The 114304-nt window shown below is 43.7% G+C and overlaps 1 protein-coding gene across 1 annotated transcript; it reads right to left on the bottom strand.

Annotated features, from left to right (window-relative positions):
* Positions 1–56833: 56833 nt before the first annotated feature.
* On the bottom strand, positions 56834–105291 carry MDFI (MyoD family inhibitor). Its single transcript, XM_082226890.1, has 5 exons — positions 104843–105291; positions 104375–104479; positions 71811–72038; positions 60167–60439; positions 56834–58372 (listed from the first exon to the last, which is right to left on the bottom strand). The coding sequence occupies exons 2-5, from the start codon at positions 104466–104468 to the stop codon at positions 58116–58118; spliced, it is 852 nt and encodes a 283-aa protein (XP_082083016.1). The 5' UTR covers positions 104469–104479; positions 104843–105291; the 3' UTR covers positions 56834–58115.
* Positions 105292–114304: the final 9013 nt, after the last annotated feature.

Below are 114304 nucleotides of genomic sequence, written 5' to 3'. Positions count from 1 at the left end.
TGTCCTCCGCTCTTCCCCAGTAGCATGTTGGACACCTACTGGGGAAGAGCGTAAGAGAGTAGGTTAGATGAAACCCCTTTATTTCCCACTGCAAATCAGCAACTGTTGCACAAGGTTCCTGCAAAGAAGGCTAGAAAAGGCTTCTGCTTCAGTGGACAGATAGATAAATTGCATGAGGAATATTTCAAAAAAGTTTCCAGTGCAACATTGATCTTGCAGTTTGGTGAGCAAATGTGGCTAAATAAAAGTTAGGTGTTAATTCTAATGTTTTGGATTTGAAGCCAATCCTCATTTACTCAAAAGTGAGAAAGAAGGCTTGTAAAGTGAGTGGGATGGGGAGGTGCTGGAAAGGGTGAAAGGATTGGGGGAGGGGGATTTCATCTTATTTTAAAGAATTCTTCTTGTGCTTCATAATAATTGGTGGAGAGTTTCTTCTTTCATGTCATGGTGCAGTTGAAGAACAGATTGTGGGTGGAGGATTGCTGGGGGTGGGTGGGTGGGGAGATGGAGTTTGCTCTCTGTTTCCCCTCTAGTTTTTCAGATTCTGTCAGTGCCTTTGGCATGGAAGTGGGAGAGGGGGCGATGGCAGAGCAAAAAGGATAGGTGGTACCCCATGTCCCCCCCCATTCCCTGTTCTGCTCCCTATGATTCAGCTCTATAAAATGCTCAAACATCTTGTGAAAAGTGCTTTTCCAGATTACTAGGTTGTTCCTTTTCTTTCTGGGTAAGGAAAAGTCCTTGTGCTATTTATTCCACCTCCTCCTGCCCTACCTGAAATGCTTAATTCTCTGCTAGTTTCATCTGCAAAACTGTTGTGGAAACAGCTGAAATCACACAATGGAGACTGCAGCTTGAGGTGGGGATATGCAGTAAGGCCAGATCAGCTTTTAAGACAGGGGAAAAAAAAGGTATTTTCATGTAAATCTCATTGAGTAATAAAAGAGAGAGAAATGTGAAGAACCCATAAATATCTGATGTCTCTCCAAACCAGAGCTGTGTCCAAAGAGGAAAAGGGCTGGATTCTCTCAGGTGACAAACCTTTGGCTTTGGGGGAGCAAGGCCAAGTGTGCATTTGGCATGCTGATTTTCCATCACTGGCTTTTAAAGGCATTTGCTGATGGGGTCCTTTCAGACAGTTTAATTGCAACTGGAAAGAGAGCAATTCCAAGCAGAGACCAATGCCACAAGTCATTAAAGAGCATCAGAACCGGAGACATCAAAAGTTGTGACTCGTCAGACATATCTATTGTGTGGTTGGGGAAAGACTTGGCTGGCTCAGATCTCAGATTCCAAGGAGAAGGGATGCAGTGCTGGGGAAATGCTCCAATATAATGCTTGTTTGGGATGCATGTCACTGCAGGAGCACAAAGACAACACGACTGCTATCCACAGTGCTAACATACACTTGGCAGAGGAATCCAGTCCCCCAGTCTGCTATGTTGAAGGGGGTTTGGATGAACCAGGGTACCCTCCTTAGCTCTGTTGGCCTCCACCACTGGGGGTGCTCTAAGACTGAGGAGAGCCTTGATGCACCTGCCCAATGCATGGTCAGCAACAAGCGGCCACTGGCAGTATGTATCACTATTGGCAATAGCCATCATAAAGGAGGAGGCGACAGATCTGGATCCTGAGCCAACCCTGCAGGCCCAATCCAAGGAGCTGTCAAAGTGTAGATGCATTTTTTACCAGTAGCCACTTTCTGTCTTGGTTGGTATCTGCAGCATGGCTGTGAAGGCAGTGGTGCTCCTTGCTGTTGCGATGGGCTGGATTATTTGAATTAATAGACGGTGTTCCCAGTTTATATCCTTCACCCCTTTGCCAATGGCTAATCCACAGTGTGTGGCCACTCACCCCAGCTGAATTGCATTGTATTGGTGATGAAAGGGTCATCTCAATCTCCCATTTAGTTCCTCCTCACAAAGCTTCCTAAACAGTAGGTACAAAATCCTGGCCTGGACATGGCATTCATGTTTAAAGTAATCTGTATCCAGCAGATCACAGTAACAACCTGGAATATATAACAAACTGCATTATTCTAAGTCAGACCATTGGTCTATTTAGCTCAGTATTGTCTACAGACAGGATTCCCCAAAGTAGATTCTTCAGTTGTTTTTGGACTACAATTCCCATCATCCTTGACCCCTGGTCCTGCTAGCTAATGATGGATGTTGTAGTCCAAGCAGCAGCTGGAGACCCAAGTTTGGGTAACCCTGGTCTACAACAACAAACAGTGGCCCTCCAGGATTTCAGACATGGGACATTGCCAGCCCCATACAAAGATTCTGGGGAATTGAACCTGGGAATGTTTGCATGCTGAACATGCTAAGCTATGGTCTTTCTCTGAAAGAAGAGGACAGTTGTGTCAACATGGCTGTGGGCTGTGTGGGATTAAAAGAAAAGCAGACCACCTCCTTGATGTTTCAGCACTTTCACTGATATTATCACTTTTATCCTGTATGCCATGTTCGGCAACTTGTTCTGAAAAGGTAACTTTTAAATGTAAAAAAGGGAAGGGGGGAGAACTTCAACTGGCATTAAATAACATGGACTGTGTGCTCGTTTATCCTCTAAACCTAAGGAAAGTGGAAGCCTTTTCGCTATAAAAAGATTTTCTTTCTACCAGCAGGACAGTTGTGTATAGTGTATCTTGATTTCTTTGGCCAGAAATTAGGGTGGCTGGATGAGAAGTCTCAAGACAGAGGCAGATATTTCCTTTTGGCAGCACTAGTTCAGGTAAAATAGACTCTAGTAATTCTCAAGCAATTTGCCTGCCACTTTTTTTAAAACATCCTGAGTTGAATTGGTGAAAATATAATACTATTTTCAATTTCTTTTTGTTCTCTCGAATGCCTGAATTTATGTCCCTTCTTCCCACCCCTAAATAACTATTGCCTTTAAAGTAATTTCTTCTTTTGCATTTAAGTCATTACAGACTTAGAGGAGAGGGCCACAGCTCAACCACGGAGTATGTCGCGTATGAGCTTTGCATGCGGAAGGTCCCAACCCCCCATAATCTCTGCTTAAAAACAAACAAGGGAGCAGTCTGGAGATGTGCTGTCAATAAGAGTAGAGATGGTCAGCTCAAAAGTAGCTTCATATGAACATTGCCTGCCAATCCTCAATCATTTGGTGGCCATACTTATCAGTTCTTTGCCTGTTTGTAATAGTCAGGAATCCCTGCCTACATATATAAAAATGTGGTGGCACCTATTATTCCTCAGGAGAAACCTGCTTATCTCACTCCCATTCTCAGAAACTAAAAAGGTTCTCTACACACCAGAGCAGTTGTGTGAGTCATGAGGGTGTAGGCCACCACGTACACTCTTTCCTGGCAGGTTGCAGTGGAGTCAGGTTTTTTTCATTTTAATGCTTGAGGTTACTCAAATGAAAGAAAGTAGAATTATAATCCCAAGGGCCATGCAATGACCTCTGTGAGCACTGGAATTATCATTATTATATATTTAAAGGCAATCCCCCGTTTACATACCTTCAATAGGTGTGCGACAGCTTCTGGGTTCGGTGCAATGTATGTGTGCGACAGCACATACATGCATTGCACTGAACCCAGAAGTGACCCCAAAACATAACAAAAAGTAACAAAAAGGGGTGGGTGGCGGAACAGGGTGTTTGCAGGCTTTTTCAAATATACGCGAAACCACTAGAGACCACCCAAATTGAGTTGATTATTCACTTAAATGTTTTATCCTGCCTCTCCATCTGTTCATGGTGTCTCTAGCCTCATTAAAATAAGTAAAGCAAGCACTACGATCATAAAACCAAGCACTGAAACTATTTTAAAATGCTACATTACAATAAAACAGCATATTACATCCCCACAGATATTACCGCCTTATTACAGCATTTTTACTCCCAAAGTCTGCCCAAGTGGATAGACTTTACTCTCCCTCCTGAGTCAGTTCATTGTCTCATTCCATCGTCTTGGGGCTACTACTGAAAAGATCCTGCTCCTCCCTACAGCTTGGGGAAGAAATTTTGATGAATATACTAGGATGGGATTCTTATAAAGAGAGACTGTTTGTTATATAAAGTTCCCAAGCCACAAAGGTTTTTAAAAGTCAAAAGCAGCTCTTTGGACTGGGTCCTGAAACTACCTGGCAACCAGTATTATTGCCACAGTTTCAGTAATATATGATCCTGCTTCCCTATATATTCCAGGAGTTGCTTCCTGCCTGTTTCAACATTAGCACTGATGAGAACTCTAAGGTTGTAAGTTGGTGATACTCCAAATGTCTTGGCTTGTATTCCACAGGCACTTAAATGTGCATTTGTGAGGTCAGATGATAGTTTCCTAAATGCTGGACCAGCCCAGCTCTCTAACTCAGAATGAGCTGCTCTGTATTATGCTAGATCAATACAATTGTCAGGATCTACTCTTATGCCAGCAGCACTAGATTTCGTAGAGATAATCTACTGGCTTTTCTGGGATCACGAGAGCCACAGGGATTCCATTGTCATGTTCAGCATTTTTATGCCTTCCTATAGTTTGGCCATAGATGGCATCTAGCAGTCATGAAGTCGCAAGATATGTGTCATCTTTTCAGCCATCTTTCCATCAGGTTCTTGGAAAACTAAACCAAACTTTCCAGGAATAGGCACCAGGAATCTAAGGGCTCTTCCTTACTGTTGTTTAATGCGGGTAGTAAACTTCCTGTACCTTCTTTAATTCTGTGTTGTCCACATGGCATTCTCCGTCAAATCACTTCCTTCCCACACTCTCCCCTTCCTCAATCTGGATTTTCTCATACCAGGGATACTCCGCAATGAGATGGTATGAGAAAATCCGAATTGAGGGAGGGGGAAGTGTGGGAAGGCAGTGATTTGAAGGGGAACATCATGAGGACAATAGATAATTAATGGAGGTATACTGGGAGCTTACTATTCACATTAGACAGTATGGAAGAACAGTGGTTCTGCATTTTGGGGTTCATTCCACTCTCTCATTATATAGATCACCTCAGTTTGTACTGGAATCTACCAGGTCTCTTCCCCACCCCCCATTCATAAGCCATTTCAGATTTCTCACAGTTTTCATTTCAAGTCTCTCTCTCTCTCTCCTTTTTAAGGGGGCACTGAAATTTATACAATATTTAAGTAGCATAGCGGAGTCCTGGAAGATATTATTAATGTAAAAGGGACAGGCTGGAAATGCACTTGAACCTGGTTACAATTAGAGGGTGATTTTTCTAAAGGTCAATGAATTCAGATAATATCCACAGGGGGGAAAAGAAATTTAATACCTTTTTAGTGAATTAATTAATTATAATATTATATCGGCTTGGGGTTCTTTTCCAGAGTGATTAAGGGAGCGATCTGTCTTCGGAGAGGCTGGGGGAGTCAGCAAGTGAGCGAGAGACTGACAGAGTGAGGGAGAAAAGGGGGGAGAGAGACACTTTAATGCAAGAATAATGGAGCCTTTTCTTTCCTTTAAAAACTTACTGTATTTCAAGGCCACGCGCTCCCTGCCTTCCTGGGCCAGTTTCTTTCTGCTCTTTGGCTAGGCATTTTCATCATGCTTGCACCAAAGCCCAGAGAAAGCAGAGGCCATTATTCCTTAGGATGAGGGTCAAAAGCGGAATGTGGAGAACATGTATGCATATATATATATATATATATATAAACATGTATGCATATATATATATATATATATATGTGTATATATATATATATATATATATATATATATATATATATATATATATGTCGGGGTGTCTGGGCGACGTTTCGACGAGGTCTCACTCGTCATCTTCACGAGGTCTCACTCGTCATCTCACTCGTCATGCATACATATGTCGCAGACAAAAGCACAAGGTAAAGGAAAATATCTATATTGACTTCCTGCTACCCATGAGCCTTGTTGAACAGTGGAGCTCTTAAAACATTTTAGCTGATTAATTATCTCCCTTTTAATTGACTAATTGCTTGCTTGCATTTCAGTAAATGTGCATCTTGTCAACAGCTCAATAAAGACTATAGACCTTTTTTGAGATACTGAAGGAAGTATGAGATAATCCATTATTTAATAGAAAAGCTGTCGCGCATTAGATGTTAACTGTATTTTTGATGCTTTCATCTTCATTTATTACAGAAACTAAAATAGTTTTAAAAAACAAACAAGTGTGTACTTAATTCTTAGCCCTGCAGATTAATGAGTTGTGCTCATTAACCACTTGGCTACGTATGGTTGCAATCCTAAACACATATGCTGAGGAGCAAACTCCGCTGAAAAGGCGTAAGACCAGGCTGCACAGCTTCAGCTGACAAATCCAGCAATTGAGTCAGTTAAGGCGGCCATCCTAAGCCAGTTTCCTAAGGAATACATCCAATTGAACTCAGTAAGGCTTACTTCTGAGTAAGCATGTCTGGCAGAACTGTACAACCTGCAGTCCTACTATCCACCTGTGCATCTTGCTCGTGGTGGTTTTCTGTCCCTGTTCTCTGGCGATTTCTCTTGCCAGAAATTGAACACACAGGAGCTTCATTGATGCAGCAGGCAGCACATCAGCCTCCTAATCTGAAAGTCATGAGAAACAGATTATGTTTTTATTTCAATGGGCTTTGAATGTGCAACATTTAGTTTTGCTGTTACTACTTTTAATATATGGCACATTTTACTCTTGCTTTGTTCCAAACCTTGGGTGTATCTTGTCACTACTGGCTTTAGAAATTGTCCATTGTATTTGCATTTTTACTTATTATATTATATGGCTTCGTGATAATTTGTACACTACTCTGGGTATTTTAATAGAAGAATGGGATAATAATACTGATTAATAACAATATTAATCTCTGCCAGTGAGCTGCTGTGCACATTAGAAAGTTCCCATTGAGGTAGTCATTGAACTTGCATCATCTTTAACCTTATTGCTTCAGTGGAATGCAGCCAGTGGACTCTGGACCATTAACTCTGGCTGGAGTGCTCTTAGAGTTCACACAGGGTTAGCAGTCAAAAGAGGGAGCTCTAGTAGAGTGACACACATCACTCCACAGGTGGCACATGGCCAATGTCAGGGCCAAGTCAAGGGACAGCTCCACCCAATCCAATCTCCTCCAGCCTGGGACAAGCAAGGCCTGGATTGCTCTATAGGTAAATAAGTAAGCAAGATGACTGGAATCTAGCTTTTAGGATGCACCTTTTAATGAAGTCTCATTTTCTGTAGCATCTCAATCTTTCCTGAAAGCCTTGTGCAAGTTGATGGCTGTTCATTACTGCTTTGCATTCTGAGTCACCGGGGGGGGGGGAGTCTCTCCTAGTGGTCTTGGAAGAAAACCTCTCCTAGTTGTCTGTAAGCATATACCCATTGTTTTATTCAGGAAAACAATTATTTATGCCAGGGTTAAAGAATTTGTCATTCTCCAGACGTTAATGGACTACGACTCCTGTTATCCTTGGCCATGCTGGCTGAAGCTAATGGGAGCTGTTGTCCATCAACATCTGTAGAGCCCCTGGTTCCGCATCCCTGGCATAGTCTGCGGGGCACCATATGTAGGCTTCTCCAGCATTTCCTCCTTATGCACAAAATACCTAATGGCTGTGTAAGTAGGATCTGATGAATAGGGTGATCATGTGCCTTCCCTTACAGAAGACAGCCCTGTCCTCTGTTTGAGGGCTGTCCAGTCCTAGTTTGGTTTACAGAGGCATGAAGTTGCCTACCAACAGTTAGCAGCACCTGGGCAACAGACTGAGCAGGCACACATGCCACCAAGTCTCTTCTTCATTATGGTGAGGTGTACTGTATTTATATCTAAATTATAGCCATTATATCCAAATCACCGTATGGAGATCAGTGTACCCTGTTCTGGTGATGCAAATCCTCTTGTCTTGCAATGCATAGTTGGCTACCCTACTGAAAAGTCAACTCTGCATGTCGACTGTAGGTGGCTATCTATTCTTTAAAATCTGTTTTCCAAGCACTGGGGTATCTTGCTATATGATATGGATTCATCATAATTTCTATAGCACTTTCAAGCATACAAATGATACACCAGTATCATCTTACTGATAGGCCATTGAAGCCTTAGGCCTAATTATTATGACACAGCCCCTGGACCTCTGCAGGGAATAAGTGGCTTGAGAACTGCTATGGTCAATGTTGCACAGCAGTTCTGTGACAGAGCAAGCTATCGCTGCCCCCTTATCTCATCATGCTCACTTTGGCTAGAAAGAAAGGAACAGGGCCATCGAGGCTGACAAGCTGGGTTTCTCTACTTCTACGGCTGATTGTCTGAGATTTGTTTTGTCCCCATGTGAAGGGACTGGTGCACGTCTTTCTTATGAAACACCTTTTCAAGCTTTCTGAATGCCAGTCACTGTTCAGTACTGGCCTTTTCTCTGACCATGTTTCAAGAATAGGAATGAGTTCTGAAATTGGGTCTGATGGGAGAACCTTGAGGTATGAGCATGCTTCTATACCTCAAAATCCTCTTCTCAAAAAAGAGAGGAGGGGCACTTTTATGGAGGGATATAAGATTTGCAGATAAAGTGTCCAGCGTTTTTTATTATTTTATTATCTCTCACATGCAACAGCTCTAAGCATCCCCACGAGCCTAGCAAAATGCTTAAGACCCAAGTGCCTCGCTCCATGGCGTTCCCTGGCATTAGTTTATCTGCTGCCCAAGCCAAGCCTGAAATTTACACTCTCGGCTAATCCACCCAGCCACTGAAATTAATTATAGCCTCGTACATTAAAAATTAACATAACCTTTCTGGATATATATACTTATAAGCAGAGGAGCATGCTGGATTCCCTCAGCTACTGTAATTGGAGTTGCTTTTTCCCCCTTAAAGCTTCCTCTTCCACCACCTCTCTCTCTTTCTTTTTTTAAAGATGTGGACATTTGAACTCATTAATCATGGATCCTTAGAAACTGGTAAAGTTTAAGAGCCTGTAATTGCATTCTGTCCTGAAACTGTCTGTCTGTGGGGGTGAAGTGGAGGTGTGTCTTTTTCCTCATGAATATTCAAATATGCATATAAACAGAGGGGGGTTCTGAGATTTAATCAATTGCCTTGCTAGGAGACCACCTGTCAGACAGAGGCTTTCTTCCGGTTACACAATATGGTGGGTCTCCGAGAAGTCTGCAAGGCTGACGGCCTATTTCGCACCCTTCAATGAAGAACATATGATTAGTTATCTTGTAGTATCACCATACAAAGAGGAATGCTTGGTTTGTGTTAGCTACCTGCAGTCATGTTAGCTACCTGCAGTCATGATCACCATTCACAAACCGTTACACATTTGTCATGGGAGCTTTAGGAAAGAACCTCCAGCTCCATCCACACAGCAACAAATAAAGATAAAGTACCCCCTAGCAACTAAACCAGCTGTGCAGGCTAGGATTGTGGCATTATAAAACACCCTCTGACTATCTTTTGCACACCCGTGTTCCAAAAAGGCCACAGTCTTACAATAAGAGTTTGGAGGGAATTGGTATGGCTCTGTTTAGTCTACATGCAATTTAGGCACAAGTCTCTCACAGCAAAGGGGAGTCTTTAAAAGGGACTGAATGGGAAGGGCTGTAGCTCAATAGTAGAGCATTTGCCTTTGAATGCAGAAGGTCCCAGCTTCAATCCCTGGTATCGCCAAGTAGGGTTGCAAGGGAGCCCAACCTGAAATCTTGGACAGCCACTGCCAATCAGTAAAGACAATACTGAGCTAGGGGCACCAATAGCCAGACTCAGTATAAGCCAGCTTCATATATTCTGCTGTGAGCTGGCGGGAGGTCTTGCAGTTGTGGAGACGAGTCTTTGAAATACTTCCTGAAGACTGTTATATGATAATCTGGCAGTTGTTTCAACTTTTGGCAGAAAGGGAGGAGCCACTCTGAAAACCGCTTTTTCCTTTAATGTATTAATACTCAAGGGACGCGGGTGGCTCTGTGGGTTAAACCACAGAGCCTAGGACTTGCCGATCAGAAGGTTGGCGGTTCGAATTCCCGTAACAGGGTGAGCTCCCGTTGCTCGGTCCCTGCTCCTGCCAACCTAGCAGTTCAAAAGCACCTCAAAGTGCAAGTAGATAAATAGGTACCACTCCGGCGGGAAGGTAAACTTTCCGTGCGCTGCTCTGGTTCGCTAGAAGCGGCTTAGTCATGCTGGCCACATGACCCAGAAGCTGTATGCTGGCTCCCTCGGCCAATAAAGCTAGATGAGCACTGCAACCCCAGAGTTGGCCACGACTGGACCTAATGGTCAGGGGTCCCTTTACCTTTATTAATACTCAGAAGCCTACCCTCACTTTCATTTTGTACTCTCCCTAGGCCTCTTCCCTAGACAGAAATAAGTCCCATTGAGTTCAATAGGGTAAGTGGGCATAGGATTGCAGCCTTAACATGTGGAATCAAATTCTAGCAATCTCATAATAAGAGCAGAAACTGCATGTTGTCGTCTAAAGTGAATCATGGGGTAGAAGCAAAGCAATGATGTAGAAATCTGCTTCTGAACATTTGCACTCTTGGCTCAAAGGGCCTGAGAAATGCAGGAGAGGGGTCTGTGTTGTTATGCCATGTTGTTATGATGTGTATGCCAAGTGCACCAATTCTCCCTGATTCTGTACTTCCATATTAAAGTAGATGCACCTTAAGCATGCACCAAAAGAGTACCAAAATCCTACACTTTGACTGCACTTTAACCAGTACTATTTTTCTAGAAAAGGAGGTGCTGGAACTCAACAATAATGCCTCCCTTGTTCTCTTATATAATGGCATTGAGTTCTGGCGAGTTCCAGCTGAAAAAATGCCCATACTTTAACTATCCAATGAGTACGCTTAGAAGGTTAAAAGGTATTACAAGAGAGCTAATTTGAATGATCTTGAATTTGACTCAAGTTGCTAACATTCAGCAGAGACTCTGAGCTGTTTGTTCTACAAGCACACAAAGTTTTTCAATGATTTGGCCCATGGCCTCTAAGCATATCAGTAGCCTGATAAGTCCTCTCAGCTTGGGTCTTCAGGCTTATCCACACTTCTGTTTGCTCCGTTGCTTTCCCCTAGGGAAACCCAATCTTTAGTGCTTGACCCGATTGATGTTTACTCTGATTTAGCACTAAAGAGTGGTTTTCTGGGGGAAAGTGGTGGGACAAAGGCAAAATGGCTTGGACCCATGCCTAGAAAGCAGAAAACTGCTCAGACCTGTGCTTTCTAGGTGCAGAGCAAGCAGAAGTGTGGACGAGCGCTTCCCAGTGGTAATGCACACTACGTTCATTCCTGTAGGGTTCCTGATTCTCAAGAGTTTAGTCCTTTGGTTCAGTTCAGATTCCTTTATTCTCTAGGGAACACTGACTGCATTGCCCACTGATGCTTTGCTACTTAACCTTGTCCTTTGAAATAAGAACAACACAGGGAGGAGCTGATCTGGTTGCCTCCATGTTCACCCAGATAAGTGGAACCAAAGCATATTTGGTACCAGTGCTTGACTGCACTACAGTGAACAGGAATTATGGTGGAGCAAATGATCAGGAAATATAATTATTGTTGCCTACCAAAATGTAGATCAACATTTGTATGCCCATTCCTTAAAAACAGGAGGGGGAGGGAGGAAGGGATAAGTGATAATGAAACAACTTTTTCATTTCCATAATATTACCCTTTAAAAAATAATGGATGAAATAGATGTTTTTCTCATAGTAAAGTATTTCACACTGAAAATAATGAAGCCCACATAATTTCAGATGAGGAGAGGGGAATTAGCAGCTCTGTTGGGCAAAATGTGGCTCATGAGGCGAAATAACAGGCAGAGATCATTTGACGGCAGTCTCAGATCCCTTTGGATCTGGCATGTGTGTCAATCTTCTGACATTTAAGGACAATCCTGATCACTCAAGCCTCATCCATAAAGCCTCACACCGCAGGCTGCCTCCTCCACACAACAATGGTGTCCTCCCTCTCTTGGGTTCAGCATACCTCCATTTGGGTCTCCTCAGCTCCATGTTCTTCATTCCCTCCTCTTAAAAAACAAAGCCCACCATCTTTCCTCAGGCAAGCTCTTTCTTCCTCATCCACCCCTGGCCTCCCTCCTCCCTCCCTGCCTGTGAGGCTGTGCCAGAGAGAGCCTGTTCGTTCCCATTGTGCTATCTTTGGGTCCTAAATTAAAATTTATGACATCTTGAAATGAGCAGTGAGGGTAATTTTGCTTCTGAGTGAAGATGCTAATGAGTCTCCTTAATGGCGTGAATAAGGAGTTGACGGGTCGTGTGTCACTTTGCGCAGCCCGCGCCGGTGGTGTAATGGCCACAGTAAGTGTCTGTAATTATACCCTGTCTCGCTGTATTTTGGCAGCCGTTGTGGGAGAACAGGCGGCTCAGTCATATACACGGGAGGAGGGGGAAAGAGGGGAAACAGATTCCTTGTACTACTCTCTGCATCTCTAGGGCCAGCCTTTGCTTCTGCCTACCCCTCTCCAATAAGCAGGTTTACTGGACTTGGCCCATTGGAAGAATCTCTCTTGGTTTCTCTTCTGGTTTTGTCTTCTGAGAAGGTGGGACTCCTTATGAATGCGCTGGTGCCCTCTTCTCACTCTACACCTCCTGAAGAATGGTCAGTCGCATCAGGACAAAGACCAGAAGCCACAGATCAGTTGAACTGAAAGGACACCAAGTCCACAGAAAGGCTAGGAGAATAGGAATTTATTGGAACAAGGGCTGAAAGTTTGATGTTTCTGCTGTCTGCCTTCCTTTCTCCTTCCATCCACCCTACCCCCTCACACAACCCCCCAGTTGTGATAGCAGAGCTTCCCTTCCATCCTGGCTGCAATGCTGTGACCTGCTTTTCTGGTTCACCCCAACAGATGTACTGTAGCCATTATCCATTTTTCCAAATGATGCTTTAATCAGCGTTTGCCTTTTCTGTGTTTCTAAATCAAATGGTACAGTTACATTGACTAAAATGCACATACAGTTTTCAAAAGACCCATTTCTACTTTCTATGCTGCCATTAAGAACTTTCACAAGAAACACATTCTTGACTAGCAGGTATAATGGTCACTTGTGAAAACAACTTATATCCCTTCCATATTTCACAAAACAAGTGCAGAACAGTTTCCTCCATCTTATGATTGCAGATGGGTCTGCCTAACCTCTACACAACCCTTTGGGAGAGATGTCTTCTGCTACTACAATTCAATATAGCAAGCCAAAGCAGTCACATGACAGAGGGAGATGATTTCCCTACCTGGTTTCATGCTTCTGGTAACAAGTGACTTCCAGACAACCTGTTTATTGAGCATTTAGCCTGATTAGTTTGCAAAAAAGTATGCAGGAAATTTAAGAGGACACCAGCCGTTTACTGAACATTCATTCTCATTTGTCTGCAAGGAGGTCGTACAATCCAACCACTATTATCACACACAAAGTGAACTCCAGCTATTGCTGACTGTCTTGCTACATTTCATCTGCAGACTAGACTAGACACCAGCTGACAAATCCTTGCAGCCTGCCACAGAACTCCTACAAGGTGCAAAGTATTCTGGGAAACATCATCAGGTATGACCTTAGTTCATAATGGGTACTGGTCAAACCTGTCAAGCCTGAGTGTGTGCTCTAGACCATACACAGCATTCCTCTGCACCTGAACACTATAGAGGAAGACCAGTCATGAATGGGCAAGCTGCCTTTTCCACTAATTTATCATTGAGGAACCCCCAACTAAGCTTTTGACGAGCCTCAGAGCTCCTCTGCAAGAATGAGAGTAAGTCCTTTAGTAGCTTAGCAGAATGGTGGGCTTGTATTAAGATTCAAACCAAGTCAGGAACATTATTATAAGTAATAAAGCATTTACAAAAACAATATAGAGGTCTATATGGGCTGCTGTTTGCATCAGCAGTAGGTTTGCCTGACTTTGTTATGATGATATCCAAAAGTTACAGGTTACATATCTAGGTCTTAGAAAAGACCTTAGAAGAGACCTCTTGCTGGAGAGCAACAACAAGCAAAGTTCAGTGTGATTGCATATGAAGACAGTTTAAAAGCACATGAACCACGCCTGAGTCTGGGATTTGGCCACTTTATAGCAAGACGCTGCTGATGATTTATTAGTCACTTTCCTCACAAAAGTGAGCCAAAGAGACTTACTAGATTACCTGGAAATTTGAAAATGCTGCCATCATTTGTTACTGCTGTCAAGGAACCCAATAAAAATATAGGAGCATAATAAGCTGCCCTATGCCAGGTCAAAGATCAAAGAGAGGACACTTACGTTGGTTGCGCTAAGAGGAAAAGGAACACACCACACACTGATGACCCATTTAGCAACTCACAACGCATAAAGATGGCAGAATTTTTCATATTATCCAGCTTAAGTCAGAAAGGAACATCAAAGGGATGATACTGACAGGTGTTAAAAGGTGGCATTTCCATTCCTCTTTATAGTTATATTTAATATATAAACTGGTGGGGTGTGGGCTTCCCTTCTAGAATGGCTGACCGGAGACCCGTAAGATTCAACATTATAATGTTGTGAATGTAGCATATGATTTCAGATATAGGATGCTGCCATATCTGTGGCAGGAGATGCAAGTTCATTTCTTGTCCAATATGTCTAGTGTTTATCAGATTCTCCCAAGATTTCTGGTGCAGATTTTTACAAACAGATCATCTTCCCACTGTGTATGTTAATAATTTGACACGGGGAGAGGTGCACTCCCGTGCCTCTCCTTTCCCTAGGCTCCCCCCCAAATGGGGAGCTGTCACAGTCTTGCAACCCTGGTTGACATCAACAGCAGCACATCACATTTAAAAGGCAGTTTTCTCTTGGTTGTTCTTCCAGCAACTTTTCTCATGGGGCATGGGAAGAGCTAAGTCAATTATTCACACATCTTCCCCTATTATCACCTGTACCGCCCAAGAAAACTGTTTCCTTTTAAAATCCAAAATGCATGGAGGCAGACTTGAATAACTACATTTCCCTGCTTGAAAATTGACTCTTAGTGCCACATCACATGGATCATATTCTTCCTGCTTCTAATAACCAAACAAAATGCTCACCTGCCCAGATCCCAGGAATTTCAATATCTCATTCCATTAAAGACACAGGAAAGACAAACCAGGAAGGCTTTGCTGGGGCTGATGGGAATTGTAGTCCAAAACAGCAGCAGGTTAGGGGGTGCTGAACTAGACCAAGGTCTCCCTTTAACTGCTCAGTGACATCCCTGGGCAGCCGCAAGCTCTTTTTATGTCAGTGGCGCACGCCGCTCCAGTTGCCTTGGCATTTTGCCAGTCAAACCTCTCTGAGGGGCAAAATTTGGGCAACCCCTGTCTCCCCACCTCCAGGTTCTGCAAGCCGAGATCCTTATCTGGACAATTACAAAATGAAACCCTCTTTCTACTAATTCCATCTGTCATGGGAAAACACAGATGCCAATGGATCTGTGCCGAGGAGATTGGGCACATCAGAGAGAGGCAGCTTCCCACGGAAATCAATAAAAGTGTCTATTACAGAGATACAAGCCGCAGTGTTTTAGAGGACAATATCAATAAACTCTGGAGAGCTGTTCACACACTCAAATAGGAGGTTGGCAAGCAGATTGCTTCCCTGCGTCGGAGAGATCACGGCCATTGAAATATTGAAGTACTTGCATATAAACTGCTCTTTCAAGTATTTTTGACAAGGGTACTAATTAAATCTTAATTGACACTGCACTAATTAGCTTCTTAATTACATGGAACCACATAATTAGCAGCACACTCTGCACTAATTGTTAATTAGGAAAACCAGGCTTCCCCCCTTTCCCACTCCCCCTGTTGTCTTTTTTAACTAAAGAGCCTCTTGTATAAGAGAGGCTTGAGGAACAATAGGACTGGTAAATCCCTCTACAGAGAAAGGAGCTGCTGCTCTGGTCTCTGCCTTTGCTGCACCAGCTCCACTGCTGTTGCGCTGAAGGATGGGAGTTGGGAGGATGGGCTCAGAAGGCGCCCTACTTGTACGGAGCTGGAGCTCTTCCAGGGAAAGGTGCTCCGACCACTAGTGACACTTGCCAGCTGCTCCTGAATGATTGAAGGGTTATTATTCAGAAACAGAACATAAGACTACCATCTGGAGAGCAAGCCAATTAACCACTCCTGTGCCGGTTTTGCACTCAGTCCTGATAGTACCCCATGTATTGAGGCCTTTCTCAACCCAACATTCCCCTTTTTTGTATCACTGTTCCAGATCTCAGCAGTTTAACCTTCCCATATGCCATATTTTTCATTTTGCTAAAATCTCTGAAGATTATCTGCTTGCCTCCATAGAGTCACCAGAATCAAATGTTTTGTTGCATTTTTTAAATTGTTGAATTTTACATCTGAAGAGTGTGTTTTTTGCATTGTAAATCACTTGTAGATAATCAGTATGTGGCAGTTAATAAATTTAATAAATAAAAATAGTCTCCATACTTTATATTACTCATTGTAGGGGGTAGATATGTGTGTTTGATGTTTAATGCAACTCAGCCTCTTATGCACTGTGATTTATTTATTTATTTATTTGAAGATTGAGGGGAACAGGCTTAAAAAGTTTCTACTTGTTAAATCTTTAATCCTTTCCATGGCAACCCATATCAGCTATGGTGACCAGATGTACTGGGAGGTCTGGAGTGGAAACACCTTACGCTCTGGAGTTGCTTTTTTTGCCTCCACCAACAAATGTGCAAAATCAGTCATCCCTCACAGCTCTCCCCAGAGTGCCACCTGAGGCGACTGCTTCAGCAAGGCTAATGGTGGCGCTGGCGCTTCAAAAGGTATGTCTCAAACAGCATACCAAGGCCCACTTCATCTTGATTCTGTTGTTTGATATCTGCAAGTAGCCATTCCAACTGGTTTTCAGTGCACCTTTCTGAAGGTTCCTCTTCTCTTGATTCCTGCACTGCTACCTTTCCTCATGAAAGAAGAAAGTGGCTTCCTCTTTTGCCATCCTTACTTTAGTTTGCCACCAGCATCACGGAGGAAGCTGCCATCTCGATACGGCCTAAGGCGCAGAAAGATACATTCAGAGGGCATGAACCAGACTGAGAATCACTTTTAAGGCCCATTGATCTTAACAGGAGAGATTTAGACATATGCTTAATTCTCCTGTTGAAATCAATGATGTGTAAAATCCTTAACTTTAGCTAGATTGTGCCCAGCCTAAATATTAGGATGAATTTTCCCAGGATATAAGAACTGTTGGACAACAGCAGAATAAGAAATGCTTTGCTATCTCCATCAACAGAAGTTTTAAAGAGCCACTGGCTGTATCTTTAAAAATGCCAGGTTAGATCATTATTAATGTAGGGATTGGCCTAGAAGATGACCACTGATGTCCCTTTTACAACCAGGCTGCTTTTATTTTGTGTAATTTCTATACAATGGACACTTCGAGGCCTTTAGAATACCATCTTTTAGGGATGCTTCATATATAATATTTTTAGCGGGTACATACAGTGCACACAAGAAAGCTGTAACCTGGGAGGGAGATGTGTCAGGAATCTGTGGGTCAAAGAGGGTTTTTTATATATAAAAGAACTTTTAAGAATACATTTTTGCCTCCTGTGATGTGTGAAGCAACCTTTATTTAAAGTTCATTTTCTTCTGCTAACACTGTTTTAAGTGCATGATGTGCCTATGCCTTAGATTTACTCCTGTGTTGGTAGTATATAGCACTAAGGAACTATGCCCATGTTCTACTATGTGCCTCACTTCTATCTCTCTTTCACTCTCTCTGATCTACTTCAGACTCACATTGCCTTTGAAACACCCTCTTCCTCCTTCGGCAGCCGAAAAATCAGCTACAATAGTCTCTTATTAAGTTGCTTTCATTTCCACTCACTGCTTCTGGTCCTGCAGCACCAGTCCTTGTGCCTTTGCAAAATGAAAACCCCAAGGCACCGGTACTGAAAGTTTCTTTCTGCCTGACTCCCTCTCTCTCTTTTAAAGCACCATTTTCCAGGAAATATAAAAGTGGCTTAACACCTGCCATATGGTTCAACTTTCACAAGAATCTGAAAGAATGCAGCTCTGGAACAAGAGTGCAAAAGGGGGAAAGTGGCTCCCACTTTCTGAGGAATGAGGGGGTGGTGGGGCGAGGGAGAGAAAATATCTAGATTTTCAACAGGAAGGGTGGAGGAATAAAGAAGCAAAGGAAATTATTCGCATTTGACAAATCTTTCTAATTAGGGGCCAATTATATCCTCAGATTCCTAATTGGGATTCTGGCAGTTTTTCAGGCTTGTAGGGTAATTACAGGCTGGTTATTCTATTAAGAGGGAAATTTGGGAGAAATACCTTATCATAACATTTAGCTTTTGCCATCTGTGCTGACAAGCCATGGCAGGGGTGGAAATAGTGGGACTTTTCCACTGAGGTTTAAAGATCTTTCCTTGTCTGACTGGCATGCTTGTTGAATTGGCCTTCAGGTGGTGTAAATTGGCATCCCTTCCAGAGCAATGAAAAAGGAGATGCCCAGACTTTTAGCTGTGGAGCCTCTATAAGAACACAGAAGGTGAACAGTGTTCACAACACTGACACAGTTTGCATATCATATTAAACCATAATTTAAAACAAACCATGGTTTAATGTGAACAAGCAGCGTGCTGGCACATGCTGCTCAAAAGTTCCCACAGCGCTCCTCTATGACACCACAGATGAATGATACCAGACTGTATAGGAATGTGTAGATATGAAAAGAAAAATGGGCATTAGCAACAAATGATATCAACAGTATTGTCAGTTTTTTGTTGCTTAGGAAAAGAAACAGATCCTGGCTTGTTATTTCATCTAAACACAGGGCTGTTGTTTTGTTTCCCAAACACAAATAGTAAGCCAAGAGTGTTTATGGGAAGAAATTTGATTCAGTTTGTGTTTAAAGGCAAACTTGTGCTGGGCTAGGAGTCAGCTTCACCTGCTGAAGAGCAGCCTGAAGGGGGAGAAGGCAGAGTGACTCCACCTGCAGCTGATTAGCCTTCAAGGACTCAGAGGAGAAGGCCCTGATGAGAACCAGCTGGTTTCAGTCTCCTTAAGCAGAGCTTCTAGCAGCAGTCAGATGCTGGTAACAATGCTTGTAGTTTCTGGCCCTACCTTGCTGCTTCCTGCTTGTCTTGACCCTTGACCCCATGACCATCAGATTCTCTGACCCCTGGACCATCTGACCACATGGATTGCTGTTCGGCCGACCCTAGGACTTGACCTGATTTCAGGTAAGTACATCTCTTCTGGTTGGCTGGCTTCCCACTCCACTGAGCCCTGCATGTTGTTACTCTACAATGAGACTATGACAAAACCTATTTAATTTGAACTTTCTGAAACAATATGCAAACTGAAACACAGCCATCCTTCAAAATTTGCACTTCTCCAGATTTTGCAGAGCAGTTCACCAAACAAGTAAGATATATGAAAATGCATTTGCCAGGCTAAAGTGTGCATAAAAATGTTGCTTGTTCGCATGAAACTATTGTTTATTTTAAACTATGGTTTAATGTAATGTGCAAACCAGGTCATTGGACAGATTTTTAACCTTAGGGTGGATATTTCGGGAAGGGGAGGAAATAGGCATATAGTTTATCTGAATATTTAGCACTGGAGTAAACACGGATTTACACTTTGATTTTAAACAACCAATCAAAAAAATCCATGTAGCTAGAGGAATCTCTGATATTAATCCATAGTTAAGCCAGCATACAGAAGCATTTGTGGTGGTCCATGCACCCTAGCAAGCCCAACAGTGCCTGATACCAGGCTTGCCCCCCACCCCCCGAGTCCAAGTGTCATAATGGCTGAGCACTCGGATCTTGGATCTAAGTTCAGCTTGGGAACAAAGCTGTCCCAGTTGTTCAGTAGGGTGACCTGACCTGCTTCAGGTGTCAGAATGAGAGAGGAATAGAAGAAGGCAAAATCTGGTCTATTATTTCTGTTGATTTGTTTGATTACTTCAACAACATCTTTAAAAAACAACTTGGTGTTTGAATGTTGCAGCAAAACTTTTTAAAAGTCCGTGTGTGTGTGTGTGTGTGTACGTACGTGTACGGGTTCCTCTTCAGATGTGTGTGTTGGAATAATTTGGGCTCTGCTTCAATCAGTAACATAATCTGTATCAGTTTTCCATCTGTAAATTGGTATTCAAGCAGTGGTCTAACACTCAATGGGGAAGCTCTTGACTATCGAGGTGGTGGCCAATGTTAGTTCTACTCAGCACAGACCCATTGAAATTAATGGACATTACTAAATTGGCTCCATTAACTTCAATTAGTAGAACTCTGAGTATAGCTTGGAGAAGGCATTCCGGTCGGTGTACTATCAAAAGGTGTTTCCTTTCCGATGACATAACACTGTTAAAGCTGAGATTTTCAGTTTCTGCCTTTAACTACAGCAGCAAAGTAACACAAGCAAGTGTTCTTCAACTGAGCAAACAGGAAGTCAACAAGATGCAGCCCAAACAAAATGTTTGAAGCCACTTCATAACATGGATGGATTCTAATATATCCTCTAGAAACTGATCCCCGCATTAAGAAAAGGATAATAGCCCTCACTGTTTAATGAAGAGGTGGGATTGACTGAAGCTTAAAATCCAAAGGTTCTAATATGGCTTGAAACTCCCATATTTCCTGCACACAGGTCATTGGCAGAGAAAAGGCTGTGAAACACACCTTTGGGAAGCTGGTCACCAGGGCAAGGTGGAGCAGAGCTCAACCAGGATCCTTTGGAAGAGAGGAAGGGGGGGGCCAGAACAAACCTGCCCAGTCTCCAGTGACCCCCTTGGCTGCCCCACCAACTCTACTAGTTACCACAACAGCAACTGGGTAGTCTAATACTACTACTGTCCAGATCCCCCAAAGCTGATGCCTGCTTTCTTCCAGAAAGAGAAAGATGCATTTTAAACCATGAAGTATTTCATAGATATATATTTGAACACATCTTGGAAGAGCCTTCCTAAATTGCAAGACTAAGAGAGAGTGCCACTCAAACAGTGCCACAAAGAACCCAAGTAATGCTTAAAAACTGCTGTCCTATCTGCCATTTCTTTTTTTTAAATCCCACCAGCAGCCACCATCTGCATGCTATGAGGGAAAAGAAACACTTCCAGTCTAATGAAGGTGATTACTCTTAAATTAGAGTGGTTGCTCCTAAAAATCCTCACTTCAAATGCCGCTCACATTTGAGGACAGGAAGAGGGGTAACCAAGATGAGCATGCAGCAGTTCAGACGGTGGCAGAAACCCCACCCGACGCCCCTCTAATTATAATTCAAGTCAATTATTTTTCTCAGCTGCATTGGGGACTAATTCCCTCCCAAAGTCTCCCAGTAAACATTTTCCCAGTGCTATCAAATTTGCTACACAAAGGCAAGACGGGGCTGCAGCTTATCTCAGCTGAGTATTATTCCTCTATCTTTCACTATGTAAACCTACTCGCCTGCCGATAAGAGGCCTTGCACAAAGGATCAAAGGAAGCAAGGCTCTTATGGAGAGAAGGGTGTCCCCCCCCCCAATGTTATTATAAATTTGCAGACACAGAAAGAGCTGCTTTCCATCCCAATAACCCAGATTAAAATAATTACCCCAGACAGGTTTCATTAGCAAAAACCCAATCCCCCCCCTTCCATGGCAAGCACTGGGGAGAGGAACCCCCATGTTAGCTGCCTGACTTAGAAGGACTTCCCTGCGTAGGGCCGCAGCTGAATCTTTCAAAAACCATCCTTTCCCTTTTGTCCTTTTTTAGGTGTCTCATCTGCCTTTCATGCAGATGTCATTGAAATAAAATGCTACCCAGAGGCTGCAGTGGAATATAAATAAAATAAATAAATAGCATTTGTCTACCCAGAGATGTTTGGCCTGAAGGAGAGAATGGGCCTATTATTTTGAGGTGATTTTAGTGGTAGAAGCCTGAGTTGTGATGATACTGAAAGTGTGTCTTGAATACATTTTGCACTCCATTACTGTACTGTATATCCAGTTGATCCACAAAGGGCCAGTCTAACAAAGATAGGCAGCTTTTTATAAAACTGGAGCCATTAGTGTTCATCATGGAGCAGGGAATCTGAGGGATTTGAAGATGAGGGTGGACTCCAGTTTCCACCAGCCTCAACCAGCAAGGCCAATGTCAGTAAGGATGGGAACCGTTGTTTAACAATATCTGGGGAATTGATTGTTCATGCCCTGTCGTAGTTGCTGGTCAAATTGTTGTTGGACGTTTTCATATCACTTCAACTGTGCACTGGAAAAATGAAAACTGGTCCCCACAGGTACTGCTGTAATAATACATGTTATGTTTTGGATTGACTGCTGTGGGCAGGACAAGGAACACACTCTAACTTAACTCCAGCTCTCATCCCCTGCCAGTGCTCAAAGCGGTCTGGAACTGTATCAAAAGTTGTTCTTTAAATAAAAAAGAACCTCCATTATGTGATAGGATGTGTCCATATCCCCATATTAATATGTGTATGAAATTTTCCTTAAGGGTGAAACTGAATACAGCAGAGGCAGCTTGAAAGCTGCTCTAACAAAAGATACCACTGCATTGATGATCCTGCTATGATTACAAATTAGGAAAATAAAGTGATTGGTCTTTTGCCTTCTCAACAAGGCTCCCCACCTCATCCCTGCATTGTGCTGGTAGACATCTATGATGCAGAGCTTCCAAGTCACATAGCAAGTGAGGAAATTATGGATACAAGGAAGTGGACTCTCATGACACCCAGGAATTGCAGCTGTATTTGCAGGCCCAAGTAGGCTAACTGCTTGTTTTCTATAGAGTGCAATATCTGATTTAAGTGACCATCTCCTGCTAAACTTGTGGAAATTTCAATTAGTTAACAAAAACGACCCAGTTCAGAGTGTGAATTTTTTACTTTCTGCCTGCTTCCACACTGATCATTTATTGTGGAACATCCATGTTTCTTCATTCAATTTCTATAAACCATTCAGCTTCAATTTTTTCAAGAGTTCAAAAATCCAACTTTCTAAACACAGTTAAATTTCTTCAAGTGTGGATGGCCCGTCCCACTGCTATTCTGGCTCATTCCGGCCTGTATAGTTCACTCAAGTCATTTGCTAGATTGCTTTAGCTATTTCCTTCTCAATAGTCAGTCTCTGGTCTCTAAGAATAAACTAAATTGCTTTAACTCTTCACTTTCCAAATAGCTTTGCCTCCATATACATTTCTCTCTATTTGCCTGCCTGCCTCTCCCTCCCTCCCCCCCCACATCTCTCTACCATGGAGAGGGAGAATCATGAATGGTAGTGCAGTGTGGAGTAGAAGGAATATTTAACACTTTCCCTCCACACAATGGTCCCAGTGAGAATTGCCACACACACACGCCCCCGAAAAAAACATTTGGGGCTGGGCAAAGAGGGATTAAATACTTGTTCAGAGTGTTAGAAGTCTGGAAGTGTAAGAAGTCTGCCATTCGACTTCCAATTCCAGCAACAATGTCTGGATGCTGCTAAGTCACCCACATCTAGAAGCACCCTCCATTCTGTGGTGTTTTGCTAATTTTCCATTGAGCCATACACACCTACTTGGACTAGGAATCTGTATTCACGTACATTAGGACATTCTCTTGTCATGGACATAAATCTGAATTTATCACAACCTTGGATTACTTCATTGCTTTGCCTCAAGACATCAAGGTCTTAAAACCTTAAAGGTCATTAAAACAGTCTACAAACAAGATTTTGAAACACAGAATCATGGAGTTGTAGAGTTGTAAGGGATCTCGAATGTCTGTTCAAAATGAAATAGAAGCCCAGCACTGGAAAGAAACTGATAGATGCATTTTTGTTTCTACCAGATATTACAGTGTAGATTTTTGACAGTGAAAATCAGCTCAGCACATGGTGAAGCAATTGCTCAGCTGTTGCAACAAAATCCATTGAGTTTCCCCAAAGAAAATGCATCTGTGTTGGCACTATGGGCTGGGATGTCAGTGAGGCACAAACTGTACCAACAGCCCGAGTGCTTTGTCAAACATGCTGAGTTTCATTAGATCTACATATGTTCTCATCAGCCCAATGGGACAGCACAAATTCCCCCACCCTACCCCATTGTAGGATGTGCCAATGAATATGTGGGAAGCAACATTCCATTTTGACAAACCTGAGAGAGACTAAAGTGGATGTGGTCATACAGTATCTCCCATCTACAGACTACTTGGATCTCACTGTTATAATGTGTGCTGAGGGCCAGGTGACAAGTGCACATCACCAGCCTGTATGAATACTACAAACAGCCGTCAACAGACAGAACTCTAATGCTGGGTAGAATTCACATGGCCGTTTTCCCCCCACTGGAAGACATCCTTGTAACACAGTCCCATTTAAATTCTAGTGCAGTGAATAATTCAACACGCAGCCCCATGTGCTAATACACATAGCACATACAGTGGTACCTCAGGTTAAGTACTTAATTTGTTCCGGATGTTAAGTTGTGGGTGAACATATCAGATTACACAGCGATTCTTCAAACAGCTCTTGTTTATTCACAGGCCAGAACAGAACTCAACTGAAGGGTTCAGCCAGCCTGCTTATATAGAGCTCCAGTATAACGTAATTGTAACAACTTTCTGTAACTATCCAATCACTGAACGTCACTTTCGATCCCTTATTTGCATATGTGGACCTGAACTATCTACAGTATCCCCCTGCTGGCCCAGGGTGAGAACTTCAGTACATAACACCAGAGGTACGTTCTTAACCTGAAACTGTTCTTAACCTAAAGCACCACTTTAGCTAATGGTGCCTCCCGCTGCCACTGCACAATTTCTGTTCTCATCCTGAAGCAAAGTTCTTAACCCGAGGTACTATTTCTGGGTTAGCAGAGTCTGTAACCTGAAGCGTATGTAACCTGAAGTATATGTAACCCAAGGTGCCACTGTCCTGGATTTATTTTTTACACTTATCCTGAATGCACTTGGTGTTTATAAGGTGATTTTCCTTATACTGTAGATTGTTACCATGAGCTAACTGCAAGGGGGGGGAAAGCTTTTTTTGTTATTATCTACCATTCACTTATTTCTATCATGTGTATATGTGCCCCTGCATTCTTGTATATCTCTGCAGGAATGCCAATGAGCAATGGATGCCTCTATTCCAAATATCACCTTTTTCTCCAAATCTGACATTTCCACTCCTCATAAATATGTTGATCTGACCCACCAACAGAATCTCAGAAGAACAGACTGCCTCCGAACGATGAGTTTGGGGGTGGAGGGGTAGGGGGAAGAAAGGAATAAAGGCGGTAGGCAGCTGTAGCGGTGTGGGAGGCAAAATATTAAAAATATGATGGATTTCCTCTATCTTCTTTGGAATGAGTGAGCCAAAGGGACATGGAAGGGACTTGAGCAAGTGCCAGAAGGAATTTCCAGACTGCTCTTTCAACATCCCCTCTGCCTTCTCAGCAAGGACATGACTTCTTACACACCAGCCAAGAGACAATGAGTTTGGGGTGGGGAGGGGAGCCAGGGCGGAGGGGGGGGGAGCATGGAAGACCCTTCTGCCCATTGTAGCATAATCGGTTTCCTATTAATCTGGCATTATTATTATTATTATTGTTATTATTATTAAACATCTCTCTTCTCCCAAATCATCTCTGAGCTGCAACGATGTCCCCAGTAATAGCTCCATAAATTTCAGCCATAAAAAGTAATGGAGGGAGACAAATGAGATAATTAGGAATAAATCTTAGCGAGGTCTCTATTCATCAACATCCCCCGGAACTGGCCAATATTCCAAATCATTAGCAAAGCCCGTAATTAACAAAGAACCCAGGCTTCCAACGTTAATAAAGCTTTCCCGACTCTATATTATCAGGTAGCGGCTGACGAATCGGCCCCGTTAATATTATGGCCTTTGTTAAAGATCTCTCTCTCGTTCACTGCTCTTTTTTTTTTTAACTAAAAAACCCATGTCAGGTTTTTTTCCTCCTCTTCTGCTAAATTTTAATTAGATTTTGCATGTGCATCTTTAGAGGGCGAGTGTAGGGACAAAAGGACAAGGGTTTTCCTTTTATACTCAGCAATGCTGGCAAAAAGAAGAATTCTAACCGCTGGCTCCCCGCCCCCCACCCCCAAATCTCTTTCTTCTACTTCTATTCAGGAATATAAACCTCTCCTCTGGGTTCCTTTATGAATCAGAGACCTGGACTCATCCCGGAGCAAGCCGGAATAGGGTTTCAAAAGGACTCAAGATCAGTTTTCAAGGACTTGGTTCCTGCCTAGATAGTACTACAAAGTTACACATTTCAAAAAGTGCTGAGCACCCAGTTGCTCCCATTGTCGCTTGCTTAGAAAGATTTTCACAGAAGTCCAGCCCCTTTGTTGGCCTACTAGACTTATTATTTCTGTGGTGGACTGTTTCATGGAAGATACTTTTGAAGCGATTGCATTAAATACTTAAGATATCATAGATTAATCATAGAATTGTAGAGGTGGATAAGGATCCCGAGGATCAGTCTTGTCCTGCCCCTTGCAGTGCAGGAAATCCTGCCCACAACCGTCCCTGCGTGGGCTCGAACCACACACTCGAACCACCCACCTTCTGGTTGAGAGCCAGATGCACTGACCCGTTGTGCCACAGAGCTGTGTGAGCCTCAGTGACTCACTGTTTATTTACCCATTTGAGAAAGAGATCTAGGATACAAAGCTGAGGGAGAGTTATAGGAGTCCATTGGAAATGCAAGTTGTTTCAATCCATCTTCAGCTATGGGAACTGTTATGTACTGAAGTTCTCACCCTGGGCCAGCAGGGGGATACTGTAGATAGTTTTCACTCAGGTCCACATATGCAAATAAGGGATTGAAAGTGACATTCAGTGATTGGATAGTTACAGAAAATGGTTACTGTTACGTTCTAGTGGAGCTCTATATAAGCAGGCTGGCTGAACCCTTCAGTTCAGTTCTGCTCTGGCCTGTGAATAAACAAGAGCTGTTTGAAGAATCGCTGTGTCGTCTGATATGTTCACCCACAACTTAACAGGAACCTCAGTGTATACTAGGCCAGACCAGGCTTTCTCTTTTCTGTTATCAGCAGCAGTGGGGAACCTGATTTCCTGTAGATATTGCTGGACTCCCTGCAGGGCTGTCCTAGGATGTTTTGGTACTTGAGGCAAAACTAAAAATGCCCATTCCCACCACCCCCTTCCTGTGTTAGTCAGCTGCCACTACCCCTGTCACCTGCCATTTGCCGACACCAAGACCTCTTCTTCCTCTGCAGCCACCTGAGTCAGCAGGGGAGTAAAAGGAGGCTGGAAAGAGGTGGGCAACAGTGGAGGAGGAGGAGGCAGCTGACAAGTACAGGAGACACTGAGTGGTGCACTTCTTGCAGGCCAGATCTACAGGCAACAGCAGTCATCACGATCCATTTAATTCACACAAGAATGAATTGGATTGGTGGGCCAGTTTAATTTTAAATTTTAAATATGCAATAAGTGAACGTTGATTAAGAAGATTTTTGAAGAACAAAGTCAACATCCTTATGCCATTTTTTTAAACAATTTATTTTTGAAAGGGATTCACATTTGCAAATGAAAATCCAACACTATTTTGAAACGTTCAGGCTGTGTCAGATATTTGGCAGCAGTCCAGCTCAGTAGTAATGTGCAAATATTGTCAGATCAAGGCATATCGGTTTATTTCTCTATTTCTTCAGCTGCAAAATATCTCGCTGTTTAAAAAAGAAAACACCTTTTGGTTCCTAAGGTCTCGGAGCAAGAATGATTTATCTGAGATCACACAGCTTTGTCTGAGGCACTGCTAAAGATTATCTCCGAGTTTAATGGTAAAAAAATACATAAAATAGCAGGACTCGAGCCCACGTGGAATCTGCAGCCACGGAGATCTGCAGCCAAGGGCTCCTACTCAATAGCGATTAAGGAGAAATTAAGCTCAGATCACATTTTAATGAAAACCTACCTAATTCACACTTACCCAAATTTTGTGATGTAGCTCACCAAATAAGTAAGTAAGTAAGTAAATAAATAAATAAATAAATAAATACTCTGGTTTCTCTTCAGATCGTATAAATAAATATACAAATGCAAATATTAGGCGAAAATGTACATCAATTGTATACTTTGCATACATTGTAAGTGCTATAATCAATATATTGGGGGATTCATGTAATTTACAGTGCAGGGGATACTTCCATATAGGAACAATGTAATGTGAAAAATGGGCTCTGACGTCTGAAATAATTTGTGTGCAATTAGTGATTATGAGGCCAGGAAGCTTAGCACATGTTCTCACCAGATACATAGTGATGATGGTGATGATGATTCATTTCATTTCTATACCGCTTTATATTTTTAAGAAAAAAACCTCAAAGCAGTTTACAACTTACATCAAAACATCAAATAAAACAATTCAGAAGAAAACGTTACAGAAGTCAAATATAAAATATATATCCAAAGCAGAATCATTAACACAAAACTAAAATATTATCGTAAAGATGTCAAAATAAAACAAAGGAGGTGTAACTACAGAATGCACATTTAACATAGCAAAGGTAACAATAAACATTACAATCATACCTTGGGTTGAATGTGCTTTGGGATGAGCGCATTCGAGTTGCACTCCGTGGCAACCCGGAAGTAATGGAGCGCGTTACTTCTGGGTTTTGCTGCTTGCGCATGTGCAGACACTCAAAATGACATCACGTGCATGCACAGAAGCGGCAAAAAGCGACGCATGCGCAGATGTGCCATCGCTAGTTACGTTTGCTTCTACATGCGAACGGGACTCCAGAATGGATCCCGTTCACATCTAGAGGTACCACTGTATTTTAAATGCTTCAAAAGAAACATTACTAAAGGAAGTCAAATAGAAAATGCACATTTAAAACAGCATAGTTAGCAAGAAAATAAAATATTGTCATGAGCGTTAAATATACCTGCTGCTGTTGCTGCCAGTCCTGCCAATGGTGGTTCATAGTAGGCAGAGACTGTGGAAGCTCAGACTCTATAACCAAGATGATCTCTGGCCTCTTCAGCAGTCCTAGCTTTTGTAGCTGGAGTCAGTCAGGTTTTTTCCAGGTGAAAAAAGGCTTGCAAGATAGGGAGCAGGTCTTGCAGGTCTCACAGCTGTTCACATGGCCTAAATACATGAACTGTCAGACTCTGATTCCAGCCTAAGTATTTGGGCTGGAATTTTTTCCATGGGCTCAATCCAGTGTACTTTTGTCCAGATTAAGAACTAGATGAATTGCATTCTATTTGGACTTATCGCAGTAGAATAGGGGTCAGCAAACTTTTTTGGCAGGGGGCTGGTCCACTGTCCCTCAGACCTTGTGGGGGGCCGGACTATATATATTTTTTTTTTTGGGGGGGGGACCAATTCCTATGCCCCACAAGTAACCCAGAGATGCATTTTAAATAAAAGGACACATTCTACCAATGTAAAAACATGCTGATTCCAGGACCGTCCACGGGCCAGATTTAGAAGGCGATTGGGCTGGATCTGGCCCCTGGGCCTTAGTTTGCCCACCCATGCAGAAGAAGAAAACAACCTATGCCTTATCAGCTTGACAGGTTTGCCATTTAATGAAGTTTAGGGTCAGTTTTGCTTTGATTCTGTGAGGATATGCACCTTCAGGTGTGAAGGGCTCCCTTTCGCTCTGAGCACTGAGTGACTAGAGTGTAGACCTGGTTTAGGAACCTGTGCAAAGTTTCAGGTACTTCTCTTTTTGAAGTTTGGTCATTAACTGCTGCTTGAAAGTCAAGTATAGGCTGATGGGATTTCTGAAGCAGATGCCTCTTTAATGCGGCACACAAAGCACTAAATGTTCTGAAACAGCGGCTGAGAAAGGTGAGCGCAGAAGATCTTAACAATTCATTGAGTTTTGGTGAAGCATCTTCCCACCTGAACCCTGCTCTCTATTTTGCATGGCTCATGGGCACAAACCAAGTGAGAACCAGCATCTTTAGCTCTCTAAAACCCATCCCACAGATGAGACAATTGAAGCAGCCACCTATCCCCACACTACGTCCCATTAGCACCGGCTCAGCGGAATAATAAGACATCACTGCCGGGAACAGGATTTCTCAGTTTTGTTTCCCACTGCTCCTCCTTGTTCCCCTCTCCAGTCTCTGCGAAATCACTGTGGGTCATTGGTTTCCTGGTACATCAACAGAGCTAATATGACTGCAACATCTATGTACTAAAAAGCCAGCAAAAATAAATTGATGGAAAGATTAGAGCCTGAGATTTTGCACGGGGAAACTTGTTTCTAATTTTTGTTTCTAGTGTACATACACTCATACAAGTGTGTGTGTGTGAGAGTGTGTTCACACACAAAGATAACCTGCAGTTTCCAAGCCAGATGAATTGGAGCCCTTTGCCTTACCGTCCCCTTGATTTTAATGTTGATGAACTCTGCCTTTTTCTGGATCAAACTTATGTGGCGAGCAATGCTGGAAGTATGTGACATAATTCAGGTTCTCAAATCCTGGAGTGATCAGATCCATGGTTTTGTTTTTCCACATGATACAATTAAATTTAACAATATGAGCCTTTTGTTTTGGATTCAGTATTCAGTTTTATTCTTTTCGCATCGTTCCTGAAGTAGCACAGCAGGCAAAAGAAATTTCCTTTGACAGCAGTAAGGGTTATAAGATTGTGTGGGTTTTAAAGCAGTGGCTAGGGGCCTACAGCAGTACAGTGGTACCTCAGGTTAAGTACTTAATTTGTTCTGGAGGTCAGTTCTTAACCTGAAACTGTTCTTAACCTGAAGTACCACTTTAGCTAATGGGGCCTACTGCTGCTGCCACGCCGCCGGAGCACAATTTCTGTTCTCATCCTGAAGCAAAGTTATTAATCCGAGGTACTATTTCTGGGTTAGCGGAGTCTGTAACCTGAAGCGTATGTAACCTGAAGCATATGTAACCCGAGGTACCACTGTACCAGCTCCCACTCTTGAGTGGCATACTTGAAGCCTGCATCCTTCCTTAACTAAATGAAAACTGATTTAATCATCATATTCCTTGCCTCAGGGAACCCTGGGAACTGTAGTTCTGTGATAGGTTTAAGGCAGCCTTCACCAACTAAATGCTTTCCAGCTGTTTTGGACTATAACTCCTGTCAGCTCCAAACAGCACTGTTGTGGTTGCAGGTGCTGCTGGGAGTTGTGGGCCCTACTGGAAAAGGTTGGTGAAAGGGGCTCTGAAAGAAAATCCACATCACTACTGCCACTCAACTCAAGAATCTTTGAGAAAAATCAATTTAAAATAATTTAAAATCTACCTTTCCCAGTATTTTGATTGTCCTTGATCTTTCAGAACAAAAAAGTGGAAAGAGGTCTCTGTGCTTCTGAACTGGAAAGCGCTTCAGCTAAACTCTGCATAACATAACCATCTGCACACTACCATTTACCACAGATAATTGTAACGGCTGCTTCCCCCCCCCCCCTAGCACTGAGAGATGCTGCTTATCATTGCTGCCTTTTAAATCCAAGCCCATGAATAATATTTTGTGACCATTTCTGTAACACAGAACCAGATTTAAGATCGTTGCTATTGGGTTTTTTATTTTATTTAAATAACTTAATGGTTAAGGTTAAGCTTGAAAGCTGCTGCTGCTGCTGCTGCTTATGGGGAGAGGTAGACTTTTCACACTCTGAGCTGAAATGCTGCCGAATCGCGTAAGCTTTGCGTAACTCTCCAGTTCTGCAAATGGAACACCAACTCAGCCACACGCCGGGGGCAGAACAGAGCTGGATTCATCAGCTGTGAGATAGGCCCAAATCATAGTTAAATAATAGTCCCTGGAAATATTGAGTAGCTGACTGGTACAAGAATGCAGAGAGAGTGAAGTGTTGTGTGTGTGTGTTGGGTGTACAGAAGCTGTTGGAGGGGAGAAGCATAATGGCGTGTGGCTCTTTGCCACACACCCATTTTGAATATTATTGGTCTCAAATTCAAGAACATTTGTTTTCTCTTGCCTCGGAAAAACGTTTCTTGTCTGAGATTGTCCCCAGATCCCCAGCTGCCATAAACTGGAAATTATTATATGGAATTCAGAACAGATGAGTCCATTTTTCCCCATGGAGGAGGGCTACCCCAAATTCTGCCTATTACTTTCCCTCAAAGATAAGCTCACTCTCCCAGCTTTGTGGTTCGATTCCTTTCTGGCGAGTACATGCAGAGGGTATTATTGGCAACTCAAGGTCATGTATTAAATGGTAGGGTCAGTCGTCTGCCCTCTGGATGGAGGATGATTGGATTAATAGCCAGATGTGAGACAGGCCATCTTTTAAATGCTGGAAAGGACGGCTGCATTCTTGCAGCTGAGGAGGAGCTGAGAGAGCTGCTGACCCAAATGGCGTGTGGAAGAATAGCATGCAGGCGGAAGGAGAGAGCTGATTATTTGATAGCATCTGGAAGCCATTTATGAACAATATTCCCAGTCAGACTGAGGTGTAGAATTAGCACAGCAGTTAGGCTGATTTCTGTAAGAGGGCCCACTTATGTGGGCCACAAAGTAAAGGGGAGGCACCTTCAGGATATAAGATTCCTTTCATTGTTAACTGTAATGTGCTAGCATCCATAGAGACTCTTATCCAACAATGGAGTTTTCTTCGAGGGTAGTGTATAAAGGGGAAGTCACTCCTGAGCCTTCAGTCTCAGGAAGACAGGCAGCCAAAGCACTACTAATCAATCTAAATCTAAATCAGTTATATTCACATTAGGCAATTTCCCCTTTTTTGCGTATGCACTCTAAAACTGGATATAATGCAGGGAGGGTTTGAAAGGAAGAGCAGAGGGGTTTGGAGCCAACACCAGCCATCAGATTTCGAACAGATCAACAAATATATGACTTTTAGAAGACATCTGAAGGCAGCCCTTGTATAGGGAAGTGTTTGATGTTTGGTGTTTTGTTGTGTTTTTATATTTTGCTGGAAGCTGCCCAGAGTGGCTGGGGCAACCCAGTCAGATGGCCAGCAGATACATAATAAAATTATTATTATTATAGTATGCCTCTGAATACCAGTTGCCGGGAATCACAAGGGGGTGGGAAGAAGGCTGATACACTCAGGTTTCTGCCTTTGGGCATCTCACAGGCATGTGGTTGGCCACTGTGAGAACAGGATGCTGGACTAGATGGGGCATTGACCTGATTCCTCAGGGCTCTGATGTTCTCTGGCACTTCACAAATTGAAGTCCTCTGCCCCACAGCGACAAGGCCATTAGAATAGTGTGCTGCCTTTTTTTGGCAACAGGAATTACCACAACGAATCAATTCACAACAAATACATGTTACAAGAAGTTCAAGAAGCTTTTTGATTCTATCAAGCAACAATAGGCCTCATCTTATCCCTGGGGGTTAAGACAAAGGGAACATTTTTTCAGTCCTAAGAGAACAACCTGTCCCATGATACACATGAATCCAAAAAGCTAGTAAATGAAATCCAGATTCATCCTCAAAGCAGAAACTGTAGTTTGTTTGTTTTTTGGAGGAAAGAACTCAGGGCATTAAAAGAACACAGAGTTCATGTGGGACTTTGAAGAGGTAATTAGTGAGGCTGAAATCTGCAGCTTCTGGATCCAAAACGCTAACCTCCTGTGCCAGGAGAATTGTGGTGCATCACACTCAGTTACTGTACAAAACCGCTAGCAGTGCTGCTATTGCCAATACCTAAAAAGAAATAAGAGAGAGTGAACTTGAAATAATAAACTCGAATGATTCCAGGGCCCAAGTATAGGATGGGGCAGAGACTACGCTTCACCAGGGCCTGGAGATCCACTGAGGGCCATCCAGGCTGCAACTAAGAATAATTTATGGATCATATTTGAGGTCGTTTTGTGGAAATATGTTTTCAAGTATCTATGTCCAAGGCTTGTGAGATGTGCTGGCACCAGTCAGAAGCTGCGTAGAACAGAATAAGCAACATTCGGAACAGTAAGCCTTTCTAGAGCATGTCTGCCAATGCAGTTCAAAGCGTGGCAACTTTGCTCAAAGAAGCTCAACAGCTTTTCTGTCCGGATTTTCACTGTTTGAAATATGGCAGCCTGATACAACATGTTCTCTTGAAATCGCCAGCCCCTGAGGTCCTTGTACATGGGCTGGATGAAGAGACACCAAACACCGTTATAATGAGGGGGCATTGAGCCAGGGGACAGCAAGAGCCAATGCTCTGGTATTCAGATGATCATGCTTAGAAGGCTTCCCATAAACCATAACTCCTAACCAGAGGGGAACTTCTAAGCACGTTCATCCAATGTGCTTAGAATTCTCCTTAATTAAGACATCCCCAGTAAACACAGAAAGGTTTGCAGCAAAGCCAGTGAATGCTGGGATATTGGGGCTATGGCTTGCATGCATGCCCCACCCCTTACCCATTTTAAGCCTCTGCATGTTCACATGAATGCATGACTGCTAGGTGCATCCTGGTAACAGCTTTAGGAGGGAGAGGAGGGGAATGGAGAAGGCATGGCAACACCTGGAAGGCAACAGATTGGGGAGGGCTGCTCTTAATCCTGAACATTCCCTTCTCTTCCAGTCTGAGTTCACTTCAGTCTCCTAGGTCTGTGCTGAGGAGCAGAGATGCTCTTATGCTGCATCTTTGCTGTATATATACATGTGTGTGAACTGAGACCTCAAAGAAGATGTTTTTTCAAGCTTTGCCAGAGAGTTGATGGTAAAAGGGGGGGGGGCTGGATGTGTCTGAAGTTTCTTTCTCAGGCTTTTTCTGAGATAACCTTCCTTTCGCTGCCAGCGCCAGGCTTTTCATTCCCGCCAGCAGAGGGCAGTGGTGTGTCTTTCTGGTCCGCACACTTGCTCACCAGTTTATTGTGGTGTCAATAAAGCAGGCATTCAAGTCGGATGAAAACATTATTTAAAAGAACCTCACAAAATAGCTGGCTGCTATAGGTATAAATACCTATGTAGGCATAAATACCACACAGCAAGCCACCTCTCGCCCTAGCTTATACCCATGCAAGCCATTTTTGAGCCTTTGTGGTTGCAATAATGCAATTAAAGGCAGGATTTGGCCAGCTGCCTTGAATAAGCAAGATACAGCCCAAGTTAATTACAAAACCCATCCAAACCTCAGAAGCAGCTGAATACACACTCACTCCTCAGTGTCCTTCCTCTCCCAACAAGTCCTGTCTGCTTTCAGTCCCAACTTCACGGTTCTTTACAGAGCAGGGCGTCATTCACAAAGTTTCCAACATTGAGACTCCCCCTGGTTAAAAAAAAAAAGTTCCAAAATCTAATTTGCAATTCACTATAAACTACTTCTATTTGAGCTCAGGAGTAAAGAGGAACGGGAAGCCAAAGAAACCCATGAAATACTTCCCTGGGTAAAGATGGCTCAGGTCCAAAGGATCCGAATGCCTCTTAGCTGTCTGCAGGGACCTAGCCCTTAAACTGTGTCCTGGAAAAAATCTGATTTCACAAGAGCTTTATGTGTTAGCGGTCAAATACATGGTCAGGGAGGTGGGGGAAGCAAAGGAAGTTGTGTTGGTCCATAACAAAAACTCCAAAATCCACCATTGCACAATGCTTTTATTAGGACCTAGTGAAGGTTCAGTTCTCACCCAGGACTGCTGGGGCAAAGAAAAAAACAAGGAATGGCCAATCCCCCCCCCCCATTTTTAAAATACAAAATCCAACGGCTATCCAGTTTTCAGTTGTGAGCAAAACACACAGGTTTCTTGCTAGGTAGAAAAGTCAAGTAAAGAGAAACATGGCGGTTTCTTATGTTAGCTGAGCTGGTCAGAAAAGGCAGCGTTGGAGGAACCCAGCGGCGTAGCGTGGGTTGTCAGCACCTGGGGCAAGGCAAGTAATTTGCGCCCCCTAACCCCTAACCTGCCGCCGCTGCCAGCTTCTTCTTGCTGCTGCCTGGGCTGGTCTGGTGTGGTTCTCTCCCGCGCTCAGCGCTGTGCTGGGCGGCCGCTGCACTGTCCATCCCCCAGATAGTCCCTCGCTCTCTGTCCGCACCGCACGCCTGGCACCCACCCCCTCCACATTGGGCGGCGACCCAGCGGCTCGGATCGGATTCGCACAGCCAGACTGCAGTGAGAGAGAGTGAGCCAGGCAGGGGCAGAGAGCTGTGAGTGCGAGCGCCGCCCCCCCGATGTTGCACCCGGTGCGGCCGCACCCCCCTGCACCCCCCACACTACGCCACTGGAGGAACCTATTTGGACAGGACTCTCTTCAGGAACAGTTATGGATTTAACAGTAGACCAGAACCAAAGGCAGGCAGCGGGAGTGACCAACTAATTCCAGCTCCATTCCCTTCCTTCCGCCTGCTAAGTTCTACAGGGGCAGCTCGGAGACTAAGGAGGAGAAGGCTGACAGTATAAGCAGTGCCACTTGCTGGACTGGCTGTAAATGTGGAGGTAGACAGGACTGGCTGAAGGCAGACTTGGGTTGGTGAGGCAGTGCTCCATCCATCCTAACTAACCAGGTTCCACAGCCTAATTTGGAATACAGTATTCATTTCTGGGCTGCAACATTCGCAGAAGACATCAGCAAATTTGAAATGACAAAGTGAGACTTGCAACAAAATGTTGCCGTGTATGCTTCCCTCCTAATAGGAGTGCTGGGCAGCCAGGCCTTCTTCCATTCCCCTCCCCTCCCCCCTTTTTCTGCTCAAAAGATTGTTGCTCACTGAACTGTTTTCTTGAGGGAGTTGCCCCCTTGTGTCAATCATGCTAATGCCTCTCTGTTATTTCTTGGTGGCTCTATTTTTTGTTGGCCCTCACCATCTTAGCTCACTGCTGGGAGAGTGATTCCAAGGAGAGGCGCAGAGCATCTACAAAGGGGGGAAATTCTGTAACTGCATACGTTTAGGTTGGAGAGATTAAGATTTAAGTGAGAAACATACATTGCAAGTTGTATTACAGAGAATCCATGATTTTGCATGTGGCCATTAACTACGAACTCCCAAATTTGGGATTGCTCCTGAGAAACTTCCAGTGTCTATGAAACTAATGTAGTGTAACAGGGATCCGAATACTATCAAACACCAGGGAAGCTAGGATGTGCAGGAGCAAACCGCTGTATTAAATATTTCTGCAGCAATAAAACTCACCTTTTGTTGGGGACAGGGCCAGCATGCAGTGTGAAGATAATCTGATGGCGTGTTTGTGTTGGGATAAGAGCTGCTGTCTGGGGTGGTCTTTAAAATCCTTCCTTGGGCAGGGGGTGATTTGTAAATAATCCAGTTTCACAGAGAAATCTCATTGACAAATGTTAACCGAAGTGATAAGGAGAACAATCAATTATTTAGCGAGTGGAAACAGCCTCCAGTAGGCAAACAAACACTCCCCAGACTCAACCACTTGGCAGGATTTCAGACCACATCTGAGCTTTACCCTCAGCCCAAGAGATCCGAAAACTCCTCTCTCTCTCCTTCTCTCTCTCTCTCTGAGCAGAATTTCCAGAGGACTTCAGCTTCCATGAACAAGGGTACTTTAAGACATTATGACCCTGTTTCCCCATGAGGAGGTTGGTGGATCTCACCAATCAACTGGATGCTTTCTTCTGCATCTTTCAGTGACCAAGGATGCCTCAATCCTGGATATCATGCTTCCTTAAGATACTCTGCTTTAGGAAATATGGAGGTCAGGTGTGCAGCACAGACAACTGTCAAAGTGCTTGGGACCGATAGCAACCCAAGGTCGAGGAGTGGAGCAGACCCAGATTTAATTTATTAGTGCTTTTAAAGCATTTTATGCATTTTGACGTGCTTAGCAACAATGTATTTCACTTCCAAAGAAAAGAGGGATTCAAATTGGTTGAGTGAACAATGTAAACCTAAGCACCGAGGAGGACAAGACCCCTGTTCAGCTGTGTTGAAGAGGAAGGAGCAGCTTTTCACACTCTGCCCCCCACCTCAAAAAAAAAAAAAAACCCTTCTAAAGAACTATGAAAGTTACTGGCACCCTATCTTCCTTTGAGTCTTAGATTTGGGGTGGGGAAGCCATGGCCTTCCAGATGTTGTTGGATCCTTAATAATGTCATAGATCTGAGCTGTTGGTGAATGGTAGAAATCAACAAATTGTAGTATTTAGGTAATATCTGTGATACGAAGGGAAAATACAAGCTGCAGAACTGTATTAGGAAAGAAATGCCTGGGTTTGCGTATGCAAATCAGTCTGGCTGGGCCAGCTAAGTGCAGAGCTGTTGAGAAACTATGGGGAACCGGGTAAAGGTAAAGGGACCCCTGACCATTAGGTCCAGTCGTGACTGACTCTGGGGTTGCGGTGCTCATCTCTCTTTATTGGCCGAGGGAGCCAGTGTACAGCTTCCGGGTCACGTGGCCAGCATGACTAAGCCGCTTGTGGCAAACCAGAGCAGCACATGGAAACGCCGTTTACCTTCCCATCGGAGCGGTACCTACTGATCTACTTGCACTTTGACATGCTTTCGAAATGCTAGGTTGGCAGGAGCTGGGACCGAGCAACAGGAGCTCACCCCGTCGCGGGGATTCGAACCGCTGACCTTCTGATCGGCAAGTCCTAGGCTCTGTGGTTTAACCTACAGCGCCACCTGTGTCCCGGGGAAGCAGGTACTGGGCCATTAAATGCAATTGGCAATGCAAAAAGCTATCCTTCACCCCCTGCTCTGAGGAGTAGACAGAGACAAGAGATTTGGGAGGTTGCCAAGGCAATGGGGGATGATGTCACAGAAAAATGTGTCCTTTTTGAAATCTAAAGATGTTCTGGGGACAAGAAGGAGGAGGTAGCCAAACTCCATGAGGTGCTGGTGGCTGGAGGAGGCTGCACCCTGGAAGTCTGCTACTTTGGACCCAAGCTTGCTGAATCTGTGAGGGAACAATGAGAGACACTCTTGGGGTATAATGTTCACTATAAAAGTCATCATGCCCATTTATTTCAGTGGTCCTACTCTGAGTAGGGCTAACATTGGCTACAACCATGGTTCAGCCCAGACACTGAGGTCCAGCTCCAAGGGCCTTCTGGCAGTTCCCTCACTGCGAGAAGTGAGGTTACAGACAACCAGGCAGAGGGCCTTCTCAGTAGTGGCACCTGCCCTGTGGAACACCCTCCCATCAGATGTCAAGGAAATAAACAACTATCTGACAATTAGAAGACATCTGAAGGCAGCCCTGTTTGGCAAGTTTTTAATGTTTGATGTTTTATTGTGTTTTTAATATTCTGTTGGGAGCCGCCCAGAGTGGCTGGGGAAACCCAGCTGGATGGGCGGGATATAAATAATATTTTTTTAATAATGATAATAATGATAATAATGATAATAATAATAATAATAATAATAATAATAATAATAATTTATTAGTGCTTTTTTCCTTAAAAAATGTTTAGGGGTACTCTCATTTTACTACTCATATTGAAAATGAGGCCAAACTTACATTCACAAAATGTTTAGGGGTATGCGTACCCCCAGAAAAAAGCAATTATTATTATTAAAATAGAAAAATAATTCCTCTCACAATTGTGTGGAAGACTATGGTCATGGGAGCTGTGCTCCTGCTCAACATGCTATCTAGGTGCAGCTTCAAAGTGCTTCCTGTTCTCCTTTCCTGTGGTTCTTTCTCTTTTAACTGGACTTTGTCCATATAACCCTTCAAATAGAGAGCAGTTCTCTCGAACGTAGCACTCATGGCCACCTTATTTCCAACTCTAGCACCACCGGAGCACTGGCATTGGAAGAGGGACAGCCATGGAGCTTTCTGTACGTGCAATGAGGAGGCGTCGGATGGCAGACCCCACTTTCCCCCTGAAATGAGGTCAGTAATATTCTGCAGCTCCCGCAACACCCTCACAGGGACCACAAGCTTGGGCTCTTGCACATTATATCAATTTGAACTGGGTCCTCCTGCTGCCAGGTGCCATATAAATATTCCATTATTGTTAACCTTCTTTGTTCATGTTATCAGCAAGCATGCTGGTTAGGGAGTCTGAGGGCGTGCAGACATTAGCACCTTAAAATGCAGCGAGGTCGTTTCCCCCTGCTGTGTTTCAAACCACATTTTACTTCACGCCATTATCTGATTTGTTTCGCCACACCTGCAACCCCCCTGAACTCCTATTCACCAAAGCAATCATCTGTGCATGTGCTGTCATCTGCACATGTGCAACAGGTGTCTCAAATATACACACCGAAGCTTAACTGTGGCCTATGTTTCCGAAACTCAAGAAACTACTGAATACATATAGCTTGTGGCTAACGTCATGTGTGCTCTGCTTCAAGCATCAGCCCGGGGAGTGCACTGGAGCCTGAGTAAATGGTAATGTGTACACAGCCTGGGATTTTGTGTTGTTTTGTTTAACCACTGAGGAGAACCATTTGTGATAGAAAATGTGTTCAGTTTTAATACAGTTTTCTCTGACTTTGTTACTGTTTGAACATTGCACTATTTGATTTGTGACTGATGTCTGAGATACATATGTGCCAGGGCTAGGCCTTTTGTTGTTGTTGTTCATTTTGTTGATTATGATGGCATGTTTCCCCCTTTGGTTTTCGAACTGTTCCCTTGACTTTTGCTGTTGCTGTTGGCTTAGGTTGTTCCTTTTTTATCTTCCAGAAGTATTCTACTATTAGAACAAAGGGCTTAGAACAAGCGAGTTTACTAGGGCTGTGCCTTGGTGCCTGTGTTTTCAACACCAGGCAAGTCTCAGCCTTGGTAGAGGTGGCATTAATAACAAAGCAGAGGTTAGGTTTCTGAGCACAGGCAAAGTATATGTCCCTCACTCAGTGAGTAACTGCAGCTCTTCCACCCTCAGCTGGAAGGCGTGTGTGTGTAAGGTTTTAAATGCATGGCTTCTAGACAGACCCTGAGACGCAGAGCTTCTCTCTTTTTAGAACTGAGGGGTGTGTGTGTGTGTGTGTGTGTGTGTAAGCAAACTGCCAAAGTTGTATGAGGAATGTAGGCAGACCATTCTCTTTTCTTTTTCAAGGCAAAAAAAAAAAAAAAGTTGCCATATTTTCACTCCATAACTCACAGAGACATAAGCCCATTCAGTGAATTTCGAAGTGGGTTAAAGGTATGTCTCTTAATTATCCTCCTGAAATATTCTCGGTTAATGGCTTTCAAATGTTGGCATCTGTCCTTTCCTTGTGCACTTTGGCTGCTGGCTCCGTCTCAAGCATACAGCAACTCCTCCAGGACTGAGATATTTAAACACCATCTCCTCTCGGGTTTCAGCAGCGTGTTGTAAAGAAAACAACTCCTGCCGGCTGCAGCAGGAAATCACTATTTGGCTTTATGAGGCACCTCTTCCTGACAGCCCTCACTGAAAAGCCTTTGCGAGATTTACAGGGTTAGTATCCCACAGCCAGTCCAGCCCGGTCCCTTTTTTGCTCCCATCACAACTCCTCCTGGAAAGAGCAGAGCGGTGGGCCTGGAATGTGGCACTCTCCAGAATAAGAGACCCTCCACTCTATTCGCTTGTTAGCCTTGGCCATGACTGGAGACAAGAAATGGATGAGGAAAGGAGGCCCTTGCTGACAGCAGATCCAGGAACCAGAAACTAGGGGTATAAAAACAGGGAGGTCCAAAATACAGTCCAAATGCAGAATAGAGTATCTGTATAAACATACCGGAGTAGAGGCCCGAGGCAGAAAAAACATCCTTTGCTCCAATGATCCAAACAAAAGAAAACACAACACTTGCCTTACCCAGCCAGTGATAATAGAAGAACTTTCATTGAAGAAGAAAACAAGCCACCACCACCACCCCAAAAAAAATCCACCCAGAAATATGGATTCTGGCACTAATAAGAAGCAAATGGCTTTATGCACAAAGGTGCAACTTGCTATTGGACCAGGCAAATGGACATGAGACAAACCCCAAATACTGTGTTTGAGCCAATCATAGATGGAAGACAAAGATTCCTCAATTCTGCAGACATCGCTTGCCTTGCCCACAGCACCACGTTATATCCTCCCAACATCTGACAAACAGGATATGGGCTTTCTTTTTAGTAAACACTAATCAGCAAACTAATTTCTTAGGAATAAAACTCCATGCTTCTGGCCAGTGTAGGATTCCTACCAATCTTTTCAGAGTACTACTGCAGCCAATTGGGGGGGGGGGGAGTGATTGAAATTAAGAGGAATTTGGAAATCCAATACAGTCTGTTAGCATTGCCACCAGCTACATCAGCCTTCCAAAAAGCCTACAAGCTCACATGGTTTTTTAACTACACTATATTCTACTCTTCCTATGTACTCACATTTGCTATGTATGGTCTAAGAAAAGAAACAACTTATATCGTGTTTCACTGTCTGTTTGCTGGAGAGCAAGACCAGTTTCATACATGCTAACAGTTTAGTGCTGTTAAACCGTTCTCTCTGTACTATCTGTGTACAGTTTCTAAGGGCCCAACTACTTGTGATGTTAAATGCGACTCTGCATATAATGTGCTGGTTTTCTGAATTACAAATTGTATCAGGTTGTGGAGGGGTGGGGAGCTGATAATAGGATCAAGGCAGGCACAGAGCAGGAATGTAACCCTTTCATTCCTTCAGCCCCAATGAAAACCCCTTTTCAGAAGCTGGCATTTGCTTTGGGAGGAAATTTCCCATTGGCAAACAAATAGTGGGTGGGACAGGCTCTCTAAAGCTCATATAATTTGCAGTGTATGGATTTGAAACCATGTTTAAACCCCTACATGGTCTCTACACAGCATGTATCATATGGCGTGGTGGCCTTTTCAGAGGTGTCTCCTCACCTGTGTTAGCTCTCTCCATTCTGAGGTGCATCTTCACCATTTTAGATTGTTGGTAAATACACACTCCACCACAATTTTTTGGGTGGGAATGTTGGAGACCTGATTAGATAAATGGATTAGTTGCTGCTGCTGTGTTTTGTTTTTTGTTCTTGTTTTTGTAAATTACTATTTAATGAATTGTTATGAGTGGTAGTGTAGTTTAAGGACTGTGTTGTTTTATGGATTTATGTACTATGCGAAGGGCAGTACAGTGGTACCTTGGGTTAAGAAGTTCATTCATTCTGGAGGTCTGTTCTTAACCTGAAACCGTTCTTAACCTGAGGTACCACTTTAGCTAATGGGGCCTCCTGCTGCCGCCGTGCCGCTGGAGCACAATTTCTGTTCTCATCCTGAAACAAAGTTCTTAACCCGAGGTAATATTTCTGGGTTAGCAGAGTCTGTAACCTGAAGCGTCTGTAACCTGAAGCGTTTGTAACCCAAGGTATCACTGTATATATATAATCCGAAACAACAACCATTATTTGTCTATCTAACTAACAAATTTCAAGCTTCCTGCACATATGTTGTCACCTGTGATAAAGTATGTTCTGTCTGAAGTGACATGGCAGCACAGGCATCTTCTTCTCCATCCCCCTCGTCCAGACTCGGGTGAAATGGATGAAGCTAGAGGAAAGTCTTATTTCCCTTGTTGGGTTTCTTTAAAAAATAAAAAAAATATTTCGTATGCTTTTGAAGAGTGGCAGTGCGGGTGGGTGCGTGGGTGGGACTTCTGGTAACTCTGATAGGGTTTTCTTACACCCCTGTCAGTTTCAGTTGAATCCAGAGACCGAGGACAAGCTTGAAAGGCCAGGCAATGCCAAAAGGTGGTTTAAACACACGCCGTTCCCAACCTTGTTTTGCTGGGACTGCATCCGAATGAGCATGCAGGGAGGAAATGTCTTCCCCCACACTAAGCAGAGGGGGAGTGGGTAGGTTTAGCAAGATAGAAAGAAACATTGTGAACTGTGCAAATGTCTAAAAGCAGGGGAAGAATCCCATGTGCTCATGAAATATGCCAGTGTGATTTTGTCCACATTCTTACTTGCTTCAGGAAACGTAGAGAAGTGGCGATTTATGAGCCTGAGTTAAACTGGTACAGTTGAGGAGTATGTTGCACTCCACCTTCTCTCAGCTTGTTACCCCGTCCCTTCCCTAGAGTACCATTCCAGGAGCCAAGAAGAAAGAGCCACCAGCTGCCACATTATCACGGCCTGTCTGACACTACGCTTGACACATCAGCATCAATACAGAGGCTGTTTGTTCACCTATATTCATGCAGCTGATTCAAGGTGGGCATCTGAGGATGAAGCTTAAGTATGTCAGAGTTGAGAAGAATGCTGGTATTAAATGAAGTGAAGGCTGCTGGGATTTCTGCATTTTGGTTGGCTCCCACAGTGCATGGATAGATACATGTGCGGGTGTGCACATGCACGCACATCTGTGGATTGGGAGAGTGAGCACAAGCCATTATAAAGGCAGCAAACATCTGCTAGCATGTTGCGATGGCCAACATTTATAGCAGGAAACTGATGCCGGTTTGGTGTGCAAATGAAAAGCAGCCCCAGACACAGCAAAAGTTGGTCAGCAGGAAGAACTGATGTAAACTGAACTGAACTAGAATGGCCACCCAGGGCTTTTTAGTTTTGGAGAGGGGGCAGGAGGGGAAGAGGAGGTACCATTTATTAGTTGGTGTTTATAACTTTAAATCAAACCAGAGCAAATTCATTGTTTAAACAAGGCTGCAGTCTCACTGGGCTGCCTGGGAAATGGAGATAACCCCCCCCCCCATGAAAAAGTGGTGTCCTCTGCTTGTTTAGACTCTCTAAGCTAGTCATGGGCAATTGGATTCCATAAAAGTCTGAAAAATCATAACAGGTGTATTATGTGACTTAGACCATCAACCCCTCTCTGATTACAAGAACTCTCTCGTGGCAAAATTCCCTCATGGAAATCATTTTGGCACAGGAATATACAACGACTCCTATGTCAATCCTATAAAGAGGTAGTTTACTGTTTGCAATGGAGTGTGCAGCACATGTACCGCAAAGCCACAAAGTGACGAAGGATTCACCCTTACGCAACAGAACTGCCTCCTTCACCTCCCCATGTGCCTCCAGTGTGGTGTAGTGGCTAAGAGCGGTAATCTGGTGAACCGGGTTCGCGTCTCTGCTCCTCCACCTGCAGCCGCTGGGTGACCTTGGGCTAGTCACACTTCTCTGAAGTCTCTCAGCCCCACTCACCTCACAGAGTGTTTGTTGTGGGGGAGGAAGGGAAAGGAGAATGTTAGCTGCTTTGAGACTCCTTTGGGTAGTGATAAAGCAGGATATCAAATCCAAACTCCTCCTCCTCCTCCTCCTCCTCCTCTTCTTCTTCTTCTCAAACAGGGGTGGACTTTGGTAATCTTTCATAATATGGCACCCTGTGCGAGGCCAACATTGGCACCCCCAAATGGACTTTCTCAATTGTCGATCTCAAATTTGCATCCACTCAGCTTGGCGCCCTGTGCTGGGGAACTGCCCATACTGCCCTAAATCTGGCATTGCTCTCCAGTCTGTTATGGGGTTTGTCCAACACTCTTGAGCAGATTTGTGGAGGGTGTGGGGCAGGAACAGGGGGAGGAGAGGGGGTGAAAGTGATGTTGTGCAAGTGGAAATCTTTACACTAATGGGAAGGAGTTGGATACTGCCCGTGGGTGTTAGGCTCTTGAGAAGATCACCTTTCTCCTTTGGATGCTGAGATGGTTGTGTGAATGTAAGTACTTGTACCTCAAACTGCTGATCATAGTATTGAAAGTGCATCATGTCAAAGAGCAGCGGTTCTCAACCTGTTGGTCCCCAGATGTTGTTGGACTACAACTCCCATCATCCCTGAGCCTTTGCTAGCTAGGGGTGATGGGAGTTGTAGTTCAGCAACATCTGGGGACCCACAGGTTGAGAAAGGCTATCATAGAGCAGTTGTGCCACCAGGGCATTTCTGGAGCAAGAACAAGTTCTCACACTTGACTTTGGAGAATTTTCCTTATAAAGCTGGGTATCGCTTGAGACAGAGCTCATTCTCTTCATATCCACCACATATTGAAACCCTTCCCACTCCCCCACCAGAGTAAACTCCACCCAACTGCCCCTTTTCTCCTCCAACCTGGTAGCATTGCAGAACTTAGAGGAATACGGACTGTGTTCACTCAGGGCTGTGCTGCCAGAGAAGCCAAAGTTCCCAGACAGACTGCAGTTTGGCACACGGAGGTCTTGGGCCTGCCAAGTTGGCCTCACTTCCAGTATTGCAGGATTCAGAGTGCTTCTGTTCCCACAAGATATTACATGATAGCAACGCAGATCAGATCTGGCTCTTCCACTCCTAGGCAACTATCAAACGACTTCAAGGCAGAGCAAAAGGGTTGTTTCTGCAGAGTCCTGGAAATAAATGCAATGCAGAGTGCAATTATTCATTCATGTACAGTATTTATAAGCCTGCTCTTTGTCGAATATTTTCAATCCTAGAGTAGGGGGTACTAAGCTAAAGAGCGGGTACCAACAACATACAAACATTGCAAAAGCATATAGACTTGGGCAATAAACAGCTAGTGAATAATTCTATCATAAGGCAGACAAGCAAAACTACAATGGCAAAAATTAAAGCAACCCACTTAACCAAAATACATAGGTGGGAAAAAACACAAGGCATTCAGCCAGATTAAATGGCCAGTGGTCTTAGCAATAGTTCCCACCCCATTTTTCACTTATGACTGACAACACCGCCCCCAAACACAAAGAGGTCCCCAGGCTGTGCCAACAGATTCTCACTCAGTTTCTTTTGAAACAACAACTTAGCAACTTTCACCCCCACTCTCCAAGCCACCCAAGCTCTCGCTCTGAGCGGTATGAACTGTTGTCCACAGGCATCCACAGCAGGAAGCTCCCACGACATGGACTTCGTGCTACAAAACTACAAAACTTTGTTATTGGTTTAGAGGGCACCCAAAATTTGGGGGTTTGTAGTTAATGAAGCTAACTTCATACCCTCCAACATTCCTCAGAGCAAATTAGAAATGTGTAAGCAACTGCAGCATCTTGGGTGGATCAGCTGACAGACTCTCCCCCCCAACAGCCCCCCCAGCTGCCCTGAGACTCCCCTTCACCCCAGTGCACAAAATGGGGAGACTCATCAGATTTCAAAAGGCATCACCAATTCAGCTCATGGGAGAGATCTGCTTCAAGATGACCTGTTTAGTGAGCATTCATTCTGATTTGTTTGCAGGGAAATTATACAGTGTTGCAATACCATGCAACTGTTGTCCCTCACTTCCCAGTGCTTTCCCCCATCACATTCCTTATCACAAAAAAATCCGCTTTTGTGGGCAAGTAGGTTAGTTGTGCAAAAACTCAAATCCCCTGTAATTGCACAGCCTAAGTTCCTTGGCATGTGATTGAATCCTTCCCATAAACAATCTCTGGATCCCCAGAGGTGTTTGCTTGATATAATAATTTCATGATTTATCCCTCCCTTTTTGATTATTATTTTTAAAATCTATTTATGCTTTCTCTATATACTACTCTGGGAGCTGCAGAGCAGCTAACAAACATTTTAAGTAACAAAGAGCTTGACTATTTTTAACACCTCGAAGTCAACTGGCAGTGATATTTCTGTGGATTCTGGTGTACCAAAGTCGTTTTCACTGTGTGCTTTTTGTTGACTTTTCCAGCCAGGCCTGTAAATGATAACAGCTTTCTGTACTCCTCGCAGCACAACATCTGTAGCGCTTTTCTTTCCTCGTCTCATTGCAGGTGGGGGGGGGGAGGAAAAGCCCCGCACAGGCAAAATCAAGCCAGCAATTGTCTGAAGCGAAGGGGGACAAGGTGAAGCTGCCTAGACTACAGTCGTCAAGCCATTTGTTTTCTGGAGGGAAAAGCAGCAAGGCGGCTGATGGATCTGAAATGTTAATTTCTTCCAGCTGTTGTCAGTCTGGCAGGCTCTCAAAGGAAGTTTAATAGACTGCAGCCTTCTCTGCTTGTCCCCTCCCTCCCCATTCCACCAGCTCCGCTTAGCAGAGGCAGCGCAGCACAACCCGATGATTAAACAAAAGTCGTGACTCCCACGGAATTGTTTTTCTTTTTGGCTTGGCTCACTTCGGTGCCATGTGTTTCCTTGCCCTTTAAATTTTCAGCTTCTTAAAGGGGAGGAAACGGTTTTGGCCAAGGGGGTAGGCAACCAATGGGGGGCACGTTTAGACGTGACTGAAAGTCAGGTGACTAGCCTTGGACGCCATTTCACAGCACTCCACAGCATGTGCCAGTTTGGTATTGCGGCCAGACAGGAAGCAGGATGGAGAAAGTTTTTGCGATGAAGGAGAAGAAAAAGAAGAAAACCCTCACATTTTATTGATTCTTTTCCTTTGAAAAATGTGTGGCTAGAAATAGCATGTGCGGTTGAAAGCAACGATTGCCATAAGGGCAAGGAAAGTACCATATTGAACCAGAATACAGATGTGTTTACTACAATATCCTAAGAGCCCGTGCCAGCCCCATTGCATGGTAGAGCAAAGGATAACCACAACCTTGGCTACTCCGCTTAAACACAACCCTCCACAACTGACTGAGTGGAGGGTCAGTGTAACTCCACATCAGCCAGTGAAAACATCAAGAGAGCTGTCTGCCTGCCACTTAAAGCTCTTTCTTTTGTGGTGAGAGTCACCAAAAGTAATTCAAGACACACCTCAATGAGCCTGACCAGGTACTGGCAACACTTTTTCAGATTTCTTGACCCACACGCCCCTCCACTTCAGACATGCAAGGAAAGCACTTTGGTTCATGTTAGTCCCTCACCTTTCTACAAAGACCAGGAAGAGGCCTCTCTGGTTCCTATGGCTGACTTCCATTCTTGACAAGTGAGCCTTGCATTCACACATCCCACTGGAGAAGGTTTTTCCTTGCAGAGGTTTGCTAGGTCACCAGAACAGGAGCACAGAGCCTGCAGTTTCAGCATCGCCTTACTGTTTGTTGAAAGTGAAGCTGGTGCCATTTTATAACAGCAGACAGAAGAGTAGGAAATCAAACCCCACCTGAAAAAAATATATTTAAAAAGATTTTCTGACGTATGTCATCCTCTAGGCTTGGGATGAAAAGAATGCAAGCAGGATTTAGATATAGATCTTGGATATTGCTCTTGAAATAGCATCAGAAACTAGTATCAAAAACATTTATATTTGGGAAGAGAAGGAAAGAGATGCGATGTGGGGGGATTTTGTGAGAGGAGCCAATCTACAGTAAACATTTTGGCTCAAAAAATTCAGTCACACTCTTTTTGTATTATTTATTCAAAGGCCACTGAGTCCTCTTTTTAATCCTTTTGTTTCATATCATCCTCACAACTACTTATAGGTCTCTTGTATCCTAATTTTATCAATGAGGAATTGAAGCTGAAAGGGGTTGTAATATGACCAAGGCCACACAATGAGGTGGTGGCCAAGGTGTGACCTGAAGTCAAGCTTCCCAGGGAGAAGATCAGCTCAGGACTGCAATGTCTCACTAATTCAACTTCAGCTGCCATCCTGTATGTACTTACCCGGAAGTAAGTGCCATTGGACTCAAGGGGACTTAATTTCTGAAACTTTGGTTCACAAAAGCAAATGGGTCCATCCCGGCAGAAATGGTTTGGTTTCTTTCGAGTGAGAATAAAAAGCTTTATAACACACAGAGTGGCCCTCTATGTACTGACTGCAAAAAAAGGAGAAAGGAAGGAGATAGATTAAATCACTATAAATTGCTGTGGTGGTTTGGAGGCTAAATTTGAAATCAAGTTGGATTTGAGTTTGTTGATGTCTCTGGTAACCTCTTATATCATGGATGTTGGCTCATATTATGGATGTATGATCTGTATTGCTTTATTGGTACTGTTGCTGCGGGTTTGTGGCCTTTGGCTAGAACAAGAAACATGTGTTGTGTTGTATGCATTACTGACACACTAAACTGCAGGACTACTAAGGTGATGGCTCCTATACTACCAGGTGTTGTTTTGTTTTTTGACATAGTTGCTGTGGAGCTTCTACTCAAATGTTTCTCTCTATCCATTAGGTTCAAGGTTAACATCCTTCATCTCCATCTGGCTGGACATCTTCCCTGGGCCAGCACTTTGGCCAAACCTCAACTCTTAATAAAGGGAAGTACATTTCCAAAAGCAGTTTCCATGCAGAGGCACTGCACGGAAAGAGCTCTGTGCGTTAATGCCTTTTCTCGAGCTGGGAAAGCAAAGGCAGAGCTCAGGGAATATAGTTCCCTTGCAGTCAATTAGCAATTCGACAATAAACTTTCATTATTAATATGCTCCATAATAAATTGCTGGTGGTTAAGCTGATGAAAATTAAAGCTCCCTTAAATGTAATCCATCAAAAGGGCCCTCTGGATGAAATTTGCTGGAAAGGCCATCTCACAAAGTCCATCTCACTTGCTGTTTAATAGATCTGTCTGGGGTTCCAGAAAATAGATTCCTATCTAGTCTGATCTGTTGGATACCCTGATGGTATATGTTTCAGAAGGATTTCCATATTTATCCAGACACTGGTTTGGAGCAGGGAAGGTACTAATCCAGGGAAACTACTTATCTTAACCCCAGGAAGAAGCATGTTCTGTAAAAATAGCAAGGCTCCAGACATTAGTATGGGTGCAGTATTGTTACCCAGTACTGGAGCATGGGATTCTGCTTAAAACCAAGTCAAACTATGAGCCCATCTAAGTCATTTCGTACTGTCTACATTGAGTGATGGTGGATTTGCAAAATTTAAGAAGGGCTTTCTCCCAATCGCATCTGAAGATGCCAGGGAATGAACCGGGGACTTTCTGCATAGAAAACATGTCTCTGCCACTGAACTATGTAAATTAAGAGTCACACAACAGAAATCTGCTTTGTGGGGAAAGCATCAACCCTGAGAGTGTTTGGGATCTGTACCATAATTGCTTCATACTAACTCACTACTCAGCAAACAGCATTTTGCTACACAGGGCAAAGGAAGAGATGTACACATTTAACGCCCATTTGTAGGACTTGCACCCATGGTGGGGAAAACAACCCACAACAAGGCTACTATCATTGCAGCAACGTAGTCATGAAAACTACCCCTGATGCAGTTCTCCTTTCATGAAACTCAAAGTAATGGTGGCCAACTTGTGACCCCTCAAATGTTGTCGGCCCCCATCTCCCATCAGCACCAGCCAGCATGAATAATCCTCAAGGGTTAAAAGTGCAGAAGTCTTCTCAGGGGTCTGCAAGGACAACCTCCTCAGCAGTTATGTAGCACAGATTGCCACTTAGAAACCATCATTTTGTCTTCAATAGAAGAGATAAATAGCCCATCTGATTTTTTTTTAAATCCCATCTAAAATCCTGCATATGTGCTCGCCATACAGTTTTAAGTGAAAACTGATCCTGATTTAAGGGCTCTAAATTCATATATTTACCTAATCTGGACTGATTTTCAGAGTCCCCCCTGCACACACAGGGCCAGGTGGCAGTAATTGCTGGCCAATGACCCGCAGCCCCTTGGGAAATAGTCTGAGAAGCATGACGCTCAATGCGTCACTGCTGCCAACGTCAGGGGAAGTGTGCCTGTCTGGCCAGCTGGCGCTGCGCAAATGGGAGAACAACAAACCCATTTACTCACTGCCCCTGCCCAGTCAGGCTGCTCAAGGCCCACGTGACCCTCCAGGCCTGTAGGCATGGGACTTGCCTTGGCATCTGGACAGCTCTTCGTTTTGGAGAGACTTCCAAGGGAACTGTAAAAACCAAGCGTGGCAGGAGATTAATTAATTGAAACTGAAGACATCTGTTGTTAATTAATTCCCCGAAGCATGGTTAACTCTTCCTTTGCCCACTGCCTGCAGGTTTCAAAGCTTGCAAACCCCTCCGTCCTACTAAAATTCAGACTATTTCTGCAGTCTATGTTTGGTACATAGGTGGCTTTTTGGGGCAGGGGTAAGTTGCTCAGATGGGATAGAGGAGGTAGGGAGCATTGTACAAAAGGGGCATTTCAACAAATGTGGCTTTCCTTGCCTCTGCATTACTGTATCCTGGCAAGCGGCACCTGCTAAAATTCTGTTGTTGTTGTTTAGTCGTTTAGTCGTGTTCGACCCTTCGTGACCCCATGGACCAGAGCATGCCAGGCCCTCCTGTCTTCTACTACCTCCTGCAGATTGGTCAAATTCTCTTATGTAGTGGCAAAACTTATAAATAAATGAGGGGTGGGGGAGATACTGGCTTCAGTCAATAGGAATTCCTCCCAATGAGGAAGAAGATTTTGCATCCTTAAGAATCCACAGACAGGAATGACCCCATTCAGAAAAGCTCCCTAAACATGGGGGGTGGTTGAACAATTCAGTGTAGAAACTACTTGTGTTTATTTTTCTGTAAATATGAGTCCCCCCAAAAAACCATGGGTATACTGTATATGTACTTGAACAAGTTCAGAGTTCCTTTCTTTTCATTGCCATGTAGTCATTATTTTTCAAGTATTAAAGTGGATTATAGGGTTAAATTTAAATTTATTTAAATAAATTTATTTAAATATATTTTATTTATTTAAAATAAAATAAAAGTATTTTATTTTATTTTGAGCTAAAGGGCGACATTTTGTCACTCAACAGTTATATCCAGTTCTACAGTACTAATGACTTCCTGCTCACCCATCATCGTTTATAATAAAAAATTTCAACAATTGCATTTTAAAGTTCCACCTGAATGTGGGAAAGCCCACTGTCACACAAGCCCCTCTAGCAGGCACACTGAGTTAAGGAGAGATGACCATCTATGCCTCTCCGCCTGGGAATCCTGCACAATTGGGCTTCCTGGTTGCAAGCAGGAGCCCGAAGTGCAAATGGGCCCGTCTCATGAGTTTCGAATGCACAGCCTACAAGGGTGGAGATGGCAAGAAGCTGCATAACATTTGGGAATGTGACCAGCAGTGTGCACGGGATGGGGGAATGTCTGTGCATCCTAATGTTTATTGACATACTGGGAAAAGCTTTATGATTGATTTACACAGACCAAACTGCAGCTAAAGGCATAAAAGCAGAGCAGGGTTTTTTTCTGGTTAGTTGGCAAACGTACCACTAGTCCATTCCTAATTGGGCTAGAGTGATGTTATGCTCCAAAGGTGGAAGAGATCAAGGCAGCCACATTATATCCCACCCCGCTCCACCAAGCCCTTCCCATGTATTAGGTACATGGTGCTGCTTGAAGGCTTTTGAGCAACAGAATTTAAAAAAATACTGCTGCAAGCTGCACATTCCAGTTTAATGGGAATCCTTTGTCCAGCCAGCAACCTTTGCACTTCAATCTGATAAGCTGCATGGACAGGGGCTAAGAGGAAAGGCAAAGCATGTAAGGAACCAATCAAAATAAACTCCTGCGTTTAGAGGTTAAGAGTAAGCCTCACTAAGGAGCAGATGCTCTGAAGGGAATGGGAATATGTAGAAAGAAGGAATTTGGATTGCAGGGGATGGAGGGGGAGCAACTGAGGAAGAGTGTGGAAGAAGCACAGAAAAGGGATTGGGGAGGCTGAGCAAACAAGAAAAAGTGGGCAAAAAGTGCACATATACCTAAGCAGACCAGACAGACAGGATTGTCATTGGTGCATTTACTAACTAGCTGTCTGGGAACTGAAAATGACTAAGTGATAGGCTTCTGGCCAGGGTAATGTGAGGCACCCAAGGCCAAGAAAGAAAAGGAGCTGATATTGTAGCTTGTAACGGCCAGCCTTTCTCAACCTGTGGGTTCCCAGATGTTGTTCAACTACAACTCCCATCACCCCTAGCTAGCAAGGCCAGAGCTCAGGGATGATGGGAGTTGTGGTCCAACAACATCTGTGGACCCACAGGTTGAGAACCAGCAGTCCAGCATTGGCCTAATGTCCAGCACAGGTTTCTGCAATTGGGGTGGGATTGCTCATGGTACCCTAGTGGTTCAGGACACAGTAGTGCTGCTGCCATATGATCTCATGCTGCTGGTGTAGCCTAGGCCTGCCCAAAGGTCATCAAGAGTGGGGTCCTTGGGAAATGCCTACAATTTAGCGGACATTCCCCTCTCCCTGGATTCACAGGCATGTAGGGAGTTAGCAATAGTTTCCCAGCCTGTTGCAGCCCAGCTTGCAGTCAAGACTCCCTTAGCCCTGTTCAGGGAAGTTTTTAATGGTTGATCTTTTATTGTGCTTTTCATATTTTGTTGGGAGCTGCCCACAGTAGCTGGGTCAACCCAGTCAGAAGGGCAGCGGATAAATAATAAAATTATTATGATGATGATTAGTCTGCGATTTGCTGAGTGAGAACCTCATGCACTGTTCATGTTGCTGAAATCAGTGATCAGGTGGGGGGTGGGCAGAAACAGAGTAAAAGCAAGAGACTGACAAAGAAAGGAGGGAGCTGAGAGATGAATGTGCATTGGACTTTAACTACTGATTCAGGTCCCACAAAAGAGCTGGGAACAAAACAGGTTTATTAAACAGGTTCCCTCATAGGGGAAGCAAGTGGTAACCAGGAAAAGGACATTTTCAGCAGTGATGTCCCATCTATGAAGGACCTTCCCCAGGGAAGCTCTCCTACCGCATGCCTTGTTGTCTTTGGCAACCAAGAGACATTTATTTATTTCCCCAGGCCTTTAAAGTATGGTATATAAAGTACTTTTGAGAAGTGGGTCTCCTGCTGTTGCTGCCATTGTTTCATGCTGTATGATATGCTATTACCGCATGTTGTGTTTTATTTGTTTTAAACCATGCCATGCACTGCCCTGGAATCAATGATGGAGGGAGGCACAGGATTTTAAACTTAAGTAAACAGATGTGACCTGACATTCCTCTGCCCACTCCACCCACAGTTGTTGGGTGTATATTTAAAATGTCCAAAGCAGCCAAGGAGGATGGAGCCATTGTTCTTCCCACATCACCAGCTCAATTCTCCTACCTTGTTTGCGTGGGGAGAAAGTGAAATCCTGCTGCTGCTTTTTCCTGAAGGCAGGAGAGAAGGGAGATGCAGGCACCGGTAGCACAGTAAGAGAGCAGCTCCAGTGACAGCTTAACCTCTATTGCTGCTTTAGCAGGGATGGAGAACCTATTAATCCCTGGAAGGTTGTTGAACTACAACTCCCACCATCCTAGAGTCTGCAGGCCATGCTTGATGGGGCTGCTGGGGGTTGGGAGTCCTACAGTTGGAAGGTCCCAGGTTCCCCATTCCCATTTTAAAGCCGTAGACACGATCTTCAGGACCCCTAGCAATGCTTACCCAACATTCAGCAAAGGACCCAAGAGCTTCTGATTATCTTTCAAGTCATTTAAATCTGTGATCTGTGAGGCCTCTAAAACTTCTTGCAGGCATTTTTGTCTAGAAATTTAGGGATTGTTGTCTCAGCAAGCCCTTGAAAACCAGCTGCTTAATATTATATTTTGTGAATGTGTTCCCTTGCCCCCTTTGTGGTATTTAATATCGAATTATTTGCCGTGGTATTTTTAGGAAATAAGATGTCCACGAAAGCTAATTAGGAACATGTTAGCATGTGTGTAATTAATTAGCCAACATATTTCACATTTTGAAGAGCGTTTATGCTATTTATTCTTTCTTAACAAGATGGCCATCAATATGGAGGGAGGGTGGCCCGTGATAATTTGCAAGGACTTGGTGGTGAATAAATGCATCCCTCACATAAGCACAAGAGAAAATAGGGGGATTGGAAGGGCCTGGTCAGCAGACCTGGGTCAGCCAAGGGTTCTACCATGTCTCAGCCCAGATGTTCTAGTGGGGATAGATTCTTCTTTGAAGATGCCAAATATGTGCCTGTTTTACTCAAGAGTAGACCTACTGAAATTAAGGGACCTAACTTAGTCATACTCATTAATTTCAGATGATCTGCTCTGAGTAAAACTTCACTGAATACCACCCACAGGGGCTGCCCATTTAGTCCTAACTCAAAGCTCTTCCCAGACCCATTATATGTTAGATGATTGAAATATAAAATGTGAGGAACCTACAAAGGCAGAAGAAGCTCTCCACTTCCAAAGCTTATTCCCCAAAATGCAAAGGGCTGAGAACAGCCCAGCAATGTCAGGGACAGGGCTAAAATCATCATCGTCCATAATCATTTTTAATTGTTAAACTGTCCTTCAGCCCATAGGATCCCAGGGCGGTTTACATAAACGTCAGATAAAATACCACAGAGCAGAATTTGACCTCCTTATCCAAACATATTGCAATAATAAGGAATGACAGCAGCAGACAAAATAATAACTGTTGGGCTCCACATGTTTATCTCCCAAAAGCCCAAAGGAAAAGATAGTTTTCAGTTGACGTCAAAAAGCTGACTAGGGGGAGAGCTGTACCTCCACAGGGAGTTCCACAAACAAGGATGTCCTATCCAGTGTCACCACCGAAGCATGAGCCTGGCTGCTCCCCACCCCCACCCCTCCCAGCAGATCTCAAAGCATGGGGGTAAAGGTGCCATCATCCCACAGTGACTTAGTTACCTGTGTCACCACTTCACGAGAGCACCATGTTAAGGGGGCTTATACAGAGAGCATTCTATCATACAAAGCCTTCACCGACAGTCTGGAGCACAACCCAGAGAGTTTTGAACACTTCCATAAAAAATGGAGCAGTCTGGCTACTAGACCTTTTTTCCTGAATGCAGTATAATCAAACCCAAAACGACCTTGTTCTCCAAACAGCGTTCATCATTAAATGCTAAGGAATTGAGAGATGTGCAAAGGCTCCAAAAGTCAGAACCACTCATTCCAGCGTAACGCCCCTGCAATTCTTGAGCTCTTTCCAGTCGTTTTTGGGGGGGGGAGGGATATATCTAGTGAGTCCCATTTCAGATGCTCCGATCTGGGAATTTACTCCCTGCCTGTCTCTGTCTTAAAGAATGCCTTCCCAAAAAGGTCCTCCAAAAAGGTCCTCCAATTTAGGCTATTTGAAACAAAACATTTTGTGCTTAGATATGACAACCCAAATACAAGATGTGCATGGTCTTATTAATTAATCACCACTGGCATCGTTTTTTTAAACACACTATGGCAGCTAATGCTTCATGCACTTAATATGTGGTGTGTGCGATTTGTACTGGGGTAAAATGACCCCAGGAAAGGTGTCCGCTTATCAGTGTGTGGTAGTTTCACCCCCTAAAGCCAGTACACAACACTGAAGTATTCTCTGGCTCAAAGTGATTTTTTAACGTTTTATTTACAGTAACAAATAACAATGGAAAGACAAAATATAAACCCATCACTGAAAGGGATTTGAGGACTCCCACGGCAAGGATGTCTACATTTGGAGCGGCATCTGTTGTTCCCCTTTATGGTCCCAAAACAGGCTATCATTTTGGATGGCTCTCTTGGAAGGCTGTCATGTCAGTGTCCAGTATCAAATGGATTGCTGCCTTTGCATTAGGCCTAGTGTTTGCCTGCTGTGGGGAAAAAGCACAGAAATGAGGCTCCTGTTATCCCCTTCCACACCTACGAAGTACATCCTCATCCTCAGGAAAAAGCTCCTTTAAAAGTATTGCATTCAAACACCAGATATGTCATCGAGATCCTTGAATGTGTATGGAGATGACTGGATGGGACTGTCTAATCTCAGCACCGATATGTCCACTGCAAAAAGTTGACGAAAGGATTTGGGTAGGGGAGTTAGGGGTGAGATACGAGTCCTCTTAAAAGTTCACAGAACAGATCAGCTCCTGGCTGCTGACAGTTGTGGAGGGGCTGCTCACAAGTCACTTTCTCATGGGATTAGGGGCTGATCTGAGGCTTTGGCTTCCTTTCTTTCTGCCACTGGAAGAATTCTGCTACAGGGCCAGGGATCAGCCCAGAGCAGCTGCATGAAAACATTCCATCTTGGCACACTAGGCTAGCTGCCATCCTCTTGGGCGCCAGAGATGTTCAGTGGCCAGCCAGGAGAGAGCAAGGCTGCCAGCTAGTTGACATCAGTACACTTAAGGCACTTTTGCCAAACGAAAAGCACCAGAACTAAGGGGAGAAATACCCAGGAGTCGAACAGCAGCAGGACCCGACGGCCAGTAGGTGGCACAGCTTACTGGCACGCTAGACCCAGGCAGCACATCATGCCCATCTCTGGGCTCCGTGTGACTGCTCCAGATCCCAGCCAAGCAACATAGCTGGATGTGCAGCTAATCTTTGTCTGCTCTTGGCTCAGGCAGCAGGAACACTCCTCTCCCCCAGCTGCCATTGGGAGGAATCTGGTGGGAGGGGAGAGATAAAGCAAGCACGCCCACCACTTGTCCTTCAAGAATCCTGCACATCTTGTTCCCAAGCAGTTCTGCAGCCCAGAATTTGGGTCCCCTCCGCAGGGCTCATCTGCTGTTTCAAACTTAGCTTCTTTGGATTCAGATTATTGGATGGCGGGGGAGAACAGTGGAGAGACCTCATTGACAAGGTTTCCCGCACATTCAGTTTCTATTCAGGGCATGAGATCTGGCTGCATGTCTCAGGAGGAGAAGCACAGGCCACAGCACTCCATGCAGATCTCAAGGCAGTCAGCCGACTCACAGCATGCATCAATAATGCCGCAGTCCATGTCACATGGCAGGTCGCAATCGGCGCATTCCCCAGAGCCGCAGCAGCAGCAGCAGATGCAAGAATCCTCGGAGCTGCAGGAGCCACAAGTGGCACAGTCCAGCATGATGTTGCAGAGGGTCAGGAACTCGCAGAAGAGGCAGGAGAGGATGCAGTGGACACAGCAATCTGGAAGCAGAAAGAAAAGAGAATATCAAAAAGCAAGCAAAAGAGAGCCAAGTGTGGGGAGCTGAAACCAGGCATGGAGAGAAGTGATTGCACCAGAGCCAGAAGACAGGAAGAAACAGAAGATACCATTGTGCATAGCATTCTGCAAAGGCATTGCTCCAAAAATCTACCGATGCTAAGAAAAGCATAAATGTTGCATTTCAGTATATCAAGGCATCTGGGGCCAGTCTGGTGAAAGATGCTGCTGCAGACACTTGGATGAGAGTCAGTAATTATCTGGGATGCTATGGCTAAGGAGAAATCACCTAGGAATCTCTTCAGTGGTCATGCGATTGAGAGCCTGGCCAGCTTGGGAAAGTTAACATCAACACTGTGTACAGTGACATGAATTAAGGCCCGAACCTTCCTTTTGAACATACGTAACTATAAATCCTCTCTCTTCCAGAGAAGATCCCATCATAAGCCAGGTGCCCCACAACTGGTTGAAAGGGAGAACAGATACTGAGAGTTCATCTACTGGCTCGCTGGCATCAACAGTCCCTTGAGGTCTCTTGCCGAGAAACAGTGGCTGGCCTCTTGCAGCTGCAAAAATAATGACGTGGAACTGCAAGGTCTGATTTGGAGCATTCCCCCACCCCACACAGTCTCTCTTTTTTCTCCACCCACCCACCCAGCCAGGGTGCCAACCCCTAGTTTAGGAGCCTGATCTGGCCCTTGAAGTGGCCATGTTTACTTTGGGCCACACCCACTACTGGCATACAGCCTCCAGATGTTTGGCCAATGGTGAGTGCCCATAGGCAGAAATGGTTATAGCAATTAGCACCAACAACTGCAGGGCAAAATTGCTCTGTCAGTAATTCAGCACGCCACACAATGCCACAGTGCAGATAATACTCTCCAGTTCTCAAGCAAGGGCCACTCAGCAGCTTCATAGTAAAGGGATCCAGGGGACAACTCCCCATGAAACATTTCCCACTCCTGCATTGTGCTTTAGTGTGCAGTGGAAAGTATAGGAGACTGTACCACCACTAGCCCCCCAAAGGATGATATGTCCACCTCCCTTGTGAAGGCTGCATTTCTCTGCAATTGCCATACGACTTAGATGCAGAATCAGGATGAATCATACACAAGTCCCAAAAGGAAGAACCAACAGCTGCTATGGTAGCTAAAGTAACTAAATCCTGAAAGAGGGAAGGCATACAGGTTCAAAAGCTAATGCAAATGAACATGTGCATGTAATCAAATTGTTTCAGACACTGAACAAGAGTTGTGAGAATAGCAACTCTTAAATCCATCTCCATAATTTTGCTTTCTTCTCTATCTGGCCAATTTCTTCAGGCCTGTTGAACTGCCCCTGATCTTGTCCCGGCTTCCACTTGCTGCCTGCATCCTTCCACTGAATCTGCCCTCTGTTGCATGGAAGCTGACCATTCTCCAGTCCTGCCACTGAGACTCTGTGGACCCTGGCTGGCTTGCTGGCTGGCTGGAGTCCAGTCATGTCTGTCTAATGAATCATTGGCTTTGTAATTGCATGAACTGGAACTCGGGATAGAATATCTCCTATGGATAAGACATGCATCTTAATGCAGGCATTGACCCACTCCATGTGTCTGGAAACAAAACAGGTAGCGTATATACTAAAAAGTAGTAATCAGGAGCATCAGTGTTTCCACCTTCACATTCTCTACCATCCAGTCACTGGTGTGGTGGTGCTTTCTACTCTCCTCCCGATGAACGAAGGACCGAATAAACTCTAGCAATAGCTGAAGAATATTAAGGTATGGGGAGAGGTACCTTCCTGTGCCTCAGTAGGTATCTGAGATGATGCTGATTTGGAGCTGCCTTTGCTCTTTTTACTGATCTGGCTGTTGATGGAATGATGAGATTGTAGCTTCCGATGAGGCTTCTGGGAGCCTGACAGTGAGCTGCGTTCAGAGCACAAGGCACCATTCCCAGCTTCGCCGTTAGAAGCACTGAGGTCTGACACATGCCCAGCACCATTCTGCAGCAGGGGAATCAAAGTTGAGGTTGGAGGGGTCCGGACAGTTACTCGGCTTTGGGGCTGACCTGTTAGGGAAGAAGAGAAAGATTATTGAACATAATGCCTATGCAGTTCTGACAGAAATATATCTAGGATTCCACACTGCCCTCAGAAGCATTGAGAAATTGTGGACTCCGTTATGTTGGGGGGGGGAGGGAATACTTGGCTTTGCAACAGTTTGTCCCTTCACATTTTGCTTTTAGTTCCCCTCAACCCGCCTTTCTTTTCAAAATCTTAAAAATAATTTGCAAAATGATAAACCTAAAGTATTTCAGAACGTTTACAATACAGTGGTACCTCAGGTTACATACGCTTCAGGTTACATACGCTTCAGGTTACAGACTCCGCTAACCCAGAAATATTACCTCGGGTTAAGAACTTTGCTTCAGGATGAAGCAGCAGCGGGAGGCCCCATTAGCTAAAGTGGTGCTTCAGGTTAAGAACAGTTTCAGGTTAAGTACGGACCTCCGGAACGAATTAAGTGCTTATCCCAAGGTACCACTGTATCCCTCTTCCAAGCAAACAACATCACCTCCACAGCTCCCTGAACAAAATCCAAATTGAGTTTTGTGATTTCAGGCTGTAAGCTATTTCTTTTTCAGCTGAATAATCATTATGAAAGCTACACAATTAAAAGCTTTGTACCTACAGTTTGCAGAAAGTATTGTATTTGTCCAGAAGACTAGCTAGGTGGAGGGGGGGGCTGGTCCTAGAATAGACTTCGGTCCGAATTCAGTAATGGTCATACACAGCAGTGAACTATCCTCCTGAAATCTAATCTACAGGGCCAGTGCTGTGCAGTTTTGGTACAAGTTTGAAAGAGAATGAGATTGCTGGAATCAGTTCTGCACCAGGAATACAGATCCTTTTGTGATGTTTGCTCACAGGTCCTCTACACTGTTGATTAGAAGTTTCCTTTTTATAGTTTTTGCCCATTTTATTGCTTTGAATTCTCACTTAGTTGGCTCTTAGAGGCTATAAGTACTGGATGTAGGAAAAAAATCAAACAGCCAAATATAGTAAAGGCTAAACTGAGAGCAGGGTAAGTTAAACAGTTTTAAATGTATGCAGTAAATTTGTCCGAAGGAATGTGCAACAATGATGTGGCAAGAAAGATGAATAACTAATAAAGTAATGGAGGATAGCAACTGGTCATTTTAGGAGAGTTCAATAAATAATAAACAATATATTGAAGACATTTCTGTATGGGAGATAGTTTAGCAATCCGTGCACAGATTATCAGGTCTGATGATCATGCAAGCATCTTTCACTGCATGTAGAATCACTAAATGTGATGATGTAAGCATGGATGGGGACCTGTAGCTCAGCACCAGCCAGCCCAGCAAATAGGAGTTGATGTGGGTTGTAGTCCATCATCTGGAGGGCCACAGGTTCCCCACCCCTGATGTACATGCAGTTTGCATGCTATTTCCTACAGTGTAAAAACACACACTCCCTGGCCTGGTTTTTGAGATCCAAAGTATGCTGATCTCTGGAAGAAGGTACCTTCTGCAAGATATCTGCTTCTGCTGTGGAGTTTCTCTCATTCATGGGTTAAAAAAAATGTTACGGAATGAATTCTTTCTTGTTGGAGTTTTGTTTTTGTTTTTTGCCAGTCACCTTGGTTATTCTTTAGGACAGGAAAGTGGATTATAAATATTTTAATAATACCAAAACCCCAAGTGACTTCCATTCTAAAATGTCCGAGGCCTTTTGGGAATGCTGTTGACTTTGAACCTTTTGTTTTCTGTACTGACCATTCCTTGTGGTTAAAAGATGTCTTTGTGCGCCTTGGCATTGCTTTTTAATAAGTGTGTGTAGAAATGTGGGGGGAGAGAGATTATAGGAGCTCTTACCTGTGTATTACACAAATCCATACAAAATGTGAAATAAAGTAAACCGAATATTTTCCTCAGGGAATAGTAGTTTTAACTGATTATTCCTCCCCCCTCCCACACCGTTTTTACTTCAATGAGTTCTGAAAAACAAACAAAAATTATACTAGCTATCAAGTGGAAATGTGGTTAACATCACATACTGTACATTCTTAAACATTCACATATCCACAGTAACCAAGAGGCAAAATAAGCTGCGACTTCCGAAATACAGGCTATTATTGTACTGAATGGTAACACATGTGAAAATTGAATGTATGCAATGGCAAGTCAAGAGTTAGCTGTGTGTCTCTTCCCTAGAAAATAAATGTTTAGTCCCTATGGCTCATTCAAGTCTCCAAATGACAATGGGGATTTAAAGGGGGGGAACGGTCCCCCTGGCTATTTATGTGGAATTGTACTTATTTTATTTAATTATTATACCACCCTTCAGCTGGACCATAAAGAAGGCTGATCGCCGAAGAATTGATGCTTTGAATTATGGTGCTGGAGGAGACCCTTGAGAGTCCCATGGACTGCAAGAAGAACAAACCTATTCATTCTTAAGGAAATCAGCCCTGAGTGCTCACTGGAAGGACAGATCCTGAAGCTGAGGCTCCAATACTTTGGCCACCTCATGAGAAGAGAAGACTCCCTGGAAAAGACCCTGATGTTGGGAAAGATGGAGGGCACAAGGAGAAGGGGACGACAGAGGACGAGATGGTTGGACAGTGTTCTCGAAGCTACCAGCATGAGTTTGACCAAACTGCGGGAGGCAGTGGAAGACAGAAGTGCCTGGCGTGCTCTGGTCCATGGGGTCACAAAGAGTCGGACATGACTAAACGACTAAACAACAACAACAACAACCACCACCCTTCATGTGAAGATCACAGGGTGGTTCACAAAAATACATAAAAATGCAAAACGAGAACACAAAATATGTAATAAAACAGAAACAAACCAGTAACACCATCTCCCACAAACACAAGCACAGGATCACAGCAGAAAACACAAGGGAAACCATGCTGGACAACAGAGACATTCTAGACTCCTAAAATCAATTTTTGCTCTTCCTTGGTGGTGGGGAGGAGAGCAGAACTTCTTTGGGATCTTCAGCCTACATTTGGAGCCTTGGGACATGGACCTTTCCCTTTTATGAAGCTGCAGTCTCCTCTCTGGGCAGAGCCAGCCAAACCTCTGCTATGAATGGCATGCGTCTGCTGGCCTGGGATCCCCCACCCCCCTCCGAGCCTCAACCACAAACTGTTCAAGAATGAAGAACAATTGTGATTACAGACCATTGTCCAGTTGTGTCAAAGTAGCTCCGTTGACTTTAGGAGAGGTTACACAGTATGCATGGCGGCAGCAGTAAGACAGGGGGAGGCCTGTGTACAATAAAGACCTCCCACTGCTCTGCCATGTATGCAGCACTGGAAGGTTTCAAGGCATGTACACCAGCCCAGTGGGAAGCAGTACTTGCTCAGATCTAAGTGGCGGCGCTCTACTAATTTTTGGAGGCATCACTTAACAATGTTGTGGCATTCTTACTTGAAATGTAAATGTACAGAAAATCAGTTTAAAGAGAAATTGGGAAGTGACACAAAGATGTGAGTAACTTGCCCAAAGCCACCATTAAATAGGAAAAAATAAAATTATGAAATTTCCAAAATCCACCTCTCCCAATTCTCTCCAACTGTACACATTTTTTTTAAAAAAAGGAGTGAAGGAAGTCAGGTCTCCTCCTTAATTCTAGCACTACCAAAGCGACAGTCATGAATGTAAAGTGTGTAAACTACTAAGTGCAAGAGACTGCAAACTGCAGTTTGGCAGTGGCCAAGTCATGGAAATAATCATTTGAATGGCTTTAGCCAAGAAATATATTTGGGGATATGCACGCACCATTGGAACCTGCAACCTCTTGCGTACGCTTCTGATTTTCAGTTTATAAACCAGCTATCCAGATCAGGATAGGGTTAAGGAAAATGACGTGATTGGCCCCCAAACAAATAACTCGCCACACATTCACCTCATCCCTCTCCCTCCAAGCTAGGGCTTGTTTTTTCTCTCTGCTAGACTTTACATTTCTCTCTCCTCTCTGATCTGTAAACACGGGGTGATTCAGCAGAAAGGCTTGAGAGCAGAAATTATCTTGAGCCAATCCAGGGAACAGACGCTGCATTCTCTTTGGGGTGTCAGCTGGACAGGACTCCTGAATTTCTGGGATGAAAAGGGCCAAGACTGAGTCATACTGAAAGCATCATGCACAACCTTCCAGCACAAGATGTTTCTTGTCTCCTGATAGTGGGGGAGCAGAGCAATGCACAGTAGGTGGCAAAAAGGCAATCTTGGTTTCTCTAGCATGGGTAGCCTACCAGAGGGTGTTAAGTTGACACAGGATTCTATTTTGACACACATGGACTGAAGGAGAAAAGAGGTGGAATTGTAGGCACCAAGAAACACAGCTGCCATTTCCTGGATCTGAGCTTGGCTCTGCCAATAGAGTCATCTGCCAGATACAGTAGGATGCCAATATTAGTTTGATGGTGGTAAGAGGGCATCTCTGGATCAGAAGCCAACATTTTAGAATGGCAAAGCACCAGAATGGCCACCTAGTTATCTTCAATTATTATTTGTTCCACTGCTCAGGAAGCTTGTGAAGTCACTCACATTAAGAGACAAATGACAGACATTATATAGGAAAGTTGACTCATTAAAGGCTTGTAGGGAAATATTACAAATATTACAGAGACCTGCGTAAAACAAAGTGTTTCTTCTTCCCATACATACCACACCTGTACATGAGGCTAAGCAAGAAAGGATTCTTCAGTGAACCAGAGCTATTGGTAGTTAATAAAGGTATCATAAAATGAGCATGGATATACTAGTTATCTTATCTTGTGGTTTTGCATAGAACTGGAATGGTAGGGCCAGGCTCGTAGGAAGGGTTATGTTTCTGCTGGAGAGTTCATGCTCAGGAGAGGGAAACTGCTGGCCAATGAGTGCAATCATGATTATGAATAATCACTCTCTATTTTTTATTTACTTATGAAACGTCTATACCACTTTTCAATCAATATTCCCAAAGGACATTGGATGGACAGGTGGCAGTTACTGTCACTGTTTATAGTTGCCAAGATCATTTTCAGTGCCAAGCATAGTCACTGACAACCGTACCTGGAGGGAGGGAGGGAGGATCATTATAGGATTAGGGATGGCAAAGAGACAAGAGCTCTTAATCAGGTGTGCTGAAGAGGGCAGGTTGGGAGGGAAGAGCACCCACCCACACACTATCTCTGCCCCCATCCCCATCACATCATGCATGTTCCAGGGTGATGGCCTGCAAAGGGAAAGCTTCCTATACTTGTGGAAGCTCCCACATGAATCAGAACCTTGAAAAATCATGAATAGAGAAGACTCCCCAGAGCAGAAATTCAGCCCAAAGGAATGGAGAGCTGAAGGGACAGGTCATCATAACCATAATGTGAGGGACAGGGTCATTGAGCAAAGCCTGCTCTGTTAGGATATTTCCGTTCCACCTTAAAAGGGAGCAGGCTTTGGGGAGTCACAGAGTCTGCGCATGTCCTGTTCACAGGATGTTTATGTTCTGATTTTCCTTTCGTTTTTGTCAGACGGCCAGAGATGCTGACACAGAACGGTCACGTTTTCTTTTGTTCTGTTAAACGCTAAATAAAGTCTGTAAATTATGCTCTTCTGCGGTGCAAGCTTTTGACTGTGCTTTCTGCTGAAAGAGGGTGCACCAAGCCCTGGAATGTGGCTAGGAATTTCTAACTGTTGGATCTGCGTGACTACGGGAGGCCGATGGAATCTCCGAACTCCGGCTTGGGGGCCATGATGGACGTTATCTCCCTGGCAGTTTCCCAACATGCTCTCCCTACCTGCTCTTGTGGTGTGCAGGAAAATGGCTGGATGGGGCTTAAGAAGAGGACTTGAACCTTGCTGTCCTCTGCCCAAACCCAATGTCCCACTCCCGACACCACACTTGTCTCATTCATATTGTGACATGGTCCTACCAGCAGAAGTTCCCTTTGCATACACATAGCCCTTGCCAGCACAAAGCCTTTTCAAATTCAACCGTCTGTTAAATAAAGGTTTTGACTTATCCATGACCTGGGTATGCAAGGATCAGCATTTTGAAAACACATTGTGCTGAGGTTTTCATTCTGACAGAATGCCAGTTGTAAGGTTTCTCCCCTACCTTTTGACCTCAGAAACCGCACATTAGCATGCTAATGGCAGCAGGACAATCAGTGACTGCACAAGTCTCTTGCTCAATGCTAATGGTTGCAGTATCCAAGCACACCTATAGCTCCTTATCTGCAACGTGAGGGGAGCAAAAGCTTTATCGTTAGTTAAAACTTTTCTAAGAGGGAGAGGCTCCTTGCTATATGCACATCTGCCTCGTTTTCAGTTTCAGCTTAAGGCTAAGAATGAATTTCACCAGCTGAGTTCAAATAGAGCCCATGAGAATATGGGTTCACACACTGACATGACCTTAACTGCAGTGGCATGAGTGAACCATTATAATCATCATTATTTCGGGGATGAAATTATAGAGTGGTGAATCCCCTAATCAGATAATTACAGGTGGGAATTCCACTGATGATAAGAATTTCATTCCCAGCCATTTATTATAGTTTTTCCCCCCTGGCTTTTCAACACAGTCTCCTTTCTCAAACCAGGCCAACACCCAATACACCATTAGCAACCTGGACCGTTTCAAAAGCTTTCTCTGTTCCAGGGGTGAATAAAGGGCAAGTAGCCTGAAGACCCATTTGATACAATCCACAGGGAGCTTCCCTTATGCAAGCTCACCAAAGTGAACAGGGGCTGCACACATATTCTATTCATAATCCTTTGGTCCTGTTTTCTGAAGGAAAAAAATATGGGGGGGAGGGATTAAGCCAAGCTTATTTATTTATTTAAAGCCAGGGTGACCGACATCTGATCTGACCCCCCTCCAAGCAGATTTTTCTGCTCTGCCAAAAAAGCAACCACACACCCAACCCCATTGATTTTGGCAGTAATGATGACTCAATTTCTATATTTAAAATATCTCTAAGCAGTGTACAGAAAACTGAAGCAACAACAGACAAGTTAAACAAAAATATTATAGCACGCAATTACATATAAAAATGTTACATTGATGCAAGGTTACTAATATATATATAAATATCGGTATCAATTCATTTCCCCCCCACAGCCTCTGGGTTCTCACTCAGGGTCTGAACAAACTCTCAGCTGACCCACAAAAGTCTCACAATGAGAAGAGATCCTGGAAACAGCAGACATCACCCTAGTCTCACACTCCAGATTTGCTCTTTATGGTCAGGCTCAAGGTGGATGTTACTTCCTCAGGCTACCCACAGCTGGGTCCCATTCAGCTGGACTTTTCACACCCAGTTCCAGGTGCAGCAGGTTTGTTGAGTTTCCCATGGGGTCCAAAGGATGGGGAAATGGACCCCTCCACTCGCATTTCTTTCTTCACCCTCTGCGCTTTTCTCCTCCTCCAGCTGCGGTGGCAGCAAAAAAATAATCAAGTGGACACAGCACTGAGGTGGGCTGAGAGGTTCAAGCTAGGGCTGCAAAATTGCCCCTCTTATCATTTGAGGGATAGGGAAGAGGAAATAATTTGCACAGATCAGCAGAGGAGGGGGCCTGTGTGTGAAAAGGTGCTGACTGGCCACATCTACTTTTGGCCACATCCACAACTGGCACACAGCCCCAAGTATAGTGAAAATGGAGCCTTGCATCACTAGAAACATGTTTGCTCTTTCAATTTGGAGTAGACTCGGTTTTGTTTTTCAGGACCATCGCTTTTGAGATGTAGTTCAACAATAGAACAGACGGTCCCAGGTCAAATCTACAACGGCTTCTTCATGTAGGGCTGGGAGAAACTCCTGACTGAAAGCCACTGCCAGTCAATGTACTGTATACAGTACTGAACTAGGCAGACCAAATGTCTGACACACTGCAAAGCAGCTTCCTAGGTTCCTAAGGGAATGTTTGTACAGTAATGAAACAAATGCAACATCTTGGCTTCTCCCTACCCAATACCAACTAAAGAGTGATGATCCCACCTGCTATGTAAGCACAGCAAAAAGTTCCGACTCAAGTTCCAGAACTAACAGAAGTGTTGTAATCTGGTGGATGCATTAACGCCATGAGTATTCCTTTGATCTGGTCACTCTAGTCATACAGTGGTACCTCGGGTTACATACGCTTCAGGTTACAGACTCCGGCAACCCAGAAATAGTACCTCGGGTTAAGTACTTTGCTTCAGGATGAGAACAGAAATCGTGCTCCAGCGGCGCAGCAGCAGCAGAAGGCCCCATTAGCTAAAGTGGTGCTTCAGGTTAAGAACAGTTTTAGGTTAAGAATCAAATACTTAACCCAAGGTACCACTGTACTGTTGTAAGGTAGCTAGGACTTGTTCTAGATCAGGGATGGGGAACTGGGTCTTTATCTCTCCCCCCCCCTCCAGGGACCAAGTCTGACAAACAGTTGATGTCGCAGTGACATCCAGTGATGCATATTTTTGTATAGTGCTGTGCATGGAAGCCCTGATGATCAGCTGATCACTGGAGCTTTAGAAGCACTGTACTTTTCAGGCATCAATGACCAGCTGATCAGCTGTGCTTGCAAAGTACTGTACACCCAAGCTTTGCAGATCAGCTGTTCCATGGTGCCTGCAAACTCCCTTCAGCCCAGCCTCACCTTTACCTGCCCCAAACTTGATGACATTCATGATAGCTTGGCCAAAATGGCATTACAGAGCAAACAGGGAGGCCTGGCAGGTCTAATTAGGTCTGCAAGTCACAAGTTCCCCATTATTGCTCTAGATAAACCTATTTTGTCTAGATGATTTTATTCTCAGTAACCCCCACTCTGCTAGCTCGGAAGAATGCAAAATGGGATCCCAAATGGTGTTAAGTTGGAGTGGCTTAAATGGAAGCAGAAGACCAACACTGGCATTGCCAGTTAAAGATGAGAGGTCTACTTCGGATGACCTTGCTATGACGATACTGTGACAAATGATTCACAAACAATTCCACTTGAATAGGAGATGCACATTAGGTCAGATCATGGCGGAGCAAAAACCTTGCTCTCAGTAATGTTCTTTGTGGTGGAGGGGAAAAGCACAATTTATAGCATGCTTGCAAAATCAAAAGCTTCTCCTAAGGAGAAAGATCTCTCCTTCAAGGAATTTTCGTTTGAGGAAGACACCTCAGGGAGTGGTTTGAGGGCCAGTGGCGATGTGTGTGTGTAAAAACCTACAGCAGAGGCGCAACATCTGGGAGCGTAGCTGCTGGAAGCTCCCTCTCTGCAGAGGGTGCAGCATGACTGCAGAGTGACTCATGAATGCAGAATGTCAACAGGCAAGCAGCCCAGCACCAGATGCTCGCAGGCAAGCATGTGGCTTCAGAATTGCACGGTTTCATTACGACAGTGTTTCTAGTACCCTTTCCCCAGTAACCTTTTGTTCTATATATATGCCTGCGCAACAAATGATTTGCAGAACTCACCCAAAGTATTTTCCTAAATGAGGGAAAGCCTTTGAGGGATGAAAGGGCATTTTAGTGCCCAGAAGGGATCAGTCTTTTTAAGGTAGGGCAATCTCCCCTTCCTTGTTTTCCTGTTGTCTACTTATGGAAGGTCCCATTGGGAGCAGAAAAGCGAGGCGATGGGTGCTAGCCTCTGCCACTATGGTCGTAATAGCACCCTCTCAAAGCTTCCAGGGGGGAAATGGGTTATCAGGCTACCATGACATGTGTTAACCTGTAATGTGCAGTCTAGCCCTCAAAGTAGCTTCTGGTGCTACTTTATCTCGACGCAGATCTGTGTCCCAAGACCCATGGCATCACCACTTTGGAATGATGCTTCTAGATGACCTGTTTCTTGAGCATTTAATCTGAATGCCTACCTATACCTGATTTAGCTGGAGGGCTTCCCTACCTAAAAATCAATAGATGGCAGTAATAGAGATAGGTTAGGCCAAAATAGCTTTGTGCAGCATTATATCAAGTAACTTTCACACAAGTCAGTGTGTGCTTGCACTGACTGCTGAAGAAGGGAGCTGTGCATTGTGGGCGAGCACCTGCACTTCCTGGTTCAACAGCCTCCATGCAAAGAAGTTATTCTCTTGATGGCGACAACCTCACATGTAATCACCTAGTTCTACAGGGTGGACGTCACATCCCTGAGAATGGTATAAATCAAAGTTTAATCTCTCAATAGAAGGAGATTGTGCATGTCCACCCCAAATTTCTGTGGATTACTCTGTACTGGCTGTTCTTCAGATTTCTAAACGACAGCTGTTGTATCCTGGTCACACTTCAATTTTTTTCTATGCAGCCACGAGTGAGTGCAAGAAAGGGAGTGGGGGAATCAGAAAGTGGGCAATAATTAGTTTTTGTATTTCCAGTTAAGGAATCATGTATCTATTGGAATTAGAAACAGACATTTAAGAACATTGCATGAAGATCCAGAAATAAGTCCCTACCACTAGAGGAACAAAGGATTTATTATTTAAAATATTACCATCTTATAATCAGGAAAGATTTGGAAGCAGGAGAGTTTTATGGGCTACATACGTGCCTCAGTCATTGACTAATATTTGAAAGACATTTTCTTAGCAGGGAGCAAAGTCAAAGTTGTTTAACAGTGGAACGGTCTCCATTGGGAGGTTGTGGACTCTCCAATCTTGTTGGTTTTAAAGGAGAGGTTGGATGGCCAACTGTCATGGATGCTTTAGCTGAGATTTCTGCATCACGAGGGTTGGACTAGATGACCATTGGGTCCCTTCCAACTTTACGATTCTATGATTCTACAAATACAAAACTGGTGTATTCATCTCTAGACAACTTGAAGATCTATGAAAATGGGAGGAAATATAATGTTACCTTTGCTTATTTCTTGCACACTTGCGGACTCACGCCCAGCTGTGCAACAGTTCTGGATGGAAATGGTGAAGGAAATCAACAGGATGATAAACTATAAACATACCTTTAACCTTTTAAAAAATTTCACTTCAAAATGAATTTGTATTAACAGTACAGTATCTTTACTAACAGCATAAAAAAGATTATTCCTAGATACTGCTAAAAACAGTAAAGGCCCATCATTTAAAGAGTAATTGACCAGGGTTTTGCAAACAGCTCCGTTGTATATAGGGAGTAAAAAATGTCATCCGAATAGGTAGTAGACAGAGAACCAATATGTAAAGAGTTGGTGACCTTTTATTTACTGAAAGCAAAGCAATCTTGTTTATAATAGCATATGTAATTTATTTTTGACAGTTTCGTTACTTGCACCAGATTCTTCTTTATTTAAGATAATCTGATTTTGTCTTTCTAAAAAAGAATGCTACCCCAAATTCATTGCCCTATCAAAAGTAAGTGAACTTTGGGGGAGGGATTTTGGTAACTTTTAAAGGTGGGGCTGACAAATGTTTCATGAAACAGGAGACCTTACTATCAGTTAGAGACAGGGGTAATAGACATACGTGTTATAGCTTCTCTCGCTACTCCAGAGTCGTCCTCAGATTTCCTCTTGGAAGGCGCTGTTCCATTCACCAGGGACCTGCAAGATGCTGAGTGTTCTTGTGATGGGTTTTCTTCCTTCACATCTGTGGTCTGATTATGAGAATGAGGAGCTGAGGTTGGCAAGTTTGGAGTAGTTGGTGCTACCGGTGAATTCGGCATGGAGGAAGGGCACGTGTTTGTATCTTGGCCTGAAAGACATGAGGTAGTTCCAGCATAAGTGTTGCTTTATGCTGATGACAGCAGGCTCACCTGATGCCTGAAGTCCTGAAAAGGAGGTATCCTCACAACAGCTCCCACCTGATTAGAGAGGATGGATAGCTCACTAAAGTTCTCTCTCTCTCTCTCTCTCTCTCACACACACACACTCCACTTATCTGTTCAGACCTACAAATCTCAGTTTACTAAGCAGAGATACCTACAAGGTACTGTTGTGCTGAAACCTGTCCTCCAAAGTTTTCTTACCCTGCAAAAGAGGGTTATTTTTCTGACTAATTTGCAGGATGCTTTAGCATTGCAACATGGCCACAGAACAAAACACTAGAGCAGTTTTTCAGTGCAGCACTTATGTGCGCCCTGTGGCACCCCTTTATTGCAATACATCCAATGTTACTTATGTTTATTAACCATGGTTTCCTCTCACCCCCAAGGTCTGAACCCTGGGATGCCATGTCATTTCTTTTCAGACAGACCTGTAACTATCATACTTCTTTTCTAGTGGACATAACTGAGCCTGGAATCAAAAAGGAATCCCCATTCCCTCAAAACCATTCCACTTCCTTGCCTGTCCCACTTTGATTACTTATTATATCCAAAGTGGGAAACTGATTACCAGGTTAGGAACAAACTAGGATCTTCAAACTCTGGTTCAAGATCCTGACTTGCTCCAGTCCTACTAACCAAGATTTCCCCATTCAGACATAGGAAGAGCTGGCTGGGATGAGGTCAACAGCCCTTCTAGCCCAGCATCCTATTTTTGCACTAGAGAAGCAGATGGCTTTGGGAAGCCCACAAACAGGACATGAGCACCTGTGATTCCAAGAACCTAGTATCTTCAGGTCTAATGGAAAACTAGAGTTAATTAACCCCAGAAGTGCTGGGTTGCAGCATGCAGAAAAGAAGAAAGGAGTGGTATGAGGTTGGAGCGTGCAGGTGCAAGGCTCGTGCATATATCTACTTAATAAGCCAATATATCTATGTTTAAGCCAGGCCACAGAGCTGTGATGCATTAAAAGTATAAGTAAAATGTATTCCATTACCATATTTTTAGTACCCTGGTGGGAAGGACAAAAGGGCGACTCAAATGCGTATTAAGCACTGTGCAACGAAGAGAATAGTTTAACTGTACAAATGCATTTGTAACAGGGACTGTGAAAGAAGAAATAAGGGGCGATACTTTTCCTGCATTGTTAAGTCGGGAAAGGGGAACTTGTGGCCCTCCAGATGTTGTCATACTCCACACCCACACCAGCATGGCCAATGGTCAGGGATAATGGGACTTGTGGTTCAGCAACATCTGAAAGGCCACAGGTTCCCCAGCTGTGAATTACGAAATGTGGGGAGTCTGACCTTATGAGAGCTTCTTGGCCATATATGGTCTGTTGACCAATTGCCCTCTTAAGCTAATTTGCAATAAACCCTTCTGTCGGCCTGAGTTTGGCCTCAAACGGAAGAAAGAGCTCTGATGTCAGAATCTCCTTGCCATTAATGCCAAAGCACGGTCACTTACGCTAAACCAGTTGTGCTCAATACTGATCTCTCATTTATTCCATCAGGAAAGAGCCACAAATGTTCTGTGGATGAGAGACACTGGGGTGTTTACACCAGGATGCCACTGGTGTTCAGAATTAAATTTATCTCATGCACAAACCCCAATTATCGATGCCACTTTCCTGTTGGCACACGGTGCCTTTTGGCGCAACAGATGCAGCTGTGGGCTCTCTGTGTTGGGGAAAGCTGCTCCTGCTGGATTTCTTGCCCAACACACACCTGTTGAAGGCACAGGAACCTTGCCAGAAAGAAGGTGGAAGCCCTGTTTCTGAGATCTTGACTAGTGGACAGATGGAAGGCCAAAAGGCAATACTTAAAAAGCAAGCAACATCTAGGAGTTGTTGATTTTGGCCAGGCCCATGAAATTTGCTTATTGCGCACTCAGGGGAAGCACATTCCGCTTCACTACTTGAGGCAAAGTGGGAACAAGCCGCTGTCCCTGCTGCCCCCTTGCCCCCTTGCTACCTCCTCACAGCCAGCACCATGCCTCTCTTACCTGTGTAGTGCAACAGTGTCCACAAAGTGCCAGCAGCGGCACTTACTTCTGGTGAGATCTTGCAATATCTTGCTGAAGTCTTGTGAGATCTCATGTGCTCTGTGTATACTGCAGGTCACCTCTAATGGTATTTATCTTGTTTGTATGCATGAGAACATGGGTTTTCCCCATAGATACTAACTGCAGCTTCAGCATTCCTATACACAGCGGCTTGTATTTTTTGCCAAACTTAACCTGCTTCACAGGGCATAGAGTATGCTCAGGCCCCCAGCTGGCCACGCATCACCTCTTGGGAGGGGGAGTAGGCCCCCTAGGACCTTCCTCTTTCCCCCTCCCTGCTGTTTTGCTGCTCTGCCTACCCCCTATCCTCCTTCCATGAGAGAAAGTATGGGGTTGGGGCAACAGAAGTATATAGGTGAATAAATCACAGCCCATAGAATAGGTAAATAGGCCACAGATTGTGGGTGAAGTGGAGGGTCCAATTAGGACTTTGTCAGTTTTGGTTCCTCTCCATTTCTTGTTTTTCAGGTCTTAAGCTCCATTTTCCACATCAGTTTCCAAGTTTCCTCATCTGTCTGTCTGTCTGTCTATTCCTCATGAAAATTCATCAGCAATTTAGTGCATTTTTCTCTGAATATGCATTTCTGTACGTAATTTTGCCCAATATACACTTTTTTGCAAAGCAATTTCCTCTAACATACAATGCATATGTGTTATTTTCACTAATAGATATGCATCTTTATGCACACTTTAGTAGATGCATTTTTGTATGCTTTAATTGAGCTGAGAGATTGCTTAGCAAAATTCTGCGAAGTGCGAGCTTTGAAGGATGGCTATGTTTCAGTATTGCTGAATTAGCTAGGTTTGCCTTTAATTGAGAACTGAACCAAATTTCTCCCCCACTCCTAGATCCAATCCACACACAGTGCGATGAGCCCAATAAAACCATGTTGGCGCTCCTGTGTGTAGCCAGTTGTATAGCACAGTAGCAAAGTATGCAAAAGGAAACCTGCCTTATCTCAGCAAACCACTTGCTACAATGGAGGAATTTTATCAGGTGAAAAGGGGCCTGTTCTAAGGGAATGGAATAATCACACACAAATGACCAGAGCATAGATTCACTGAAATCACACCGGGACTCAGAGTGCTGGTGGTGGGGATTGGACCTGCAAATCCTTCCTCTCCCTCTTTTTAGCATCCCTCTCCCCTTCCCGGTTCAACCACAGACCTGTTCACTCCCCCCGCCCTCAGAGCCCCTTCCTGCTCCCTCCTGGCACTCAGAATAGCAACAATTTACACACAAGACAAGCAGCTGGAGTGCAACAGCTTCGGAGGGGTGGAACCACACTTTATATAAAGTAAATTACACCTTAGGCGCAGCGAGAGAGGCCAAACACCCATAATTACACTGACGGTAACAACAAGACCTACTCTCAGCCAGGCAGGGGGCTGAGGGCAGGAAGCAAGAGGCCCTTGGACCCTTATTATACTCAATATAACAAGAGGTCCTACATGCAGGCAGACAGGGAGGAAAGGAGGCAGACTGCACATGCACATAATTATAGTGACTGCATCACGGAGCCCTGCGTGAAAGAGAAAGGGCTGGATCCTCAGGCCATTACAGTTAACAGGCTACTTTCTATAGGCATCGGAAGGCTTCACATCAACCAAAAGGCTTGCCAGAGTTGGGGTTAGTGTCACAGCAGCAAGATGTGCTAAACACACAAGCTTGGATCCTAAGTTTAAGGAAGTGTGTAGCTTAGCTGCTGAAGACTATGGCACTCAAAACATGGTCTCCACAGAACACGTGCTCATAGGTTGTTTAAGCATATGGGAACTTTAATTGATTGTAAAGGATGAGGCATCTCGCTCGTGTTCAGAGGCCTTTTTTCAAATTATTGCTTCGTGTTTTCTATTCCAGAAGCACATATTGGCATAAATGCAACCTTTCACGTTGCTGCTTTCTGTGGTATGTACCTAGAGTAAAACAGCCACTTGAACAGTCATCAACACAGCAAGTTCTGCAGCTGGTTTCTTATGTGATTATTAGGGATGAGTCATAGCTCACTTGCAGATGTTGCAGTCGTAATGACAGGTTATTAATTGCATCATTTTCACACTGGATCAGCGTAGATGACATCACCAAACCACTGTGTTTGGCCACACACACTCTTGTTCCCTCCTGTCCTCAAACACTTCTGATTCCTCACTATGGTTCTTGTTTCACACAAACTACAGGTTGCCTGGACCTGGAAAATGAGGGTTAACTGCTGGGAACCTTTAGAGAGTAGGGCTACTTCTGCTCTTTTTTGGCACTGAGGAGCAGGGGGAGCAAATTATTTTATTTTATTTTAGGCAGGAAGGATACGCTGGAGTTTGGGTGACTGAGGTGTTTCGGAAATGTTATTGCGATTATCTGAACTGGAAACCACCAACTTCACAACTCTGATTTGGAGGCAACTTGTAATTAGTAGTAACCACGGTTTGCCTGATGATAACCAAAAGGTTGCCATTGTGAATATATTCACCGAATGAACCTTCATACAATGAGAGTTAGAACTTACTAAGTAAGTCATTAAAAAGTGAGGGGGAGTCGCTTTAATGTGGTAAATTCCCCTTCTCATCACAAGAAATAACATGGGTAGGCAAACTAAGGCCCTGGGGGGCTGGATCTGGCCCAATCGCCCTCTAAATCCAGCCCATGGATGGTCTGGGAATCAGCGTGTTTTTACATGAGTAGAATGTGTCCTTTTATTTAAAATGCATCTCTGGTTATTTGTGGGCCTAGGAATTCATTCATTCCCCCCCCCAAAAAAAAAATAGTCTGGCCCTCCACAAGGTCTGAGGGACAGTGGACTGGCCCCCTGCTGAAAAAGTTTTCTGACCCCTGAAAAAGAAGATTCAAGCAACATATTCACCACACAAAATTTGATGCAGTTAAGATCACTGCTTGAATGTCTTTCAAAAACCCCAAAGTAACAGCTCTTAATCTCCAGAAAAAAAGCCTAAAGAAAAAGAGAAATGTCAAGGAGCCTAAAACCCTTGCAGCTAAGGAAAAGACCATGCAGGCTCATACTTTCCATGGAATATATAAGCATTAAAAGTGCATTGCACTTTTCCTGACCTGGTTCAGCTGTGCTCATTGAGCCCCACTCCAGGGAACTTTAGGTGGATGGTTTCTCCACAGTCTGCCTGTCAGATTAGCCCATATGAGAAGAAGGGGCTCTCTGAAAGCCCTCTCAGAGACACACACAGCCTTGTGTCCAAAAACAGGAAGACAAATATTGGTTTGGCGTACCAGTTTTTTTTCCTCCTCGGTATTGGAATTATTTTAAGACAAGCTCTCTTTCTGGAGACGCTTTTATCAGCAAAGCGTCTCCTAGATTAAAGCTACAATTTCAAACAAATGTAGAAAGGTCCAAAACATTATCCAAAACAGTTTTATTATTCTAAGAGTACATTTTATATATATATATATATATATATATATATATATATATATATATATATACGCAGGTTTTGGTGTCTTCGGGTGTCTTCCCGTGTAAGAGTCGGGGTGTCTGTGCGACGTTTCGACGAGGTCTCACTCGTCATCTTCAGGCTGGTGCTTTCGGCTTCTTGTTACTGGAACAGAGCAGAATCTGGTGTTTGAGTTCCTATAAATACTGTTGAGGGGTGTGGTGTATAGCCTCCAACGTTCTGGGCAGAGAGGAAGTTCCTAGATTAGTGTGCCTTTTCTTCTTTTGTTCCTTAATTACTTGAGGGATATCTTGAGTGATTTCATGAGTGATATTCTGAATACCACTGGGTGGGTCATTAAGTGTAGATTAGTTGCTAAAGCTTTCGTGTCTTGACCTCTTGAGCTTGTGAAGAGTTTTTCTGAGAAGATGGCTGTGCTGCATTTAGTTGTGCTCTGGCTTGGCTTCGTGTATAGGGGCGAGCTGTGGTTTTGTGCCTTGTGCCAGCCAGATCTGTGTAGGGATTGCAGGGGGGTGCAGCATCCGGAGGTGCCACTATAGTTTGGCTACTGGATGGAGTCTGTAATATGTCTGTGGAGAGGGTCTGGGTTTGGGTCTGGTGTGGTTGATTGGTGACGGCGTTCTGTGTGCCTCTGGTTCTGGTGTCGGTTTTTGTGGGGAGGGCTAATTTCCAGATGTCTGGCAGGCGGGACGTGTCGTCACGCTTGTTCATGTTGTGAGGGTGTTTCTCTATCTCGATGGCTTCCATGATTATTCTCTTGTGGTGATGTTCCATGTTAAAGAGCAATTTGGAATCTGCAAAATTAATTTCGTGTCCTGTTTCTTTCATGTGTTGGAAAAGAGAGGAAGTTTTTTCTTCTTTTTTGACGGCATTCTTGTGTTCTGCCGTATCGCAGAACACAAGAATGCCGTCAAAAAAGAAGAAAAAACTTCCTCTCTTTTCCAACACATGAAAGAAACAGGATACGAAATTAATTTTGCAGATTCCAAATTGCTCTTTAACATGGAACATCACCACAAGAGAATAATCATGGAAGCCATCGAGATAGAGAAACACCCTCACAACATGAACAAGCGTGACGACACGTCCCGCCTGCCAGACATCTGGAAATTAGCCCTCCCCACAAAAACCGACACCAGAACCAGAGGCACACAGAACGCCGTCACCAATCAACCACACCAGACCCAAACCCAGACCCTCTCCACAGACATATTACAGACTCCATCCAGTAGCCAAACTATAGTGGCACCTCCGGATGCTGCACCCCCCTGCAATCCCTACACAGATCTGGCTGGCACAAGGCACAAAACCACAGCTCGCCCCTATACACGAAGCCAAGCCAGAGCACAACTAAATGCAGCACAGCCATCTTCTCAGAAAAACTCTTCACAAGCTCAAGAGGTCAAGACACGAAAGCTTTAGCAACTAATCTACACTTAATGACCCACCCAGTGGTATTCAGAATATCACTCATGAAATCACCCAAGATATCCCTCAAGTAATTAAGGAACAAAAGAAGAAAAGGCACACTAATCTAGGAACTTCCTCTCTGCCCAGAACGTTGGAGGCTATACACCACACCCCTCAACAGTATTTATAGGAACTCAAACACCAGATTCTGCTCTGTTCCAGTAACAAGAAGCCGAAAGCACCAGCCTGAAGATGACGAGTGAGACCTCGTCGAAACGTCGCACAGACACCCCGACTCTTACACGGGAAGACACCCGAAGACACCAAAACCTGCATTCCTGTACCCGTGAAAATCTACGAAAGCATATATATATATATATATATATATATATATATATATATATATATATGTAAAAACAAAATTATTTTGAAATGCTCATTAGTAATTCTGACACCAAGACCTGCAAATTACTTCCTGCTAGAAGGGAACGCAGAGGTGCAGCAGGACAGAAAAGAGTCACAGACCATGACTCTTGACTGGAAGAATTTGGTTGCATCACTGAAACGGGTTTTTTTTTAATGAAGAATCTTGCTGGAATACCCGTCATAAAGCTGCAAAGGATTTGAAGAGATGTCATTGGGATTTTTCGAACATGCAAAATGAGCTACGCTTTTCCTTAGGTACACCCCCCCCAAAGAAATACCACAAACCATGCAATTTACTCAAAAGTAACCCCCATTGCCTCAACACAAAGCATGACAACTGCTGTATTTTTATGTGATGGGCCCAAATATTTCACCTTGGCAAGCTTCTATGCCTGTGGCATTATAAGCCAGTGATAGGTCAACTTTTCTCAGTTCAGTATGGACTCTAATCAGCAATTGTAGAGGCTCTGGGAAAATCCAATTTTATTTTGAATGTTCTGAACTGATGTATATGTTTTTTGCGCATGCATGTTACTATTCTGGAACACAAGCGCATCCTTGGAGTGCTCCTTGGTAACTAAAGAGTAGAAGAGTGGGGAGGCAACTCCAGCAGCAGCGGTGATGGTGCTATCACCCACTCACCAGGCAGGCAGGAGATGCCACCCAAGAGAAATGTCTGTTGCTATGGTCAGACTTCACTTTTTTCCTACTCCTATGCAGATGCAAGTGGAGACAGATCCTGGCAAGTGATTGTGCATGTGTGTGTTTAAAACCACCCCTAGTTAGACTCATGAATTGCTTTGAAGGTCACATTTCATACTGAATACCTTTGGTACATAAACCTCTTGAAATTTTGACATTCCCAGTCCCAAGGGATTGCTCAGAAGCCAAGGTACTGTCCTGTAACTTACTAGTCTCATGTTAAAAACTTCTGGTCAATTGCAGAGAAGGGTGGTTTCAATGGGTTAAACTGACAGCACCTTTGTCTGATGAATATAGACTGCACAGAAGGGGGGGGGAATCTTAATAGTCTCATTTTACATTATGAGGCAAGGACATTCCTTTAATACATTTGGGCATTATAAACAGGGAAACGTTGCATTCCGAAACCATTAATTCCAAACTTCAATGGCATCTCTAATGAAGATGCTGTCTAGCCAGTTTGAAGCCACAGCAGAGACTGAACGTATAATATGAGATCTGGTTGGCAGAGACTCTTGTTTCATTCTGGTACCAGCTTAGAACATCTCTATTTCCCAAGGCATTGGTGGGTGCTAGTTACTTAGTTTAAGAGGAAAATGTTCTGCAGCTTTATGGGCAGTTTTATGATTATCTGTTAATTGCTGCATTTTTATCTGATCCATTTTGCTTTAACTTGTTAATTTTTATGCTACTGGGATCAGCTGTCTTCCACAATGACACCATCCAAGTATAAATTAAAAACATTTCTTTGGTCAGGTGTTTAGGATGCAGCTAACTTAATAAAAAATTATTGCTGTTGCCTAAGTTTTAATTGTTGAGATAGGTAATAAAACAGTAATTAAAATTTTCTATGTGTTGTATTTTATTATTATTATTATTATCTGTCCTGGATTCCTGTGGGAGAAAGAGCAGGATAAAAACAAAAAAACCCCGTAGATTATATAACCATCTTAATTGGCAAACCATGGTTAACACTTGCCCTTCAAAGCAAAGAAGGAACCATGATTTGAAGTGGGTTCCCCCATTTGTTGGGACAAGCACTTGCCACAGTTTGCCAGTTTAGATGCCTTTGCAAATTATGGCTAGCATTCAACAGGAAAATGAAAAGTTAGTTATAGTTCATATCTATGCCACCTTTCAGCCAAAAAGATCCCCAAGGTGGCTCTCAAAGGTTAACACAAATACAAAATTCAAACTATAAAGTGAAATACAGTATATGAAGGTTGAAGATAGCAATCTGAAAACGCTGGCAGCATTAAGATAAATTCAACAGTGTAAATAATTTTTGATGGATGTAATAATGGAATACTGAATGGTTTAGTTTATGTAAAATATGCAATGATTTATGGTATACAAAATGAACCATGGAAAAAGGAGAAGGGAAGTCATTGATATTGTACGAATGTTTAAATGAGTATTTAAAATTGTAAAACAGAAGATCTAATAAAAATTATAGATGATAATGATAGATAAATAGCTAGCTAGCTAGCTAGTAATCTATCCCAATGACAACTTTTAACAAAAAAACATAAAACCCAAACACATTTTTCCCACACACGCACACACAAAAACAGTTTTCCCCAAACGTCAAAGAAAGGGGAGTAATCTCCCCACGCCTGATGTTTCCAAACACACTCTTCCATCATGCATGGGCCTGCAGCTTATTTCCAAATTCACTCAATCATAGTTTTAAGGAGAGTCTGAATTGAGTCTCCAAATCTTTGATGTAATTAAGCCAATGTCCTTTTTGGGTTCTGTTTATGCTGCAACATCACATTTCTTTCATGTTCATTATTACCCACAAAACCTAGATGTCTCTGAACAGTGCTGCTGCCTGACTAATTATCCACCACAAGCATTCTGGCATTTAGCATTCTGGCAGATCATGGAATCTGAATTATGCGTTAGTTTCAACAAAACACTGTATTTTAGCATCTTTAACACTAATAGATTTATCATGGAGTAGGTTTGGTGGACTAAAGCATTGGTCTTAAACTGGTGGGTCAGGATCTATAACTCGGTTGCAACCTGGTCTTAGTTGGATAACAACAACATTACCTACCACCAAAGATATATGTTAAAAAAGATTAATAGTCCCACCACCACTACAACATACTTGTTTGGATTAGATGTGGGTCTGGGCCTGAAAAGGTTGAAGACTGATAGACTAGAGGGCGTCTTCAGTTGGGTGCTGTAAAAGTGATGAAAACAGGGAGGAAAGTTCCTACAAACTCAGACATCAACAGAGCTGTGCATACTCTGTAGACTAGTAATCTGGTGAACCGGGTTCGCGTCTCCACTCCTCCACTCCTCCACATGCAGCTGCTGGGTGACCTTGGGCTAGTCACACTTCTCTGAAGTCTCTCAGCCTCACTCACCTCACAGAGTGTTTCTTGTGGGGGAGGAAGGGAAAGGAGATTGTTAGCTGCTTTGAGACTCAGGGTAGTGATAAAGCGGGCTGTCAAATCCAAACTCTTCTTCTTCTACTCACTGTGATATAACTGAAAACCAAGGTAACATAAATTCTGCATGAAGAACTGAATTCTCACTCAATATATGCAAAATGCAACTTAAGTACACCTGCATATATTTGCCTATTTTGCATAATTTATTCTGTTGCTAGTCTTGCCATTCAGGGAGTCTTTTTTCAGCTGAAGAGCAGGGTAAAAATACTTTAAATAAATGTAACAGGAAACTGTGATGCCTACTATGTTAGTGCCATTTGTTTTATCTCACTGTTTTTGGTGATGATTTGTATTACACGACGACTTCCTTTTTTCACCTATACTACTGGTCACTCTGAGTACATCAGTGTAAAAGAACAGGTTTTATATCAGACATTACTACTACTACTATGCAAAGCATTAGACCTCGTTTCCACATAAAATCATAACAAGCCCCTTTCTGGATCCTGAGATTTTATATTTAAGTCCTATCCATTTCTACTCAGGGATTATTTCCACTGCCTTAAATAGGGTTTGGATTACTTAGAATTCCAGGATGAACCAGGTGTAGTCTACTTACATCCAGGTTTACTTTTTAGTCATGAGGTCTAGAAACTCATTTAAAGAATAAAAGCCAAGATGCACCTCAACCAATCCAACTCTAATATTTGTGTGTGTGTGTGTGTGTGTGTGTGTGTGTGAGAGAGAGAGAGAGAGAGAGAGAGAGAGAGAGAGCGCCTCTGAGTACAAGCTCAGTCACATCAAAGAAGCTTTGATACTTGCAATGTTATTCAATACTTTGCTGGCAATATGATTTTATATGTGCCCATTTCCAGATTTCTGTGCCAGATGCACATTGTAATCCTAAGCATGTTTATTCAGAAACAAATCCCAGTGAGTTCAACTAAACTTCTTCTCTAGTAAATGTCCTTAGGCATGCCACCTCAGGATGCATTGCAAAATGAGTCATTTATTCCATGTTTGCGTAATGTGGACCTCAAATGCAGTGGACACCTCAAGGCAATGCTGTAGTAGAAGCATTGAGTGTTAGCAATTCTGAAACTTAGCACAATTTCTGCATTCACACTTTTGAATGTGTAGGAGGGAAAGGGCTGCATGGCAAAGAAAAGAAAGCAGTCAATCATTTGCGTTTGTAAGCAGGGACCTTTTGGATATGCTGCCAATGAACCTTCCCCCAGTTCATTGAGATTTTGCATCATTCTCTCAGAGAAAGGCACATATAAATAACTTTGGTTGCAGACAGAAACCCACAAATGGGAGGATGTGTTTTGGTGGCAGCTGAGTTCTGTGAATTGTCTTCAAAGCTATAATGCTTGTGGGCAGACACTTGAGCCTTATAATAGGGAGGTCAAAGCTGTGGTTTCATGAGGTCGATAGCTGCAATCCTGCATGAAATTTACACATGCCAATGTCCCATTATTTTCAAGTGACAGAAGGCTCCGTTCAGCACTGTGTTAGGAGAATGCATATATGTCAACGATTGTGAAGTCTGGTGCAATAGTTTATTTTGCCACAAATGGGGCAGTGAGATACTGTATACTTCCTTCTTCTGCCAGTTGGCCACAGCGACACAAGCAACAAAGTAAATGTTTCTCCCCCTGCTTGCTAAGTCCATGAAAAGAAGCCTTGATACATACTGGCCTGAGCAAGATGTGTTGCATCAGGTTTTTGTCTACATGGGGAATGGGATTAACCAAACATGTGAGGTACTTCCAGATGGGCTGCTTATTTGCACAAAATTTGCTTCTCACACACTTGCTAGTTAAATCAACACACCACAGCATAGTCACACAAGCAACAGGTTATTGTCTTTGTTCATATGTTATATATTTTTGTGTCTTTATATTGTAAACCCCCCTGTGATCCTTGGATGAAGGGCGGTATAGAAATTTAACAAAAACAATACTTACCATTCTAGTTTATGAGTTTGTTCTCCAAACAGCTTATTTACATTCAATCTGAAATGAAAGCACTAGAGCATTTCAGATTCAAAGCTATTTGGAGAAAGGGAAGTGGTGGCTGAGGAGTCCAAAAGGTAGGGTTGTACTGGCATACTGAAAGACAGACTGTGAAAGACATGCAGTTTGCCAAGTTCCCTATGGGTAAAACCTGGTGCTGGATTTCTGATCTAATGGAAGCATCTGCTACTGTAAGAGAAGGGTTTTTTTTTTGTTAATCAGTTCTTCTTTCCTGCTGCATCCCCCTGTGCTATTTTCCATGCTTTTGGAGAGACACCCCCCCAATAATCTAGAATGGGTTTTTTATAAGTGCAGGGAATTGCAGCAGGAAGACAGAACCAGAAAAATAATCTCTCCTCTTACATTAGCAAAAAGCTTCTGTAGACCCCACATTGCACAGCATCCTATCTTAATTTACTATATTGAAAGAGGTCTTTGCAGTGCAACTTTAAAATGCTTTTATTTTAAATTTGGCTGAAAGCAGTAGTCCTTATTCAAAGTTACTTATTTTTAAGGACACAAATAGCGCATGGAAAAAATGGAGATGTGGTACATTCCCAGCATTCATTTGATTTCTGTGCAAATGCAGAGATGAGCTTGAAGGCTGGGAGAAAGATAAATATGGTACAGATCACCTTCAAGAGGTTTTGGAAACTGCAGACCTTTCACACAGATCGTCATGCCAAGGAAAATTATGGAGAGTCTAATTAAGGACATGCTGGTACAGTAATTGTATAACCTTCTCGGGTCAAACCAGCACAGGTTCTTCAAGGGGAAATTGTGCTTCTCTAACCCGTTAAGAGATCTTTTGAGAAGTTAATTGAAGATTAGATATATGGGAGCTAGTGGACATCATTATTAATGAGAATTATAATTTGAACACATCCAACTCTTTTGTCGCACATCAAACTCATCGCTTAGCACAGGTTTTATTAAAATGGCATCATCCAAGGCAGTGACTATGCAAGATCATGCTGCATTAGCTTTTCCATGAAATATGTATGCCAAAATGCTCATCTATAGAAGTTTCCAAGAGCTCAGTGCCTAGGCCCAACCCCAGATGAGATCTAAGGGTGTGTGCACATTACCTGACTTCTGTGTCAGCTTTGACACCAGTTAATACTGACTCTGCATGCCAAATTGAAACAGTCTGGGATTCAACCTTTGTTGACAACAGTCAAGGTGCGGATGTAGCAAAGAACGTAAACAGCATGTTAAGCAAAAGCTTGAGCCCACTGCAATGCGTAGATCCAGGAAAAGGTGCCAACATCATGCACCAGCTCTACCACTTTCTGCTAGGATGACTCAGCAGTTGGCTATATATGAACTTGTTAGTACACTTTTCCAACACCAGTACACTTTCAATACAGTTTATATATAAACCATGGTGGATATATGCACCCAATGCTGTTCCAGTTATGATCAAATTCTGCAACCTGCATGAGCAATTAGGCATTTTTTTGCATATTATTCTGCATTTGCTTGTGGACCATCAAGGAATAATGCATGACCTAAGCACTGGAAATCTTGCTCAGCTCCCCCTAGACTTCTTATATTTACCAGGCATTACCGACAACACTTTCAAACTTCTCTTCACAGCTTTAAAGCTGTCTTGAGAGTGAGAGTGTGTGTGTTCAGGTTCTCAGGATGTTCAGTTCTCCAGTCCACACCAACTTCTCTGTTCTTGTGCCAGGCAACTATGGAATACATTTGGCCAATCCCCATAATTAGGAGGTTGATATTCCAGAAAACTGAGGCATGATGTGGATCATCAACATAATCACAGCAGACCGGTGCATAAAGCAGAGCTGGAAGAAGACTGCCTGTCACCAAGCTCAACTCTCTGCATTAATACTTGCACATTCGTCCCTCCCACCACACTTTTAATGTCTGTTATAAGCAGAGAGCAAGATGAAGAAATCCAGAAGTCATTCTGATCTGCAGGGAGCAATGAAATCTACCTGCACTTACCACTATTCCCCACTCCATCACTCTTCAGGTCTGTTTTGAATGGTTTGAGCTAACATCATTGCTGTTCTCAAGTTCAGGACACCAACCCATCTCTGGATCACAGGCGCACCTTGTGTACCAATGCAAATACAATGTAAGCTTTCCATCCATACAAGACCCAGGCATGCTTTATTGACAGCCTCAGCGCTTTATTCAATTTGTTTCTCAGCATACCAGATAAGATTGAGGAACAAATGAAGCATAACCATACCCTGTATGAAAATACATGTCAGACAAACTCAAGATTGCAACACTTCCTAATCTGAGTCATCATGATGTGATTGAGCTCCATGCAATAAATTGCTAACTGCCCTATTTTGTGGTTCTTGCCATGTAAAATTGTTGATGCGTAGTGGAAGTCTGATCTTTTGCTACCGTGTACAGATCTAGCCTCAAAACTCCCTTGTAACATTGCTGGTTACAGTGAGACCACTGTCTCAGGTAGTTATAGACCTACTGTCCCTGTATTGTTTGAATGTCTTCTGTTTTAGGTCCTAGGCCAGAGGTTTATAGGGTAGTTGTACTGCTATGTACAAAGGGAACAGTTAACTTGAAAACAGGGTCATATCAGTAACAGACAGACATCCTCACAAGATTACTGGAGACAGGCTTCCCAATGACAAAGTTTTGAAGAGAAGGCTTATTCCAGTTCCATGAGGCTAGCAGTCACAAAACCAAGGCGCAATGCAAGTTACAGTCCACCAAGGTAGCAATCCATTGCATGCAACCTTTCTTGAGGAGGTTTTGTACAAAGGCTTAGCAATTAAAATTTAAAGCTGTCAAACTGGGTAAACAAGCAGGATGGCTTGTGAAACAAGCTGGATTGACGGTAGGGCAACCTGAACTTTTGTATCTTAACAGACAGACAAGACTTGAGGCGTGAAACCAATTAGCACTTGATCTGCCTGGCAGTTCCTGTGCACACACACTATGGGCTTCTCCGCATTTCTGCTTGTCCCACAGGGTCCCTGTGCTTTCTGGACATGGGTCCAAGTGGTTTTGCATTTGTCCCGCAGCTTCCCCCTGGAAAACATACTCTTTACCGCTGAATCGGAACAAACAGCAATCCGCAGAAAACCCAAGGGCACTGAGCCATGGGTTTTCCGGGTGTGTGTGTGTGTGTGTGTGTGTGTGTGTGAGAGAGAGAGAGAGAGAGAGAGAGAGAGAATTGGGGCAAATGGAGGTGTGGATAAGCCTTATGTCTCAGAATATAGGGCAGGCATAGACCAACTTGGCCCTCCAGATGTTTTGGGACTACAACTCCCATCATCCCTAATTAACAGGACCAGTGGTCAGGGATGATGGGAAGTATGGTCTCAAAACATCTGGAGGGCCAAATTTGCCTATGCCTGATATAGGGGATATGTGTGTAAGTCAGGTTAGGGGAACATTTGGCTCTCCAGATGTTGCTGAAGTGCAACTCCCATCACTCCTGACTACTGGCCATACTTGCTGGGGCTGATGAGAGTTATGGTTTGGCAACATCTGGAGGGCCAAAGGTCTCTTACTCCTGGTGCAAGTAAACCCAGCTGGATACAGGATGCATGCTGGCAAGAAAGAAGTGACTGGCTGTAATTTCTGTGCATGTGTCCAGCACATGTTTTTATAAAGAAGTTTTTCGCTTTCAAACTTTATAGCGCTCAGCAGAATCAAACCTGTTTGATATGTAAAGTCCAGTTCAGCCTTCACCTATGCCAACCATGTACCAACATCCAGCACTTCTGAAGAAAATTGTATACTTTGGCAATAACAGCATTCCCCCCCCCCAGAACAACTACCAATTAGGCGCTGGTAAAAAGACAAGCAGAGTTGTGATGCTGTCATTTCACTTCCTCCCCCCCCCCCCCGCCGCACAGCTACTGCTAAGCATGCCTAGGTTTGAAACACAGTACATGTTTGCATAAATAAGAGGTGTAATGGAAAATGTGTGGCACTACACTATGAGAGCTTAAGCAGGGCATGCTGGTCCCACAGAAATGAGAAACAGATAAACGAGCGCCAGCTAGTGCTTATGTTTCTGGAAGAAAGCTTTTGAATCTTCCTCAGCTATAGAGGTGAGCTGCAGAATATTTCGGAAGTACGTTTTTTGCACCCTGCTGTCTTGAGAACTTGGATCTTCTAAAATGCTCATGTACTGAGAGTTTGTCCATTTCTGTTTCTTGTTTTTCTAACCTTAAGTTCAATTTCCCACATTCCCACATCAGTTTGTGATTTTTTTCTTTAAGTCCTCATGAAAGTCCATCAGTATTATAGAGTGAATTTCTCCTTACATACACATGTTTGTATGCAATTTCCCCAAATTTACACATTTTTGCAAAGCAATTTCCTCCAATACGATGCATTTTTGCAATGTTACTTCCACTACTATATGCATTTTAATGCACACATTACCCCAGTATATGCATTTTTGTACCCATTACTTGGCTGGAGAACTGCATTGCAGTGTGACTTCTGAAGGATGGCTGTGTTTCTGCTCTCAAATGTTTCAGGAAGTGTGAATTAGAGAGAGTCATCCTTAAATGGAAGCTGAAATCAATTTTCTCCCCATTCCCAACTAAGTGTGAGTAGCTGATGAGAGGTAACTGTTAAATAGCAGCACTGCATTCCCACACCCGATATTCCTTCTGTTGCTAAGTAAGCCACCACAAATGATGGGTTCCAGAGACACCATTGATTCTTTCAATCAATTACTTTCAGTCAAACATGGGCCAATTTTTACCAAATTCAATTAGTGTTTTTTTTAAAAAAAATCACATTAGTGTACTTAAAGCCCTAAGATCACATGGTGGCCTTCAGGGCATGAAGTCAGCTTTCCCCAAACCACCCACTGCCACTTTGCATTACTCGCCAGAAGCAGAGCAGATAAGCAGGAGATACTAGTTGATACTGTGAAATCTGAATTAGGCTTCAAGGCCTGTAGGCATGGTGCCTGGCACTGACATCTGAGGAGACCCAACCCAGATCTAAAACCATATTAATTCAGAGGGTCTTGAGTCCTGGGTGAAATAGATCCATTTTTGACAATGAAGAAAAAAAGCCCAACACCACCCAGATTTATATCAATTATCCGTACCTCGGCTCTAGGGCCAAATGCAGTCCTCCATGATTCTCTGTCTAGCCCTTAGGACTCTCTAGGCCAATCCTGTCTGTAGTATCTAGCAGGACTCATAATATCCCCTCCCGCAAATCATTCCCACCCACTGACTTCCTCATATTCCCTAGAGGCAGCACCCATCCCACTGCTAAGAGGGCCACACCCTAGCCATCCAGAGACCTCACATGACTAAAAAGAAAGGAGAGGCCGCTGGTTCCTGGCCCATCAGGCTCCCTGTCCACCCCCTCAGAGTCCCATCCTGAGGCCAGTTAAAGTCAGATCTTACTAGCGTGGAGAAAAGGAACGCCTCCCTAGCAACAAAGAAACACCACATGTGGCAGTGTCAAAGCTTTTGTTGCAGTACATGCAGGTTTGCCAACCAGATACCCCAGCAAGTCTCCTGGCCCTTGGGTGATGGCTTTATAAACAGCACAGTCTTAAAGGATCTAGGACAAACCAAAATGGACCCAGGCAGAAACATTTAAGTCCATGCATGCATCTATGTGTGTTTTACTGAAGGTTCACGTAATAGTCTAGAGCAGGGGTAGGCAACCTAAGGCCCGTGGGCCGGATGTGGCCCAATTGCCTTCTCACTCTGGCCCACGGATGGTCCGGGAATCAGCGCGTTTTGTACATTAGTAGAAAGTGTCCTTTTATTTAAAATGCATCTCTGGGTTATTTGTGGGGCATAGGAATTCGTTCATGCCCACCCCCCAAAAAATATATCGTCTGGCCCACCACATGGTCTGAGGGATGGTGAACCAGCCCACGGCTGAAAAAGGTTGCTGACTCCTGGTCTAGAGCCTTCTATAAAGTTCTGCACCCTACAGCTCCTGCTGATGTCACATGCCCTTTAATCTTGAGCCTCCTTGTACAACCCGTCATAGTTGGAATTTACAAGGTTGGCTGATGTGGTCAGTTGATCTTCTCTGAAACAGCAATAAAAATTCTTAACACACACTGTTGTTGGGAAAGACATGTCCCTGGTGCACCGAGCAGACCTTGAGGGGAATGGAAACCAACAAAAGTCATCTAATCTAAAGACAATTTACTAAGAACTGGCCAGAGGTCAGCTAGCTAATTCTTTACCCCTCCCTTCTTTGCATGAATGAACCTTGACCAGACTTTTAAGCTTCTGTAATCTCCCATATATTCCAGCACTGTAGAACAGTTATGCATTGAAGCCAGCATGCTCCTCTTGTCCACCCTAGAATCATTTTCTAACCCATTAAATATATATATATATCAAATATGCAGCCTTCAAACATGGTGCCTTTTAGATGTTTTGGGCTACAACCCCCATCATCCCTGACATAGGCCATGCTGGCTGCAGCTAATGAGGGCTATAGTCTATAAGATCTGGAGGGTACCACGTTGGCTACCCCATTGTTACTGCAAGTCAGAAATGTCCGAAATCAGAGCATGTCTGGATCTGCATCCACTTTTGTCCAACTAAAAAAATGTAATGGAACACATTTTGAAAAATTTCTGAAATTAAAAAAAGATGCAGTTCCTATTTACATCAATGGCCTCCGACCCTTACAAGTAAAGCCAGTGCCACTGAATTCAACTAAGTGATAATCTGTTTGCTAACCATTATTGTTAGGACCACCCTTGAACACTCATTGTTTTATAACTAGATTCAGGATCTTTGTTTTGGAGGCTTTTCGTGTCACATGCAGAAAATAACAAGAATATTTAAAAAAAATAATAATCTGGAGTATCTGGACATTTGAACACAGCTGAAGGAAATCAGAAATCAGATGTCCTGTTTTATTATTGCTTATACTACAGCAGGGATGGGAAACTTGTGGCCCTCCACATACATGTTGTTGGTCTACGCCTGCAACTCTCATCACTCCTTATCATTGGCCGTGCTTGCTGGGAGTTGAGCCCAACAATTACTGTAGGGCTACAGGTTCCACACCTCTGTTCCACACCCCTGAGAAGGGAAAACATAACCACCTCCACCAGTGTTCCATTGTGGAGAGTACTGTAAAAATCCATACCGCATTGTACATGATTTTCCTCTTCACCCCACCAGCATCTACACAGAACATGGGACACTAGAAAGCCACAAGTTGTTAGAATGGAGAGTATTTTATTATGAGTTTGTAGATGCCATACCAGAGCTCAGAAATAGTGAAATTTCCAAGCGGTAAGTAACATACAGTGCATCTCCTTACCCTAGTACCATATTTCTTGGAGACATAGTATTAAAAATGTATTGAAATCCTAACCTCAACGTGCTGAACGTTAAGCCTTTTAAATTAGGAAAGCCTAAAACAATGCAACAAATAGAGAGCTGGCATAGTGTAGTTGGCATCCGTCTGTCTTGAGAGACAGCCTCACTGATGTGGTCCAAAGGAAAACAGAGCAATACATTTGGCACAAGCTTGGCTGCAAGAGTTGCCAGAAGGAGGCACCATCCAACTGTCTTAGGGACTCCGCCTGTGTAGCCTTTTCTTTGCCCAAAGATATCCTGCAAGGCAGTGGTGGTTTCAGATCAGAGTTTTCCTTCTCCTAGATGGGCTACCTACCCAGGTTGACAAGCCCCATCTGCCCATAGTGTAGCAGTGGCTATGAAACTGAACTATAGGAAGCCATTAACTCAGTAGGTGGCTTTGGGCCAGCCACTCTTGGTCAGCCCCCCCCCCCCGCGATAATACTGCCTTACCTTCATTCATTCATTCATTCATCTCACTGAGTCACTTAACCTATATCCTAACCCTTACTGAACTCTTGTAAGAATTATAGCATCATAGCACAAGAAGACTGCAACCAAAGCATCACTGACAGATGGTTTCCAGCTTCTGGTTAGAAGCCTCCAATGAAGAAGAGTGTGCCAGTTTTCCAGGCAGTACCAATAGTTTGCACTTTCAGGAAGGTCTTCCTAGAATTTACTTGAAATCCCTTTCTTGTAATTTGAACCCTCTGGCGGTTCAGGCTCCCCCCTCTGGAGCTACAGAAAACAAATGTGCTGCATCATCTATGAGGCAGCCTGCCCTTCCAATATTTGAAGGTGGCAATTACATTGCCTCGTAATAAGTCTCTTTTCCAGGCAACCAGAAAATGCAAGTGTAGTGCTTTGAACACAGGAAGGCACCACACAAATACTGTATTATTATTAGTAGTAGTAGTAGTAGTGGTGGTGGTGGTGGTGGTAGTGGTATTAAAATTGACAAGTTCCTTCAGAACCTGTTCATGACAATTTTCGCAGACTCTATCTTAAACATTTTATAACTGGTTTACTCGTCTGCTTTCGTTTAGTCTGGGCTGTGACAAATCATGCCAGAGGAAAACAAACACAAAATAAGCAAGGTCCCTTTTACAGCACTTAATAACCCATCTTTGGTTCAGGCCTATCAACACAGATCAAGCCAGGGAGCCTTTGGGTGGAAAGAGCACAGCCTGGAACCTAGCATGCATGTGGTTTTACAGTTCTGGGAAAGAATGAGAATATAAGAATATGAAACTCAACATTACCCCAATGGGATGCTGTTTGGTTTCTGCAACTAATAGAATCTAGTCAGGCAATTTCAAAGGAAATCCAATTAGAAATTAGTGCAAGAATGCAACGCTTAAGCAGCAAAGAACAAATCCCAGAAGGGGAATTTATTTGTTTTGCTTTAAAATTGGAACCCTTGAAAAGGGCAAAAAGCTGCTTATTGTTTCTCCTCTGAGTCTTTCAGTTTATTATTATTTTAAACATATGCAGATATGTCACAAGTTGTAATGAAAGCTGAAGAATAGGGATGGCAACTCATGAAAGAAAATTCTGGTATGGGGCGGTTGCACAACTCAAACTGGATCTACTAGACCCATATATATTTTTAAGCAATATGAATTAAACTCACTTCTGGGGCTCCTCTGAGATTAGGGGCCCTGAGGCTTAAGCTTCACGAGTTTCATAGTAGATCTGCCCCTGCTGATGATAAATATGTGCCATTAAATGTCATGTCAAAGGTATGAATGGAAAAGCTGGATACAACATATCTATATTGGTGAAAATATTATTATCAAACTGGGAAACAGTCAAAATGTAAATTGATTTTAGATACATTACCTACAATACCAGTCTTCTTCAATGAAGAGTAAGGATACTAATAGAGAGTTTGTAATTACGGGAACTGTGCCGTGGTACCAATATTACAGAATGCATCTTTTTGAAAGGGGGGAGAATTCGAAATGGTAATATTTGTGACTGTATGGAAAGTAACAACAGATCTTTGTTATTTCATTGTTTCCTCAAAAGGCACTGTAGCACATATGTGAGGATGGGCTGCCAAGGAACTTTGAAAAGTTTTTTTATTGACTTTTCTCAATAGTGCATAGTTTATTACATGAGGAGGTGACCGTTAAAAATTTCAAAGGTTAAACTTAAATGGAGCAATACGTAGGGGGAGAAAACTCATGAAAAGTGAAACACCTCCTTTGCTAATGAGATAAGCTAATAAAAACAGCATAAGAAATGGCATCTTACCCCTTGTTAAGATAAGCAAGTTCAATATGGGAATGCCAGACAGCACACTGGCCGGATTTAAGATGCACTGCCAATGACGTGCATATGCAGTGGAGGGGAGAGATTATTTAGGACAAAGGAACAGAAAGTATTAGAAATAAATCTTTATAATCATTACCTAGGTCTCCAATTTGACTTTTGCTTGGGCTTATAGAAGACTTGAGGCAAATGGAATATCAAGAAATGGTGACCAATTAAGTAATAACAACAAGAAATAAAAGTATACAAGGAATAGAAACAGAATACCGTTGAAAGGTCCTCAATCAGTATAATGGTTAAAAAAGTCTTTTCAGACACCTTGTAATATAATTAAATATATGGCAAGATCTCGTGACAAAAATAAAAAGTTTAAGGCTGCAATCCCATACCCATTTACACAGGAGTAAACCCATTTGAACTCAATGGGATATACTTCTGGGTAGACATATATAGGATTATGCTGTAAACAAATTAAAAAAGCTATTAGAATAAAAACAGTTTAAAAACCATTTCATATAATCACTGTTTCCCTCAAATCTCATTGTAAATTGAAATGAATCCACTTATGATGAAGTTTAACAGATACTCTTACCAATGAAATTATTGATAACTTCTTTTTCCTGCAAGCTGGAATTTTTCTGAGATAGATATCCTTTTTAGGAATGACTCAATTAGGCAAAAGGGGGGTGGGTCAGAATAGATGCTTTCTGGCACAAAGGCTTCAGTTAAGTTTTAAAATTATGATTATTCAGTGCTTTATGTATTTTGTCTTATAACCCACTTAAAATATATGGAGAAGTGCTGAAACAATGCAAGATTAAAGTGGGGGGAGAACCCTACTTTCTTTTAGTGCAAAATAAAAATGTCAAGGCCAATATGTGATTTTTAAAAATGGTTTGTCTTTTGTTACAATTTTGTACAGTTTACGGGTATGAGTGGGTTTATTTGAGGAGGTTTAAATCTGCAGTTGCCAAAAAAAGGGGGGGAGGCTGCCCCACATTAATAAGTCAATGAAATTCCAGGTTTCTATGTAGAATTCATTTTGACCAGCATACATGGATACATACATGGATATCATTACAACAGCCTAATCTTCACTAGGATTTTCACATGGATTAGTTTAACTCTGATTAAAGCATATTTTCTCCTACTGGGACTTGGAAACACAAACTTCAATAAGCCAACCTTCAATCAAAGCTCTCACAGATTTAAATAAATGCTGGCCCAAAATAAATTCAATTCTGCGTGCATTACAAGTCACATTTGTATTGAGAAAGTTAAGCAACAGATTAGTCTAATCTGTTGACCTCTCACATCAAGGGGCAATCACCTACCTGGGAGTAAGGCCCACTTAAGCAACAGAGGACTTACTTCTAAGTAAGCCTGCATAGGAATGCACTGTGGCATGCAACTATTGACAACATCTGTGGCTGCATCAGCAGAATTTAGTCCAATTTAGAAAAGCAGAATTGGACTATGATCAGGAATGATGGAAGTTGAAGTTCAACAGCACAATGTTGGGGAGGCACCAGTCCAGGCAAGGCTGATCAAACCCAATATGCCTGGCAGCTGCTTTACAGTTTCTCTGGAGGTCGAAGGCTAGACTTTGGGAGCTTCTTCATGAAGAACATATGCTCTGTCACCAAGTTGCATTGCCTCTCCCTGCTCTCAGACAGTATTCTGACTGCAGACATGTGTGATCAGAATTTTTTTATGCTGAGATTTTTCTTTCCCCCTCTCCCTCACTCCCCATCAGCAGCCAGCAGTTATTGACATCCCCATTCCAGCACTCAGCCTTTCCTTCAGAGAGACAATGTCCGTTTGCACTGGCACAACACGCTCAACCAGATGCTGCCTGGAAGGTTCCATCTTCAATAAGACAAGGAAAAACATATCCCACGATGACAAGAAGAATCTCGGTCAGAGGGAAAGAATGAACTCAGCTCCTCCTTTGCCGCACAATCACTCGACTTGCCTTACATTTTCCTGTTTTCACCTGCCACTAAATGCTGGGCAGAGCCAAGTAGCCGACAGATGAAATTATGGATTTAATATATCAAGAAAGGATCTCCATGTGCAGAGGGTTGTGCATTTTAGGCAGAACAATGAACTGAATGGAGGCCACATCAGCACTCTGCTTGGCTGGGCCAGCTGAACTCCGAGCAAAGTATCAGTGGAGCACTCTTGTGAAAGATGCATTGTTTACGACTACCCAAGGGGATGGGCAGTCCAGCTAAGTTAGGATCTGGACAGAATGGCTTTCAAACCAGCATGATGCCTCAGGGCAAATTTGCCAGGAATGATCAGAAAGCTGCTGTTTATGCCCACAAGAAGTTAGTGCTCCCTGCCCCACCCCCCTGCTAATGCAGAAGTGGGAAGCCACAGAGCCATTAGATCGGGCACCAAGAGAGGGATGCAAGAGCAGGAAGCTAGCCATGAAACAAACTTCTGTGGACCAAAGGAAGGTGTATTGTTTCCTGGGAAAATGTGTGCATATCACAATTTGAACCAGCCTTCCCCAACCTGTTGACCTCTAGACATTTTGGACTCCAACTTCCATCAGCCCCAGTTAGCATGTATCGTTCAGCAGAATATTTGAAACAGGAGCCTACACAGATAACAGTGTTGCAGACACAGGCTTTCCATGTGATCGACAGCCCTGCATCCATGCAGGTCTGCAGAGATGAATACTGCACCTCTCCCACTTCTACTGGCAGGAGCATCCCATGAGCAGAACTCCACTCCAGGGCTGGAACCATCAAAGAAAACCTAGTGAGGAGGACCCAAGCCTATGTGAGGAAAAGTGGTATTTCCAATAAATAAACAAACCGCTAGGACCAGGCATCCATCCAACGGAGGCATATACAGTATGTGTAGAATAGGAGTAGCCATCCAGACATCATGAGAGACTGACTCTTATAATACCTAATAATAATAATAATTTATTTATACCCCCACCCATCTGGCTGGCTTTCCCCAGCCACTCTGGGCGGCTCCCAACAGAATTAAAAGCACAATAAAACATCAGACATTAAAAACTTCCCAAAACAGGGCTGCCTTCAGATGTCTTCTAAAAGTCAGATAGTTGTTTATTTCCTTGACAGGCACCACTACCGAAAAGGCCCTCTGCCTGGTTCCCTGTAACTTTACTTCTCGCAGTTAGGGAACCGCTAGACTCACTGGGACTGATGGAAGTGGAGAGTTCAACACCAGATAGTTTTCTACCTTGGTGTTGAGTAACCTGTCATTCACCTCTAGTCTCTTATTTACAGTAGATATACCCTGCTGTAAATAAATGCAAAATCCAATGAGTTCCCATTTCAGTTGGGCCATCTACAGGTTACTACAGCTCCATCTTCTGCACTATATATTTTAAGCAGTCTCATGTCACAATAAACAGTCGTGCCTTCACCCAAAGAATCCTGAGGGAGTTACCCAGGAAGAGAGATAGACCTTTTAAGCCACTCTAAAAAGTGTAGCTCTGTGAGGGGAATAGGACAACCTCACAACTCTCAACACCCTTAACAAACGATAGTTTCAATAATTCCTTGAGGGAAGTCATGATTGTTTAAAGCGGCATGATACTGCTTTGAATGTATACTGCAGATGAGGCCTTAGATGACTACCACCTTTACGTTCACACATAATACACAAAGCTTGGATCTTGCATGCTAGAGATAAAAGGTATTTACAGGTTACCAGAGATTCCAACAAGGAACCTCCAGCCTTCACATGTTTCTGTGAATGCCATCATCTACCAAGGAAATGTCTAGACATTATTTATTTATTAGCCATAGTCAATGCATTTCAAACAACAACATGTTTGTGCTCAAAGAAGTTTAGAATATAAGCAGCCTACAAATATCTAAAGAGCTGTTACATGGAAGATGAAAAAGCTTGTTTCTTCCGGCTCCAGAGGCTAGGACCAGAACCAATGGATTGAAGTCACAAGAAAGGAGATTCTGACAACAAACAACAACAACAACATTTATACCCTGACCATCTGCCTGGGTTTCCCCAGCCACTCTGACTAAACATCAGGAAGACCTTTCTGACAGTAAGAGGTGTTCGGCAATAGAACAGACTCCTGTGAAAAGTGGTGGACTCTCCTTCCTTGGAGGTTTTTAAGCAGAGGTTGGCTGGCCATCTGTCATGTATGATCTAGTTGAGATTCCTACATTGCAGGCGGTTGGACTAGATGACCCTTGGGATCCCTTCCAACTCTACAGTTCTGTGATTCTATGATTCTATAATAATAGTACATAAACATAATACATAAAAGTTCTGTGAAAGTCAGTTAAAACACAACAAAAAGTGACTAAAAAGCTCAATAACAGATCAGCTACTTTGAAGTGGGCAGCTGAACTGTTTAGTGAAGCACTTTTGACTGGTTTCCAGAGTTTTCCTAAACAGAGTTGTTGGAAATTAAGGCAAAGTTTATCTGTACTAAACTTGCTAGAGTGAAGAAAAGCACAGCATAGGACAGGACTGAGGAAACACAGGCCCGTCAGATGTTGTTGTACTACAACATCCATCATCCATAACCATTGGCCATGCTTTCTGGGCTGATGGGAGTTGTAGTTCAACAACATCTGGAGAGCCACAGGTTCCCCAGCACTGCTGTTGGGAGAATTTAGTGCTTTTCAACTTTCAGCTCCCTTTGCTGCTTCTCACACTACCAGCCTATTGGTGGCTTGATAGAGAGCCTTGTATATTCAAGACTAAGTGCTTGAAGCTAATGACTTGAATAAAGGAAGGACCAGGCAGTGTAGAAGTTGAAGGTCCATCCACACAATGATTACAAAGGAAGAGACAGGCTGAATCTATTGCAATACAATCCCATGACTCCCACTTCATCTACAGTAACGAATGCAGAATAGCTAAGAGTATGGCTATTATTTGTCTTCTTTTAGACTTTTCAGGATTTCTGTCTCACACACAATGCTAGACCAGGGCTGCAATTGCAGAAAGTCCCACTGTATGTAAAGTGACTTACTTCTAAGACTTGCTTGAGAGTAAGCCTATGTAGTAATGCAGCCTTGCACCCCAAGGCTACACCTACACATTTTGCTCAAAGGTTTGCTCTCTTTCTGGTAAGTGTCTGCGATATTGCATTATGGCCAAACTAGATGTTATGCACAGGCATGTGTGACTGTACCTGAATGGCCCTTTTTTAAGAAGCAAAAGCCACTTTGGAGTAGGGAGGTGCTTGGGCTTTTCTTAAACCTTCCAGCTTACCCCCTGCTTGTTTGTCAGCTCCTCACTCGCAGCTCAGAGTTTCAAATGGAGGAAAACACTCATTTAGAACTCCTTAGACAGGAAAGCTGGTGCAGGGGGCCAGGGGTGGTGAAGAGAAATAGGTGCTTCACCTTTTCCCCAGCTCTTCTCCAGTACCAATTACCAGCCCCCAAAAGCAAATTTTCTTGCTTAAAAAAATAGTGTAAGAGTAGATTTGGTCCTTAGTGTATATATTTAACACATACATGAACTCAGGAGACTGTCATTATCTTTTCAGAATTGCTATCCACAATTGGTGCTCCGACCGGAATTCTGTTTCCCAAACCATTCTGCTTGCTCTTGTGTTATAAAGCAACTTTCTCATAGATTTCTTGCGACTGAGATATATGCTTAAAAGTATGCAAGTAACACCTGGTGAAGTCGCAGAAGCCAGAGGAGTTGCTGAATATTTTCCAGTAGTCGGAGGCCAAGTCTTAGTTTCCTGTATAGGGGTTTGGGGGTTTTTACCCCTTCTAAAGACTAATAGACATATGAAAAATGCAAATATGCTCAATTTGCATAATTTAGACAAAGTTACAGAATTCTGCTCTTTGTGTTACAGGATTTGGGTTATTCTTGCACAGGATTTTGATATGCGTACACTTATTTGCTCCGACCTGCCTGCCGCCACTCATTTTGGTTAGGAATGGTTTGTGATATAGAATAATCCCTGAATGAGTGTTGAAAGTGGGGCCAGAAGATAACATGCAAGTACTTAACTGGGGAGTTATAGGTTTAAAACTACTCCTTAATTACTAAATTCATTTGGCGGCTTTGTGAAGTGATTCCCTGGAGATCTCATGTACTCTCTTCCAGTACACCTGATCCTGTTAGGACATACAAGAATACTGGAGGGCTTTTGTCTACACTGCTCACCTGTATGAACTGTAGGTGGATGGTAATGATCACTGTGCCAGCATAACTTACCCAAGTCACTCTGGAATATAGAAGCCATTCATCATGGCCTTATGCTAAGTAAGACCATTAGATAATCTAGCTCACCAACTACAGCATTTCTTCTGGGTTGCAGATAGGGGGCATTCCTAGATCTACCAGGAGATACTGGGGGTCGAACCCAGGAACTTCTGCATACAAAGCTGATGTTCTACCATTAAGCTATGACTGCCTGTTCCCCAGAGGGAGGGTGGAACACCTTTTCATATGCCACACCATCCCTGCTCAGTTTCAGGGATGGGGGTTTGCTGCACTTTTAGCTTAAAGGACCAAACCAGAAGGTACAAAGAAGTTCCTGAAATCCTAAACTGTAACAACGTCATGAAGATATGCATGAAATGAAAACATTCTTCGATGTGTTCTAATTCTTTGGGGGACAGAAGGGAGGAGAAGAAGGAAAACACAGCCAATTCACACAATTGCCATGCTCAAGAGAGGACACCTTCTTCTCCAACCCTCCACGGCTTATTTATTTGTTTACTGTATTTGCCTGCTGCTCAACAACAAAAAGGTTATCTGGATGGCAAAAAGGGAAGAATTAGGAATTAAAAGGTGAAGGCAATAACCTAACATTTTTTATTAAAAGGTAACTGTGTTGGCTCATGAGGAAAAAACAAAGAAACCGCAAATCCACAGCTGGAAATACCTTTATTTATACAATCATACCTTGTTTTTGAACTGAATGCGTTCTGGAAGTTCATTCAACTTCCGAAATGTTCAGAAACCAAGGTGCGGCTTCCAATTGGCTGCAGGAGCATCCTTTGCAGGAGGCAAAGTTCACAAACTGGAACATCTACTTCCGAGTTTGCGGCGTTCAAGTTCCAAGTTGTTTGTGAACTAAGTTGCTCAAAAACCAAGGTACAACTGTATTACAAAATAGGAAAACAGGAGCAAAAGGTAGCACTAGCATAACAAACGTACATCAGGACTACCAGTTCTCACAGGTCTTAAAACTTCCAGAATCTCAGGGCATCATAAAGTATGTTTAAACCCAAGGGAAATAAAAAAGAACATCTTCACCCAGTGCTGATCAGATCAGAGAGTTGAAGCCACTTGAGACGCTAGTCTGGGGAGGACGTTGTATGCTTGAGGTGCTTGCTATTCACGGCAAACTTGACATGAGATGCAAAAGCTGCCACCTTAAAACAGTGAGTCCAACAATCCGCTGGTCATGAGCATGGAAGGGGCAGGGACAAACACAGGCAAAGGGGGTGGGTCTCATGCACTGGCCTCCTATGAAAACAGGCAGAAATCCATGTAGGTTGAGGCAGTCATGCAATCACGTCACCCCACATCCTGATTTCCCAATACAAGCCGGGAATTTACCGCACCTTCTTTTTTTAAAGGTCACTACGAAGGTTTCATGGTTCACTTTTGAAGAACATATTATCTACAAAGTTTGGGTGGAGCTCAGATCCCCACCCAGCATGACTTCAATGGAAGGGCCTTAGGCAAGCTTCTCCCTCAGACTCCATACTAGGAATGGGGAGACTCAGATTCACATCCCCACTCCCTGGGTGACCTTGGGCCAGTCACCGTCTCGCAGTCTAATCTCCCCCCAGGGTTGATGTGAAGACAGAAATGTTTGGAAGATTAAAAATGTCAACATATAAATGACACAAACATGACGATACTACAGACCAGAGGTGCCATCTTCTCAAGATGATTGAGGGGGCCCAATGTGACGTCCTATATCCCATGCACAACATCACAAGGAGCATGGGGATGGAGCTGGACCCCCTCTGAACATTGAGAGGGCCAGGCCCCCTTGAAAAACACACTGGGGGGGGGGAATTGGCATGTATGATACAGACCTATCTAACCAGGGTTACAACCATATCAAAGCACACACAAGGCAAGTAACCATATAGTCTTTCTGTGCTAATCCCAGCCTCTCTTCTGCCTATTTTATCTTCTATATCTGGTTTTAGATTGTTAACTTCTTGGGATAGAGACTTGTCCCCTGGTCCTCTGCAAAGCATAGGCACAACAATGGTACTCTATCAACAAAGAGTGTAGATGAACTGCTACGAACACTTCAAGGGAGGGTTTTGAGGGGAGGGCTGTAGCTTTGTGGTAGAGCATTTGCTTTGTATGCAGAAGGTCCCAGGTTCAATCACCAGGCAGGACTGGGAATGTTCCCCATCTGAAACCCTGGGTAGCTGCTGCCAGTGTAGACAATGCTGAGCTTGATGAACCATATAGGCAGTTTCCTAAATTCTTATGCCCTTAAAATCATGAATTATTTTGAGACCTAACCATCAGTCAGCCATCAAGTACAATAAAAAAACAGTAAAAAAGGTAAAGGGACCCCTGACCATTAGGTCCAGTCATGACCGACTCTGGGGTTGCGGCGCTCATCTCGCTTTATTGGCCAAGGGAGCCGGCATACAGCTTCCGGGTCATGTGGCCAGCATGACCAAGCCACTTCTGGCAAACCAGAGCAGCGCACAGAAACATTGTTTACCTTCCCGCCGGAGTGGTACCTATTTATCTACTTGCACTGCGTGCTTTCGAACTGCTAGGTTGGCAGGAGCAGGGACCGAACAATGGGAGCTCACTCCGTCGCAGGGATTTGAACTGCCGACCTTCTGATCAGCAAATCCTAGGCTCTGTGGTTTAACCCACAGCACCACCCGCATCCCAATAGCTCACCCCATCTCAGGGATTTGAACCGCCAACCTTCTGATAGGCAAGTCCTAGGCTCCACAGCGCCATCTTGGAAAAATTGGTATTTGGTTACTGCACAGCCAAAAATTCACCCATGTGCCCAACCACGGGCCCACATTCCCCCAATTGTGTTTGTATAGACGAGTTTCCAGTGTTGTGTGAATCAGTTGCAGCTCAACAGGTCAGCAGTGCCAGGAAGGGGGCATTTCCGCTGAATCCTCTCCAGATCCCTCAAATGAAGTCTGCAGCCAAGGCTGCTGCAGGGGATACTGGAATGTACACTCCTAACTTCAGTGTACACAGCCCACTCCCCCCACCCCAGTTACAGAGCCCGAAGCTAGATCTGTTGAAAGGATTAGATGGAACAAAGAAGAAAACTCTTTTCCTGGCTGCAGCTCGGTCTAGAGGATGTTATTAAATTTAATATGATCAGGACTCGAAGTGGGGGAAAGGGGAGGGGTGGTGGAGACCAAATCCCACAAGGAGTTGGCCCCGGGCCCAGCAACACGCGATGCCTTAAGGAAGACAAAAGTTCTTGTGAGAAGCTCGGGTCCCTACACACCCCAGCCCCCAACGCCTGCTGCGAAGTGTTTACAGTCCTGCAAAAAAGAGAATGGCGCACGAGAGAAAGAGGCTTTGGAGAGAAAAAGGAAATGGTGGGTTTCGTGCTGGATGAGGAGGGGAGGAGGAGGAGGAGACCCTCTGGCACGCAAGCCCCCAGCAAACGCGCTCTCGTGAACGCCCTGCGCTTCTGCAGGGGAGGGGGAGAGAGATCAACGCTCACATCCAACCCGAGAAAGAGCCAAGGCGCTGGGAGACTCGCGCAGCTCCAGCCCTGTGTGCAGCCTTCGAGGAGGAAAAGTCACACGCACGCACGATGCATGTATGTGTGCGCGCGCACACAAAAGGAAAAGTCTCCAAAACACACATGCTAGGCCAGCGACTTAGTGGATGCGGCGTAAATCAAAGCGTAATGGGGGGCGGGGGGTGGAATCTGCCTTGCCAGACTTCGGATGTGTGTGCGCGCACATACACACACACTTGGGGCGAGCTGGCACAGATCACAGGAGGCTTTTTTGCAATATTCATACCTACTAGCAAAGTTTCGACATGGGAGGTGGGGGTGGGGGAGGGGGAGGGAAAAAGAAAAAGTCTCTTTTCTCCCCCTGGAGTTTACCATTCTAGAATCAGGCCAACAGCTAAACGCGCACGCATACACAAAATCACGAGAGCTTAAAAACCGCCGCCCCCCCAACTACAAGTTAGTATCGAGGCAGTTTGTAAGTTTCGGGAACAAGCGCTCTCTGTGCTTACCTGCGCTGGGGGATGGGAAGGGCGCCGGATCCACCTGGGGGTCTCCATGGAGCGAGTCAGAGCGGCTGGACGGCTCGCTTCTCACCTGGGACATCGGACTGAGCCCTGCGAGAGACGCCACACGCAGAGAAAGACACACACAGAGAGGAGCTCATTGAAGACGCTCCCTCCACCGCCGGCCCACAAGGCGCGCTCTTTCTCCCATGGAGATGAATCAGCCGTTTAGGTGGAGAAACCGCGCCGCGCCAGCCCAGGCGCCCTCGGTCCTCTCGCCCCACAACCTGCCCCAAAGGCCATTCCCCTTCGCGAGGAAATCCCAGCCCCAAATGCCTGCTCTCGACACCTTTCCGCCCCTTGCTAGCTGCATGCAGGAATTCAGCAACACCTTCCCCTCCCTCCCCCTCTCCAACACGGCCCCCCACCCAATAAATCGATAGGGGAAGGGTGGAGAATGGGAAAAGGACTTACTTTGGGTGAATCGTTTAACGGCGCTCCCACAAGCCGAGGGTCATCTTACTGTCTTCTCCATACAAGTTTCTCTCTCGCTGCCAGCGATTCAGCCCCTTTTAAATTGGGCTCAAACTCAAAGCACAACTTTTGGCTCTCTGCCCCGTTATTAAGAGTCTTTCACTTTCACACACTTCATGAGAAATGGGGGGGGGGGCGCGCGCTTTGCTTCACTCCTTTATCTCCGCAGCTTGTCCTTTATTGCACTGTTTGGTTGCAAATGGACAAGTTTCTGCCTCTCCCCCTCGCCCCGTAAGCTCTGCCTCCAGCCTCTTCCACAGGAAATTGCATTCAGCCTTCATTACTCAGTTTCCTTCAAGCAGGAGATATTTGGAGTTCAGGCAACCTATAATAAGTTGCTTGGCGCTAAGGATTCTGGTGGTTGTTGCTGGGTTTTTTTGTTTTTTAACAGCAAAAGTAAACAGATGCGCGCGCACAATTCCACAAACCCACTTTCCGCAAAGTTTTTTTGTTTTTTTTTTAGAAGAGGGAGGGGCAAAGTGAAGCCGATTTGTGCACTCCTGTGAGGGAAGTACCAGAACCCTAATTTACATGTGGCAGATCTTCAAAGTAAACTTTTGTGTCTGCTTACACACCCAACTTTTCAAAGAGTAGCAACAGTGCAGTGGCGTAGCGTGGGTTGTCAGCACCCGGGGCAAGGCAAGTAATTTGCGCCCCCTAACCCATGGATTTGCGCCCCCCAACCCTAACCCCCAGATGTTGCGCCCGGTGTGGCCGGCCCCCCCTGCACCCCCCACGCTACGCCACTGCAACAGTGAGACTAAAATCATATCAAAGGCCTGTTGCCAGCCTTAAAAAAAGTAGGTGGGCAATTTATCCCTGTCTACACACCAGTGTTTTACTTGTATTAATTAAGCCTCTGTTGATAATGATAACAATTATTACTATTACAGCCATACCTTGGAAGTCAAATGGAATCCATTCTGGAAGTCTGTTTGACTTCCAAAACGTTCGAAAACCAAATCACAGCTTCTGATTGACTGCAGGAAGCTCCTGTTTGGGTTCCAAAAGAATGTTCACAAACCAGAACAATCGCTTTCAAGTTTGCCGCATTCAAGAGCTAAAACGTCTTAAGTTACAGGGATCCAAGGTATGACTGTACCTGCACAGGCCCTGCAGCAGATTCTTCTAGCGAAGAAAATAACCCCAAACCATTTTACACAACTTTTGCATGTATGGTGCTGCTGGACTCTTACTTACAGCTTATCTCACAACCAATCCTTGATTTAGAAGTTGGCGTACCTTAAAGCAAGGATGGAGAACCTTGGGCCTGCCAGATGTTGCTGGACTACAACTCCCATCATCTTTGACTATTGGCCATGCTGGCTAGAGCTGATGGGACCTGGAGAGCAACAACATCTTACAAGCCAATGGCTCCCCTACCCCTTTGTCTTAAAGTGTCAGAGCAGCAATCGAGGTGAATAGAGACCACTCAGAGAAGAGATTAGAGAGATTTTCTTACATACACACCCTTTTGGTAATTTTTCATTGTTTCGTGTTGCAACATTTTCATAGAAATGAAAGAACCGGCCTGGTTGCCTCTCCCACCTGACTTTGTTTAAGAACTAGTCACATGGCAGGCGCAGCCGAGACAAGAGACATAACTGGCATTCTTTGCTTCCCCATTACAACTTTGGTCCTGGGTTTGTGAGATATCCCACCAGGATCAAAAGGAGCTGGCTAGCAAACGAGGCTCAGCAAGTAGAAATTAGAAAGTTGTATTGGGTCATTAATATTATTACCACCTGTGTCAAAGTGGCATGTTTAGCAGCACTCATTGAGTATGTTTTGTTTAGCTTCCTTTCTTGCTCCAACACCTCCAAGATTGCTGAGATTGCTGGGAGTTGTAATCCAGAACCTAGGGGCCGGGGGGGCGGAGCACCAGGTTTCCAAAGGTTACTAGAAGAGGTGGGGTAAAAGTGGACCTCCAGGCATGGTGTACATGCCGCAGAGTAGCATCTTCACAGGAATGCTTTTTAGACTATCCAGGCTATTCTTTTCACAGTTTTGACAACCAACATTTCAGCTTGGGAGGTGCCACGGGCCAAGGGTCTCAGGCAGCATAGGGGTCCTCCATTGCCTTCAGTATCAGGTAGCTAAACTTTGAATAGCATCGTTTGACGAACGACTTTTGCATTTAAACTGGCAGCTGATACTATTAGGATTTTAATTCACACCAGCCAGTAAAACCTGCAATGAAGTTGACATATAAACATCAAATGAACGTAAGTTATAGGTTCAGGGCAGGGTAAGTACAATTTATGTTGACATATTTGTTTTTGGTTCAGATATCATTTTACGGCGAGATAGAAAGTTTGCTCAAGAAGATGTTAATACTCAACCTAATTTGCTTTATGAGTTCCAGACTTGTACATCATGGGCATGTCCACCTCTGTTAGGTGTTTTGTATTCAGGTACTGTATACACTAAAGCCGTATTAGTCACCCATAAAAGTGTCTGTTTCTTTCCTTTCAGCATCCATTGCTTCCGTTAACGCAATGTTCCAAACTTTATTATGGTATACCAATGATCTAAGGTGGCATTCTTCAGATCTTTCCAGTTTTAGGCAGTTGTGAGTCTTGCTGCTGCCAATGTGAGGCATCCTGGAGTTTTCCTGCAGAGGTCCATATTTTCTCCTGTAATTCTTAAAATTCCAACTAGCTAGTATAAGTATACCACTCTTTCCTTCAGTGTGGCAGTCTGGCAGTTCTCAGTATCTCAATCTGCGGTGTATAAGAAAAAAAGACTACAGCACAAATCTTACATGCAAAAGGTACCAGGTTTAATCCTTGGCATCCCCAGCTACAAATTGCTCAGCTGAGGAATCATAATAGCCCTGCTAGTTAATATTTGGGTCAGTTTTGTGAAAGACCTCAGAGACCCTGGAGGACTACTGCTAGTCACAGTACTGTTAAAAAGGGTGCATGCCACCCCCAATTTATGCTGAGCAGTGCACGAGATTCCAGGAAGTTCTGGGCGCTCCTCCAAGGTCATGTTTCCGTTGATATTCAAGATGCGGCAGAGGCTGTAGTGTCTTTAAGAAATGTGGTTTAATTACACATACAGTGGTACCTTGGTTTTAGAACAGCTTAGTTTATGAACAACTTGTAAATAGAATGCTGCAAACCCGAAGGAGGCGTTTTGTGAACTTTGCCTTGGAAGCTGAACATGTTCCGCTTCCTGTTGAGTGTGTTCCATTTGTAAATTGAGCCCCCCGCTGCTAACCAGAGGCTTCCAGTTGAGTCTGTCAGCTGTTGAGTCCCAAGCACCCACGCAACACAGAGGTGATATTTGGAGCTTTTGTTTTAGCTGTTTTTATTGCCGTCTTGTTTGTGTGGTTTTTTCATTTTTTTGACTGTGACTTGTTTTTCGTTTTATGGGACTGACTTGTGACTGTGGCTTGTGACTTCGTTTTTGTGACTGTGTGGAACCCAGTTCAGATCCTGACTGATTGATTGTGTGACTGCAGAAATGGATAAAAGCCCCCCATCCAAACAATGACTATCATCAGTGCACGTAAGAAAAAAAAGTAATTTTAATTTTTATCATCTACAATGTCTTATTTATTTTATAGTACAGTACATTGATTATTGCTTTCATTTCATGGATCAATGGTCTTGTTAGATAGTAGAATTCATGTTAAATTGCTGTTTTAGGGGTTGTTTTTAAAAGTCTGGAACGGATTAATCCATTTTGCATGATTTTCTATGGGAAAGTGTGTCTTGGTTTTAGAACACTTTGGTTTTGGAACAGAATTCTGGAACGGATTAAGTTTGGGAACCAAGGTACCACTGTATTTACATCTGTGTTTAGATGAAGGGGGTGCAGATCGTACAGCATTGTTATCCGTAGCAGCCCGGCATTGCAGTCTGAGCCATCGTAAGCACCATCCCTTGGTTCCTGCGTTCCAGCCAGCTCTCATGGCTGCTACCCTTCAGCTCCTGCATGGTGTTCTCCCAACTTCCTTGATTGTTCCCAGAAACCCCCTGCTCCAAGCCCCTCCTCTCCATCCATCTGCTATCCCAAACCTAGTTTTAAAAGGGCACATTTTTCCTGTGAGCGCACAGCCTGCCCCCTCCCCTGTTTTCAATCCTAAACCGTTCTTCTCCCACAGTAACCATGACAACTCTGTTTTGCACAGATCCAAGGATTTCTATGGGATGGGCCATCAACACCTTTTGTTGTACTAACAGCCTCTATCCTAGGTGAGGCCCTGGCTTGAAAAAGGGAGCTTAGCCTGTATTTTTCCACTGGCCTGGAATATTCCCTTCCATGCTCCAAATATTATCTAAATACTAGTGTTTATTAATTTCTGTCCTTCAATAACAGACTCTGGTACCCCAGTTATAACAGTAGGCAACATTGGACTGGGGGGGGGTAGATGGTCTCTGACCAGTTTCCTGCATTGCTAATCCACTCAGAGGATTTCTGATGGGTTTCAGAAATAATATCTACATAATTTTCAAATGGCAGAGGGGAAATCCTACTCATTCACAGTTCCACAGACATTTCAATCCTATGCATACCTACTCAAAAGGAACTCTCACTGAGTAAAGGGTACATAGGATTGCAGCCATAAAACCCCCATTATTTTGTTCATGATAATCCTGTGGGTTGATCCTACTGCTGCTGCTAACGAGGAGTCTTAAGGTACCAAAAAGTCAAAAATAGTATCCCTCCCCCGCCCCGCTGGGAGGTTCATAGATGCAAGTTGGTTCGTATCAAAGTCAATGTAAGGAATGAGAGAGGAGAAAGGTTGGCAGGAGAAGGATAAGACCTGATCAGTGAATGCTAGCAGTAGCATGCAATCAAATGTTTCATAGGGGAACAGGGCCAGAGGCGCCAGCTTGCAAGAGCAGATGGGGTGGGGGCAATGTGTGTGTGATGCGCCTCTTACCCCAAGCCAGGCAGAAGCTCCCCAGGCTTTGGGAAGGAGGTGTCAGGCCTCTGACAGGATCTTACAGCCCTCCTGCCTCCTTGCCAAAGCTGGGTGGGCTTTGGGAAGGTGGCAGGAAGGCTCTTGGATGTGTCGGAGCATCACGTCTCCCTCCCTAAGATGGGTAGAAGTTTCCTGGGCTTTGGGGAACATTTAGGAGACTAGCCTAGTCCCCCTAGTCCACTGACCACACACCACTGAATGCTGGGCTGCTGAGTTTGTCCACATTCCCAGATCCACGTGAATCAGGACTTTGAAGATGAAATGCAGCAGCAGCAGAAATCTCAGGCCTATTAGTAAACATCTTGGAGAACCCACATCAAAAAAAAGTTCAGAAAAGAGATAACATAATACCAAATGTCAAAAGGGGGGAGAAAAATATACATAGATGCATTTTAATTTATTTCTATGGAACACTATTAAGTCATAAAATGTTTAACAGAACAGTGTCAAATTAACACTGAACATGGATCAAATCTGTTAGCAGTACTATCAAAACATCTTATTTTCCAGACTATGCTCCGTCAACAAAGACTTTGCTACAATTCCATGTGACATATTGAAGTAAAGTAGGTTGAAAGCTACAGTACTGTAAAGTGGCTACATATTTGATGACAATTTCAGAGTTGCAATGCGTGGGCTTCTGTCAAATGTTAAGATTATAGAGTTCCATAGAGAACTAGCCTTCCTCCTTTTTGGTAATGATTAAAGGAATATGGAATATGTTCACCATAGGTGGTGGTGATTAGCAATGGATAGAACAGAGGAAAGAACTGATGTTCAAAATAATATTTTAAAAGGGAAGCACTAAACTGAAGAAGTGGAATGCAATTCAGGAAAGACATAATAAAAGAGATCTAAAACACACAGTTAAGAAAAAGATTAGCAATAAACTAACTTTCTGAGCAGGATCTAAGAGATGGAAGCACAATCTATTTAAGACCTGATATCTATCTTTTTCTGCAATATTATTGTGCTGTTTGATTTTGCTCAGTGCTTTGTCTACTACTGCAAGACACATTAAATAATCAATGAATGTGTAATGTAGCCAATGTCCCTTACCAGAAATAAAGGGATTGTTCTATTTACCATTCATTGACTGGCATCCAATCTTCTAAGGCTGGAACCAGGCAATGGCTTTAGCCTTTTTCAGAGAGCTGAAGGAAGTTCGAAAGATGCATTCTTTCTCTCACTTATGCCTCTTGTGAACAGATATTGCATGAGAAGAGCTCCATCTCGCAAGCCTCTTGCATCTCTCCTAAAACCAATTGCCTGTCTCCATCCTAAGAACCATATACATACTGGAGACAATTCAAAGGAGAACAACTATGGTGCTGAAAGAGAGTCTGAAGTTCACAGAGTATGTGGAATCATTAGCAAGACCTGGACAAGTTCAAAACACAGGAAATTAAACCTGGGGAATTTTAGTTTTCAAAGCAGCTGCCATGTTGCAAAGACAGGATAGTCGATGGGGGACAACTCAACCAATTGTGCAAAGAAATTATGGCTATACTACTATAAACAGGCTGTGCCCCATGGAAGAAGACAACCACACCCATTTGGGACTGCAAAGGAGTATATGATGGAACAGTTTGAAGAAGTGCATGGCAGGGCTGATTTTGCTATGACATGGCTGTCTAGTACATGGTTTGACACATTATACATGATGCAAGATAAACCTAATGAAAGCATTCTGAATAGGAAACCATTGCTGTGTACACGGTGTAAAGCACATTGAAGGCACATTTCCCCCTCTCAGATAATTCTGGACACTATAGTTTACCTCTCACAAAGTTACAATTCTCAACAACTCTTAACAAACCTGTTTTGCAACATGTATTCATATAACACATTTTTAAAGGGTTAGGGTTATTATGAAATCATGATTGAAAAAAACTGTCTTCAATATGTCCCCCTGCCCCTTCTTGAAGTTGGCCTCTGCTGATAAGCAGCTTTCTAACAAGTAAATCCCTGGGTCCTGGTATAACAATAAAAAGTAGACTGGAGAATGAAGGATTGCAAGTGGTCTGGGGTTGCTGATGTCATGAATCTACAGAGTAGGGGTAGCCAATGTGGTGCTCTCCAGATGTGGTTGGACTCCAACTCCCATCAGCCCCGGCCAACGTGAACAATGGAGTCCAACAACAACTTGAAGGGACCATGTTGTCTATCCCTGCACAGAACAATCTGTGTGTGTGTGTGTGTGTGTTTCAAGTCATCTAGTACCTTGGTCGATGTGCACATTTGTTGGCTTCAGTGCTGAAAATTTACTTGCTCGGCAGTTTGTTTGTTTTTCCCAGGGGTCAAACCGGCATTGGAAATTCCCACCACTCTCCTTCAGAGAGACAGAGCCTGTCTTCATCCGACACTGTGCTACTCCAGCCTGTCATGGCCACCAAAAAGACCCTGCCAGTTTTTTCACAAGGGCTCATTGACCAACGATGACAGAGAGGCTGGCAGGGCTTGTGACACCCGGCGAGCCTGGCTGCAAGCATGTCTCACTGGGCGTGCCTTGGATTTCCTGACTACTAGGCTGTGTGGCTGTGAATCATTCTCAAAACTTGTCAGAGCAGCCACTTTGGGCAGCGGCTGCTTCTTGTTTGTTTACCTGTGTGGCTGATGCATTTTTTAAAAATAAAAAACATGCCCAATTCTCTCCTGATTCAGCAACCGGTTGGGGTGGGCTGTTTGTAGAAGGGATCTGCTTCCTATCACCCAATTGAACCCAGCCCTCCACTTTACCTTTCTAGTCCTCCTCTGGGAATCCTGCCCTTTTCTCCCCCATCACCCTGTTGCCTGCCCTTTGGTGCTTCTCGAGATGGGAGGTGGCCCACGTCCCCAAGAATGAAAGCAGTTTGTTTGATGATGAAATATGCCAGCTCACCACTTTCATGTGTCTATTAAGATTCATGCTCACAGGCAGGTGATGTGATAGAGAACCTTTTTTTGCCTGATTGTTCTTTATTTATAGTGAAAGAAAAGTGGATGTTTGAGTCCTTTCCCACTTTTCCCCCCTTCTTATAATGATGGGGAGTTAGAGAGCACCTTTCATGTGAAGTTTCATAACCACTAATTAAGCCTCCTGGCCCCATTGCAAAGGAGGGCAGAGCTGTCAGTCCAGTTTTGCAGATGGATGAGATGAAGCACAGGAAGACTAAGTGGGTTGTCAAGGTCACACATGAAATTCCTGGCAAGGTTGGGAATGAACTAAAGGGTGCATTTTTTTTGAGATCACTTCATGCAGATTAGTTGCCCCTTAACACCATTTATCCACTCAATTTGGGTGGGCCCAGAATGCAAAAGCATCCCTTTCAAAATCTTAGCAGTCCACACGGAGGTGGCTGCACACTGAGTTCATGGATATGGGGACTCTACCAGGAATGACAGTTACTTCCTATGAATTCACCCAGAACATATATGCCACTTATTAATTGGCCACTATATGCAACTTTAAAACATCTTTCATTCAATTAAGACAACAGAAAACAGAGTTATTAATTTTGACCAGAAGTCAGATTTGAGTTATATATGTGCAATCTGTGCCAGATATATCAGTAGATTTCCCGTTGGATAGAGTTCCTCAGGAACTCCCAGCACAGAATTAGTCCAGGTCCTTCCTTCCTCCTTTACACCCTTACTCTGCAGCAAAAGAAAAGCATCATATGTGAAAACAAAAGGTGGTGCCCGCTTGTCTGATTCCCAAGAAAGAAAATTAAAGATTGGGCTTAGCATATTGGTCTTTACTTGTGGGATCAGCATTATAATTTGCAGTTGTCAGTGTCAGCAGTGAGGGACTCACAGGATGGGTCAAAGAACTCTGCAAAACAATGAAGACCCATACTCTATTCATTGGGAATTGTATTCTGGTTTCAGTAGCCCCTGTTCCCCTGGACACAGTGGGCTCTGAGGTGTAGACAACAGCAGGAGTGGTGCTCTGGGAGGCTGAGGCAGCAAGGGCCAGGTGGAGCTCGCTAGCTCTGGGAGAAGGTGGTTTAGGCTTGGAACAGGTGAGGGTCACATGCCTCATCAAGCCCAGATGCTGCAATCAGCATGCAAAAGGGAAGCAGAGCTGGGGTGCTGTATTTGCTCAAATGCTCATGCTGATGGACCTTGGCTTGGATGTGCCTGGACCTCTAAGGGGCTGTGCTTCGGGTTTGACTCTGGACTGTGTCCTGACTGCTGGTCTTCAGACTTGGCTACTTGGATTCACCCTGGACTGTGTTTCTTGACCTTTGGACTGGACATACTGACTTGCTGCCAGGTAGGCCAGGGGTTCAGAACAACTTGTTTTATTTCTTGTATTGGACAGTTAACAATTCCATGGGAATTGAACCTGGAGGGTTCAATCTAGTCTTCCATGCTATATAATGCCTATGTTAAGCCTACCACCTGGAGTGAGGTATTACCAATATACTGATGACACCCAACTCTATCTTTCTGTATCATCTGAATCAGGAGAGACAGTG

This window comes from Podarcis vaucheri (assembly GCF_965113315.1).
Source record: "Podarcis vaucheri genome assembly, chromosome: 6".
Classification (NCBI taxonomy): Eukaryota; Metazoa; Chordata; class Lepidosauria; order Squamata; family Lacertidae; genus Podarcis; species Podarcis vaucheri.
Note: the sequence above shows the minus strand (reverse complement) of the source record. Positions and strands in the feature narration are given on the sequence as shown.

What these genes read in the sequence shown, in the direction of transcription:
- MDFI (XM_082226890.1), bottom strand. Translation starts at nt 104,468, where the DNA reads ATGTCCCAGGTGAGAAGCGAGCCGTCCAGCCGCTCTGACTCGCTCCAT. An exon ending in CTTCCCATCCCCCAGCGCAG is followed by an intron (nt 72,039 to 104,374) that starts GTAAGCACAGAG and finishes CATGTCTTTCAG; the next exon opens with GCCAAGATACAAACACGTGC. An exon ending in ACCTACTGAGGCACAGGAAG is followed by an intron (nt 58,373 to 60,166) that starts GTACCTCTCCCC and finishes TTCTGCTTCCAG; the next exon opens with ATTGCTGTGTCCACTGCATC.